At 38.5% G+C, this 144,179-nt stretch overlaps 5 protein-coding genes across 5 annotated transcripts in view; 3 read left to right on the top strand and 2 right to left on the bottom strand.

The window, feature by feature from the left end:
• Positions 1-8,268: 8,268 nt before the first annotated feature.
• On the bottom strand, positions 8,269-45,046 carry LOC117303947 (protein Ycf2-like). The gene is made up of 3 exons (XM_033788415.1): positions 44,883-45,046; positions 40,501-40,843; positions 8,269-8,445 (listed from the first exon to the last, which is right to left on the bottom strand). The coding sequence occupies exons 1-3, from the start codon at positions 45,044-45,046 to the stop codon at positions 8,269-8,271; spliced, it is 684 nt and encodes a 227-aa protein (XP_033644306.1).
• Positions 45,047-59,783: 14,737 nt separating this feature from the next.
• LOC117303946 (zinc finger MIZ domain-containing protein 1-like) lies at positions 59,784-87,784 on the top strand. The gene is made up of 17 exons (XM_033788414.1): positions 59,784-59,876; positions 69,067-69,269; positions 69,943-70,079; positions 71,718-71,862; positions 72,510-72,750; positions 73,073-73,282; positions 73,458-73,712; positions 74,172-74,319; positions 74,993-75,149; positions 75,611-75,821; positions 76,941-77,046; positions 77,160-77,385; positions 78,076-78,230; positions 78,621-78,758; positions 78,896-79,161; positions 79,658-80,449; positions 80,671-87,784. Exons 1-17 carry the CDS (start codon positions 59,784-59,786, stop codon positions 80,779-80,781), a joined length of 3,594 nt encoding a protein of 1,197 aa, XP_033644305.1. The 3' UTR covers positions 80,782-87,784.
• A 3,887-nt stretch (positions 87,785-91,671) lies between these two features.
• Positions 91,672-114,282, top strand: LOC117303793 (probable ATP-dependent RNA helicase DDX46). The gene is made up of 22 exons (XM_033788155.1): positions 91,672-92,055; positions 94,082-94,474; positions 95,091-95,445; positions 96,402-96,602; positions 98,005-98,349; positions 99,738-99,860; positions 100,046-100,214; positions 101,717-101,837; positions 102,083-102,258; positions 103,174-103,295; positions 103,803-103,881; positions 105,834-105,916; positions 106,727-106,891; positions 107,288-107,485; positions 108,158-108,291; positions 108,438-108,600; positions 109,545-109,694; positions 110,279-110,542; positions 111,225-111,401; positions 112,667-112,790; positions 113,800-113,873; positions 114,000-114,282. Exons 1-22 carry the CDS (start codon positions 92,039-92,041, stop codon positions 114,045-114,047), a joined length of 3,681 nt encoding a protein of 1,226 aa, XP_033644046.1. The 5' UTR covers positions 91,672-92,038; the 3' UTR covers positions 114,048-114,282.
• A 16,718-nt stretch (positions 114,283-131,000) lies between these two features.
• LOC117303875 lies at positions 131,001-140,725 on the bottom strand. Its single transcript, XM_033788277.1, has 3 exons — positions 139,933-140,725; positions 134,296-134,551; positions 131,001-133,368 (listed from the first exon to the last, which is right to left on the bottom strand). The coding sequence occupies exons 1-3, from the start codon at positions 140,167-140,169 to the stop codon at positions 132,773-132,775; spliced, it is 1,089 nt and encodes a 362-aa protein (XP_033644168.1). The 5' UTR covers positions 140,170-140,725; the 3' UTR covers positions 131,001-132,772.
• Positions 140,726-143,892: 3,167 nt separating this feature from the next.
• LOC117303834 (annexin A4-like) overlaps positions 143,893-144,179 on the top strand; it is a 20,918-nt gene continuing 20,631 nt past the window's right edge. Inside the window, exon 1 of the mRNA XM_033788221.1 lies at positions 143,893-143,952. The gene's annotated coding sequence lies outside the window, so the exon portion shown is untranslated. The remainder of the gene's footprint in view (positions 143,953-144,179) is intronic.

The following is a 144,179-nucleotide window of genomic DNA, read 5'->3' as shown; positions in this document are numbered from 1 at the left end:
TCACAATGTTTTATACTATCAACATCTCTCCATTACTCGTTACCAAGTAAGTTGTTATGCTTATTATTATTGTGAGTCATTACAATCAAAAGGCTTTATGCTATAGAAATCTGCTGCACCTCTAACCAAATAATTTTTTATCGCCATTAATTTTCAAGAGTGACTACCAAACCGATACCTTCCCTTTAACTGAAGGTGGGGCACCTTGGAAGGTGGTGTGGGGGGGGGGGGGCTCCTATGATAGTGTCTAGGGTTGGCGACAGCCTGACACCTTTTTCAAGATACTCCGAGGGGGGGAAAGGAAGAAAAACTTGTCTGCTATATCTTGAAGACATTAGTCTTAGATTTATACATTCATGTGCCAGTTAGACGGGGCTGGTTGATTCCAACAGGTCTGTCACCACGGAGTGTTGTTTTTGTGATATTTTTTTTTTAACTTCTCCCTCTCCCGACCCTGTCCATTGATGAGTTTGTAAATGATCGGCCAGCATGATGGGGATCTTTTACCTAAAGGTTTTTTTTTAAACCTTTTTTTCTCTTTTCTTTGGAATTGTCTGCGGTCGAGTGTAGACTGGGAGTTCATATACGCGACGTCGGATAAGTGTCGTTCAAGTACCGAGAATTGATAATATTCATGTGCCTGGTCGTTTTCACTTGATTAAAAAAGCCAAACTGAGGCCATCGATAAAGAAATGTTTGTTTCGTGCTTTGGAAAGGCTGTCAGGTGATTCAGAGAAGTTTTTTTATATTAAAGGCAGTGGACACTATTGGTAATTACTCAAAATAAATATTGGCATAAAACCTTACTTATGTAATGAGTAATGGGGAGAGAATGAAGGTATAAAACATTGTGAGAAACAGCTCCCTCTGAAGTGACCTAGTTTTGGCAAAAGGAGTAATTTTCCACGAATTTGATTTCGAGACCTCAAGTTTAGAACTTGAGGTCTGGAAATCAACCATCTAAACCCACCCAACTTCGTGTGACAAGGGCGTTTTTTTCTTTCATAGTTATCTTGCCACTCCGACGACCGATCGAGCTCAAATTTTCACAGGTTTGTCAATTTATGCATATGTTGAGATACACCAAATAAGAAGACTGATCTTTGACAATTACCAATAGTGTCCACTGTCTTTAAGTTGCTTGAAAGCTTGTATGTATACATATTGTTTATTTAGTTTGTTTGAAGAGGATGCAAGCATTTGTGTGTTAGTATGTGTTTCTTATCATATTTATTCCTTACCACTTTGTTAAAGGAACATTACAGATTTTGTTGTGCTTACAAAACAGTTGCTGGCAGTGTAAGCACTTTTTGTAATCCACTATATACATAAGCTGATGAACCTGTAGAAGTTTAAAAAGTAATTTGCACTAGTTTTTGTGTTAAATGCTAATTACCCTCATTTTCACCAGATAATTATTCTGGGTCATTAAACATAATATTTTAAAGTTTTACTGCTTTATGGGTTTTTTTCATTCTGATGCATGACACTGGACCATTATAGCATTACTTATGCCTGAACTGACAATCTTGTGTACAAACCACCTTTTTTTGTGAGTCAGTTTTTTTTCTTTAAAATTGTCATCCAAACTTGCTCAATGGCAAAGTATAACTTTGGTTTTTGAAACTGTTCGATTGTTTCAATCCCGTTAAGTTAGGTACCCTCCTTCAACAACTCCACTGGCTTCCTGTTCACAAACGCATCATCTTCAAACTGTTAACCATCACATATAAATGTGTGAATGAAACTGCTCCCCCTTACCTTACTGAGCTTATCACATCACTCCTGGGGTGGATTTCACAAAGAGTTAAGACTAGTCTTATCTCTAGTTAGGACAAGTTAATCGTCCTAACTTAGGACTATCCATTCGTTTTTCATATCTCCTAGGACTAGTCCAAACTTTTTGTGAAATCGTCCCCTTACCAGCCAAATCGCACACGTCCGCTCCAGCTCAGATACAAGGAATCTCACTAAACCTAAAACCAGATACACTTCATCATCCAAAGGTTTTTATGCAGCAGCACCAAGCCTTTGGAACACTCTTCCTTACTAAATACATCATGCTAACTAATTTACTTTCCGATTTCAAAATATCACTCAAAACACACCTTTTCCAAACTTATCGCGCTTCTTAGGCTGTTTATTTATTTCTCATTGCTTTGTACATGTATTGTTAATATTTAATTGCTTGCTATTTTTGTTGTGGTACCTTTTTTGTGTAAGAATGCTATATAAATGCATTATTATTATTATTATTATTATTATTATTATTATTATTATTATTATTATTATTATTATTATTATTATTATTATTATTATTATTATTATTATTATTATTATTATTATTATTATTATTATTATTATTATTATTATTATTATTATTATTATTATTATTATTATTATTATTATTATTATTATTATTATTATTATTATTATTATTATTATTATTATTATTATTATTATTATTATTATTATTATTATTATTATTATTATTATTATTATTATTATTACTATAAAACTAAACTGTGAAAGTTTCATTTCAAAAGGTGGTTGTGTTTTTGAGATATCACAAAAAAAAATTTAAGAGAAGCTTTCTACCATCATTTTTTTAAAAACCGTCTTAAGTTTAATGTAAATCAATGGACATTGTGTTTCAAAATCAGAACCCAAACCCTTTTAAAAAAGAAAGGATATTGCTTTTCTTTTCTTCAGTAACCACGGCTTAAAATCCAACCTAGGATGGTTTGGCTTTTCTAGATGTCATTGTTGCAATTCCGTATCACCATAATCAAAATCCTCGACATTACGCCCACAACATCTTTCCCCCTCTCTCAAATACCTCCCCCCTTGAGTGTGTAAAATGAAAATCTCACAGTTTAGTTTTACTGTAAATATCTACATTTATATTAAATTGAATTTATCAAGCGGTTATAAAATACCACAAAGGTATATCTGCCTTTAAACTCAATCGAGGTTCACATCTTATAAAGTGTTTCCATGGATTGAACTAAAGAAAACAGACAATCGTTTCCTCTCCTAACCGCCAACTATCGTTGTTTTAATTAAAATTCATTAAGACATGTGTATGGACGGTTGAACACAGCACTGTGCAGTCGTCTGCAAACCCTACGCCATCACCGAAAAACTGCCCCCAGAAATGCTGTTGCTGAAACCTTCCTATAGACTGTTGAATATTCATGTCGTAGTGTCGTTCATTTTTTCCTCTCTCCCCCATTTTTTATATTTTATTTCATCGTACTTGCCACCACCCTTCCCCGGGGTGAAATGAAGCATGACCGCTGATCAGCTACGCAATGCGCTGCCAAGGTGATGGCAAAACGTGAGCATTACCCTTCTAAAGGCCAAAAGCTGTTTAGAAAAGAAAGAAGACTAAGAAGAACAGGGGGAAAAAATCATGGAGGACTGAGCGAGCCGAGAATAAAAAAACTCCAGCAACCTAGTTTAGCTTAGAGGGTTGGGAATATATCTATAAGGGTGTGTGGGGAATCGATATGGGACGTTGTCATAGAGCCTTTGTAGTCGTATGCACACAATCGTCATCCCAAAGGGAACCGGGAATGTTTTATAATGTGGTGCCCCAGATTTGATTTCATCTCTAAGCTAAGTTCATCAGAGTTAAACAATTAGTATCCATTTAAAGGCACTTGACACTATTGGTAATTACTCAAAAAACATTTTTTTAGCATTAAAACTTACTTTGTATAATGAGCAATGGAGAGCTGTTGACTGCATGAAACGTTGTGAGAATTGACTCCCTCTGAAGTAACATAGGTCTGAAGCATTTTTAGGCATCTGACAGCACACATGTTTGTGCAACAAGGGTGTTTTTTCTGTCATAATTCTCTTTAAATTTCGATGACCAATTGATTCCAAATTTTAACAGATTTTTTCTTTATGCATATGTTGGGATTCACCGAGTAAGACTCAAGTGTTATACCCTTGTTGTACAACTTGTTGTGCTTTCAGATGCCTAATAAAAGGCTTCAGGCCTGACGTATTTTAATATTAATGGGTGAGAAACGACCTCTTTCTTAAAAACGTGTTACTTCAGAGGGAGCCGTTTCTCACAATGTTTTATACTACCAACAGCTCTCTAAGTCTTCATTGCTCTTTACCAAGTAATTTGCTATGCTAACAATTACTTTTTATGAATTACCAATATCTTACAGTGCCTTAAATTGAGGGAAAAGGGGGGAAAACAGGAGAGAAGAAAAGATTGGGAAAAACCCTGCTTGAATAGTTGTTACTCTAAGTGAGCTGTTTTCAGGGAAACATACAATGTGGTTGGTCATTTGGGTTTAGAACCTGCTCCACTACAGAAATTAATTTTTGAATTCCCTTTTTTTATGCAACTTGATGAACTGATTAAATAAAACAAACTGGTTGTGGAAAGTGGAAAGGATTTTTTTATTTTTTTATTTGGGGTTTGGCATTTGGGTTTTGAACCTGCTCGACTACAGAAATTCATTTGTGAATTCCGTGGAATAACATTTTATGTAATTTTGATAAACTGACTAAATAAATCAAATTCGGGGAAACGAAAGGGGAATTTACCTTCAGAAAACATGAGAACATTTTTTGACTTGGAGTTTATTATTTGAGATACAATTTTAGAATGATTCCATAATAGCAAAATTGGTTTGGAGTTAGTCAGAGCGTAGTTGTTCATTTCATCGCCATGCTTGAAGGGAAGTACAAGTTCATGACAATAGTTTCATAATTAGTCATTTGAGCGTGTACCAGTTGGGTGGAATTGCGTTTAGTCATTGGTAGGAAATTTAATCCTGTAAGAGAACCAATTATTATTTTTAACGGACACAGAATTAATTAGCGCAATAATGCACCGATTTTTATTGGTTCATTTTCAATGAGACTTTTTCTTAATGATAATTTGAAGATTACCATTTCAGCGTAATCGGATTTTCTTCAAGTAGAGTTATTTGAAACCAGTAATGTATCGGGAACAATTCAATTGGTTTTGCTTTTTATTGTATACCAACTTAATTGCTGCTCAAATAAAGTTTGTATTAATTTTTTTAAAGTTTATTATCCATTTTTTTACACTGAGTAATTACCATTCAGCCCTTCCATGGTTAAACAGCCCAACTTGAATATGCTTAAATAGTTACTCTTGAATATGTTTTTAAAAAAAATTATATATGAGATAGTTTCTTGGTAAATTGAGGGTAAATTGCCGCACAAAATGCTCAACCCTCCCGATTGAAACGCAAGACGTCCGCTAAGCATGAATAAGTGATTTAATAGAGAAAACAACTCCAGCCCGGGATTCAAGTTGAACGTGTGCCTGTTTAACTTACATCCAATGTGTGCAGAGCAATTACCCATATACCGTGTGCCAATACAAACATTGTTTTGAGGGAATTAAGTTCGTCGTCGGGGGATCTTTGTGTCTTCTTATCACCATGGTAATAGATGTCCGTGGCAACTGAAATGAAGCTATCACAAAAAGGAAGACAACTTGATGGCTGTTTTTATGATGATAAATAGGAAAAGCATGAACTGCGCTTTCACAAAAAGTGGGCTGAAAATTCCTCAGCCTTAATATTTTTCGAAAATGGATGACATTAAATGGAAAACTTGATTCAGGGATAAAGCATTTTATAAAAATTTACCTCCAAGGCTGTCCTTTAATTTAGATAGTAATCTAACCAAATTTGTGTTCATGTTTACAACGTCACAACTTACAAGTCACCCTTTCCTGTGTGGATCCATTCATAAATTCCTAAATCCTTTTTGTACATTCATAAATAAATACAGTTCCTAATTCAACTGTCGTTTAAAATCACCCCGAAAAAAAAAAAATATGAATGAATTAAATGAACGTACCCGACCGGAATAATCAAACAATATTATCACCACTAGGAGGACAAGAAACCCTATGATAACTGAATCAGCAATTAACTGTGGGGCCGTCGACGCATCAACGAGACAGGGTAGAGAGGTGTCAGATGACTTGATTGCATTGCGGACTCGTTGTGTTAAGTACTAAGTACACAATAATCACAACGAGAAACTGCTATAAACGTGGGCCTTTTTCGGAAATGACGGCGAGTTTGGGCGGGTTATTTTTGGATAGTCGAGAAGAGCAAGTAAAGGATTGCTGTGCTTTTTCAACGACGATGTGACATAGCAAGGATGTCTAATATTAAAGGAACACATTGCCTTGGAGCGAAGGAGTTGGTCTATATAAAGCGTTTGTAACCATATTTTTATATAAAAATGCACATGGTTGGAAAGATGTTTTAAAGGTAGTACAAACTAATACGGTCGGCTATTTATGGAAGTCAAAAATTTGACTCCCATAAATGGCCGACCGTGTTAGTTGACGAGGTAAAAGGAAAACCGTGCAATTTTGAGGCATGTTTGTGTGGATCATTGTATTTTACTTTGACAACATCTTTCTACTCATATGCATTTTATAACAAACGGTTACAAACGCTTTTCAAAGACCAACTCGACCGATCCAAGGCAACGTGTTCCTTTAACTTTTAACTGATCAAAATTAACTATAACAATCTATTTTTAGAGCCAGTTTGCATCTAATTTATATTTAATTTACGAAACCCCGATTAAAGGTGTTGTGTGATCTTGTTCCGAGTTAGTTGTTCTTTGGAAATTTTCTCAAAGTTCGAGCGGGAGAACAGGGAACTTGAACTAAGAACTCAACCGATGGCTTTAGCTAATGGGTTCAATATCTTGCCTGGAGTTTCATCTTTGAGAGGGCAAGGCAATTTTTATTTTGTCAAGTACCTTTCAGTTAGAAGTGTATGGGAAACTTTTCGAGGGGCACTAAGGCCAAACTGCTATAAACGTGGGCAGTAAATGATGGCTTTAGCTAATAGGTTCAATATCTTGCCTGGCATTTCATCTTTCTGAGGGCAAGGCCATTTTTCATTTTGTAAAGGGCCCTTCTATTAAAAACTTTTGAAGGGGCACCAAGGCCAGCACCTGGGCCCAATTTCATAGAGCCGCTTATGTAGAAAATACTGATCAACATTTCACTGGCAAATCACTTTGGTGAGATTCGAACCCAGGACTGTTGCGTGGCTAAAGCAATTGTAATTATTGTCTAATTATATATAGTGAATATTATTTTAAAATAGTTCATTCGAGCTTAGAAAAGGTTGAAGTTCTTATAATTGGAACTATGAAAAAAAAAAAAATATGGTAGTATAACTCTGTTGGTATTGATTGACTATACTATAAATATTACATGGGCTAAAGTGAAAAAATCCATACTTAACCGTATTCATCAAACAATTTATACTCTCATCATAAATTCAACAAATTTTGTTCAAATTTACACATCCCTAAACACCCTACATGCACATGTGCTTAATTTCAGGAAGTTTATTTTTAATCAGTTAACCGTAAGGGCATGCCAAGTAAAAACACATCTGTTAAAGTGTATGCACTGTGAAGGATTCACTGGATCAGTGCAATTTTTGGAATTCGTTGGGTATGAAAAAGGACTTGTTGGATCTATGAAAAATCCATCAGATATGTGTTCGGGTCTTTTGCATATTCGAAGGGTCTCTTGGGTATGGATCTATTGGATCTATGTAAGATACTTAGATCTATGCTAGGTCTGGGCCCAATTTCATAGAGCTGCTTAAGCACAAAATTTTGCTAAAGCAAAAAAATCCTTGCTTAGTAAAATCAGGTTACCAGCCAAGACTCCACTCAATTGTTATGCTTAGTAAACAACAGCTAAATACCAGTCACAAGCAATGTATATTATATACCATATATGGCATGAAATTTTTGCCAGTAACATGTGAAAAATAAGCGAGCTATTTTCGTGCTTAAGCAAATTTTTTCTTAAGCAGCTCTATGAAATTGGCCCCTGGTAGAATTGGTTTATTGAATTTGTTGGACCTGTGAAGGATATGTTGGGTTTGTAGAGGGTATGTTGGGTCCTTGAAAGATCTGTTGGAGCTGTAAACGTGTCAAATCTTTTATGGCTATTAGGGATTTTTGACATGCATCAGTGGCATCTAATAGGTATTGTTGCATAGCTGTTATCTCCGAAGGATCTGTTGCACCTTAAGATGCTATGTTGGATCTTTGAAGGATCTGTTGGTTCTTAAAATGATTTGTAGAGGTTCTGTTGGATTCTTTTATGGGTCTGTTGGATCTGTAGGTGTTCTATTGGTTCTTTGATAGATCTGTTGGAGCTGTAAAGGTTTCAAATCTTTTATGGATCTTTGGGATTTTTCTCATGCATCAGTGGGATCTAACAGAGGTTATGTTGCTGTTATCTCCAAAGGATCTGTGTTGCACCTTAAGATGTTCTGTTGGTTCTATAAAGTATATGTTGGTTTTTTGATAGATCTGTTGGATCCGTAGAGGTTCCGTTGGATCTTTAGAGGTTCCGTTGGATCTTTGATGGATATGTGGAATCTGTAAAGGTTTAGGATCTTTGATTTATTTGTGATAAATGTAGAGAGATTGTTTTGAATTTTGGAATTATTTGTTGATCTTTGAATGATCTGTTGGATCTGTATAGATATTCTGTTTGATCTGCTGGATCTGTAGAGGTTTTGGATTTTAGTGGATCTCCATGACCAGGGGCCGATTTCACGAAACTTTACGCAACTGCGTATGTCCACTTGCGCAACGTTTATGGCGTAAGTAAGTTGCGCCATAAACGTTGCGCAAGTGGACTTACGCAGTTGCGTAAAGTTTGGTGAAATCGGCTGCATTTAGGTTTCTGTTGGATCTGTAATAGACATGTTAGATGATTGAAGACGCTTTTAGATCTAATATTTGTTATGACCCATCCACAAATGATGTAAGAGTTGATTAGAACTACACGCAATGTTAAATCATGTATGTGTCAGATCCAGGATCTGATGGTAGTTATATTTAGAATTCCTGTGCGATTGAGTTTCATGTCATCCTGTTGCTTTTTCTCTTCTTTTAAGTTCCTGGTGGATTATAAAGTATTCATTCCTCAGCAGTCAAGGTCATATCCTGTGTTTTTTATTTTTTTATTTCGGCAATTTGTTTAAAGGCAGTAGACACTATTGGTAATTACTCAAAATAATTATTAGCATAAAACCTTACTTGGTAACGAGTATTGGGGAGAGGTTGATGGTATAAAACATTGTGAGAAACGGCTCCCTCTAAAGTGCCATAGTTTTCGAGAAAGAAGTAATTTTCCACGAATTTGACTTCGAGACCTCAAGTTTAGAACTTGAGGTCTCGAAATCAACCATCTAAACGCACACAACTTCGTGGGATAAGGATGTTTTTTCCTTTCATTATTATCTCGCAAGTGCGATGACCGATTGAGCTCAAATTTTCGCTGGTTTGTATTTTGATGCAGATATTGAGATAAACCAAGTGAGAAGACTGGTCTTTGACAATTACCAATAGTGTCCACTGCCTTTAAGCTAACGAGGGAATCTGGACGGGATTTCACCTTCCAAGAAGGTTTACTAAGATTTACTTCTCCTGGAATGGTAACAAAAACAAAAACTTCTACTTGAAAACAGAGACAGTAAAGGCCCGGTCGTGGTTACACTGGCCTCGATAATGATAATGAAAATGAGCATGTTAACATGCCACCCTCTATTGGTGCAATAAGCGTGCGCGTATTCTGCGCGGAGGAAGCCAACCAATAGAATGCGTTCTATTTGTGTCGTGATCGTTTTCGTTATTGCTGCTTGGCCTTATAGTGCGGCTTGGCCTTATAGCCTTGTCTGAATTGGCGGCTACAGCTGCTGCTGAGTCGTCTTGTCATAATGCGTTGAAGTAAAGGACATCCTTATTGTAGCCACATCCGTTGGTGCCAATTCGGATATGGCCTACTTGAGACATTTATCTTTGGTCAGGTGATAAATTTTCATACAGTTTTTTTTTAGCCGTCTTTGAAGTGACGTATTACATTTCAAACCTACTTCACAGTTTTGTTTCTACTGTAATGTCAAACAAAACTCTACCTGGAATTGTTGCTCAAAATGTTAGGCATGATCAACAGCTGCAGTGCTTCTTAGCAAATAAGTTAGTATGGTCAGGAGTATTACCAAAATGGGTATTTAATTATTAACTGTTTATATACAAATCACAGAATTGGTTTAAAACCTGTGAGGTGAACCAAACTTAATAATTTTGGTTTCTAAATATATATACAAAAACTAAATCTACTTTATTTAGTCTGAATAATGAATGACCTTAAACCAAACGTGAACACGATAGCCAGCCCCCCCCCCCTCTTCGAGAAAAAAAAAATCCCTCCTAATTACACACCATCAAATCTCACAGAAAATCTGTCTCCAAATGATATAATCTCTTTCCTGCCCTTCCTTGTTTTGATATTCTTGAACCCTTCTGATGAGCTGTCCCAGTTAGCTCCCCTTCCCTTGGGGACTTGCCTCCCATTTTCAGACATCCTGAAAACCTCCAACTCAGACCGAACCCATCAACAAGAGCAGTGAGCAAGCGGAATACCGCTGATCAAAACATTTTCCCCCCTTTATTCCGAGTGGTGAGTGTTATGCAAATGAAAAGTAGACGCTAAAAAGAAAAATCCTGCTCTCGCCTTTAAAGGAAAAAAAAAAAAAAAAAAAAATCCATAAAGAGACATGAAAATGACGATGAGAAGGAAAATGCCGTCAGGGCTGTGTGAGCCATCTGCTTACTAATTTTGCGCGAATACTTCATGGAAATTTTGGTTGTGGTATGGATTTTCTTACGTCTGAAATTACAAAAGCATTTTGCTTGTCCTTAAATGTTCTCGTGTGTGTCTCATTCATAACCTTGGTTGTTGGTTAGTTTACGCGGCTTCCTTGTAAAAGGGAAACTCACAACTTCTGTTGTAAAAATACAAACTCAGAGTGATTATTTTTTCCTTCTGACGTGTCCATTTTTCCCCCTCACATTTCCCCCTCACATTTCCCAGCCAGAAGTAAAAGGTTTTCGTGTCAATTGGATTCATCGGTTAATTCTAATTGTTATGCAACTTTATATTAACAGTTGGAAATATAGTGAGAATTTGAGAATTGATAATGGCTATGTTACACATAACACAAGCAAATTCATTTGAGAGGTCTTTGTTTTAAATGTTGATGACGACTGTTGAAATTAATGAAAAAAATCCAGGATGAAAAGATTATAATATCATGATATTCAATGTATAACAGACATTTAAAGAGAAAGTTTACCTGTGGCCTTTTTGAACCATTTGGTTTAAAATCTATACAAATGTAGATATATACAATAAAACTATCTTGTGGACATTTCATTTCAGAAGGTTTCATGTTTTTGAGATTTTGCCTAAATCTCTTGATTTAATGTCCATGCAGGAAGAATAATCTGTATATGGAAAACACAATCTGAGAAATGTACCCGACAGTTTTAAGGGACAAAAATCTGTTTCTATATTGACAGTACTTCACAGTGAAATGATTCTCAAAATATAAAAAAAACCTGTTGTATATTCTATCAAGCAAGTTTTACTGCCATTGATTTTAAGAGTTTTTACAGGACATAAACCTTCCCTTTAAGAATCAAATATGTTCTGTTGTAGTTTACAATATAATTTGAACATTTTATTTCAAGTTTATAAGGTCAAATAGGTGTAAAGAATAATTTTAGTGAGCTCAAATAACTGCGAAAGTAAAATGATTTCTAAAATACTTTATACTATCTAAAGCTTCATTACTTAAACTAACCAAGTATGATTTAATTGACTTTGATTATAAGAGTGATTATTTAAAACCTAAACCTTCCCTTTAAGCAAATATGTTTTTTGTTTAAATAATGTTGTACATTTACTTCAAGATTATAAAATCAGAGATAGTGTTTAAAGCCATTGGACCCTTTCGGTTCAGAAAAAAAAATTAAAGTTCACAGATTTACAAATAACTTACAGGGTTTACAGAAGGCAATGGTGAAAGACTTCTCTTGAAATATTATTCCATGAAATGCTTTACTTTTTGAGAAAACAGCAAAACAATATAAATTCTCGTTAACGAGAATTACGGATTTATTTTAAACATGTCATGACACAGCGAAACGCGCGGAAACGAGGGTGGGTTTTTCCGTTGTTTTCTCCCGACTCCGATGACCGATTGAGCCTAAATTTTCACAGGTTTGTTATTTGATATAGAAGTTGTGGTACGCAAAGTGTGAGCCTTGGACAACACTGTTTACCGAAAGGGTCCAATGGCTTTAAAGAATGATGCTACTACTAACTAGTGATAAAAAAAAACTGCGAAAGTAAAATGCTTTACTATCCAAAGCTTCTTCACTTCTCACTTCTAACCATGGAGGTAGAAGTAGATTCTACCTCCATGTTCTAACCAAGTATGGATTCATTTCCCTTTGATTTTAAGAGTGGATTACCAAAACCTAAACCTTCCCTTTAAGCAGAAAATATGTTTTTATTCAAATAATTCAACATTTACTTCAAGATTTTAAAGTCAGAGAGATGTAAAGAATGCTTTTAGCGAGCTCAAATATCTGTGTTCATTTTGTGACCCGAGCGAGCTGCTCACTGCGTGGCTTTTGTTAAACATCATTCAGCAACATTTGGCTTACAATTGTTGCTGTAATCAAACAACACAGTAAAGAGATCACCAACACTATGGAAGCTGTCTTTATTGCTTGGATTATTGTTATACCATGGTCACACACACACAGTGCTGTGTCACTAGACTACCTTGTTATAACATAGAGCCCCTCAGAATCAGAATCAAGCCAACATGCTTTCCCCCCATTCATACACAAAGTAGTATAAACCTTATGCATATTCATGAGCTCTTTGTTCAGGCAGTGTACCAACCATAGTGTATAGTGTGCACTGAGGAGACTGGATTTTTTTTCCCCTACCTTCTTCTTTCAATTTCTATGTAGTGCCTGGGTTAGTAATTCAATACTTACTGAATGACCATGGGTTTGATAGCAATACACATGCATAAAATACTACACTTGTCTTGCCTACTAGGTCAGATGAGAACAAGCTTGATTGTTCTATTATCCTAGCAGGGGTGTTGGATATTTCCCAATCCCTCTGCAGTTGAACACCCTAACAGCATGTCTATTATAATATAATTTTTAAAAACATACGCAAACAGCAGCACTGATATTCACGATTGTTGCTAAATAGTAAAGCTGTGAGTGTTTTTCGTTGTGAGTAGCGGTAGCCGTGGAGTAAAGGCGAGTTTCCTGTTGTGTGTTGGAGGATCACATGCCACGATCCTGTGCCCGCCCACTCGCTTGCCGAGGATCACCCCCGTGGCTCCTAAAGTGGTACAGCCCATGTCCAAGTAACAAAAGTGTCATTTGCAAATGATTTGTAAGAGTGTATTATTGAGTCTGTGTGTAGATAGTGTATTCTAGCTGACTAGCTGTGTTCACAACTCTACAACTATAGCCAAGACCCAAGTGAATGTACAAGACAGGGGCCACCTTTTAATTGTATTGAGAAATCATAGCCACTTGTGTTGATAACTACCGTGGGAAACCGTATCGCAGAAAGAGGAGAGCTGGATAAAAAAAAAAAATCCCTGACTGAGACTGCGAGTTAAATATTAGGAGCAAGCCGCTTGAGCCTAGCTGTGTATGAAGTGAGCCTGGCGTTTATTACTACTGTGTGTTGCAGCAAGCAAGGCTGGACAGTGATCTGTATGTTGGAATAGCCATGGTGAGTAGACAGTATATTTAGGGTAGGCTTGTTTGTGTGTAATGTGTATTTAGGTCTGTACGGAATGCATGTGCTGTGTACATGGCTGTCATAGTGTAGCAGTTCGGATAGATAGTTCGACACTCATGTTGTGAATGCGTATGTATGATAATGCAAGGGAAATAGAAAATCACTTCGCAAGAATGAATGATTTATAAACGTTGTACATAACCAAGGGTTGAAATAATGTAATTGGCTTCTTCAATATTTGCGGGACGGACGGGGACACACACACAGGCAAATTGAAGTTGAGTGCTGAAATTGAATTGTGCAAATTGATGGCTGATTTATATGTAAAAGCCACATCACGTCAATCTTGTCTGCATAATTTAGCCGTGTTAAGTACACTGGTTTTGTTTGTTTGTGTAAAACGTGTGTTTGTGGTTTTTGTGGAGAAACTCAACAAAATGAGTCAGTTAGTCTGGCACCCTTTGTATTGTCTACATATGTTTTTACCCACAAAATCAGGACACCAGACTGGTACATTTCTTCTATCCTAGGTATGGTACCCACTCTCACGTAATGAACATTATGAGGCAGCTGATGGGGGGTACCTGACTTTTCACGAGTCGGTTCCAGTTTTGAAGGATTGCATGTAATTGGATTGTATGTACCATGGCAACTTAATAAGAAAACCCGACTTCAGTAAATGTACAGCGTGGATACCGGTGCTACATTTTTAATTTGACTGTTTCCCAGAATTTAACAGTATACTATGGAAATACTGGATCAACATCACCCCCCCCCCCCACCCCTAAAAAATATGCATATTATTATTTAAAGTTATTGAATGCCATCTTTTATTGAATGGTACACCTAGTCCGACACCCCTTAGTTTTTCTCCTAAACCAAGTCATGACGTTAACTCTTACACTAGCGGGCAGGCACATACTCTTTTTTTTTTCAAGATTGTACGCAGCGCAGTATTTTTTTTCAGTAATATTCAATTAACTTGTCCGGTCAAGAGAAATGGTCCGACACCATAACTACTGACCTCGGGCCTATGGTCCAGTGTAAAATTCAAGCCCTGATGAACCGTTGCCTTTTTTGTAGCCACCATTGTTTGAAGAAAAGTTGTAAATTAAAGACTCTGGACACTATTGGTAATTGTCAAAGACCAGTCTTCCGTGTTTGTGTATCTCAACATATACATAATATAACAAACCTGTGAAAGTTTGAGCTCAGTTGGTCGTCAAAGCTGCGAGATATGAATGAAATAAAAAACACCCTTGTCACACGAAGTTGTGTGCTTTCAGATGCTTGATTTCGAGACCCCAAGTTCTAAATCTGAGGTCTCGAAATCAAATTCGTTTCTCCAAAACTAGGTCACTTCAGAGGGAGCTGTTTCTCACAATGTTTTATTCCATCAACCTCTTCCCATTGGTTACCAAGTAAGGTTTTGTGCAAATAATTATTTTGAGTAATTACCAATAGTGTCCACTGCCTTTAAGCAAGAAGCTTCCTACTCTAGCTACATAAACATTTAAATAATATGTAGATATCAGAAACCCTAATCAGATTGCAATATCAACAGTGACTGCAGTTAGAAACAATACTCAGTCTCAAAACTCTCGCTCAGCGATTCACAATCACATTCAGTTCTACACAAAAATATCTGAGCTGCTTTTAAGCACAGAAGTAGCTAGGCACAAACAAATAATGCTTACCAGAAAAAGATTACAAGATAAACGTCCATGTCACATGTTCAAATTGTGACTGGTATCTTGCTCATTTCTGCTTAGTTAGCAGACAATAGTTCATATTTTCTTCTTTAGCAGCCCTTATCTGAAACAGGGTCCTACTCAAATCTCAAGAAGCTCTGAAACGAAGAAAGAACAGAAACTTACAGAAACGTGTAAGTGGCTTCTCTGTCCAACATTTGACACCACCAACCCTGGCGTGTGCCATGACCCCGTGACCTCAGCCAACCAACAGTCAATATAATTGTAACACTATCCCATGTCCCCTTTAAAAGAAACTTTGCCGTTAGTTTAGAAAACACACAAGGACATTTGCACACAGGATGTTATTAAATAACAGAAATTCCAGTAAATGGTAGCCGATGAAAAATGGTGAATTTCAACCCTTTAAAAAAGTTGTCTCAGGGTCTTTCTAGACTGCTACAATCAAAACTTTCTCTAATCCTGCGCTGTGGGGTTGTTTTGATTGTGTTTAGTGGCACCATTAATCAATAAGTTTTAAAGGATGAAACTTACAAAAGCAAGTCCTTTAACTAGGCCCGATTGATACTTCACAGGTTGCCTCCATGCCCCTGGTAATTGCCTTGGTGCTCCAGTAGAAATTTACAATGTCCTTTTAGGGTGCCCCTTTACCGAGATGAAAATGCCTTTGTGCCCTTGCCCTTTCGAAAACAAAGCATACAGGCCTGCCTTTATGTCCCCACACTTTCTAAATGTTAATTTTTTTGAAACCGGAAAAAAACTGCTTGGTATCCATGAATATTACCTCATCTTCCTGACCCTCGGCTACTCTTTAAAAAAAAAGAATCAGCCATTAATTGTAAACCTACTTGTCGTTCCACAAATGCTAGCTAAACTCATCTTCAAACACCCCCTCGCTGTCCGCTAAAAGTTGACAAAGTTTCGTTTTAATGCATAGCCACACTTAGTACCTCACTTGACTCACTATCTCCGCACCTCAATACTGTCCCGGAATGTGCCCTTTTTAAACGGCACAACGGAACACTTTCTTCACCTAATTTGTATATTGACTGGATTTTCCTTGTACACACAGTTGTACAAGTTGTATACTGTACCTACACTAGATATTTAACAAGTCTCCAGTTAGAGTAGTCCCCCCATAGTCTTCTGTGTGAGACTTCAGTAACAAGCTTTTCTTCTTTAGCCTAAAGCAGCTTATCCATACCCCAGTGACCCTGCAAAGAGTGCTGACTGTTAAGCCAGCTAGTGTTGCCAAACCCTTAGCCAACCCCAGGTTTTTGTTGTCAATCCTGGAGTCAGTGAATAGGGGTCTTAGTGTAACCAGTTTGTATGTCTCAGTGATCATGTATAGACACATTAAGCACCTTTTCAAAAGAAGTGCTGAACAAGATTTTCACAAAATATGTTAAACAGAATATGGCACAGCCAAGAAAGTTTTAATCTTTGGCCAGCTCAAAACAAGTTTTTGTTGTGTCCCCGCACTATTGGTATAACCATTAATTTGGCCTTTATATTTTTTTCACAAAATATTTGCAAACCTTCAATTGAACTTATTTTCCGTACACTTAGTTTCAATTAACTTTACAAACAGTTTCTTGTGTCTGTTTATTGTACGTCTCTACCGTTTCCGACTGCACATTGTTTAGTTTCCCCCAAAAATTTGTTACAAGAAGGTAAAACAGTTCAATTTGAACTGTACTTTGAGAATATAGTGTAAATTAACTTTGACAGTTTTATCAGGTTAGAAGCTTTTTAGAGAGCATAAAATGTATTACATTAACTATTTAGGTCTACTAATTGCAAATGATATCATCTCTTATGGGCTGGCTGAAGTACAACGCTAAGAAATCTGTGCCGTTTGTATTGAAATCAAACTCTGCTCAATGATTCAATTTGGTCGGCTCGGCTCAGTCAGATCGGACATGCTCTCTGCTGATTCGGCCGGTAATCGTACCACTTTGACCTGCGGTATTGTTGACAATTCATGGAACCATTCACACCACAAAAGAATGCTCACTGGTAGTTCGTGTGCATTGTTAGCAGTGTAACATGACAAGCGACATTGTACAAATCTTTTTTTTGTATCAGCTAACTAGAAAGAATGTTTGAGAAATTTATCAGCAGATATTGGGGCAAGTTGGAAGCCAGGTCCCCTGAGAGACGTTGACTGTCTGGCTGGTATATCAAAGCTGTATTGTATCGTGACCCAGGGGGTGACCTTAGCATGACCTCAAGTTGACCTGAATATACCTCAAAGTCTTTGTAAATTACAGAAATTGCAAATTGTACACAATTGGGGACTTTGGAATGCTGCTTTGTCTACTAATGGTTTTACTAACTGAGACAACAATATAAAGCAAATAAACATGGAAACAATTATATAGTTTGTTAGGCTATATGGGGATTGTTGGTTTTTTCTACAAAATAATATGATTTTTTTAACTGACTTATTTTTGTGTGTGTAGGAACTTGGAGAACACAAGTAAAAAAGAAATCACACAAGATGTGGCTGTGATTATGAACAAAAATGATACACATAAGAAAAACAAACGAAATAAAGCCATGCTTTTCTAACGCTCTTACCACTACGGCAACCTACATCGAGGTTTTGGTTTAAGTGGCTTTTTGTTAACGGAGGGAGGAGGGTCTCCCTAGTGGACGGTTACCAGCTAATAGCATCAGTGGTCCCCAGCCAGCCGAACACACTGGGCTCCAATCATAGACACCGTTGTCGTAATGAATTCACAATCTGTCCCAATTATACCCCATTTTGACTCTCACTTACGTCTGTTTTTTTTCTTTCTTTTTCTTTCTTGGTTGTTATTACTTTTGTAGTCCCCTTCATTGTGGACATGAAACCATTTGTATGGATTTGTGTGTGTGAGGAATTGGAAGCAGACAAAGACTGTCTAGGAGGGGGGGGGGTTACACCAGTGAGTTGTTGAGAACCAAGACACATGTAATGGACGATGCGTCTTCCCACGAACACAATGCAGTCAACGATTTCCCTTGTATAGCAGGGCAAAATGCTATGCAAAATGTGTCAGTTGCTACTCAAATATCATCCTTTGCTACTCATATTACCATTCAGTGTGCACACAAAAAATTCAGTCAAAATATTTTGGATGAAATCAGTCCCTGCAATGTCACCAAACTAGGGAATGATGGAAATCTAATTTATTTATTATTTATTATTTAGTCATGGGTCTTAAAGGTAGGGACCTAGATTGGAAGATGATTCTTCCCAAATTAAGCGCTTTTTAACCAAACTTGGGACTGGCGAAAATGTACTCTTGTGTCATTGTACGAAATAAGTTTATTATTTTGTCATGGGTCTTAAAAAATTAAAGGCAGTGGAACACTATTGGTAATTGTCAAAGACTAGCCTTCACAGCATGGTGTATCTCAACAATATGCATGAAATAACAAACCTGTGAAAATTTGAGATAATAATGAAAGAAAAAAACACCCTTGTCACACGAAGTTGTTTGCGTTTAGATGGTTGATTTCGTGACCTCAAGTTCTAAATCTGAGGTCTCTAAATCAAATTGATGGAAAATAGCTTCTTTCTCGAAAACTATGGCACTTCAGAGGGAGCCGTTTCTCACGATGTTTTATGCCATCAACCTCTCCCCATTACGCGTCACCAAGAAAGGTTTTATGCTAATAATTATTTTGAGTTATTACCAATAGTGTCCACTGCCTTTAAAGTTTGGGCCATAGATTGGTATTTCTACTCCCAAGGTTAAAGACCACACAAACTTACTGGATGAGAAACACTGCAGCTGTTAATTAATTTCAACTATTTTGAGAAAGGATTCACTTCGAAGTAAAATGTAAAACGTTGTGGATAATGTTCCACCCTTAAAGCATCAGAAATCAATCAAAACATTTGAATCTGAGAGCAATTCCTATAAATCCTGAGGGTTGGAATTGGTTGCCTGTAATTTGCCTACTGTATAAAATGGCCGTTGGTTGAGTATCATCAATTTGTTCAGTTGGTTCACAGTTTCACCAAACTAGTAGCAAACAAGTAAACGCATGGTTGTATTCATCTAGAAGTATTTCTAGAGGTGATTCCAAACTAATTGTGAAATCAAGATGGTTTTCCAAGAATAGTGTCGGAAAGTGGAATAATTATCAGTCAACATCTAGGAGTTAGAGACCACTGACAATATTGAATGTCTCTGGGCAAAACACACCTACATGTTTGTGGGGGTTTTCTGAATGGTGACCTACATCGGAAACCTCATAAGATTTCACAACTCTGACTCTGCCCACCAAGTTTCCTAGAAGTGACTTCTGTCCGACCTCGATTTGACCTTGTCTTTATGATAAAAAACGCTTGCATTGTTTCTCATGCTACACCTAAATAACAATCTGGTGTCTTTTTAATTTAATCAATAGCTAAAAAACAATAAAGCTATAGGTTTCTTAAGTATTAATCAGGTGGAAAATTTCTAGTTAATTAACCTACAGAAATATTTTCTCCAAACTGCTTTAAAACCTTTGTTGAGATATTTCATATGGTTTTGTATGCACATAGAATTACGCAGAGGCCGTGGGCCCCGCTGCCCCTGGTCTTGGCCTTCTTGCCCCTTCAAAAGTGTCCCATATACTGTCGGATTGTACAATGGAAGTGCCCTTCGCAGAATAAAAATGGCCTTGCCCTCTAAAAAATAAAGTTCAAGGACTGAAGGCATCAAGTTCTAAAAAATAATTCCCCTTAGCAATGTTAATAAGTTTTGGACTGCTAACAACTGAAGTTCAAATTGCGAGCATTTTGAAAAGTAGTATTTGAATGATTGAAACTTTGCATGGTGGAAGTATAATTTATAACTAAGAAAGGTTTGTGGTGACACCATGTGAATATCTAACTTGAGTAGTGTTGGTTCTGAAAAGAACCAGTGAGTAGTTAACGACTCAATGTATCGATCAGTGTGCTCTGACCGTCTTTAAAAAGGTTTACACTAAAAAAATCTTGTACTTTACAACTGACTCGATTCACATTGTGCTATTTTAGGCAAGCGGCCGGAACGTGTGAAAGACAAACAGTACTATCGTTTTAGTTGAACATTGTACCTTTATAGAACATGACCTTGTCTGGTGGTCTGACAAGCTGTGAGGTACATGTATACTCTGATGCCACTTCAAGGGTTTGGCTATGTTTTTGTGTGACAAAACACAACGTCCACAGATTTCTATTAAGGGGTCTGGGTTACTTTTTGTACGACACAAAACACAACGTCCACAGATTTACATCAAACTAACACAGTTTGAAAATAATGATGGTAGAAAGCGGGTGCTGTAGTTTTTGAGAAATGAGTAAAACAATGTCACTAAATATTATTTGTCTCTCAGACTATATCAGGAAACGAAACAAACTTCTGCATGTACAACAGATTTACGCGACTCTCTTGACGTTTTAGATATTTGTACAAAAGTTTGTTTGTGAAAATTTGGTTTGGTCATGGTATGGGGTTAAAACTACTGGGGATGCATATATGGTGACAAAGGGCATTCCATTTTGCAAAGTCAAATAAAGGTCCTACATGTACCTCATAGTATCTCCAAACCTACCAGGAACGCTTGTTATTTAGGATACCAGATGCAGGGGTCGATTTCACAAAGAGTTCGGAGTAGTCCTAACTTAGGACTTAGTCCTAAGAGCCACAAAAACGCATAGCTAGTCTTAAAGGCAGTGGACACTATTGGTAATTGTCAAAAAACCAGTCTTCTCACTTGGTGTATGTCAACATATGCATGAAATAACAATTAAACCTCTGAAAATTTGAGCTCAATTGGTCGTCGAAGTTGCGAGATAATAATGAAAGAAAAAAACACCCTTGTCACACGAAGTTGTGTGCGTTTAGATGGTTGATTTCGAGACCTCAAGTTCTAAACTTGAGGTCTCGAAATCAAATTCGTGGAAAATTACTTCTTTCTCGAAAACTACTCCACTTCAGAGGGAGCTGTTTCTCACAATGTTTTATACTACCAACCTCTCCCCCTTACCCGTTACCAAGAAAGGTTTTATGCTAATAATAGTGTCCACTGCCTTTAAGTTTGGACGAGTAACTCATGGTAAGTCGAGATCAGACTAGTCCTGACTCTTTGTGAAATCGGCTGCAGGTCACAGAATATTGGCATTTTGTTTAGTCTTTTTAGTTGTACTTTACTGTGTGATCAGTTTAACCATTGCAAGGCTAGTGTTTTAACCTTGCCACTCTATCGAGGCCACTTAAGCTTGAAATTGGTGAAAAAAAGCTGGTAGGTTAGACAGTGGTGTTTATCAAATAATTTAACTGTCTGTAATTAGTGATGCAAACTGCCAATCATCATGTTTAATAATTGCTTTTTATGAAGAGGGAAACTTATGAGGGCACATTGTATTTTTCTGAACCAGTTTTGTGAGAAATTATGGAGAGTTTGTAAACGTGAAGTGTTTGTCAAGTAGATGAGTGAAACATTTATTGAAGTATTCATTCAACGAGATCACTTAATAAATTATTCTAACTCTAAGTCAATTAAGTGTCAATCGTTGTAGGATATTATGCCACTTCAAGTTCTGTTATCTTTGAGCGAAGTATGTCTGTCTGAGTGAGGGAAATCACAAAAAGGTTAGTTTCCCCGATGAATAAATGTGATTGTCTAAAACAAAATGGTCAAAGGCACCGGGCACAATAGGAGACTTTTCCAACGCTAGGTGGCAGCAGACATACCGGGTAAATTTCCATTGTTTACGTAGTTCTGAACATGCACATAATTCTGTGAACAATGGATTTACCCGGTAAGTCTGCTGCCCTCTATCGTCCCAGAAAGTCTCCCATTGGTAATCACTCAAAATAGTTATCAGCATTAAAACTTACCTTTTAAAAATAACAATCAACAGAGAGCTGTTGATAGTATAAAACATTGTGAGTAACAGCTCCCTTTTGAAGTATTGTAATTTTTGAGAAAGAGGTAAGTTCCCACTCAAATATTTACATCTGATAAAAAAAGTTCAAGCCTTTTTAGGCATCTGAAAGTGCACAAATTTGTGCAACAAGGATGTTTTTTCTTTCAAAATTCTCTTGCCTAATTGATGACCAGTTGAGTCAAAATTTTCACAGATTTGTATGGTAACGGCTAAGTGAGAATACTGGTCTTTTGACAATTACCAAGGGTGCCCTGAATACCTTTAAATACAACTGCGTTACACCAGGGGTATGTGTTGATTGCTCCTTTAACATGCAACAACCGACATGATTTGTCAATCAACAATTTACAGGAAATGGAGTACATAGGATTGTATTAGTACTGTGAAATAGTTCCTTGATAAACAACCCCCTGACTAGGAAACTGGGAAATTTCTTTCAGGATATCTGCACTGCATTGGGCTAGTTTTAAAGGAAAAGTAAATGAAATTGAGCTCATTTGTTTGTTATGTGAATGACTGTTAGAGATGTTAAATTTGCATCGGGGATAAAGAAAAATGATTTTGGTTTTTACCCATGCACCGATGTGTGTCAGCACTGTATACTCAGTACTTTCCCAAGTCCTGTGAAAAAATATCACAGGCATGTTACTCGGTTGGGATTCAAACCCACGACCCTTGCAATTCTAGAGCAGTGTCTTACCAACTAGACTACCGAGGTTGCCCGGTAGCTGGAGGCAGTTCGAATCCTATGTTTTGGCAGCGGGTACCGCAACGATTAAAAGAGATGTTAAATTTGCATCGGGATAAAGAATATTCATTTTGGTTTTTACCCATGCTCCTTTTCGCTAAGCAGGAAATTATTGAGCAGTGCTTAAGCAGCTCTAAGAAAATTGAGCCCAGGTCAGTTTGTGTTGAAGGTAGCCCCATATAAATTCCTTCAAGCTGCTGCAATGAACAGCATTGTCTGGGTCTACTAGGGTCAATTCTGAGGTGAAATAAGTCCACCAGACCCTTAGGATACTGGTCTTCACCAGCCCAATACTGAAGGGGGGTCTCGCTACACATTGCTCAGTTTCTTCAACGGCTAAACTTCAAAGGCATATTTCCTTCTCGCTTTAACGCTAGTGTTTTTTCTGTCAACTTGAACTTTACTTTGGCGAAGGAATCTTTGATTCATGTTGTCAACTTGCGTTGTAGTAGGAGCTAGGGTCAAGTGGCCTACCACTTGCACATGGAAGGATGGCATTTTGTTTTCTACAAAGAGTTGAATACATGGAGGGAAGAGGCCTGTAGATGTGTTTGGATTGTATTTAGCGCGGGCAAATGAACGTTTGTACACTTTTGTGTATTTCTTTGCTATACTCACTGTTTTGGGGGACACTTCCAAAGTAACTTTGAAAGTTGCTTCTAGTTTTTAGGAATTATGTTTGTCGATACTTTATGAACGATATTGGCAGGCCAGGAATTTCATCTTTGAAAGGGCAAGGCCATTTTTAGGTTGCAAAGGGCACTTCCATTGTAATATCTGAAAGTCTATGGGACACTTTTGAAGGGGCACCAAGGCTAAAACCAGGGGCATCGCAGGCCGTGGTCTTCGTGTAATTTCAGGCCTGTTTTACTCTTGGAATATTATGCCATTTCATAATGTGTGAATTGATTCATATTATTCATATTAGAGAAGAAAAAAAAACACATTGTAACTTTCATTTTGAATTTGATTCCATTTTCAACTTCACAACTTTACGATACCAGTATGAATTTTTTCGGTTGGCTCTTTTTTTTTAGTCTTAGTTGTCGTCTAGCCACAAACTGTTTTCTCGGGGTTAGTGTACTGGCCTTTGTACTTTTTATATTTCCTAATTCCAGACATGTACCCAGGTCATCTAGAAAATCACGTAGTTGGTGATGGCTCGGCTCCGCTCTTTTTTTTCCCTTTTTCTGGTAGTGGTTGTTATGGGAGCACTGCCAAACTCTGGGCTCGGAAAGCGGTAACCTTTAGTGCACTCAGAGTTTCCTGAACCTAGATCCAGTTTCCTAAGCCGGCTATGTGTGACCTCACTTTGACCTGTACCTTAAAGGGGCAGGAATATGTTGGCAGTCTGAAGAAAAAAAAAAAAAAAACACCTCATAACTTAGGTGCATGAATATGTAAGTAGTCTGAATTACCTCCTAACAAAATCTCACAAATAAATCAAAAAGGGGAAGAAATAAGTCTTAATGGATGTCACTCTGAAAAACTCACAACTTTTTTCTTTCAAAAATTTGACATACTTGTGTCAAAAGTCAAATAAGGGGAAAATGGAAATTGGATGACATGAGTTACTTCTGGTTTGTTGTAGAGAACATACTAACAAGTCAGAACTCAGCCTGGTGCAGGTGTAAACAGTTTTAAAACAGACTGTTTAGTTACATGTTTGAACTTTTCTTTCGAAAGTGTGTTTAAGCAGGGGTTTTAATAACTGATTTAACTATTAAATAAAACAACTGTAAACATGTTTAATAAACTGATGCTACTTACATTATTGTATGTTGAAAGTAGAAATACAAATGGTTGGTTGAAATTGTTTATGAAGAATGGCTGCCATCTTATAAAAAAAAAAAACAAAAAAAAAAAACCATTTCACGTCCTTTTTCTTCAGGAACTCAGACGCTAAACATAATTTATTTTTTACTTGGCTTTATGCCACATAGTGTCATGTTGTATTGTTATGTCCAAAGGTTTATTTAGTGATGAAAAACATTTACCCTAACATGTAGATATCACTTCCTTAGAACGGCAGTATCACGAACAAAAGAATGGACCTTTATCATGAGGCGGCCATTTTGTTTCCTTTCTGACCCAATGTTATCAACTTGAGGCTGGAAAGAAAAATGAGTCTGGTCTCTTTCATGATGCGAGAATGAAATCCTCCAGTAGAAAGTTACAATGTCCTCACAGGGTGGGTGCCCTTTACCAAGGAGAAAATGCCTTTGTGCCCCTTGCCCTTTCAAGAACAAAGCATACGGACCTGATAAGAAGAAACTGATAGGTCTCACCTCTTGTCTTTTTCGAGCAAAAATATATAATATCGCAGGAATTCAACAACAGTCCTTGATTACTGATAGTTTTTCTCATCTAAATTCAAATCACCGCCGTGGAGGAAGCAGTAGCTTGGCCAAGAAAAAAAACTAATTTCAAAAACTTATTCAAACACTTGCAGAACGTACCCGACTTTATAAGTAGAGAAATATTATCTCAGTCTAAATCTTACAATAATCGATCACTTCCCTCGGGTAAATCCTCCTTTTGAATAACATCAACTCGGAAGCTCCCCCCCCCCTTAGAAACGTTGACCCTGTGCCACAACTGCACCCTCTGAAGAGAGCAGAGAAGCCCCCCCCCCCCCCCTTAAGAAACCTGGACCTTGTGCCACTGCACCCTCCCAAAGAGATTGAAGAAACCCAGTCGGCATTTTACAATCGTTAGCGTTTACAATCCGGCAGCCCGTATTGGTTTACTGATTATAGAAAAAGAAATGCCAAGTGAGTTGGCTGAATGGCTCAATGATCACCTCTCAGGTGACTGGGTTACATTGTTAAGTTGCCCAAGTTGTTATGTACTCTGCAAAGGGTAAACTCGTTATACAAACCATTTGTAAATGCCTGGTTACATGTAGGTACATGTATATGTTTTTTTTTTTTTGTGGTGGTGCTTCTTAAAGGTGCAGTCCTGACCTTCCAGTGAAAAGAAAATAGATTTGACCCTATTACTTTAGGTGTTAATGTTCGTAATGAATGCCTCTTTAAAGATATGGTACTATATATTATAAGCTAAATTCAAATGAATCTAAATTGGCATTGAGGCAAATCATTTATCTTTAAGAAACCTTGGAAAGTTTCAACTGAGGAAAGAACGATGTTGACTTTAAAGAAAGCAAAATCATGTATAAATTTGAGTTCAAATGTTCTTAGAAATAAACTATTGTGATTCACAGACAATGAAATTAGATCAACCTCACATTCTTGTGGATAAAAAAAATAAAATCTAATGTGAATGTTTTTTATCCGCATAGAATTCAGAGGTTTGAAAAGAAGATAACTTAAGCCAAGCGAAAACCTTGATGCTTTATGTCAATAAACGACTCAGTTTAGCTACTTTGTGAAGGTTTTGACAGTCATAGTCCCTACGTGTCGTCCTGTTAGCCGATGTACAGCCTTTTCAACACAAATACCTCGCCAGATTTGTCAGCTTGGTCTAGAGTACAGTCTGAACATCAGTTTTTGTCGAGAAGGGAACGGGGAAAGAAGAAAAAAAACGGAGGTGTAGGATCCAAGGTTGTACCACCAAGCGATACAGAGGTTTCTCACAATGCAAATTATCTGTGTGCACTGTGTCAACAAAATGGTCTTTTGTGTTTCACTTGGAAAAGAAACGTGGAGTTTACCCTTTCTATTGTGATCAGAACTACCTTTAGAGTTAAAGGAACGGTTGGGATTGAGGAACTGGTAGGGTCATAGATTGGTTTTTGTCAACGTCATGGTGTTTTTAAACTAGGCAAAACTACATGAACTATAAAACCAGTTACAAAAAAGGTCACATGTGAAAGTTTGGGCTTTGGCTGAATACATTGTTTTATTGCTGAGGAAACGACGACAAAATGTTTTGGTACCTTCACAATAAGGGAATCAATGTGTGCTGAAGAGGTTTTCAACTGCCGAGGCCTGGTTCATAATTTACCTCGACTTCGTCTCGGTAAAATTATCAACAACCAGGCCTCGTTGGGTTTAAACCACTAGTTGAAAACCTCTTCAGCACACATTGATTCTCTTATTGTGAAGGTACCAAAACATTTTGTCGTCGTTTCCTCAGCAATAAAACAATGTATTCAGCCAAAGCTCAAAGTTTCACATGTGACCTTTTTTGTAACTTTCTTTATAGTTCATGTAGTTTTGCCGATTCAACACACTTTGATTCCCATTCATAATACCTTTTCGGTCAAAAAACATCAACACTTTTTGGTAAAAAAGTAAAATAAATGCAAAAATGTTAAAGCCCTCCGCCGCCCTCGGGTAAACAACTCCTTTATAAGGGAATGTTGTGCGCGTATCGCGTGATGTGGCACAACTGTTTCAGCCGTTGCTCTCGACCAATAGGAATGAAGAAACTGTCTTAAAAGAATAGTTGCAAGCTCGCGTGTGACGCCCATATGTCAATACTTTTTACTGATGTTATATCATCTGTTCAAACATCCCATCGTGACGCCCTCTCGACCAATCAGAACGGATAAACTGTCTTAGGTATTTATGAATGTCGAATCAATCTACGTTTAGTGAGGTGACAGCGGGTACCAACCGCATCTCTGGCCACAGCATTCATGAACAGATACCAACCTTCAGAATCTGCGAAACGATTCATACTCAAATGTCTGGTGAATGGGGTTCAAATTCTTTTTTCAAAGGGAGTCCTTTCTCAAAATAGTTTATAGCATCAACCGCTCACCAAATAAGTTTTTAAAGTTACATATTTTTTGGAGAATTAACCAATCTTTGACCCTACCTTTAACCGACAACAGCGTTTCTTCTCAACTTTGAAGATGATTCGGCAATCTATATCAAGCGTTCAATATTCAGACCTAGAGAGTCGCTTAAACACTCTGCAAGTCTCTTCTTGTATGACTTGGTGATCCTTTGGGATGTTTCTTTACACTTCTTTCGAGACCAGAGAGTAGTGTGCACATATTTAGTTTAGATTTTGTCTCTGAGCTGTTCAAAGGTTTGTTATAATGACACTTAACATGTCCAATGTGGATATCCTCTAGATTCCAAGGGAGGGAAAACAACTTAATTATTTTATCCCTAAAGAACTATTTATAAAATAATAGGTGCTCGCTTTTTCATGAGCAAAATGTTGTCTTCTCTGTAAGAATATATGTCCAAATGTGGTTGATTTTCTTTTAGTAACTTATTATAAATCAGGAAGCGATTTCATACAGCAATTTTGCATAGCAAGAAATATAGACCAGCCTAAAAAAAAAGAAATAACAAAGTGTACGTCATGAACATATTTAAGCCTATTGTCCTTGTACGCATACAAAGAATGTGCTTGGCCTCGCACTTAGCTACGCTCAGTGTATCCTATGTTACATATCGTATTCTTGGTTTTTTTGACGGCCCCGGCAGTGAACATTGTTCAGCACATTGTTATTGTCGTCCTTGAATGACTGATCGGCGGCCATGGTTCAATTGTCACATGTTTGAGAATAAAAATTTAACAAAAGTAGAGCGGCCAGAGGGTTAAAGCAACGATAAGCAACGATGCAGAACATTTCAAAAAAACAAAAAAATTCCCTGACATACATTGAATTTCCTTGTTCATATTTTTATTTGCTGCTCAAACTTTGTATGTCAGGGAATTGTTTTGTTATGAAATGTTCTGCACCGTTGCTTATCGTTGCTTTAACCCTCTGGCCGCTCTACTCTTGTTAACTTTGTACTATTCCGATTGTTACTCAATTTTGAGTTCTACGAATATTTTTAATCCCATTAACAAAAGAAAATTTCAAATCGGGAAACTCTCACGTCATTCAGAGGGGTTGGGTATAACTTTGAATGTCGGTTATTTTTAGTTTTTTTCATTTGTTTTGAAGTCACTTACTGTATTAGGGGTTATGTTTTGACAAATTATGTTGAATAGTGATAATAATGGTTAACTTCAAGTTAAAGGGGGTTGTGTTCTTCGGATTTGGGTGTTAAAAGCTTTTATTTTTTTTCAATGAATATGGTTGAAAAGATATTTGTAGAGTAGAACAATGATTCACTTTAATATACGTTTTTTTTTTTTTTTTACAATAAAAAATTATTATAATAATACTGTTATGATAATGAATTTGTTTATGTATCACCCAAAATGTGTGCCTATAGGTTCGCAATTTGGCGTATATCGACTCAGCACACACTAAGCTTGTGCTCACAGAGACCCTGAAATGAACATCTAGCGGATTGTCCCACATGTCCATATCATACAAAGAAACTGCAGTAACACCACACATCTGTCCGGGTTGGTCATCCTTCACTGGCTTTCAATTGGGCTAAAATTGGTTGGGGGAAAAAAAAGAAGAAAAAAATTGAACAGTGAAAGCAGACAACGGTCATTGAGAATGGGTTAACTTTAATAGATGAATTTTTCATTTAAATGTTTTAGTTCAGGAAACCAATTCCGTAACAACAACAATTCAAGTGTTGGCTTTGGACAGAGGATTTTTTCCCGATATATATGAAATGGTAATGGAAATTTGTTAAATACTTTTTTTGGTATGAAGTAAGTCGAGCATTGCCGACTTCCGTCCATCCGAATGACTGTCCGTATATGGTTTATTGATTAAAAAGTCACCATGAATATGTTTTAAAGTGAGGGTATACCTCAATTTACCTCAATTTACCAATAATGACCGTAAAACTAGCTTTGTAAAGAAGCACTGCAGCTGCAACCTTGCTCCCATGGGCAGCGCGTCATATCACCCACTAGCTCTGCTAACGTCGTAATCCGTGTCTTTGATTGGCTATCATATACACGCAAAATATGAAACGCTGTGCGTGTTCAAAAAGCTCTATACGCCGAAACGCGTGCGTATAAAGATATACGTATTCACTTTTTTGTCGCACAGCACTGACCGCCACACAGCGCGACTAACGCCCAACACAGAACATATCAACCACAGGACTAATTGTAATATCCAATATATTTAGATATTTTAAAGTCACACTTCCAGGGGATATGATTGAGCAAAGCAGCGAGATCCATCACCCCTGGGAACGAGGTTGCTGCAGCTGTTGATTATGCGTTTTGAGAAGCAATATGGTTTTAGAGATTGGAATTTACAACCATTTTTCAATCTGAGATCTAGTTTTGCATAAAATGTTTCACGGATTACGTAGGTGCATTGTTGATCCAACTGAAAGAAATTTAGTGCTATGGAGTTTTTCGTTTTCAACTGATAAAAATATAAGTTAGTTCGCATGATTCTAAGTTACAACGAGAGGGCGTTATATCAGCGAACTGTTATGAAAACAAGTTAAAAGCAAAACAGCATTGAAATATTTAATGGACTGCATTTCCAATGATTAATGACAGAAGCTCTTGATGTATACCAAAATGACTACAAAATATCAAATCGTCAAATACATTTAGTTGTAGTTAGTAACTGTATTCAGTGTTCGCCACTGGCTAAATGCCAGTCAGAAGGCCAAAGGACCAGTCAGAATTATCAGTGTCGAAAAGTATCCCTAATTACATGAAACATAGACAAATGAAAAAGCTGACCAACCAGTGAAATAACGATCTAACTGCTGGCTAGTCACAGATCAAACCCTGGACCATTCCTGGATACTTCAAAGGACACATTTCCCTTCTAGTTTTGTTTGTAGGTCACGGTATGACCTTCCCTAAAGCATTGTCCTTGTTGACGGTGAAGAGGAACGAACCTGTTGCAAAACTCCCTTTCAAAGTTACAGCGAGATATATTCCCAAACCTATTCACTCCCAGCATTGTTCATTTCTATTTGTGGTTAAACTGATAGAGCCAATTCAATCTCATAACTGCCCTCATAAAACCTGTTATGCTTTGTCAGTTAGGCTTCGCAATAATTTTTTCTTCTTTTTCTTCTTTCAATCAAAAGTGAGCCAATTGAACAACAAAAATATGTTTGCCCTTGTGGTGAATGTTGACCACTGAGTCGCAAGAGATTGTTAGCCTTGATTCCAGTGGTCTGTTTAATCATTGACTAGGGGAGAGCCTAGGGGCCGACCATGGGAAGTATTTAGACCATGGTTGGAGCATTGTGACATCACCGCCATGGGTGTAAGGTGACAAGCAGTACGTGTGGAGCGTGAGACGAGTGTAACTAGAAGAAGCAAACATCCTGATGTTTGCTCCTTTCTTTAGAGGATGACGAAGACGAGTTTGTTGCTAGAATGAAGGACGCTTAGGGATGGTTTAAAACAATTGTATAATCAGGAACATAGATGAACATTTCAATAAGCCGATCTGATCCTCTTTTTTGTTAAACCTTCACAAATTTGTTGGGTCAGAAATATCCCATGTGCTATAATGAAGCGCAATTTTTACACCTTATAACAATTAAAGACATACATTTAATTAGGTACCAAAAAAATGAAAATCTCAATAAACATGTTTGATACTCTTTGTTTTTAAATACGATGATGGACATTGTTGATACTTTTTGGGGTCAGATTCTTTTGACAATTATTTTTCCCTCCTTTTTTTCGTTTAACATTTTTTTTTTTTTTTTTTGGGGGGGGGGGGAGTGGAAAAAACAAGTGACTGATGTTATTAAACTTTCCCTGAACTGAAATTATTCTGTATGAGGTGACGTCATCTTGTTTAGAAAGTCGGATAACTTCTGGTTTTGGTTCAGAAAAGGAAACTTTTCCTGGAGTTAAAAAAATTAACTTCCTGATAAAATATTTGTTTTGAGGCTGACCATAAATACTCTGATTTGCGGTACCATTGAGCGCATTCACTTCATGTAACACAATGGGAGACTTTCTGGGACGATAGAGGGCAGCAGACTTACCGGGTAAATCCATTGTTCGCAGAATTATGCGCATGTTCAGAACTACGTAAACAATGGAAATTTACCCGGTATGTCTGCTGCCACCTAGCGTTGGAAAGTCTCCTATTGAATGAGTTCAAAAAACAACGAAAGCTGTAGTCCAAAACTCTGTGAGTCACCTGTGAACTTTCTGCAACGAAACTCAGAAAAGGCAAGAAACTAGAAACAGCTCGCTACCCTTAAACCACTAACAACAACAACAACAACAACCTTCAAGTACTTCTGTGCAACATTGTTGTTAATTTAAAAACAAGTCATACACCCTAATTAATAACATCCACAAAACAACAGCAGCGCTACCTCTTGCTCTCTTGACTCCTGTCCTTATCCCCCTCGAAGACAGAAACCCGGTCTGCCTTTTTGTGTTTTGCGTAGTGAGAAGAGACCCCACAACAGCCAAGAAATAATTTGATTAAGGGAGTGAAATTCCTGTAAATTGAAAACTTCCCTTAGTGTTGACTTGTGTGGGTTCAGCAGATTGCCTCTATCGTACCTTAGCCTTCACTGGGCGTCGTCAATACCCAGGGATACACTCAGTCTGTTACTTCTCAAAGGCAAGGTATACCTTAAGTTTTAGGAGGCGCTCGATTGTTTGGATCCTGTTAATAATATGTAGAATTATTTCATTTTCAATTCCCAAACAGAATGGCGCGCTTGTCTCTTTGTGGTCCCGTCGCGTTTGTGCCAGAAGCATCACCAGTGCGCCCTCTAGTTCTCATATATAATTCTATGCTGAGGTTTGACTTAAAAAAGGCTAACTAAACTCTTTGGGGTAAACCTACTTACATGTATTTTAAACTGGTTTATCTTTTATAGAAGGTTTCTCTACAGTAGGCCTACAGTAGGTCTTTGAATGCCTTTACTTCATAAACCAGGTTAGCTAACTAAGCTTCACATTATAAACTGAATTAATTTCACCTACCAAGGTGTTGACTGAATCAGTTAAGAACCCATTCATCCCATCCAGAATCATTTCCCTTTCAGGCCCAAAATGTCCGCCGTTTATTGCGGAGGTGGAACTGCGATTAGTAAAATGAAGAGGCTGTGTACGCTTCTAGTTAGTTAGTCATATTTATCAGGCGGTCTAATGAAGATATATTGTACGCTGCATAGGTTTGGACAGTCGAGGCAAACGGGCTGTAATTGCCCGATGATTCCATTCATGCTGTTGTGTGGAGTCTCTTGTGATCGTACTGACAATGACATCGGTCCGTAAGAACCCTTTGTGTACAATGTACATGCTTGTGTTAACATACTGGGACATGTTGCCTCGTACGGATTTGGGAGCTTGATCTATAAAAGTGTTCGTTAATCAGGTTGGAATGAGGTGTCTAATATTGATTAAAATAATCAACACAAATATACCTCAAAACTGTGAACTAACATGGCACACCATTTTTATTTTATTTCTTTTTTTTAAATAAAAAATATTTTAATAAAAAATTTTCCCCGAAGTAAAATGACAATCACACAATTTTTGACTATCTCACAATTTCGAGGGATACTTGTGTGACTTCATTGTATCATAGTTTTGAACTGTTTTTCCAATCATATTATCGTCTTTAATAACAAAAGCTTCAAACGCAAGTGCAAATGTGGTAGCTGTTGTCGTCCAAGAGGGAGTGTTAATATTAACTGTTGAGATCCCAGAGGGGATGTTAAAAACAGTTACTGTTGAGATCCCACTCTAGTGTGAATTCTGCAAAGGTCAGATGTGATATAGGTCAAAATGATCAATACAAGTTCCCAAGTGCTTCTTAAAGTCACTGGACACCTTTGGTAAAGATCAGTAATTGTCACTTGGTGTATCCCAACTTAAAAAAAAAAAAAAAAAAAAAAAAAAACTGTGAACGTTTTAACTCAATTTGTCATCAAAGTTACATGTACAAGATTCTAACAATGAAAGAAAAGACATCCTTGACGCACACAGTTGTGTGTTTTAAGATGCATAATAAAAGGCTTCAGAACTGACGTCTTTAATATTTTAATGAGAAATTAACTCATTCTCAAAAGTATGTTATACTTCAGAGGAAGCCATTCCTCACATTTTTTATTTTTATTTTTATTATTATTACTTTTTACTTTCAACAGATATCCATTGTTTGTTACCATGTTAGTTTTTGTACTACCAATTATTTTGAGTAACTACCAGTAACCAGTGCCTTTAAAGGGAAGAAGTAACATCATGAGGTGTAAAAAGTGTTTCATCTTTGGTCAGCCCATAGAGCAAGGCTTTTGTCAGTTTCTTCCCTTTGCCAATCTCCTCCTTCTCAAGCAACAACAACAAATCAAAAAGAATCAGAGAAAACTTCAATGAGAAAGGACAGTAAAGAGAAAAACATTAGGCTTTCTGCCAGCAATAGGTAGGAACTTGAGCCATGAAATCTGGATCAAAATCTTCAAAATTTCTCCCCATGGTTAAATTCTTTTCCCTGCAAGAATTTTACAAAATTAGGTTTACGTTAACTTTTTTTTGTGGGGGCAGCGGCTATCAGTAAGTAGCACATGATGACGAGGCACACTATGCTATTAAAATGATAGCATCTCTGGCCCGCCGTGATACTCCAATGTCTATTTCTGATCTTGAGTTGGGAAACACTGACTACTGACCCAAAAATACGCTTAGTTGAACCTGGAGCCCTTTTAGGGGGCTTAGGACTTGGCTAAATGTTGACATTAAGGAGTGGAGTGAGGTCGGACAGTATATTTGTTGGTCTCTGCTCCTAGGGAAGTACATTGTTTTAAGCGTTTGTGTATTTTATATCATCGAAGGGGTAGCGAGAAGCTTAACATTTGTTTTCAATAAAGGGGAATCACCCTTACATTTCCTGCCGATAAAAACTTCTTAAGAAGTTCTGCAGCTTTTGATAGTATCAAACCATTATGGGAATCATCACACTTTGAAGTATTGTGCTTATGGGAAATTGTATCAGCTTTTATCCCCAAAGATCTGAATTTGAGAAATGTTTCTCAGATTGTGTGTTCAAATTAAAAAACTATTATTCTTGCTTGGAAATATCAGCAAGTAATATTTCAAGGGAATCTTTCAACCATCATGATATTTAAACCATGTACATTTATCAAAATATGTGGAGTTGTGTCTTACAAAGAGTACCCAAACACTTTTAGGCCTGTATGCTTCATTTATAAAACGGCAAGGGCACCAAGACATTTTCTACTTAGTAAATGGCACCCTAAATGTAACATTTCAAGGGCACCAAGGCAATTAAGCAAGGAGGCAATTGCATTGGTTGCCTCCATGAAGTATCATGCCCTTTAAGATTAAAATCTGACTAATAATATTTCTTATCCACCAGTAGTGACCTCCATTTGGTTGCCTGTATCTTTTTTTCTATTAACCTATGTGTAGAATGTTGTCTAATGATTCTATATGTCGGGGATTGACTCTAGTGTCTGGGTCCTGGATGGTTCCTACAATTCTTGGCATAGCTGTTGTGAATTCCTGTCATAGTAGTTGTGGTCACATGGCCCGTTGGGTCTAACTTGTTTCTTCCCGCATTGAAAGACAAGTGCTCCGGCCAATTTGCTTATGTTGTCTGTACTTTTTATTCAAGCACAGCAATACTTAAAGAGAATTTTTCTCTTTTCTCTTTTTCTCTCGTAAGTTTAACTTAGAGAGTGACACATTTTCTTGTCCCAAAATTACCTTGTTAAGTTAAGCAATTATTTCTTACCAATTTAAACAATGGAAAGTAGTGGTGGAATTTCATGCTCAGCAATACTTAAAGAGACATTTTTTTCTTGGAATATTCACTTAGAGAGTGACACATTTTCTTGTCCTAAAATGAACTTGGAGTTAAGCAGTTTAGCATAGTGGTGGCATTTTATGACTTACTAATTACGTAACTTTGTATTTGAGCGCAGCTTGCGATACTTTAAAGAGAGGATTATTTCTCATGAAACATAAACTAAGAGAGTGACACATTTTCTTGTCCAACAAAATGAACTTGGGATTCAGCAAGTTAGTTATTTCTTACCAATTTAAAAGAAGGAAAGTTATTGGTGGCATTTTATGACTAACTAATTACAGAACAAAACTGCGTGAGCTTTCGTAGAAACGACAACTTCATCTGATGCAATAAGGGAACAAGCCTAACCCTAACCCTAAAGGCACTGTCACTATTGGTAAATACTTAAAACTAATATGTGAGCAATAAAAACTTACTAACTTAGTAACGAGCAATGGAGAGCTGTTGATAGTATAACGCATTGTGAGAAACGGCTCACTCTGAAGTTTTTGAGAAAGAAGTAATTTCTCACTCAAATGATGGAAGGCTTCAGTTTGCATCTGAAAGCACACAAAGTTGTGCAACAAGGGTGTTTTGTCTTTCATTATTTCCGTGCAATTTTAATGACCAATTCAGCAAACATTTTCACAGATTTATTATTTACGTATATATTTTGGGAAACACCAAGTGAGAATACTGGTCTCTGACAATTACCAAGCATGTCCAGTGCCTTTAAATAATTAGTGTTCAAAATTCGAAGAAGTTACGGGTGAATGAATCCAAAAGGATTGTAAATATTAGCAAAGTATCTATTCTTAGTAATGGGACAGGAAATTGTGGTCCCTATTAGGTCCTTGATCAGTAGTAACAACATTTCCTTTTGTTTTCGGTTGAAACAAAACACTTTTGTGATGAAAACAATTTAAGTAAATAGAAATAATTTCAACAACGGGCAAATTTTCTTAATTTTCTAAAGTCAGTCAAGCAAAATCCTGGGAAATCAGAACAAAAGAACCCCTAAAAACTGAATTTGTTTATTGAATAAGCAAACAAAACATCTTTGGTAGGCTAGAAACGGAACCCTGTTTCCATGAAAATAATTAAGTAAATAGAAATCGTTTCAACAACGGACAAATTTTTCTTATTTTTCAGATTTGCGAAAACCTGACAAACCAAAACAAAAGAACCCTAAAGGAAATTTTTTATTATTTAAGAAACAAAACAAAACTAAAAACTTATTCCGCAAAGCAATTTTAGAAGTTCTCATGGAAAGTAAACAATTTGTTATTCAGCCCTTTGTGTTCAATCTTTTTTTCTCTGGTATTTTAGAATCTACTAAAGAAGAGAAACAAAAATAACCCTAATAAGAACTTTATTGCCAATTTTTGCCGTAAAGAAACGTGACAATAAATTTCCTCTAAAACCAACGACACAAGCTTCCTGCACTTAGTGGCACAAACAAAAAGAATCCATGGAAATGAAATAATATCAAAAGAAGCAATTATACATGAATGATGCCCTTTTATATTGTCCGCTCAAAAGAAACGCGAGCCTGGTTAGACTCAGAAATACAACTGCACCTTCAGACCCTATTAAGATCAGAAAATTAGAAAAACACCTCGCACGTCGCTGCATAATTTGTCACGGAGCCGCGATCTCAAGCTGAGACTAATAATGATGCCACGGTTTAAAAAGCGAAGCGGAGGCAATGATCAAGAGATGAATTATTTACTCTTCACTCATCAATTTTTTTCCCCTAGATACATTTTTATTTAATTTTTTTCGTTATGAATTTAAGGGGTCTTGGGTCTGGGGGCGCTGTTTGATTTTAGAGGAGAAGGCATTGTTGGAATTAGCGGCTCTGGCGGTAGCTACATGTCCATATCATCATGCATTGAAGGATAGGTTATCCTTAGCAACACCCTTAGCAACAGTTTAAGCCGTAGCTGTAGCCACCATTTCGGATACAGGCCACTAAGCAAGGGGTCATAGTGCAAACAAGAAGAACTCCCTAACTGCTGATGTTTTACTTGTTTGATTTCATCTGTCTTTTATCCCCGATGCAAAATTTAACATCTATTATATCGTTGCGGTACCCGCTGCCAAAACATAGGATTCAAACTGCCTCTAGCTGCCGGGCAACCTCGGTAGTCTAGTTGGTAAGACACTGCTCTAGAATTGCAAGGGTCTTGGGTTCGAATCACACCCGAGTAACATGCCTGTGATATTTTTTCACAGGACTCGGGAAAGTACTGAGTATACAGTGCTAACACACATCGGTGTATGGGTAAAAACCAAAATTAATATTCTTTATCCTGATGCAAAATTTAACATCTATTATTTCATCTGTCTTATTGAAAAGAGATGCTAGCAACAGAACAATGTTAAATTCATAGTAAAATGTCTTATGCCATTTCAGGCCTGATACTTCATGGAGGTAACGAAAGTGATTGCCTCCATGCCCCTGGTGAATGCCTTGGTGCCCTGGAAATGCTCCAGTAGAACTTAAACATTTCCTCATAAAGGTGCCCTTATAAAGGAGAAAATGCCTTGGTGCCCTTGCCTTTTTGAAAACCAGGCATACAGGCCTGCCATTTTAAACTTAACTTCAAGTACTTTTTTCCCGTGAAAGCATTTAGTATGTTTTTTTTGTGTCGAGAAAATTTCGGAGCTGGAAAGAGAATTCAACCAAAGTTGCAGATTCTGCTGTGCATCTTTAATAGTATATTTGTTTAACTGCACGTTCGAACCAGAACACTTTGCTTGGCAGCGACCGTAGAGTTTTTCCAGGAAATGTTTTAAGTATTTTCAATCTCTGCCAAAACTAAGAGACACTGTAAGACTGAAGAGATTGGATGTGTTTTTGAGGTAGCTCCCTGACAGCATAACCATTGTAAATTTGAGGCCTTGTACATCAAGGTTTTTTCCTTTTTAAGGGGGTAAACTTAGACTGTAGAAAGCTTCTGGATTATCACCAGTTCTACTTCTTTTTTAAAATGCATCCAAAACGACAAATCTCGAACACAGCAAAACAGCCTTTCACCTTTCAAAGATCAATAGCGCAATCTTTTTGTTCAGAATGTATTTTAGATAAACGCAGGGCGGTGTTGTCAAATCCTGCTTGCAACATCAGATTAAGAAAAAAAGAGTTGATCTTCAACTTTTTCCCCGCATGCCTTAGAAGTGATAACTGCAAAGGACCTTTTAGACAAATTTCCTGTCGCGCTGGCTCGGGCTATTTGGGGCACCCTTGCGGTTGAGAAGTTGAGTTTTGTGCTCCTGGATTGCAAGACGTGCCCCCCCCCCTAACCCCCCTTACCATTACTATACCTCTTTCTTCCTGTCCACGATGCCTCTGATTCATAACTGAGTGTATTGATACAGGAAATCCCCCCTTTACCCTGTAGAGCCCATATTTAGGATTACGAATCGGCCATTGAGAGACGCTTCAATTAACAGCATCAGGGCTGAGCTGGCACAACAGCTTATTAAGTTGTTACCAGGTTGCGGAAGTGTCGTACGGATACCCCCCTCTCCGAAATGCGCACAATGCGCGTATCATGGCATAACAACCGGTGTCCCCCCTCTTCCCCCTGTCATTCAGCTCTTAGTCTGGTGCCTTAGCTTAATGTGTCATCAGTGCTAGAGCTGGGGTCTGGGCTATGTCATGATTTGACACAGATCGGGGCAGCGCCCAGATGTTAAAAATAGTCAGTGACAACATTTTTTAATGAACTTACAAGTTCATCTGTGAAGAGCTCACACTCTCCGAAAGGAACAGTTTCCAATTAATTCATGAATCCGCTGATCGGTTTTGTTAGAAGGAAACAAAAGTCTGGGAAGTTCAGAGAGAAAGTTCACAGTTATGTTTTTTTCGGCCACCAATTTAACTTGAGTGTCAGTTCAGGAAGTGGTTTGTTGTGCTATTAGCTGGAAGTAATTCTCATTACCAGTTGTTTTGAAGTAGGTTGTTGTTCGCTTTCCTTTTTTCAACTTCACCATTTTTAATGATTTGTTAAAGGAACACGTTGCCTTGACTCGGTCGAGTTGGTCTTTGAAAAGCGTTGTGTAACCGTTTGTTATAAAATCGGTTTGGTTAGAAAGATGATGTAAAAGTAGAATACAATGATCTACAAAAATATGCCTCGAAATTGCGTGGTTTTCGTATTACCTCGTCGACAAACACGGTCGGCCATTTATGGGAGTCAAAAATTTGACTCCCATAAATGGCCGACCATGTTAGTTTGTGACGTAAAATGAAAACCGTGCAATTTTGAGTGATACTTGTGTGGATCATTATATTCTACTTTAAAAACATCTCTGACCAACTCGTCCGATCCAAGGCAACGTGTTCCTTTAAAGGCAGTGGACACTATTGGTAATAATTCTCAAAATAATTATTGTGGGAAACGACTCCCTCTGAAGTTGCATAGATTTTGAGAAAGAGGTAAATTCTCATTAAATAATAAAAGACATTCTTATCTGAAAGCACACAAATTCGTCCTACAAGGGTGTTTTTTTCTCTCATCATTTTCTCGCAACTTCGATGACCAATTTAGCTTAAATTTTCACAGGCTTGTTATTGTATGCTTATGTTGGGATACACCAAGTGAGAAGACTGGTCTTTGACAGTTACCAAACATGTACCTTCCCTTTAAGTGTGGCATGTGCTCTACCAACTGAGCTACCTAACACTATTTTAGCTGTCTCCCTTTTAGTTTTGTCAATATTTTTGTTAGGATTATGATTTGTGAACAAGCTTTTTGTTATAAATAGTTCAAAGGACTTTTGGTTTCCAATATTGACTGCCTCCTCATCAACCTCCTCCCCTTCAACCTCCTCCCCTTCAACCTCCTCCCCTTCAACCTCCTCCCCTTCAACCTCCTCCCCTTCAACCTCCTCCCCTTCAACCTCCTCCCCTTCAACCTCCTCCCCTTCAACCTCCTCCCCTTCAACCTCCTCCCCTTCAACCTCCTCCCCTTCAACCTCCTCCCCTTCAACCTCCTCCCCTTCAACCTCCTCCCCTTCAACCTCCTCCCCTTCAACCTCCTCCCCTTCAACCTCCTCCCCTTCAACCTCCTCCCCTTCAACGTCCTCCCCTTCAACCTCCTCCCTTTCATCTATCTGCCCTATTATCGGTTTATCTGACCTTTTTGTTTTTTTGGCAGTCATGAATATGGTGACTTGCAAGAAAGTAGACGTGTAATTTTCTAAAGGTCAATCAGTTTGTGAGAAAATGGTAACCTTCCTTGCCCCCCCCCCCCCATCACCAAAATAAACCCCTAAACCCTTCAGAATAATATTAATAACAGTGGCTTCTTATACAGTGCTAAAATCTGTCACTGAGTGACGCTCATAGTGCTTCAGCATTCAGTATTATTTTGCTGCAAGGTATGTGGAGCTACGGTTTTTGAAGTATGTTCAATAAAATAAAAAATTAATTCTTGAACATAGCATTTAATTGCTGTGTATAACTGTCACAAAAATCATAATGAAAATTTGTTCTTTTACTGTAAAGTTGTTTTTATTTATAATCTTTCTGTACACAAAACAAAAACAATGCGAACATCATAAAGATTCATCAGTGGTAAAGTTATATTAGTGTGATTTTTTATTTGCCTGTCCAAAGATTTCATAATTCCTTTGTGACGGTAAAAGATGAACAATTATTTATCTGATTCAAGTAAGGTGATTTGCAACACAACACTTATTGAAAATAATAGTAGAGAGTCACTCAATTTATGACGTCAGTGATGTATACATGAAATTACATGTAGACGTACGTCAGTTGACCAAAATTAGATAAATCGGTATGTCCGTTTCATTGTTTACATATTCTTTGGGTTGCCGGTGGAATTTCTACAACTGTTTCATGCGTGTTGTGAGGAATCCTCAATTCAGCCTATTGCTGAATTTGATGGAGCTAGCAGCATTTGACTTCGATAACTTTAGATGTGTACACTACAACTATTTTATGTTGTGATAATTGGATTGAATTAATCTGCTCCTCATTATTACTGCATTGTGTTGGATATAATATGGCTGTTTCATGACTTGTTCAAATGAGAACTCAATTGAATTTAGACCTCTGTTTTCTCTGCAATTTATCATCCAATTATAAAAGAAACTACCATTAGATTTTTGTTGCAAAATATTTTATTGAATAAAAATGTTTCTGTATAATTGGTTTACAATAAAAACCACGTGCATATATCTACTTGCTGGATAGATTATGTTCGTTTGAGAATTTGATACTTCACAGATGCAAAGAAGGTGATTGCCTCCATGCCCCTGGTCATTGCCTTGGTGCCCTTGAAATGCTCCAGTAGAAATTCACAATCCTCATAGGGTGCCTTTAACCAAGAAGAAATGCCTTGGTGCCCTTTCTCTTTCAAAAACGAAGCATTCAGGGCTGATATTCTACTGTCAAGATAACACTACATACTTTCTCATTGAAAACAAACACACCCACCACTTTTTGCTGTTTGATAAACATATTTCCAACTCATTGTAAATATTGATACACAGAGTTCATATCTGTATCTTTAGCCGATATTTCCCGTATTTATTGACGACCTGTCGACCTCCGGCCAGTTGATTTCCATCAGGAAAGGATTACTTAATAGAAATCTATAATCTTCTTTATCCCACTTAATCCTCCATTTACTATTTGATTGAGATTAGGGGGTTATGAATATGCCATGACCGTCAAAGGCGGGATCGGCCGGGAGAGCATAATCCAGTTGTGGACTTGTTGGAACGGACACCGGTGGTGTAAAGCCGGTACTCCGCTACTGTGGCATGTGAGGTGGCGGTAAGGTAGGGGATAGAAACGATCGGATTAGTGAACTTTATGGTAGGGGTGGGGAGTAGCAGGTGGGGGGGGGGGGGGGAGGTGGTTTGGGACTTAGTAAATTTTGACCTAGTATGATTCCAAAATGTGAGAATGGTGTAAACACGTCTGATAAATGTACTTCACAGAGGCATTAAAGGTTATTGCCTCCATGCCCCCTCTGTCATTGCCTGTGTGCCCTTAAAATGCTCCAGTAGATATTTACAAATTCCCTCCTTTTACAAAGGACAAAATGCCTTGGTGCCCTTGCACTTTCAAAAACGAAACATTCAGGGTTCCCTTAACTTTGGAGAAAATGTCTTTGTGCCCTTGCCCTTTCAAAAACAAAGCATACAGGGTGCCCTTTACCTTAGAGAAAATGCCTTGGTGCCCTTGCACTTTCAAAAAAGAAGCATACAGACCTGTATAAAAAAAAATTTTGGGATGGTGTTACATTTGTTATGTTTGCCTAAATTGTCAGGCCGAATACTTTACAGAGGCAATAGTTGTTGCCTCCGGTGAATGCATTGGTACCCCTCGAAATGTTCAAAATCATTTACACTGTTTTAGTGTGAGGTTAGCGACTTAAAATCTCCCCCTCCTCCCCACCCCCCACTTTCATAAGTGCATCACAAAATGCTTTTGACATTGAAGCCACTCTTAAGGTATCTTTGCTGGTCGATGACATTGTAATTAAAAAGTGTCTCACCTTCAACTTACAAACGTCAAATTAACAGATTTTTTTTTGTTATCCTTTTTTGTTTGTGTTTTTCAAGGCGGTAATTCTTATGTAACAGACACATTTTAGTAGCTTTTCTGTGGTGCATTATTTAGTAGTTGGATTCCCAGGAGAGCACGGTTGTGTGGAATATATATTTTTTTTAAATAGATAGCGTTGTTGTCCAACCTTGGAGAAAATTACCTGACCTTTTTTATGCAATTCCGAGTTGTGCATTCCTACAGAGTTTTACTTTTTTTATTTATCCCCAAAGGAAAAAAAAAAAGGAAATGACAACAGAAAAGAACGAACTGCCAAAAGATGAAAAGAAATACTGTTCCGCTCTGAAGGCTTTCTTTTCAACGCGACGAAGTGTTATATTCAAATGGGTTGTATTAAATCACAGCAAAACGCAGCAGCGTCTTTGTGAAGTGTTCTTTCACAAAGAGAAACCATGTTGACAGTACACTGGATTGTAAGCTGCCGGTCGGCGGGTAAAGGAAGAAAAGAAAAGAGAAACTTGTCGTTTGTTGGCATTCAGCCATGTAATCTTATGTCTGCGAGGTGACCTTATACGCAACGCCAACGTGACCTGACTTCTCAGCCAATTGACCAGCGAGGGGTCGGGTTACGCCCCTGTATTTAATTTATTTGGTTTATTTTCAAACCAGCCAATTACGTTTAGATCATTTTTTTGCACCTCTATTTTTAATTGAGAAAGGAAATTTCAATCGAGGCCCAATTTTATAAATGTGAGTAAGCACAAAAGGTTAAAATACCACGCAGCAGAACACTGACATAGTGTGAACGACATGTTGTGGAGTTGAAATGTATCTCAACCATTGTGTAGAATAATGTCGCAGATCAGCCATTTTATAGTTTGTTGTAGTAAAATGTGAATGATTTCTGAAGAGTCAAAATGTATCTCAAGCATTGATATTTCAGAATCTGAGTTGCTGCAGAATATTGCCGCAGCATTTAAAGTGTGAGGCAATTTTTTGAGTGAAAATGTATCTAAACCATTTATATTGTCCCCTAATCCGAATACAAAGAGTTTGCAGAACTGCTACAGAATATTGCTGCAGCATTTAAAGTGTGAATGAAATTTATGGTGTGGATATATATATATATATCAACCATTGATAGGCCTATCTTGTAATATTAAAACAAAGGGTTTGTGGAATTGCTACACAATATTGCATGTTTAAAGTGTGAAGGAAATTTGTGGAGTGAAAATATATCTCAACTATTGATATTATCTCCTAATCTGAATACAAAGGGTTTGCAGAATTGCAACAGAATCCTTGCCGCAGAATAGCTGAGGGGCTAACTAGAGTCGGAGCCGTTTTCTTTTTTTATTATAACGATCCGGCGGATCCACAGGGTGAGAAATCAGTATGGTAAATGACATTCCTCAAGGATAATTCAATTTGGTCGAGGGATTGAGATCATGTACACACACTCACACTTGAACCATACATCTTCACCATGCTACAGCATCTCCCTTACCCCCAATGAATCTCTGGCGTTCAGCGACACCTTGTTTGCCGTCGTGAGATGACCGCGGCGGCACGGCAGTCCCCCCCCCCCCCCCCCCTTGACGCACACAGCCAATCTGCATATACGTCACTTACCAACCTCTGTCTATCTTTGCTCTTCAAGGCCATCATGACACCGAGGGCCTTGATCTCGTCGTTGTCATCTTCCCTCCTTATTCCCTGGTAGCCTGCTTTAGGGTTACCGGCCCAGAGAACTAAATACTCATCATAATTATGCTGCGCATGTGGATAATTAATGGCCATCTTACGGCTGTTCAAGGTTTTGCTGTTTTATCATTTGGGATTAGTCTTTCTCCGTGTTGAGGTGCTAATGTCCCTATTGTTAATTACCGCATTGATGTTCGCGCTAAACACGCGACATTCTCTCATCATAGAGCCATAGTTGAATTATTATTATTTATTATTATTTTTTGCATGTTGAGATACACCAAGAGAGAAGACTGGTGTTTGACAATTATCAATAGTGTCCACTGCCTTTAATATTTATTATGGGTTAGCGGTAAGCATAGTTTTTAAATAACTGCTGTTAACTCTGTAAATTACCTTGAAGCTTCTTACAGCCAATTGTTAAATATGATTTTTATACATGATAAAAATATCCTGTTATTTATTGCCAATTTTTGTTCTTATATCCTGGAAATATTTCCCCGTAGCCCCCCCCCCCCCCCACCCCCCGCCCCCACCCACTATTAAGGAATTGAACTCTTTGGTTTGAGGTCACACTTCCAGTTCTTATTCATCGGCCACAAATGGCATTTGATGACTATTGTGAAATAATTCATTGTGCACAAAACCACAAGAATCTGAGTGGTATTTTTTGTAGTGTTGATGTGCATTCAGTGCAGGTGGGAATTTTTTTCACTGAGAATTAGAACTGTCTGAGAAAAAAAAGTAAGTAGAAAGACTTCTTTCTTTTCTGCTTTGACTTCTTTTTGTTGGTTGTGTATCAAAAGAAGTTATTTATTTCTTGATACAGCGATTTCCAGCAGCATTTAAAATGATCAATTTGACATATAATGATGAAAATTTGGGTTAATTAAAACGCACTAAAACATTTGTTTAGGTTGCTTCAACACACAAACAATTCTCGTCTAACATATTAATAAATCCTTGTTATTAAATCTAAACTTCAATCTCGATTTGGTTTTTAACAATGAATTGAACATGTCTGGTGTATACTAACGTTAAATCCTTTCTCAATATCGTTACCTTATAAAGAACGGATTTCCCACAATAGGGATAAAATAAATCTCCTAAATTAATTAGCATCGATAAACTAACGAGTCTGTCTGAGTTTGGATATTCTAATTAGGTGCATACTAAACACAGCACACGTGTGATTTGGTTGTCGTGCCTTATTGAACGCAAAGGCTTTGAACCACGCGCCGAAAACAATGGACCCAATGCCCCTAGCAGGGCTGTACAGATTCGTGTACAGAGTGCAGGCAGTGAGTGCGCCTTGTACATGGACACGTTTCCAGCGTGTCATGGCTTTAACATGGTCATCCTCCTGGTTGTATATGTCTGATGGAAGGTCAGGACAGGCTTTCTCTGTGACTCTGGCCAGTTACCGAGGGCCCAAGCCACCCCCTATTGTTCATGACAGTTGGTCGGCGCTGTACGTGAAAAAACACTGTAGGGTCGATTTCTGATCAAGCAATTCTACAGAAACAGACGGCAGGCTATTTCCACTCTCTCATTTTTTTTTCCCAATTTTTTCCTCCCTCTGGAAGGGGTGGGTGGGATAAACAATAAAATTGCCACATCTGTCTGCATTTTACGGTTCATATATTTGGTGGTCGTGGTTGGATTTTTTTTCCCATACTAGATTTGATAGAAGGAAAAGTCAAGTTGATGTACTATTTGAAATAGATCACCGAGCCTATAAATCATTTTTTTCAGAAGACGCAGAAATAGTTTTTGATTCTTGTTTGTAATAATTATAATACTAATAACAATAATTCCGATGCAATTTAATCATTTACCATATCACTTGAGCCCATTTTTGTTTACCCCTTGCACAAGATGCAACACACATACATTACATGGGCCCATTTCCGCCATCTTGAGGTTCAATTCGGTAGTCAAAAAGTGCACAAAGGAATTGACACCACAAAAGCGGAATTGGTAGAAGCGTAATATTCGTACTGCTTGAATGTGCGTTACTTGGTGTGCATTTAAATGTTCATTTAAACATACAAAACAAAGCAACAATTAAATCATGATTTTAAAAATAGATCAAAATTAACAATATCTGACTGGTAGGAGAATTAATTGAAATATCATCTTAATATATGATTCGCAAAATTTTCTGTTGGTTTTAAATGCATCACATTATTTTAAGGACTGCAGTGTGCCATCGTCGTGTCAAATCACCCACATCGCTAAATTTACACAGAAACACATCCTACATGTTAATTTACAATATTATAAACAAGAGAAGAAAAAAAGTGCACATGAAATAGTTGAATGGTAGTTATCCAAACTGCAGGGGAAATGGAATGAATTCAACAAAGAGAGAGAAGGGGCAGAAACCGAGGCAGATGGCATTGAACCCTGTGTAGAAATCTCAATTACTTTATGATCCACGCATTTCATAATCGGGCAGGACACTACAGCCGTTTCATGTCTGTGTCTTTTTACTGTTGAGGGTTGGCTCTAAAATATATTCTGATTTAATCTTCGGGGATAATTTGTTTTTAATTGCAGGTTAAAGGGGAGTTTATGTAATAAGCTCATTATTTTTGTCAGTTTAATATAAAGTTTGTTAATAAATATTTTAATAATATGATTATTTAGGGTTATTAATCCACAACCATTTATTCTATCATTTCTTTACATTTTTATTTCAATTCTGTAAATGTCATCTTTTGGAATTTTCTTGCAAGGTTAATTTACATCTTCTAAATTCACCCTTTTTCAGTAAATGGTACAGCTTTCACACACTCTATTCATGTATAAATAGAGACTTGTCTATTCCCATAGTGGGGGGTTTCTTTGATTGCTCACCCAAGGGGGCAATTCACACCCCCTTTGTTTGTCTATTTTGACTTACAGTCAGGAACCCATGTAGGATCATAAACTACCCCTAAACATGTCTTGGGAGTTAATTGTTTACCACACACAGCCATTTTCTCACATCGTCGTCTGCTGTCGTGGGTGGTTTCCCTCAAACTGAGGGGGGAAGTACGGTACTTAAATTCCCTCAAGATTCCAATTGGAAAGACTATGCTTAATTGTGTCAGAGAAGGAGTGTGTTTTGTAGCATCTTGAGCTAGCATCAAGCACTTACAGTCAATGCACAAACAAAATATCAAGAGCTACAAAATAAAACATTCCGGCGGGAAGCATTCTTAGAATTGAATCAAACAATTTTTTGCTCTTCCCGCAATGACGTCCTGAACTTTGAGAATGAGAACATGGAATAAAAAATACTGCCTTGTCTTTAGTAAATTGATGATTTCCACAATACTGCACTTTCAAAAGTGTTAAATCTCGCGGTATAATTCTTCTCAATTTTTCCCCTTCCTTATCCCTTCCCTTCCCCTTTTCAAATCTTGAAATGGTGTCGAACAAGAATGACTTTAGGATTGTGCGTTGAGTCTCATGCCTGGAATTTCATCTTTGAGAGGGCAAGGCCATTTTCATTTTGAAAAGGCAATTTCTATTGGAAAATCTTAAAGTCTATGGGGGAACTTTTTAAGGTGCTCCATGACCAATAGCAGTGCAACCATCAGTGCGTTTAAAGAGCATAGTGGTACACCACTATAAAACCTGGCACACTTACATGTTAAAGTACAGCATTGCCAAGATATGGTGTGTCTATTCAACTCTATTGTAAAGATGGCGCTTTTGCATATGGCATATTGTGGAATCTCCACATTATTTTATTTTGAAACCAGAGTTAATTTTATTCATTGTAAGTTGACTTAAAAATCCTTGCAAATAAACACAAACATTTATTACTTCCCTAGCATTCCACACAGAAAGCGAGTGGCAAGATTCCAAAGGTTTCTTGAGTGAGCTAGAAATGTTTATTCCATGAGAAATATTTAAAAAACACTCTTGTGAATTGGAAGGTTATGATTTGATTTCAAATGTTTTTTTTTTTCCTAAAACAAAAAAAAAGGTTGCCTCTGACGACGAGTAACCTGGATCAATTATTTATGATTAGCGTTGGATGAACTTGGGCTATGGTCACCTTGGTTTTAAGTATGCTCTACTGGCGATATGCCTCACAACAAATAAAAAATCAATCACATCCCGGGCGATTCTGCCTTTCCCTGCCTCCCCCCCCCCCCACTCACACAACAAACAGATGAAGTTAATAATACAATGACTGAATGGCCTGTGTTATATTGCTTGTCCCTTACATTTGGCAATAATTCGTATGTGAAGACGAAAAACGTTTAAAAAAACCGAACTGTAATTGCCATATGTTAAAAAATTAAAAAAATTAAAATGTGATTTTTTTTTTGGGGGTGCGAGGCTCTCTTCTCTGCCTTATCTTAATTATTTATTGTTGTATACACAACAATACCTTAAACAGGATATTGCTATGCCAACCAAGTTACACATGATATTTCTTATAATCATTAAGTAAACAAGTACACAACAAACAACAATAGATTAACACAGGTGCAACCCAGGTGGGCGGGAGTACATTTTAAATATTATCGACACCTAGTTTATCGGTGTCAGTTTTGTTGTTGTTGTTTTTATGCAGCCTTGGGGGAGGAGGTTTTTCCTTTTGGGATGTCATTAGTAGGGCATAGGATTAGGAAATGGCGGTGGGTGTTATTTATTGTCAATGCATTTTAGCTGTAATTGCCTTAGCATGTAATGGATGTCACTCAAAGTCAACCTAAATACTCTATTTAGATCAAGTTATTATAGGATTCAATGAAAGCCTAAGGAAAACAAAATGGGTGAAGGCGCCGGTCGTCATAGCTGCAAAATTTATTTTGTCATATTCTGTTGCTGGTGTCTTTTAACAAAGAAAGGCTCTGCTAGGGTCGAAACTTCAGCCCATTAAAGTTTGATGCCTGAAGCAAAATGAGATAATTAAGCAGAGTGTGGGTTCGAATCCCCAGCCGTGACACTCGTGTCCTTATAAGCAAGACACTTGACCATTGCTTCGTCCTATGGATGGGACGTAAAGCCGTTGGTCCCATGTGTTGTGTAACGCATGTAAAAGAACCCAGTGCACTTATCGAAAAAAGAGAAGGGATTCGCCCCGGTGTTCCTGGCTGTGGCTGCTTAATGCGCCATAGCACCTTGTAAACCCTTGTAAGTTGCTAACTAATTGGGTCTCAAAATTCATCACTGCAATAACCTATCTTTCTGAAAGTTTGTATATACTCAGCGCCTTGAGTACCTTGTTTGGTAGATACGTGCGCTATATAAGACTTCAATATTGTATTATTATTATTAGGTTAGAAAGAGTTTGGTGAAATCGACGGCAGTGCCTTTAAAAGTTTCTAATCGGGACAGTTTTAACAATGATTTCTGGAGTCGGACTTGAAGGTTTTCAAGTCTACTAGTAACGTAAATATTTGGCGGCACAGAGACCATTGGGAGTTTGTACAGCATGTCTTTGTATCGGGGTGGTTGGTTTGAAGGATTCAACGTCCACGAAGGATTTGTATCAATGGTGGTTTCAAAAATGGCCCGTGGATTATGATATGTACCCAGGTTGACCCCCTTTTCATGTTAAGTACTCCAGAGTCCCTTAGCAACCTGGTAATCTCCTGACCATCTTGTAAATTCTAACACATACATGTACTGAAGAGGACCCTGGTTCATGTGGCCATACCGATAGAAAACATTGTTAGTGGTATTTTTAAAGAAAGCATTTGAGAAAAAGTACATAGTTTTTGAAATATATATTTACATCCTGTTGCTTTGGAATAATGGAGTTATGATATTCATCTTGTAAAGTCTGATTTCCTTTTTTTTTTCCTTGGGAAATTTTGTGAAATTGTGATTTTAATAATAATCTGCTTATAATGTAAATACTTGAAATATTTGAAATACTTGAAATATGCCTGAAAAGCCTATTGAAGCCTGCACATTTAGGTCACTCCTTGAAGACGATATTAAGGGGTTTTGGGGGATCTTCGAAGAGCATATCATGTCTGATAATGTGTTTGGAAGTATTTCAATCAAAACACATTTTGTTTATTTAGTCTTCATAAATATAAATGTAAAGATTTATGATAAAGTGGTCAAATGATTTTTGAGGAAACCTTGATGGGTTTGAACTTTCTTTATAAAAAAATAGTTACAACCCAAGGTCTTAAACAAATTACACAAATTAGCTAAATTCTCTGTTTTTTTTGTTGTTTTTTTACATATTTTTTGAAGAAACTTGTTCAGATTGAATTTCTTGTTCTCCTCTTAACTTTTAAAAATCCTAGGATGATTGGAGGTCATAAAAGGGATTATGTAAGTACAGTAGCCACGTTTTATTTTTGAAGTGGCCGAATGCTGTTGATTTCAACAGTGTGTACCAAATATAATATTGGAGTAGATATAAATGTTTGTATTGTGGTTTGGTTTAGTATTTAATGAAAACAGAGGCGTTAGTACACACCTTCCTAGCTTAGATATATTTTATTGGGGTCAAAGATTCTTCTCTCTTGGATTATTTAAAACGATCGTAAAATTTAAATCGGAGTCGGTGTTAATTTTCTCTTGTGAGACTTGTTGATTATTATCTTTAGACCAGCATTTTGTAAGCATGGTTTACCTCTACACAAGTTAGAACTTAAAAACTGGATACTCTGTTCCATGTTACCAATAATGAACTGGATATCACCAGTTCTTCCAGAACCAAAAGATATTTAGACGTGCTACCGGAAACCTCATCTAGTTATATATGCCCACCAAGGATAGCTTCAAATCCTACTGATACCTATTCTGTTCAATGGTTCAATCATGAATCAATGTTATAAATAATTAACTGGATTATCCAGTGGATACTAGTGTTGTGAGCTACATACCTGATAATATTTTTACCAGTATTAATGAACTAGACAGTAAAGTGTATACCCATACCATTATCAATAGTTGAATTCTGGACGTCATTTCGCTAAATCTGTTTTCATCTGGTTTTCTAATAATCAATGTAGAAGCCCTTGTTCAGTTTGTTCAAAGGTCACGCACTCTGTTCAATACTGTCAACACATCTTGCCTTTCCACTGGTGGCAACAATACACTTATCACAGGGATAGGTCAATCTATATTTCAAGCTGAGACTGCCCCTTTAATGCCCAACAAAGAAATGGCAGACATACCATGGTGGATTTAGGAAGTGGCTGGATAGGAGTCATGAATATTCATAAGCTCCACCCCCCCCCCCCTCTTGTTGTGTGTGGAGAACTCAAAGGTCACATTGTTGCAGTTGATTGATGGCCTGCTCCATTATCAACACAGGGGGGTTTATCATTTGACACTACCCTTGAGGGGCAGTATTTTGCTTATGGCTGATTTTGTGGCGCTGGGTCAGTATTCATGTCGGGTATTACATATTGAACCTTGTATTGGGTGATAATGCGTTGTACACAGTGTTTACATACTTAGGTCTATGTGACTTTTTTTCTCCCTACCTGATGATGTAAAGGATCTGGTTGTATTAATTGATCATGTTAAAGTGCTTTGATTGTAAAGCTATGTCTTCAATTTGGACAAATATTATCTTTATATTTTAAAAGAAGAACCTACAATTGAACATGATTTGATAAATCAACCTACCATTATTGCAACCCACAAAGATAATTAATTGAATTTTTTGAATGGATATAAATGGTTTATAATGTTCATGTTTTGTGTGATGAACCTAAATGAAATAAAAACCTGCGACCATTTTGGACTTTATATCCATTGTGCCAGTAAGGAAGAAATAGTTTAAAAGACATGCAATATTTCAGCTTGTGAATTTAGACATTGACCCTAGTTTTGGTTAGCAACCAAAGTCATCTTTTGAATTTCATTTTTGTAGGTTTTCTTTAATATGTCTCTATTTCGGAGGGAGATTTTTCACAGAAAAAAATTGTTTTGAGTATGAATTTCATAATCAATGAGCTTTCAGACTGAAATTAAACAATGATTTTTTTTCATCCTTTTCGCTTCTGTACAATACCCGCAATAGAATGCTGTTGTTTTTGTTGCTGCATCATATATTTGTCATCAAAGCTCTACCGGTCATTCTAGAATTAAATTCAAGTTCAAGCACTCACTAGGCTAGGCAGGTTAGATGGAGTGTTTAGGAACAGCGAAGACAAGAGATACAAATTGTGAATTTCTGTTCGTCCTTGAAAGTCGTCAACTACTGCTCCTTGTGTATAAATCTCCCATGTCATACACCATTATGGCCAGTTGAACCAACCTATTTTCTTAAAATTGTTTTACTTGATATTGTTGGTCAACTGGAAACTGAACAGAATTTTTCAGCGGTTGCGTCTAAAACACCCTTTAGACGCCAGCGATGAAACAGGGGTCCCTTGCTTAATTTTAAAATGGTTGCAAAATTTTACTAAACGCGCCTCGCATGAAGGAGAATAATGTTTAATACTGTCCATTAAAGAACGGCAAATTTGAGAAGATTTTACCAAGGACCTTGGACAATCCAAACATTGTTGTCTTTTCAGGTGAAGTGCAACTTGTAATATTTCACAACCAATGCTGAAATTAAGCAAGGGACCCCTGCTAAATTGCTGCCATGTGAACAATCTGGTTTCTGAGCTAGTCGAGCATTTTTGCAGAGTGTGGGTGTATTTTGTGTGTGTCGTTTATACATGGATGTTTGATGGAATCCTTCAACACTATGGTTCAGGGTCGTAGGAATTGAAGGAATAGCTTCTTGGTAAAGAATGTGAACTGACTCCGAGAGGGCTATGTCACTATTTCATTCAAAGGTATTATAGTGGATTCCTAGAGCTGCGTAAAAAGTTGCTGACAGTGTTCACATTTTGTGTGCTTAACCATATGCATGAAATAACAAACCTGTGAAAATTTGGGTTTAGTTCGTTGTGTGAGGCGGTAGAAAATTGTGAAAAATTATGCATAATTTGTTATGTTACCAAACGTTTTTTATTGCTATTAATTTTAAGAGTGATTATCAAATGTGTATACCTTCCCTTTAACAAACAGAAAGCTCTGTATCACAAGGCTGTGCGCGAAAACAAATATTTATTTTCTTCTCCATAAATTCAAAGGCAGAATAACAAGGCCTAATCATTGCCACAATCACTTGCAGTGTTTAGGTAGCCACTAACCCACGGTACTGGCGATTATTGTAACCTTCGTAGTCCTTCCACAAATTTGTGAACATGGACAGTTCACAAAGACATCATTATTTGCCCAATTGATTTTTTGGTTATGGGAATTGTTTACGGAGAAAGAAATCTCACAGCAGAGTCTGGAGTGCTATTCACAATCAAACAGAACACTGTGATAAAAATTGTGGGGTTTTTTTGCAAATTTTCAAATCAACCCATGAACTTTGGAGGTATTATACAGGATTGTCAGAGCTGAGAAAAAAAGACGCAGACGGTGTTCGTTGTATTGTGTGATCAAGCGTACACATACATGTACATGAAATAACAATCATGTGCGTGTTTCCTTGCGGTCCCGTCGAGTTTGTGCAAGAAGCATCGCCAGTGCGCCCTCTATAGTTCTTGTCTGGCCTCTCATCCAGTCAGGGAATCAGACAAAAATGGTCAGGATCCCTTTGAGAGCTAACGTCTATATCGTTTCATCCAGTCAGGGATTCAGACCCAAGATGGCGGCACTGACTGAAGGTCCTTGCCCTTCTGTGTAGTAGTAGTAGGAAGGCAATCCATATAGACATAAAAAGTAATCAAATTGGCTTTCTAGGTAGAAATAACCAATGTATATAATAATCAACGTAGATAATAACAACCCACGAATCGCGTGGCCAATTACTGATGGGGCTAAAGGACTCTGTGATCGTCGATCATTAGCAAAGCATCCGTGAGGATTTTTATACTGTGGGGATTTTACGACAAAACCAAATCATATGTTCACGTCAAGAGTGGGGTTCAATAACGAGGTTACAATTAGTTGTTCTGGCGTAGTATCACGTACAACAATTGAACTGATGCATATCTATTGATCTATATTAACAATCAGGAATTATGGCGTAGAAGACTGATTTGTCATCGTAAGATTCTAGACGTTTTTGGAAATGTCAAACGTTCACTTCAAAAAAATAAATCACTCAGAAGTTATTTTTTTTTTGAAACAAATTTTTAAGTAATAATTCAAAACCATAAAGGGAAACTGACTTGGTAAGCTGTTACTACTGAGGTTTGGGTTTGATCAAAAGAAAAATTTGTAGACTGGGAGTTGAACCAAGAACCTTTAACCTCTAGTTAAAATATAGCTTTTGGATCAGAAGTTTACGAATCACTTTTTATTTTATCCAAAGTTATTTTTGTTACAAAGTATCAAGTAATAATTCAAAATCACAAGGGAAACTGACTCGGTAAGCTTTAAATACTTAAGTTTGGATTTGATCAAACAATATGTATAGAGCGAGATTGTTGGTGGGGGCGCCATAAAAAATGTGTTGGCCTACAATAGATTTTTAAATCTTTAAATCCATATATGAATGATGGATGGATTTGATACAGACACGCAATGTTACTTTCCCTGTTGTTGTTATTGTTGTTATTGTTGTTGTTATTGTTGTTGCAGTAGACCACATTGCAAGTCTCGCCGTATTCAATTTTGTTTAGGACCACCCTGATCCCCGAATAGTCCTTGATGTAATAAATGAATATTCAGAAGGGGTAGATCAGAATAATTAATGTAGGTCCGCGGGTCAAAAGAAATAAATGAAAATCAAAACGCTACTTTTTACAATTGAAAAAATATATAACATTGGGTTTTTGGCTGTTAGCCAACACCTTACAAAGTTTCATGCTGGAAGCCAGGAAAGTCATTGAAAACTCCTGAGCTGGGTGAACGTTGCAAAATATCTACATTTGTTAACAGTGGATGGCCTGAATTGCCGTTTCTTACAACCTGTGAAAAGTTACATGTAGAGTTTCATAATCAACATCCATCTACACTACTGTGCACTTGGAAGAATGAAACTGAATTTAAGCGCTGGGAGAGTACAAAAATTGGTTGACATTCCAAGGGATATGCTGCGAAACCCCCAAGGGGAAAGCCCAACTGCTTGTTTGAAACTTCAAATTCCAACGAACAGAAGCCGGAAGGCTCCATGAGGGACAAACCTTTTTGTGTCTCGTTTTCTCTAGTGCCGCAAAGGTCAAGTGAGCTATTCTCCTCATCGTCACCACCCCTACCCCCCCCCCCCAAACACCACCGACCAAAAAATTGACAAGATGCCAGCTGAGAAATTGACTTTAGCCTTTGAGTAGATCTCGTTACTAGAAGACTTTGAGTTTTGCTGGGAAAAAAGTCAAGGACAAAATATGACTTATTGTTCCTTCCTTTTTCTTTTCTCTCACAGTTGTGAAGAAAATGGAATAACTCCTCACAATAGACGCAGACATTGTGTACAGAAAAGGGAATGTACACAGTTTGTGCAGTACTAGCAAAAGATGTTTTGTTTTTTGGCAACTTGTTTTGTCATCAGATAGGTCTGTGCCTTTTTGTGATGATGTATTTTCATAATTTTGTTGTTATATTCCATAAATAAGAGATGCAAGGTGACTGAAATCATGTAGGCTTTTGACAAAGTAACTATAAATTACATGTTGTTTTCTTGTTTGTTTGTTTTTCAATACTAACTTGGCCCCCCAGGCAAGGTGTTTTTCTCTCATTGTAAAAAAAAACATCAAGGAAAGTTATTTTAAACAATGCAAATCCTATTTGGGGTTAAGAAAGCTCGACGCCAAGTATTTTAATGGTAATTTATTTGTCCTTATATTCAACCATAAGCCCTGTCAACTTCAATGTTGCTACAAAGAAGAAAAAAAATTATCAAGAAGAACTAAATAAGGGTCTGACCCAATTAGTGAGAAGCTGTAAATCAAGTAGCTGGCCTTCCGTGTCTTTAACGCAGCCTTGTTGTGTCGAATACCTGTTGTGATTTTCTTTCACTGTTTTTGATGGATTTGATAATAACTGTGGCTTTTGTTGTGTAGGTGATTCAACAATCTACTTACTGGCTACATTTTAATGCGGTAAATCTTGTCTTTTCGTCCTCTTTGGTGGAATGATATTACTAATTATTAAATATCGGTCAGGGTTTCTAATCATGGTGTAATACATTTACAGACAAATGTGGAGACTGTGTGTGGTTCAATCACAAGAGGGCGGTATTAAATCAACTTCACCTAAAGCAAAACTAAGAACATTACTTGCATGTATCTCTTGTTCTTTGACAAAAGAGAAAGAAAATATCAGTGAACAGTTTTCCTTGGATGGCGTAGCAAATTGCTTTGGAAAGTGTTTTAGTTGCTACTCAAAAATCATAATTTGCTTCTAAATATGAGCATACAATCTGTGTAAAACTTGTTCATTCTGTATATTTTCTTGCGCAGAATTGGTTGACGAAATCACTCCCTGAAGATTATAATTCACGTAAAGTTACCAACATTCTTTTTGTTCGTACCATTTCCGCTCAAACCATTTCCGATGAAACTTTTAGGGATGTCACATCCTAAACCATAATCAAATCTAAAGAAGTTTGATACCATCGAAGTATCAGACCATTAGATAATTATGCCATCCCTGTAAGCGAGAGGTAATTACCTCGAGTGTACCCTGCCTTAGAGTCGTCACTGATACCTCTTGATTCCTCTGTCAATTACTAGAAGAAGCTGGGTCCCTGGAAAGCGGAACATTATCTCAAGTCAATGACCTTTATATCATTCTAAAATAGATACTGCCAGATTGTTCGAATCCCGCTCCCTCTTGTCCCCCTCCAAGGGTACCCCTAAAGGGGCGAGAGCTTTCCCCCTCCCCCTCTCCAAAAACTTATTCCGAGGTAAAAACAAAACATGTTTACTCCAAGTAGGTCTTGAGGAAAAAGAGACGATTGGGAAAGAGGAAAATAGAGAAAACAAGACGAGCAAGAAAGGGAAAAGATGTAAGCGGGCAGTCACCCAACCTAAGGTGTTGAGAAGATCACCCCATGTAAATTTCTCTCGTCTTGTTTGGAACTCTCCTGGGTCCCCTCGCCCCAGTTTTTTCTTCCCCGTCATCTTTTGAGGGTATATCCCCCCCCCCCCATCATCATCACCGTCTTCTACTTCTACTGAATATGGCTCTCTTTATATTTTCTGTTCTATGGTTATTAACATGTCTTTGAGCAGCGGCCCGTGAATTGATTTTCGCCATGGGTGAGGTTTGCGACCGAGCGCGCGCTGACGACGAGTGTACGCTTACTGCAAACCAAGATGCCCTTAAGACACGGAATAATCGGTCAAGTTAGATCGGCAATTAATTACTTTGTGATCCAGATTCGGTAAAAAAAAAGCCTGTCCACATTTTCTGACAACACACAAAGAAAAGACACAATAAATCCGGGCGGGAAAGTGAAGAAGGAGGAAAAATACTCAAATGAGACATGTCTATTGATCTCACTTGTGAAGACTCTTACTGCACCAGACTTTTGTTTTCTGACCTCATGAATAATAATTTCTGTCCGCAAATATTGTTTATTTAATCTGACGGAGTAACTTAGTTTTGTTTTCCATGCGGGGAATTATTTTCATCCAGCAATTAAACATAGCAAAATGTTTTGACTGGAACGTGTTGTGCACAATGAATGCAAATATTGAGGAGCAAATGATGATTTTTGAGGCAGAGTAGTAACTTTTAGACATTTTGTGGAGCATTTTGCAGAGCATTTTGTGGAGCATTTTGCAGAGCATTTTGTGGAGCATTTTGCAGAGCATTTTGCGGAGCATTTTGCAGAGCATTTTGTGGAGCATTTTGTGGAGCATTTTGCAGAGCATTTTGCAGAGCATTTTGCAGAGCATTTTGTGGAGCATTTTGTGGAGCATTTTGCAGAGCATTTTGCGGAGCATTTTGCAGAGCATTTTGTGGAGCATTTTGCAGAGCATTTTGCAGAGCATTTTGTGGAGCATTTTGCAGAGCATTTTGCGGAGCATTTTGTGGAGCATTTTGTGGAGCATTTTGCGCGTGCCATGTAGTGAAACATTACTGGCATGTTTATACAATGGGTATATGCTTTTGTTACCAGAATATTTATCTGATAAAAAATTTTTAAAAAATGTACATCCTGAAACTGTGATTGTGGATTACATTTTACTCCAGGTTAGAGATCTTAATTTGGTTAAAAACCCTGTTACAGTCTGAACAATAGTCCATTGTTCTTTTGCTGTGTAACAAAGAACTGTTTTCACATTGCTCTCTATAAAAGACACCGGACACCTTTGGTAATTGTCAAAGACCAGTATTCTCACTTGGCGTATTACAACATATGCACACTATAACAAACTTGTGAAAATTTTAACTCAATTGGTTGAAGAAGTTGCGAGATAATAAAGGAAGAAAAAAACACTCTTGTTACACGAAGTTGTACGTGTATGCTTTCAGATACTTGATTTCGGTACCTCAAAATCTAATTCTGAGGTCGTAAAATCGAATTCAAGTATTTTAGTGGAACATTACTTCTTTGTAGAAAATGCTATACGTCTTCAGAGGGAGCCGTTTCTCACAAGTTTTTATACCATCAACATCTCTCTCCATTGTAAATTTGTATGCTTACAATTATTTTGAGCAATTACCAATAGTATCCTGTGCCTTTAAGCTGTGTTCATTGTTAGATTTTCAAGGAAGTCGGGTCACAATTGTAAAAGAAAGTGTTCTGTACAGATGGCTCACATTCAAATACATTTGTGTAAATCACCACTGAACGAAGAGAGGATAAGAAGTGATATGTACAATTCTGTTTCCACCTGAGGGATTCATGTGACACCCTGCCTTTTTTGTGGCTTAACGTCAGTTTAGAATGATTATCTGCCCAACAACCATACCACTAAGAGATTGTGAGCCCTGGCGTTTTTTTGTCTTCTTCTCCATCTCACATCTAATTAAGACTCAGGTATTGTGGCCTCGTGTCTTATGACTCGGCCAAGTATCCTCAATGAAGTGATCCCATATTTCCCGATTTAATCATCTCGCTATCTTCCTCTCCGTCCGTCCTCCCCTCCCCTCCTGCCAAAATGGAACATCTTAAGCAAATCAAATCTCACGTTTATGAAGGGAAACTCCTCTATTCCATCAAGAAAAGGAGTCGCGGAATTCGTTGTGCGTCTGTTACTTACGATATTACAAATCCATCGTTAAGGAAGCATTTTGTGCTCACGTTACAACGGACTGGGCTATTTCTTAAAAGTCTGCTTTTGCAAATTGGAACGGACCAAAATTAATGTCGTCCGAGGGGGGGGGGGGGGTGTATGGATATTTATTTTAGTGGATGATGGTAGAGGCAATCAGAGAGTGATTTTACGAGGAATCAGCCATGCGTAACAGGTTGTTTTCAGTTGCCATTATGAGATGTGGCGATATGATTGGGGGGGGGGGTATTCTGGTTTATTGGATAGTTACGGTGTTGTTGCCAACCAATGTTTGATTAATACTGGAGTTTGATTGCTTATCAGGTCTCTCACCACAGCAACAACATATACTGGCTCGGCCACACAAAAATCAAAATGTGTTTAGGCCTGTAAAGATTGGTCTAGATTGTTTTAAGAGAAATATCATTTCCTACATTCAGCTTCAAGGAGTAATTTTTCAAATTTAATAATTTTACTTCTTGTATGCCACCTATAAAATGTGGCTATAAGCCTCTTTTGGAGCGAACTTGCATTAAAAAAATTATTTAAACCAAATTCTACCACAAGTGTTGATATATAGGAAAATGAATTGTTAAACAACAGAATATAAAGAACTGTGCTGTATTGAGCCCCTTTAACGTATTTTTATTTTGACATGGCTTTATTGGTGGTAAGTGCTTTGATATAGTTACATTGAGTCCAGCCATTGATTATTGCATACAGGTTCATGTATGTATTCACCCTACAGCAATGTTATTTGAGCTGCGTCTCTCCAAAAGTAGGCCTAATATTTCTTGTACATGAATCCGTTTTATTTTTCTTTCTTTACTGATTGTAATTCAGTAAGCTTTTGTCCACCTCCGAGAATAAAAATGAAGTACATTGTTACAAAGTCTGTTGGCTTAAACGTTAGAATGTCTCTTTCCAAAATTTAGTTTCTAAAAGATAGTTTGTTTTTGTTGACAAATTAACATTTTTAGTACACTTGTGGATGTGGTTCAATGACAGAATTCACTGCAATAATGAATACTAATGCATTACTTAATCATTTTCTTGACCATCTAAATAAAGATGGCAACCTTTGGGCTTTTTTTATATATTTTTTTAACCTTTGATGATTATTCATTTAAATTTTTCTGAATTCTATTATAGTCAGTAGTGAGATAGAAATTTTTCCTGACTTATAAGTCTGATTTTTGATCATTTTGCCCTATAAAAAAAATTGATTTGTAAAATTTTCCAATGACAGATTTTATAAACCCAGGTTGTTTAAAATTTCACAATGACGAAAGTGGTTATTTTCAAAGAGCATCCTCACTGTGTGTGACCCAACACAATACATAAATAACAAACTTGCTAAATTTTTAGCCCAATCAGTTAAAGTCTTCGTCAAATTAAGACTAGATATATTTCTGGATGGCCCACAAATAACACCTAATCAGAGCACGTGTAGTACAGCAATGACATTATCAGTCATTGTCTAAACACGGACTCTTATTGTGGCCTGGAACCAGTCTAAATCTATCCCCACAATAAATACTCAAATACCAGGGCAGCTTCATCAGGTCTCTCTTCTTAATTCCCATCTCGCTCGCCCACTTTCTGTTTGATCTGTCGTCTTCTGTTTCCTCCATCCAACCGGCCCTTGCTTACTCTAACCATTCCCCCCCCCCTTCATCCCGAACCATCACCGTTCTAGTCGGCATGTTTAGAGGTTTGCCATCTTGTTTATTCCCTCGCTCATTTGGCGACATCGCTCCTGCTTCAAGTTTTACTCTCTGAGCTTAACTGATAACTCTTTCTGTGCCAATTGCCAAACTCGTAGATGTACAAATTCTGAAAACGCCATTATCCTAAATGTACAATCGTTCCTTGCACTCAAAAAGTGTCATCAATCGGATGTACAACCAATAAAAAGCATTATCACGAGCGGGCATTTTTTTTTTTACTCAAGAAGTACTAATTGACTTCAAGTTCCTCCCTCTCTTTGCTCAATTCCTTCTATGCCAAGGTCGTACATGTTTGATCTCTGTTGTGTATTCTAGAAGCGCCATTGTCATACATGTACAATCGTTTTTTATGTTCTCAAATAGTGTCATCAATCGTATGGTACGACCCATATATACGTGTTCGAGCAGGAATTTTTTTTTACTCAAGGAATAGCTATTGACTTTGGGATATACATCAAGGCAACATAAATCAGCGAGATGCATTTTTGTTTGGTTAGAAAGACTCATTTTGTGGAGTTGTTATACAGAATTTTTAAAACCTCAAAAAGCTTGGCATTTTAGGTTCAAAACGCAAGAAAAAAAAAGAAAAAAAAACGGGCACTGAAAGAGTTAACACAACATTGAAGTCATAAATTATTCTGAATAATCTAGTTAGTTGAACGTTTTTGGGTAGATCACTGTAATATCTCTTCCCCACTTTTTGATTTCTTTGATTTTTAGTTTATTGTTCTGAATAATCCGTATTGAAGTGAAATAATTTGTTGTAGAACAAAATATTTTAAAAGTCATACTTGGCAGTTAATTAAGAAACATTCTACAAATAAAGGGGCAGTCATAAATATTTGGCTGGACATTGTTGCTGAGGTCTAGTTGACACGAATCCTGCAGTGTTGTAGATATTCCATCAGCCACTTTGCCCCAACTTGTCCTGAAAAACATCATAATTGTATTTTCTACAATTACTATGTTTCTAGCCCCCGACCCAACTTACAGTTTCCCGTAAATTGCCAGAAAGGCTGGCACGCAATTTGTCAATTTTCCTCTCCAAAATAGAGAGAGACCGGGGGAAAATCACTTTGAAAAATTAGAGCATTGCTCCCCGCAAACCGGTTTGTTAGAAGCGTCGCCATAAACAGTGCTTTATTTTTCATGGGGCTCATCTTGGTATCGTCTTTCTGTCCCGAATCTAATTTAATTGCGAGAAATACGGAATGAGGGAACCTGCCTTCTCTTAATAAATTGGCTTTCTCAGCAACTGTTTAGCTACTGCATTGTAATACAGTATGTGGAAAGGGCTCCCTCTGTGTTTTGAAACTCAACACTTGTCTTGAAATGATTGTAGAAGACATTGATTCTTTTGCTGCGCTAGAATCTGCAGGGTACCAGTCCCAGTCAATGTACACATATTTCACATTGTTGATTGCTGGTAACCAGTCTCCACTAGTTGTAAGGTGATGTTGAATATTGGTGGCTACAGCTTACGGCTAGGGTTGTTGGTAAGGGTGTTGCTAAGGACATAGTGGACTCCAGTACATGACGAAGTTGAAATCTAGCTGTAGCCGGCAATCCGAACCCGGCTTAAAGTGTCTTTTAGATGGTACATGTACACAAGTGTATGACGGGCGTGCTTGCTTCGTTTTTGAAAGGGCTAGGGCACCAAGGCATTTTCTCCTTGATGAAGGGCACCCTGTGATGAAATTGTGAAGTTCTCAGTGAGCATTTCAAGGGCACCAAGGCAATGACGAAGGGGCATAGAGACAATTGCCTTCATTGCCCCCCTGAAGTATCAGGCCTGGTATGACCCCCTAAAGTATTGAGTTCCGGGATAAATCTCCACAGAACTGAACTGAAGGAACAGATTTACTATCTTTGGAGATCTGAAAAATCTAGTCAACATATTCCCTCTGCGTACCGTCTAAGTAAACAATGATTATGCAAGACCAAATTCAGAAATTCTTCAAGAGTGAACCTTGTTTAACTTGACCTTTTGAAGTCTGCTTCTTTAAGTAAAAAAAAAAAAAAACATTCAAAAGGAACTGTTAACATTTTCAGCATCAGACTTCAAGGATATCAATTCTGAGAGAGAAATAAAAAACATCTTCAATTTGACATTCCAAAGTTTTGTTTTTTGCCCCTGTGTTTAGACCACACTTTGGCAAGAGAATCCGTTATCAAGTTGATGGGTCAAGTTATACAGTTCCCTGGGGGATGCACTCCAGCATAGCTTGCCCCTCTGAAATTAACACAAATCAAATCAGCACGACCTGTAACCTTTTTAGTGGAAAAGAGTTAAGGGGGGGGGGGTGTTAAGGGAGAGGAATTTAGTGAGATAGGATAGGAGGGAAGGCTGATTGAGAACAGCGTGAGAGATTCAAGTCTCCAGTTCTTGCCCCGTACCTTTTTTCCCCCCTTTTTTTTTCTCCTTCCAACGGTAGAGCCACTAATGAAGTTACATGACATCCAATCCCGATGACATTTGGTTGATTTCTCTAGCAGTCCTGGCAAGCTCTCCTCCACACTACTCCCGTTGTTGTAAAACGTACTGTTTCCACACTGGTTTGCTGCCTTCAGCGCCTTAGGGCCAATTGAAGGGAGAAGATGGCCCGGGATATAGAGCACCAATTTCTGGAGCAATTTCTGCAAGACGAGCTTTCAGCGTCGCTGTCCCTCGCTCTCTTTCTAGCGTTGCTCTTCTTTTTTTCTCTCTCTTTTTTTTTTCACAACCACCTCGAGATAGAAATCTACCGGATGGTTCATTATAATCCAACTGTTTTTTAAAGGCACTGGACACTATTGGTAATTATTCAAAAAAATTGTTAGCATAGATTTTACTTGGTAACGAGCAATGGAGAGCTGTTGGATCGCATAAAACATTGTGAGAAACAGCTTCCTCTGAAGTGATGTAGTTTTTGAGAAAGAAGTTATTTCTCACTAAAATATTTGAATTTCGAGACCTCAGCTGAAAGCAAACAAGTTTTGCGACAAGGGTGTTTTATCTTCCATTATTCTCTCACAACTTCGACACCCAGTTGACAATGGTTGAGTTCAAATTTTCACGGGTTTGTTATTTTATGCATAATGTTAAGATACATTCAGTGAGAAGACTGGTCTTTGACAATTACAAAAGGTGCCCATGCCTTTAAACTATATATTCTTTCTTGAGGTTGGGAAGTTTTGACTTTGCTTGTTTTGTGGATACCTGTGATGAGTGTGAACGAGGAAAGATCACGAACATGGAAAGCAAGGAGAAGAATCATTGTATAAACATGTAACAGTGAAGTGTGTAAGAGAAACTTAAACCTGTTCTTAGGTCCCTAGATATAAACTGAGACTCTATTTATTCATGATTAACAAAATAACAAGAGAAACTGATCAAGATATTGATCGGGAATATAGTTTTTGGGGTTGACTATATCTTGAGATATATTACTTGTAACAGTGAAGTGTGTGAGAGAAATTTTACACCATAAAGGACATGAATAACGTTTTATAATCTTAGATCCCCAAATCTAATTAGAGACTCTATCTACAGTATACTATTGGTGTTTTGCAAAATAACAACAGAAACTGATCAATATATTTTATCAGGAATATAGTTTTGGGGCTGACTATGATATATTATGTGTAATGGTGAAGTGTATGAGAGAAACTTTCAAACCTGGAAAGGACATTTACGTCATTCTTAGATTCCTATGTACGGTTTAAATTGAGACTCTATCTAACCTTAGAGGTAGTATTTATCAAAAAAACAATAGAAACCGATACAGATATGGGATTATATTTTGGGGTTGACCACTTCTTGAGATATCACTGTCACACCTTGTAGACTTTACACAAAAGGAAATCACTGCCGTAAAAGACGAGTCAATTAGAGACAATTAGACATGAAGCTCTGTCCATGTGTCTTAATTACATTATTAACATAAAGCACTGACGACCTTCAATCTATACCAGTATTGTGTTAGGTTTCCTCCATTACAAAATACGCACGTACACTTGTGTAATCTATCCTTGTGTCGTTTGCTCAATGAAGAAAATTTCATCAGCCAACTTGAGCACCCCCCCCCCCCCCCCCCCCCCCCCCGTCTTTCTCTCTTACTATGCTGACATTGGAGGGTAAAGACGCACAAGCATTTCAATCTCAATTCATCATCTATCTTTGTGTTTCATGTACGCTGAGATATATAGAGTGAAATCTATGTAGCTAGTGGGAAAGGCCAGCAAGTGCAAATATAGGTTATTGGGGCTTGCAAGAATTTGCATTGTTGATTTATTTTTTTATTTTTTACATACTCATCAACAATTAGCAGATGTTTTTTGTAAAATTAAATAAAATCTACATTACTTTTCATTTCTGAAACAAGAGAGTGTAACTGAGGTTAATAAATTACAAATGTGAATGGATTTTTTTATTATTTTTTTAAAAGAACTAATTAAAAGTTATTAAAAGAACTAATTTAAAAATAATTATAGCAAATTCCATTATGGCATTTATGATGAAATGGTTTATGAAATTTAATTGTGAATTATTGTTTTCTTTTTGGTTTTTTTTTAATGCAATAAATTATGCTAAATGATTTTACAATGACTAATAAATTCAACACATCTGCAGATCATTTTATTCTTTAGGAGCGGACTTTATTCACTTTAGAATCTTTTCATTCTGTAAGGTTGCTTGTAAAAATTTACCCATGCAAAAATGAATACATGAACAGGCCAGGGAGGATGGGGTGGAGGTTAACAATCATTGAATGCAATATATTCAACATCAATTGATATTTAAAAAAAAAAAATTTAAGAAATAATTTATTAACCTCAGAATACTCGTACAGCATGGTTGCTTGTACAAATTTACCCAGTGCAAAAATGAAAACACGAACAGGCCAGGGAGGGGGTGGGGAAGAAAGAAAAAAAAGGTTCAATCAATGAATGCAATTGGCAATCATAGATTGGCATATTACACATATACGTGTCATCTTCGATTCTACGTGAATATCGTTCAATAGTCCGGGAGGGCAATAATCGTCGGCAGCGGCCAGCCAACCAGCCCTCTATTAGCATAATGAACGTGTGATTCACATGTCGCTCATGCCGGAGCGGGAATAAGTACAAATTATTTTTTCGCGGACTTGCGTCCCTGGCTCTGTGTGCGAAAATGTCATATTTGATGAGGCAGGACTCGGGAGTGTGTGACTTGTGATTTAATAATGACATTCTGGCAGGGTTTTTATCTTTCTTTCGTTCAGTTTTTAAATTGTTTGTAAAATAGTATGTACATTTTAAATTTATCCAAGTGGGAATGTTAAGAATAGTTTAAATATTTCAACCTACATAGTTGAAGGTATTAATAGAAATATGATAACACCACATAATTGTTTGATTTTAAACACTATTAACCACAAGGGAAACTGACTGGGAAAATTTTAAGTAAATTTTCTTATAATATATCTTCAAATACTGAGTATTCCGCCTTATTCAATGTAAACTGTTAGTGATGTGTCGGAGCATTAGATATTAACTGGATTTTTTTAATTTTATACAAACCTGCCAGAAGTGATTGAGATTTAAAGCCATTATACACTTTCGGTAAACAGTATTGTCCAAGTCGCACACTTCGTGTATCACTATCTAAATTAACAAACCTGTGAAAATTTAGGCTCAATCGGTCATCGGAGTCGGGAGAAAATAACGGGAAAACCCACCCTTGTTTTCCGCACGTTTTGCCGTGTCATGACGTGTGTTTACTATAAATCCGTAATTCTCGCTATCAAGAATTGATATTGTTTTAATGTTTTCTCAAAAAGTAAAGCAGTTCATGGAAAATATTTCAAGAGAAGTCTTTCACCATTACCTTCTGTAAACCCTGTAAATTATTTTTTTTTTCTGTACCGAAAGTGTACAATGGCTTTAAGATAAGTTAAATAATCAACTGCTTTGTAGTTGTTAAACTTGATATTGATTCATTATTGGGTTCAAAGAATACATTTCAGTTGAAACTAAACCCTTCTACGAGAACTGAGTGGCAGAATTTATACAATGGCACAATTTCCCCTCTCTTAGAATACACTTAATTTTCAAATGAATTAATAATATATAAGGATTCTAACTTGGTACACAAAAATAAAACCCTCCTTGCCAGTATTATAATGACAATAGTTTTATAGTTAACCCAGTCTTTATATGAGTCTGTTATACAGTTGACTAGCTCCATAAATTGTCCATGCTGTTATGAAATATTAATTATGAAACATGAAAAGTAAAACAAATGTGCTGGTTTACGTTTTGTGCATTTTCATCCTATTTATTGGAATTTCCGGTGTTTAATTGCTAGTTGCTGTATTTATTCTATTACAAGAGCCTATAACTACTGTATACGTTAACAAACTGAGTTTGAAGCGTGAGCATTTGGGACCATATGGTGGATCCAATAGTTCCTTTAAACCCCCTCCTCTTGGTTGTTATTGCTTGCAATGTCTAGCAAGGAGAAGCAATAGTTCAAGGTTATAATCGTTTAAAGGTGCACTTGCAATCTTCAGAGTTCTACAAGGTTTGTTGTTTTAAATCGGTATCATTAGAAAACACTCAAAGATATCAATTTTGAGGTTATTTTATTAAGTCTGCATGTCCATTTTTTTTAAAAACCTTCTGGAAGCACTCTGCTGATCTCAAATACCAAAGCTTGAGTGTAAAAGCAATCCTTTTTATAGGATTTGAAACTTTGCATGGTGGAAGTATAATGAAGAAAGGTTTTTTTTTTTGCGCTACTGTTGGTTTTGAAAGCAACCGGTGGTTAATAATAAAAAAAATTCTCTTAAAGCCATTATACACTTTCGGTACAGAAAAAAAAATATATATATCACAGATTTACAAATAATTTACAGGGTTTACAGAAGGTAATGGTGAAAGACTTCTCTTGAAATATTAGTCCATGAAATGCTTTACTTTTTGAGAAAACATTAAAACAATATCAATTCTCGATATCGAGAATTACGCTTATTTTAAACACATGTCATGACACGGCGAAACGCGCGGAAACAAGAGTGGGTTTTCCCGACTCCGATGACCGATTGAGCCTGAATTTTCATAGGTTTGTTATTTTATACATAAGTTGTGATACACGAAGTGTGGGACTTGGACAATACTGTTTACCGAAAGTGTCCAGTGGCTTTAACCATGGTCAATCTCAAAGAGTTACTCTTCAGAACTTTCTGTTGTGACTGTGAAGACTTTTTTTTCATCCACATCTCAATTTGCAATCCTTTTTGTTTTCCTCTCTGTGTCCTCAGCTTTGTTATCCCTTTGGAGTGAAGATCTTGGACGCCTACTTCTTCTGAGGCACCAGAAAAATCGGAACGGGGACCCACCGAGCAAAAGTACGGTTCCGATGCATCATCAAATGCAGAAGAACATCTCATCTGTGCCCCCAGGGTAAGTCCGACTACTTCATTCCATAACCCTCTCCAGAGACCAATTTCATAAAGCTGCGTAAGCAAAAAAAATAGCTAAGCACAATTTTAGATAGTGAAAATAAAAATGGAGTCTAATATGATACAAATAAACTGTTCAAAAGAAAGGAACAGAAATATGAAATGATTAAGTTTACCAGCCAAAAGATCATGTCTTATTTATGACTGGTGTTCTAATCCCTTTTGCTTAGGAGACATTTTTTAAGCAGCTCTGTGAAAGTGGGCCTAGCTGTCAATTTCACCAAACTCTACCAAACTTAGGACTAATCTAAGGACCTGTATCTGTATCCATAGACGTAGAACGCATTGTACCCATTCTAAGTAAAGATGACTCCAAACTCAATATAGAATTAATCCTACTGTTTTGTGAAATCGGCTGCTGCGGTATTGTTTTCCCCCAAAATTCGAGCCCTGCCCTCCCCTTCTTACATGGTTGCCTTCTCACACTTATGAACCCTTGTCGATAACACAGGGCATTATACATGATTGGTGGAGCTGACAAAATAGTCGCAGACAGTGTTCATGTTTCATGTGAAATATTAATGGTTTCCTTGGTAATACAAATTGAAAAGACGGATGTAACATTCTCTCTCTCTTGACTTTGTTATGTTGTTGTGTGATTTTGATCCAAATAGTGAATCATCAGTGGCATGGCAACAGGGCGGTCAGCAACCAACACAACAATCACTTAGTGTGGTAACTACAGTATGGGGGGTTACGCAGACCAGTGAAAGTAACAGCTTATCTAATAACTCCATGCAACAAGGACCAGGTATGCAGTTAACCTATAACCTTTAAAGGCAGTGGACACTATTGGTTATTGTCGAAGACTAGCCTCCTCAGTTGGTGTGTCTCAACATATGCATAAAATAACTAGCCTGTGAAAATTTGAGCTCAATCGGTCATCGAAGTTGCGAGATAATATTGAAAGAAGAAAACACCCTTGTCACACGAAGTTGTGTGCGTTTAGATGCTTGATTTCGAGACCTCAAGTTCTAAACCTGAGGTCTCAAAATCAGTTCGTGGAAAATTACTTCTTTTTCGTAAAATATGTAAATTTAAAGGGAGCTGTTTCTCACACTGTTTTATACCATCAACCTCTCCCCATTACTTGTCACCAAGTAAGGTTTTGTGCTGATAAATATTTTGAGTAATTACCAATAGTGTCCACTGCCTGTAACCTTTAACCCTTCCCCCACATTTACTATGTGTGATTAAAGCCATGTTCACACTGACCTTTTTTTTGAGGGGGAGTGGTGTAAACTAACCATGCAAATTGGTTACTCTACCATTTTACCAAGTAACTTAAAGGAACACGTTGCCTTGGATCGGTCGAGTTGGTCTTTGAAAAGCGTGTGTAACCGTTAGTTATGAAATGCACATGGTTAAAAAGATGTTGTAAAAGTACATGTAGAATACAATAATCCACACAAACATGCTTCGAAATTGCACGGTTTTCCTTTTACCTCGTCGACTAACACGGTCGTCCAATTATGGGAGTCAAAATTTTGACTCCCATAAATGGCCGATCGTTTTGGTTCGCACAGTAAAAGGCAAACCACGCAATTTCGAGGCAAACTTGTGTGGATCATTGTATTCTACTTTTAAAACTTCTTTCTACCCATATGCATTTCATAAAAAGTGGTTACAAACGCTTTTTATAGACCAACTCGTCCGATCCAAGGCAATGTGTTCCTTTAACCAAGTCCAATGGGTAGTTAAACCAGCCACCTTCTGCCTAGGTAAACTAACCTGGTCAAACTTAATACCGAGACAAAAAATGGATGAAGTCTACTCCCCTTCAGCCTCGCTACCATGGGCAGCGCGTTTTGAAAATACCTCTGGTCACCAACCCCTGGAAGCAAAGTACTGAAAAACATTGCCCATTGGCTTCCAAAAGTGACTGCTCTGCGCATATGCTTGTTGGAAGCTTTTGATCGCTAGTAGGCGCTTGTCGGACGCTTAATATGTACGTTTTTACTGGATTTCTTAAAGGAACATGTTGCTTTTGAAAAGGACGAGATGGACTTTGAAAAGCGTTTGTAACCGTTTGTTATAAAATGCACATGGTTAGAAAGATGATTTCAAAGTAGAATACAATGATCCACACAAATGTGTCTCAAAATTGCGTGGTTTTCCTTTTACTTTGCAAACTAACACGGTCGGCCATTTATGGGAGTTTACTCCCATAAATGGCCGATCGTGTTAGTCGACAATGTAAAAGGAAAACCACGTAATTTCGAATGATACTTGTGTGAATCATTATACTCTACTTTCAAATCATCTTTCTAACCATTAAGCATTTTACAACAAACGGTTACAAACGCTTTCAAAGACCATCTCGTCCGATCCAAGGGCAACGTGTTCCTTTAATAAGTGCTGACTGATTTTTCTTGTCGTCTTTATCCAGGTCTATCTCCAGGTAACAACCAGTATTCCCAGCAACAACACCCATTCACAGCGGCTGCTGCCAATCAGAACAAACAATACAATATGCCCATGCCGGGCATGGGACCATACCGAAGAGAGCCAGGACCATATAGGGGTCCCAGTGGGTAAGAACTCGACCTTTCAAGCCCGTTCATACTTCATGCGAACCAGATGCGAAGCGAATTTGACGTGAATTTGACGTCACATCCTCCTTTCGCAGCGATTATTCGCAAGGGAGTAGAGCAGAGTTCAGCTGCTGCGAATTGTTTGTTGCGAATTTTGTGACATCAAGATTCGCTTCGCATTCGCAGGAAGTATGAACCGGGCTTCACTTGAAATATCTTGAAGACACCTTATGTTTCAACTGTAATAATATCGAAGTATTACGTAGCCCAAGAATCTATCAACAAGAAACTCTTAAAGACCAGCTTGAACGAAAATGACAACATGTCTTCTCTGCCGAAATTCATATATTGGTTCAATCAATATTATGAAAATTGAGTTTCCATGAGAATACCAGATATTAGTTTTAAAAAAATCTAAAAAAATTGAGGGCACCCCTGAACAAAGATATTGACAAAATAGGGAGACTGCCAACACTTTTTCATTTGTTTCTCTTTGTACCTTGTACCATCGACAATTGCTGCACAAGACTCGTAGGGAAGGATAGCTCAGGTGGTAGAGAGCCGTAACGTTAATCCGGAGGTCGAGTCCCACTCTAATTTTTCTTTGATCAACCACAAAACTTTTTTTCTTCATTTTCTTCAATCAGGGGCGGTTATCCTGGACAGGTTCCAGGCCAGATGGGGCCAGGAGGACCCTGTCCTCCGCAGTCCTCTGGTTCCAACAACGAGTTCCCACAACCCGCTGCAGCAGCTGCAGCAGCGGTTGTTGCTGCGGCTGCAGCCACGGCGACAGCAACAGCCACGGCAACAGTCACAGCGCTGAAGGAGCAACAGCAGCAACAGCAGCAACAAGGCCAACAGAATCAACAGATGAACGATTATGGCCAGGTGAGGGCGCTACTTAGGTTTTCATAGACCTTATTGCAAATGCTCGTTACCCACTTGTAATGCATGGAATGAGGTGTAGGCTGGTCTAGTGAGCAATCAGGTTTGAGTGCTCAAGTTTGATCGCTAGCTAGACCAGCATGCACCTCATTCAACAGCCTTGAAGTAAACTTCTTAGACACTTTTTGCTTCGTTAGTAGCGATACAATATTGCAATAAAGTTGTCCAAAAAGTACACTCTTGATTTAAAATGCTTTAAGTAAAGTGTAGTTGGACAAATGTATTGATTTCCTGACCTTTGACCCCATTTTCCATTTCTCAACAGATGCGAATGCAAGGTTTCAACAACCAGTATGGCATGAATCAGGGGGGTGGGCCTTTCATGAATAACATGGGTAATGGTAACAACATGGGCAAGCAAGCCATGTACCAGCAGCAGATGATGCAAAGGAGTCCCGCCCAGCAGCAATATGCCCAGCAGTACATGAAGAGGCCGTACCCCGGGCATCCTGGCGGCCCCAACAACTTCAACCAGGTAAAAAAGGAAGAGAGTCTTCATCTAACAATAATCATCAGTTTGGAATGTTCTGTTGGGAACAATACCGGGATTGGATTTTTTTCAGAGGCCATGGTCTCTGATAGATTAATCCGATCTCGAGTTAGGATGAGTAACTCGTCTAACAAGTTGTCTTCTTTTCCCCCCAATCAAGGGCATGCCCAACCAGCAGTATGGTCCAATGCCCCACAGCCCGAGCCCAGGGGCGATGAAGGGACAGTCTCCCTACCCAGGTCAGCAGACCCCATACCCAGCCCAGCAGCCTATGCCCTCTCCTAACTACATGAACATGAGGCAGAAGGGACCAGGGAATGGCATCACCTACCAGGGAAACCACCAGTTCTTCCCGAGAGGGAATTTTAATGGGGGTCCACAGGCGATTAACCCACCGTACAATCAACAGGCAATAGTAAGTATACAGAGTTCAATAATGACCCCCGATGAATAGGCATTAGTAGATCCAAGTGGCCTTTAAGAAGTAGGCAATAGTAGATCCAATGTACCCTCAACTAGCAGGCAGCAGTGAGTCTTTATTGGTCCTCAATCACCAGGCAATGGTAAGTCCACAAAGTTCAATCAATAGATCCAATTGCCCCTCAACCAGTAGGCAGTAGTAAGTCTAACTGGCTCTCAACCAACAGGCAATAGTGAGTCAAATGGCCCTCAGTCAGTACGCAGTAGTAGATCCAATATGCTCTCAATCAGCAGGCAATAGTTAAGCAATGGCCCTCAACAAGAAGGCAATAGAAGACCCAATTGTTCAGATGAAATGAAACAGAAATTAAAACAATGTTTAAAGGAATATCAATAGAGTTCAGGGAACTATGTTGGGAGAAAAAAAAGTTAATTTTTGTCTTTTCTTTGACAGGCTAATAGAGGTATGAACTACCAACACTCACCTGGCATCCCTGGTAACCCAACACCGCCCCTGACACCGAGCCCCAATATCCCACCCTACATGTCCCCCACCGGAGATGTCAAACCCTTCCCAGGGGGACCACCAGATCTGAAATCAAGTAAGTACACAGTGTAGATCTTCTTTTACCTATCAGGATCAATCAGTGTGTGCGTTCGTTTAGCAGTGCTCACTCGGGTGAGTCCCTGCGAGAGCTAATCAAACGATCGCACTCATCGCACTCATCCTGAATCGTGGTGACGGTTCATTCGAGTCCCACTCTTGTAAATTTTTCTTTGTTCAACAGCGAATCACCTAAATCTTCAGTTTCCCTTGTGGTTTATAATATTTGATAACTGAAAATAAACAGTGGCATCCCCTGAAGGTGATTCCGTGGCTGCCGCTTCCCAGGTTGTATCGTAATTTGGGTGTGATTCCTGGCTACACAGCAGGTACGGGTTATGTGGCTTCTGACTGGCACCCCTGTTCAAAGATATTGGCAAAATAATGAGAACCCCCCCCCCCCAACATCCGCCCTTCCCAACATAGGGGTTGATAGGTCAGTTGGTAGAGAACAGGATATCTACATTTTTAAAGGGTTATCAATCAAACTGTTCTAAAAACTAGGTATTCTTTGCCTTTAAGGACGACATTACACAGTGCTTACACACTTTGGTGTTAGAGTAAAACCCAAATTAATATTCTTTACCCCCGATGCAAATTTAGCATATATTATAAAGAAGAGATAACTTTATTACATATTTGTTTGTTTGTTTGTTTTTTAAACCAATCAGCCCCAAACTATGCGCCGGGTATCAGCGAAGAGATCAGGATTACGTTCCTCGTTCGGGACGGGATTGTGTTAGAGCCATTCAGGCTTGAGCACAACTTGGCAGTAAGCAATCATGTCTTCCACCTCAGACAGTCAGTCCACCAAACCCTCATGTGGAGGTGAGTCATATTGTAACAGATATAAGTCTTGGATCAAGACCCTAAGGTTGCGCAATCTAGAGCAAGTTTGGGTACCCTGAATCCATTGGTTGACTACTGTGGTTGACCATTTGGAACCAGCCTCATGACCATGATTTCTTCCATGTTCCCGATAGCCTGTTCCTTGCTTAAATCTGGGCCCCAGCCTGGGCCCAATTTTATGGCTCTGCTTACAAATTGTGCATAGACATAAGCAAAATTTCCCTGCCAAACTGCAAAAAAGGAGAAACTTTATCGTGGACAGGAAAAGTGAAAACTATTGTGGTCCTCTAACGGGAAAACAAAAGGGGGCACAGTAAATATACAAATTTTGAAATTTATTTGTCATTTCAATGCATTGTTGAAGAACAATTCCATTCTGTGGAGTTTTTGTATTTGTTATTTTGACGTTATTCACAATTGATTTTCCTCCTTCTTCCCAGATCCGACCTCGAACTGCAATTCAAATGCTACCACCATGAAGACAGACAAATGCACACTAACTGGCCGGCGTCGGTTCAGGTCAGCGTAAACGCCACACCCCTCTCGATAGAACGAGGGGACAACAAAACCTCCCACAAGCCGCTCTACCTGAAGGAAGTGTGTCAGCCCGGCCGGAATACGATACAGATTACGGTCACCGCGTGTTGTTGTGTAAGTTTTCATGCGTTGGAATGGGTAGCTGATCAGTTTTAGAGTCAATGAGAAATATATACTTGAAGGCATTGGACACAGTTGGTAATTACTCAAAATAATTGTTGGCATAAAAACTTATGGTCACAAGCAATGGAGAGCTGTTGAAAGTGTAAAATATTGTGAGAAACGGCTCCCCCTGAAGTAACGTAGTTTTCGAGAAAGAAGTAATTTTCCATGAATTTGATTTTGAGACCTCAGAATTAGATTTTGAGTTCTTGAAATCAAGCATCTGAAAGCACACAACTTTGTGTGACAGGTGTTTTTTTTTTCCATTATTATCTCCACCTTAGACGACCAATTGAGTTAAAATTTTCACAGGTTTGTTATTTTGTGCATATGTTGAGATACACCAAATACTGGTCTTTGACAATTACCAAAGGTGTCCAGTGTCTTTAATGTAGAAACACTGTGTGGACCTTTATGATAGTCGAGCCACTTGTAATGGCCCTTTACACACACATCTCTTGTCCCCTAAGAATACAGCCCTGGGTAAACCCCCTTAGTTTTTTGTTTAGCCCAGGGTTACCCAGGCGCATTTGCACACTGTCCCCGCCTAGGTCCCCATGCCATGGGGTTCCGGCTGTACGTTTCAAGAATACTGCTTTAGAATTGCACGGGTCGTGGGTTCGAATATCACCCGAGTAACATGCCTGTGATATTTAGTTTTTTCACAGGACTCGGGGAAAGTACTGAGTAAACAGTGCTAACACACATCGGTGTATGGGTAAAAAACCAAAATTAATAAGAATACTTTGGGTTTTACAGCTTACCTCTATTCAAGAGTAGGAGTGGCTTTTTTTACTCTGGTATGCCCATTTGTCGAGGGTGGATCAGGGGTAATGCGTTCCAAGTGTGAAGAATAACTTAGCAGCCAAAATACCATGTCATATGCACCATCTTTGGTATCCTGCTAGTTTTAGCTCAGGACAACACTCTCAAGCAAAATCGTCTGCTGAAACAGCACTATGAAATTTGGTCCCAACCTTGAGTCCCGTACTCTTAACCAATCCGCCACGACACACCAATATTGTCTATAAATTGCTAACTTGAATTTGTTTGTTTAATATTTCATTCCAGTCGCATCTGTTTGTTTTACAACTCGTCCATAGACCTACAGTGAGATCAGTGTTACAAGGTCTCTTACGGAAGAGGCTGCTGCCGGCTGAGCATTGTATAACCAAAAGTATGTCACTTTGTTCTTGAATTTTACTCGATATTCAAAGTTTGCACAGTTTTTCTCATGGTTTTATCACTTGAAAAAATTAAAATATTTGTTTGTGCCACCTCTCTCCACAGTTAAGAGGAATTTCTCCAGCGTCGCTGCATCCAGTGGTGGAATCCTAAACAGCGACGACGGAGTAGAGCAGACAGCTATTAAAGTCTCCCTGAAGTGTCCGATCACCTTTCAGCGTATCACATTGCCCGCTCGGGGTCAGGAGTGTAAACACATACAGTGTTTTGACTTGGAATCCTACCTGCAACTCAACTGTGAAAGAGGATCGTGGAGGTGTCCAGTTTGCAAGTAAGTTTCGGGGCTTGACAGCATTGTACCATCTTTATTTTCCCTCTTCATTTTCTGTCTTCATTATTCCTTATTTATCGCCCTAAGCTATGTTCGCATTGAAGGGTTTTGTAGGTTAAACTAACTAAGGTAATGGGTAACGTGACCGTTATAAGTAGGTAAGGGTTTTCTTCTTCATTGCCTTAAGCTGTGTTCAATTGAAGGGTTTTGTGGGGTAAACTAACTAAGGTAATGGGTAACGTGACCGTTATAAGCAGGTAAGGGTTTTCTTCTTCATTGCCTTAAGCTATGTTCAGTTGAAGGGTTTTGTGGGGTAAACTAACTAAGGTAATGGGTAACGTGACCGTTATAAGTAGGTAAGGGTTTTCTTCTTCATTGCCTTAAGCTATGTTCAATTGAAGGGTTTTGTGGGGTAAACTAACTAAGGTAATGGGTAACGTGACCGTTATAAGTAGGTAAGGGTTTTCTTCTTCATTGCCTTAAGCTATGTTCAATTGAAGGGTTTTGTGGGGTAAACTAACTAAGGTAATGGGTAACGTGACCGTTATAAGTAGGTAAGGGTTTTCTTCTTCATTGCCTTAAGCTGTGTTCAGTTGAAGGGTTTTGTGGGGTAAACTAACTGATTGCATGGGTTACTTGACCTTGGTATGAACTTGAACTAATTATATTTGGTTGTTTTTTTCTCGTCAGCAAAACGGCTTTGTTGGAAGGACTTGAGGTGGATCAGTTCATGTGGGGCATTCTGACTGCCGTACCGTCGGCCGATTTTGAAGACGTCACAATTGACGCAACAGCGAGTTGGAAACCTGTCCAGATGAAATGTGACATCAAGGATGAGGAACTAGGTAAGAGTCGGAGAAGATGAAATTATTTTAGTAATCATAAGTTTCTGATTATTTTCAATTGTTTTAAGAAATATATTTATAAATGTGTTTATTGCTATGGAGACCACCAACAAAGGGCTAGATAGATATCTCAGTTTGTGGAGCGCAAGCTAAATGTTAATACAAAGGTTGTTGCTTTAAATCCTGCTCTAATTTTTTTGCTTCGGTTATACACACATTGGTTTAACGGCTATGAGTTCGAATGGCACAAATCAATCAGTTGTGATTCATTAACTTTTATTCAAGTCATCTTGAAATTCAGCAGTTAGCTCGGCCAGATTCGAACCCACAACCTTGTTCTTGCAAGTCCAGCAGTCTAATAACTTTGTTCTGTTTTTGTATCCTTTATAGAAACATGTGGCTCGTCCAAGAGATTTAAAGCAATGTCTCCAGGTAGCATGACAATGCCTGGTATGCATAGTTACGATAACATGAACATGAATCACTCACCGTACCCCATGGGAGGACCACCACCACCAGAATTTAATGGTAAGATCAATCAGATAATGACCTGTTATATGTAATGCTCACATTATAGTCGACTACTGGCCAGCAACATACATGCGCAGTGACACACTCACTTGAACAACTCATTTGATTAATCTTTGGCGTCTGCCTTTTTCCAGGACCGGGCCCAGTCCATGGAGGACCAAACTATGGGAATTACAACAACTTCAACAGTCCTGGTGGCGGACCTGGTGGACCAGGGGGACCTGGTGGACCAGGGGGACCTGGTGGACCAGGGGGTCCTGGTGGACCTGGAGGTCCAGGAGGTCCAGGCACTCCAGGGGGTAACTTCAACGGCCCTTCTTTTTCACATTTTGAAGACAACATTGCCACAACGGATATGGTACCTGTTGAGAAACAGTACAACCATGCGCTGCCACCACATGTAAGTTACTAAAACAAGCTAGTTTTTTTATTACAGTCTATTTTTGTTAACAAAAAACCTAGTCACTTGGATTCACCTTCCAAACTTCAACCATTCAAACCTTTGGTAGAGATTCACTTGCCTTTTCCCTCCAAACTGCAACCATTTCCAGCCTGTAGAAAGTGAATATTGGTTTCCTCTTCCAAACTGCAACCATTTCTAGTCGGTAAAAATTCACTTGGCTCCCTCGTCCCAAGCTGCAACCATTCCAGCCTTAAGAAAGTCATTTTAAACCATCCCAAATGAAACTATTTAAGTATGTAGAAATTCACTTGGTTTCCCCCTCCAAACTGCAACCCTTTCAGTAAGTAAATTTTCATTTCTTTTGAGAAAATGAAGAAAAACAAATGAAGAAAAACAACTCAACGTTATCAATTGGTAATAGTGTACATAACTAAGCTACTTATATAAGTTGTCTTTTTAACTTAATCTTTTCTTGTTTCTTTCAAATTTTCAGATGAGTCATGCAGGTCCAAATCAGGGCCCTTCACCCAACGTCAGGCATCCAGGACCTCCACATCCTGGCAGTCATCCCCATCCAAACAGCAATCCTCACCCAGTCGGTAACTCTCATCCAGGAAGCAATGCTCATCCTGGAATGGGAGGCCCTCAACCAAACGGTGGACCTCATTCCGGTGTGCCATCTCACCATAGTGGACCAGGCACTCCAGGCAATGGAACAACTTCACACCCACAGCAGCAGCAGCAGCAACAACAGCAGCAGCAACAGCAGCAACAACAACAGCAACAACAGCAGCAGAGGGGCGGCATGCACCCGAACATTAATGCAAAACCACCGACTCCCGGGATGCCCCACACGCCTGGAATGCCACATACGCCCGGCATGCCTCATACGCCCGGAATGCCCCATACACCGGGTATGCCCCATACCCCTGGGATGCCTTTGACGCCCAGTATGCCGTTAACCCCCGGAAGTGCGATGCCATCAACACCGAGCACAATGAACTCTGGAAACGGTGGCAGCAGTAACGGTGGCAGTGGTGGGATACCCAACCACATTTCCTCAACGCAGTCGCCATCAACGATGCAAGGGTCACATCACATGCCAAACCACCACTCACCGCATCCTGGCACCCAAGCACCTTCGATGATGAACCATAGAGAGCAGCCAAAGACAACGTCAAGTATGGCCATGAACACAAACAATCATATTCAGTCAAGTTCTGATTTGAACTTTGACCCAGCAGCTGTGATCGATGGAGGAGGTGAAGGACAAGAAGGTCTTGATGTAAGTGCTCTTTATTTTACAAATCTCCAGTTTGTTAGTTTTGTTTCACATACCCCTTTTAAAGTATTAAATGAATTGCTTAGTGTCCTTTTTAAACATCTTTCCAACCTTATATGCATTTTTATAAAAAATGGTTACAAATGCTTTTTATAGAGCAACTCGTCTGATCCAAGGTTAAGTTCAATTATTTAATCAATCTATCTTCTTTATTTTTTCAACAGCTTCTGCCAGAAAATATGGGCGATGTGGATTTACTTTCAATTCTCGGGCAATCGGACAATGCCCAGAGTAACAATGAAAATGATGAACTTCTGTCTCTCTTTGACACATAAAGACAATCCTGCCTTCCCTCGGAATTGTTTGAGGGGAAACAAAACTAATAACTTGTGCTGGACACACTGTGCTTAAAAAAAAGAGTTACAACAAAAATGAGACATGAAGTTTACTTTGATTGCCATTTTTTTTCTACTGCGGAATACCTGGGTTGTTTCCCAGTAGGCTACGTGGTATTTCTCTTGATGAGGAGCCATTTTGAAGTCATCCCGAAGAGAGAAAATTTTATGACGACTTTGATGTGTCCGAGTTGAAATGAAGAAATTGAATAGTCAGTGTGTTTCTTGACATTGCACCTGGAACGACTATCATCGGAGGAGCGTCGTTGTTGTCTTTTAAAGGAAAGCAGAATCAAGGCGTGGCTTCTCTTTGAGACCAGATTGTATAATCTTGAATGAAGGTAGTGCAGAGATGGAAAAGTCAAAGGTCATGACGGGAATCGGGGAAAAGACTGAAATTCCTTATTCTCTGTCAAATCAACAATGAGATCATGTAACTTTGGACGTCATTTTGCTTTGTCGTGGAACATGGAGGGCAATGCCTTAAGACCAAGGCTGTAAACGCCTAGAGAACATTCCTATTCTAAGGGAACTGTCGTTACTCCCTGTGAAGCGCCCCTTACGGCCAGGGGCAACATCTGAACTCTGAGGAAGAGCCTTCCACCCAGGGGAACATCCAGGGTGATGTTACGCCCAGAACCCTGGGAAACGTGACAATGCAGAGTTGGTCATCTTTAAACCCACGAGGGTCATTGTTACACCCACGGGGATCATCGATGCACCTCTGAGGGACTATCATTGTGATTACGAGGTATTATTATTACACCTGTTAATATCGCTACACCATGAGGATCGTCGCTACAACCATGAGGGTCATCGTTACACCCATAAGGGTTCACCGTTGCGCCCATAAGGGTTCACCGTTGCGCCCATAAGGGTTCACCGTTGCGCCCATAAGGGTTCACCGTTGCGCCCATAAGGGTTCATCGTTACACCCATAAGGGTTCACCGTTGCGCCCACTGATGGTTGTCGTTGCGCCCAATGAGGTCATCGTTACCCTTCTGAGGGACTGTCGTTGTGTTTAAGAGGTATCATCATTAAACCTATTAATGTCATCGTTTCACCCAAGAGGAATCAACATCGTGGGTGTGAGGGGCCATTGTTGCGCCCCTTGCCTCAAGGAGAAAGCAAAGCACCACTCATGATTGTTTCTCTCCCCAGCACCTCTATGTGTTCGCCTCTCCAAGGAGGAAGTACGCTAATTTAGTTGAAACTTCTCTTAATTCCATGGCAACGCATCACCACCAAATTGCCACTAGGGTCAAGTTCGAACGTGGGACTAAAGTCGACTATTGGACGATTTTGCCTGGTACCCAGGATGTATTGCATGCGTAGGTAACCATGGAAGATTGGCAAGTGGTTGATAAAAGGTCGCTACTCCAACTTGCACTAGGCAGCCAGCTCACCCCATGTGCTTATTGGGGTGTTTTCCACCTCCGGTTATAACAATTAATGTACTTCAATATTGTCAGCCATACATTATGATTTCACATTCCCAAGAAAACACGCATTGGTAATTGTTAAAGAATAATTTCCAACTAAGAAAGTCTTAACATGCAATTAGTGAGGCCTATCCATAGAATTATTTATAAGAACTAGAGAGCGCACTGGTGATGCTGCGTGCACAAACGCAAGACGAACTTTACTTTGTACGCACGGAGAATGTGAAATACACGTCGTGTGTGTTGATAAATACACGCTTTGCGATGCTGTTTTGTCAACTTAGAAAATGGCCACACACACTGAGCCGCCTATCTAGGCCTGTGCGCCCTCTAGATCTTATATATAACTCTATGGGTCTATCATAAGTTACAGCTTGCCTCTTGATTGATGTCAGCTTTCATTTTGGCAAATTGGGAAGCTGTTACTGCCGTTGTTATTAATTCTGTCCAGAATTTTGTTTATACTTGCCAGATTATCCCCTCCACCCAAATCAAAAAGTCTTGCAAAAGCATCGACCGAAAGGTCACAATGTCGTATTTTGTTTTTTACTGTTTACAGAGAAATCAAAACAATAGTGAGTTTGTTTTACTCTACTATATATATCTATTTTTGGACTGAAGAAACATTTAAAAACTACTTTTTTGAAGTACGCTAAACTAAAAAAAAAAAAAAACTATACTTTTTTAGACACTTAATTTTGTCCAGTGTTAAAGTAAGTTTTGGGTTTTTTAATTTTTAATGCCAAAATTTAAAGAGTTACACTTTTTAGCATATGTTTGTTATGCTTGGTGTGTATTAGAGAAGAGAAGTTAACTTCAGTGGACCAATAGTTGGTCGATGTACCATGGATTGGGATCAAGAATATATAAAGCTCTTTAAACTTAAAAAGGGAAAACCAAACAACCATCAGAAACACACTGGTTTACATTGTTTTAGACAATATTTTTCTTTCTTGCAAACTTGGGTCCTTCCTTTGACCATGTCCAAATTTTGCTGCTACAGCTATGGTTATGGATTGCTGTTTACGCTTACATTGATTCTCGGCAGAATCCTTAAGTGTGGACGTAAGGCCAAGGGTGCTCGATTGTTGATGTCGTGTCATCATGCGGTGCAGTATAGGACGTCCATGCAGGAATTACAGCCAGGCCACAGATACCATGGCTTCCGTTGCACCCTGGTCATGGCCTTGGTGATCCCTCAAAAGTTTCCCATTGACTTATGCATTATCCAATGGAAGTGCCCTTTGCAAAATGTAAATGGCCTTGCCCTCTTTTTAATGAAATTCCAGGCCTAGTCCTGAGCAACACCAACACCAATAGTGCGCAATTTCTCACTACCTTCCCATCCTTAAGCAGTGACCAAAATTCCCATTGCCCTAGCATTTGCTGCACTAGTAACGTTTCTTATTTTGTTTTAATATTCTAGATGTTTTTGTCATCAGTTAATGGGAATTCTCTGTATTAACATCTTGTTAAATTCAAGTCAAAAACAGTAAAAAAAAAACAACCAGTGTCCTTAGTTCTAACCATAGAGCTATAAACTAACTTAACGGTACAATAGTTTTCTTTTTTAGCATCTGAATCATGCACAAATACAAATTGAACAGGTTTTTTTTGAAGTGCTAAAATGTCAAACGTTTTTAAGGTAAAGGAAAAATCCCACCCTGTGCAGAGACAAATAAATTGTTTAAATTTTTCATTTGGTTATATATCTAAAAACTTCAATGAAAACAGTTGAAAGTGCTTTCAAATTATAAGTTTTTGGGGTGGGGGTACATCACAGTAGATTAACCTGAAATTTAGTATTATAAACGATCTGACGACTTCTGCAAATGTGAGGATTTATTTCTTGAATTGGAGAGTGATGCGAAGAATGTTGATACAAAATTGTTGTCAATCAATCAGTATTGTTAATTTTAGAAAATCCCAAATCTAAGGTTTTTTTAAGGACATCAGCCAGAAAGAGTGTTAAAATGTTTTAAATTTTTGTAAACAGACTGTTTAAAACCTTTAAGTGAGGGGTTCACCCCTGTTATTGAACAAATTCAGGGAGGTACCACTAGTTACTGGCACCCAAGAGGGTCGAAACATTTGACTCGGGGGGGGGGAGGAGGAGTGTTTGAACCCAAAGAACCTAGAGCAGGTTGTCCGCAATTCATCTCGAAGCCTGCTGACAAGAACAGATGCTTTATAGATCATAGGGTTCAGATCTGTTTGCCTGCACACTTTCGGCACAAAGTATACTTGTGAAAATAAAATTCACATCAAAAACTACACAACTCTGGGACCGCCCCTATTTTAGATATTTGGAACAGTCCAGTCTAGGTATATCAAGTACTTTGACTCCACTAGGGCATTGCACTTTGGGGGGGAAACTGTGAAAAGTGTCAGGAGTTATTGGTACCAGTCCTAACTTATTGGTTTTAAATTATATTTAGATGTTGGATGTATTATAGTTAGACAGTGGGAATGAAATGTTGGATGAATGAAGGATGTGGAGTTGAGCTTTATGAACAGAGTTGAAAACGTGTCTGTGACGTTTCTGTATATTTTTAAGGTCCATTATTTATAAATAAATAAATTAAAAAATTCTTGTAAAAGGAGAAAAAAAGGAGAAAAAGATTTTGGTATATTAGACGAACTGATGGCTCTAAAAACACGACAAAGTAGATTTTAAAATGATGCTTGATCGCAAATATGAATGTAATTTGGGGGTTTTTATTTTCAGAAAAAAAAATATTAATAAATCTGAAACATTCATCCTAAATTGTCTTAGCATACATTTAAGTGTGGGTATAAACATAGTCCCAAATCTTTTTAATTCTAAATAATTTGTATTTATATTTAAAAAAAATGTTCTTTTTTTTATTTATAATGTACATTTATCTGCTTTAGCCCATTTGAGTTTTTAAAAATCTTTTTAATGTACCTTGTAGGCATACTAAAAGAAGTCTCTTCTAAAGTGTAATTTTTTATTTATTTTCTATTTAATTTAAAAGTAGACAGTTTAGGTTTCACAAATGCTCCTTTGGTTCACAAATTGTTACTCCTTTTTTTGTATATCTAATATCATGGATGAAACTAGGAGCAAAATCTTTGTTTCTTGGTTGTTTTACAATTTGTGTTAAAGCTATCAAGAGACTCAAATCAGTTGAATGTTTGGTTCAACCAAATGTTTTTGTCAGAAGAATTGTTTTCATAAGTTGTTTTTCTAGTATAGAATTGTTTTCATAAGTTGTTTTTCTAGTATCAACTTTAGTTGTCTAGGCCAGAGCAACAACATGTCTTGCTCAAAGATTAACACTTAAAAAAAAACTGTTTTCCCAAACTCATATTTTGACTTTAAATTGTCTTTCTAAGATCGCATAACACTCGGAAGATAAGATTGGCATATTCTATTCCAGAAAAGATGTCACCTTAGATACCTACAAATGCATTTACAATTTGCAACACAAGTATGCCATAATTGGACATCCAAATAAGTAACGTTTGCATAGTGACATCCACCAAGGTTAACTTAACCTCAATCTGGCTGACGCACAGGAATGGATTTATTTTATCACACAAAACAAATATCCGAACAGTACTGTTACTGTACTTTACCTGTTGAATCATATGCATTTTTTGATGGGTATGAATCCCATATCAGTTAAAACAGTGGCACAGAGCTCTTTGTGTTTTAAATATAATTTTTGGTTGAACAGAAAAGGGACTAGAGCTGGGTTTGAGCATGTCGTGACTAATGTGTCTGCGCTCTACCAACTGAGCTACTTGTTGATATCTTTGTTCAGTGGTGTCCGGGAGGGATCACACCCAAGTTAACGATAAAACCTGTGTAGTGGCAGCAGCGGGATTTCCCTAAGGAGATGTACTCTTTGTGTTTTAAAATATCAACCCCAATGGAAAGTGACTGGGCAAACTTTGGAATAATTGTGGGTTGATCAACTGACTGGGTAAACTTTGGATTAATATTGGGTCAAACAAATTAACTTTTCAAATCCTCTTTACATTATGGGAAGTCTGTTGATCAATAACCCTTCCTTGTGGTAAGAATTCTTTTTTTCAAATGTGATTTCGCCAAAAAACAACCAGCGTTGCTATTTACGGTATCACTCTTGCTTTTGGTTTTGTTTTTGTTTTTGATTAAGTTCTAATAACTGCAGGGTCTAAAAATTTTTTTGTTAATTTTGATTTTGAATTCATCACAAAATGCATAAGGTACAGCTTTGGTCTAAGATCAATGCAAGTCTTACTTAGTGTGTAAGCCAAAAACAATCTTAGTCTAAGATGCTGTTTTGTGGGAAATGCAACTTGAGTTTTACTTTGAATTAATAGTCAAGCATTCCACAATTTCATATCAAAATAAATCTGCAAATGAAAATGCGGACGAAGAAGCTTAAGGTTTCTCAGGTGTTTTCCGATGGCAGAACCTCTTGACTTGAAATAAATATCGAGTCATGTCAGCTGAAATGCAGTTATATCAGTTTTATCTTTGGATGTAAAACAAGTTTAGCCAATGCTGTACGTTATCGTTAAAGAAAGAAAAAAGATCAAATTTGTTAATGACACTTCATTTTGATCTTTTGGTTTTTCAATTCTTTTGAACTCTAGCAGTAACAAAACAAACGTTGTTATAATATTATCAATGTGGTTAATAACTGTTCAGTAGTTTTAGTGTCACTGCTTTTGTCTAATTGACGTTGTGTGGTGAGAATTCTTTGATTATAAGGGAGGAACAACAGTCTTTCTAGTTGCTTATGCATTTCGTGGCCGATAGCTTATAAAGTTGTTGCTTGGGTAGATATTTTTGGACAAAGAATGAACGTTATAATACTAAGGTTCCTGTTTTGGTACTGTAAACACTTGTTGTAGTTGCTCTGTTTTGATCTTTACAGAGAGAAAATATTTTGGGAAATTAAAAGTCTACCGGTCCTCAACTGACATTTTCTCGATGCTGTCAAATGCATACAAAAAGGAATAAAATATATTTAAAAGAAATTTGCAACAACTGTGGGTAAAAGGTATTTTAAAATCATGCCTTTTTGTGTATTTTGACTCGTGTGACAGGCCAGACACAGTTTGTTGTGCCGGGTATAAAAATGTGATGTGATATTTATTGATGATATTATGAGGATTGTCCTCACTGAATTATGTTCTGTTGAGGAGAGGGCATTTAATTGTTTTAAAAAGGAAGTTCTGAGTTGACTCTTAATTATCTTTCAGAATTTTACATTTTTAAATTCTCAAAATAATGGTTTTTGACAAAAAAAATCAAAGTGAAGATCTAGAAATCACCAATGTATGTTGATTGTTTAGATAAAATAATACGGATTAATTTTTAAATAATATTTCAAAAATAATCTTTCAATATTTTTTTTTCTTTGGAAACAATGAGCGAGGAATGTTTCCAATGTGTGTCTTTACTTCCAAAACACTGTATTGACCTGTAATTATTATTTATTATTCATGTGACCTCATTAATATTCATGAGATCATGCAACTTGTTCTCGATTGTGTACTATTTAGAGTGTGTCTTCCCCGATAATTTAAGTTTTTTAAAACAATAAAAATACAAACTTGCATATCTCTTCCAAACAACACACTATTGTTGTAGCACTGGAACAGACCTGAAATGTGTTTAACTACATGACTGTATATCACACATAGACTTTAATCTTGCATACGTTTGATGCCAGGATAATACAACTTCAAATGTAATGTTTTAGTGTGACTGCAAAGCTCAAAATGACAAAACTTCAAAGACTCATATCTTCCTCACCCATGCTCTCATAACCTTAGTTTTGTATAACCTTTTACAAACTGAGGCAAGACTTGCTGGCTTTGGCTAAGACTGGATTGCTTGGTCATCATGTGGTGATGCATTGGACATAGAGTTGTATGTAAGAACTAGAGGGCGCACTGGGCTATGCATGCGCGCAGGTGGCCATTTTCTAAGTTGACAAAACTGGCATCCCACAGCGTGTGTTTGTGCGGCCATTTTGTAAGTTGAACAAAACAGCATCGCGTAGCGTTCATTAAACACAAACTCCAACGTGTGTTTCTTGTTCAACGCGCGTACAGAATGGCACGTATCCTTGCGGTCCCGTGGTGTGTGCACGAAGCATCACTCGTTCGCCCTCTAGTTCTTATATACAACTCTATGAGCATAGGATAACCTCAGCAATATCCTTGGCAACAGCCAAAGCCATAACTGTAGCCCCTAATTCAGATAACTCGATTTCACAAAGAGTTACAAAGAGTTACGACTCGTCTTATTTTGAGTTAGGACGAGTAACTCGTCTTAACTTTAGGATTAATCTTAAGGTCTGCATGCTACAGTGCTGGGTTGGGACTCGTCCCAAGTCCTAAGATTAGTCTTAAGTTTGGAAGAGTTTTGTGAAATCAACGGCAGGGTTAAGAGTTTTCCTGCCAATAACAAAACAACAAACCCACTATGTTGGCGACCGTTTTCTGCTTTAACAGTTATATGAAATAAGCTTAAAACAAAAATGTGTATACTGGTACAATGTGTGCAAAATGCAAGTGGGCAGCACCTTGGTTTAAACAGTTAATGCAGTTGTAGTGATTTATGGTGACGATCTTTACGTATCATTTAGTGAACAAAGAAACCTCTTTCTATGAGAATTGTTATATATTTCTTTCTTTCATCGTCAGATTTGAATGTACAGAGTATTGTAAAACCATTATTTATATGTGCATATTTATGTATATATTACATATTCATGAGCATAGAAGCTCTATGACTATATTTGATATACTAATAGATGCAAAATGTGGGTTTTTTTGTTTGTTGATTTTTAAAGTTTTTTTTAGTTGAGATAAGATTTTCAATATCTGTTAAGACTTAAGCTGTTGATGCTCAAAAGCATGTGTGCTTTTACTGCGATACAAGGCATACGTGTATCAACACAACCATATCAAATGCGAAAGTGTTTAATTTTTGCCTTTTTAACCCAAAATATCAGCAGTAAATGCCGTTTTTGGGCAACTCCTTTCACTGATGCATAAGTCTTCTCGTGCATTTTCATCTTAATTATGTTGTAAAAAAAAACTTCCTCGGCTACTGTATGGTATCTCTTTATTTACTGCTTTTAGTTTTAGAGGTCTATCCAAACTCCCCATATCATTTTGAATAGAATCCATCCATCTGTTCAAATAATTGTCACAAACAAAATTACTCTTGTGTCATATTTTTGAACTTTTCAGGTTTAACAATGAGAGAGGGAGAGAGAGAGACTGCGCAAGTCTAACCAAGTATAATGCTGTATGTTTTATCCTAAATGGGATATATTCTTAAAACAATGTCAAATAAAAACGTTATTAATTTTACTGTTAGAGCAATAAGGAGCACATTGACATGCACAGAAATGCCGCAAACAAAGTCAAAAACCCAGTGTAAATTATTTAATTAATTAAGAGATAAATTCTGTGGGCCCTAAATCAACGGTCACAACTTCTTCTTTTTTACGGCAAGTGAATATGTATTATATTGGCTGAGAAATAACTCTAATGATATTGTCACTGATTTGTTTTTTGTATTATCTGCGTTTTAGAGTAGTTTTAAAGAGGCGTAGGTGGTGCAATTAAATGTGTTAAACTGTACCACGAGAAAGTGGTTCAGAGGCAATATTACACTTCCTATGTACAGAATAAAACAAGTATTTCAAAGAGACGATGTATTAGGTGCATTCTCCTGAAGATAAGTAGATAACTTTTTAAAAAGTAGTTCATTCTTTGTTAACATTCTGCACTGTACATACAAGGACAACAAGACGAGAAAAAAAACCTGTGTAGTAATTTAGAGAGGCGGACAATATAATATGAATATACAATCCCATAACATTGTCATTGATATTTATCTAATTAAAAAAATCCATGAAAGAGCAGTCGGTAATGTGTCATGTGTTGTCTTTTTTTACCATGTTGTCTGATCATTGATTGGTTTGATTTATGTTTATGAATTGCACAATCAAGAACTTTTGATTCAGTAACTAGACGACACTGCTTATTCAAGTCATGATCAGCAGTTAGCTGGGGATTCGAACCCATAACCTTGTGATAGCTAGTCATGCTTTCTATTACACTGGACCATGGTGGTTTGTTCCTACCATTATGAACTAGTGGCTACAACTGTGACTATAAAAGACCTGGACCTTTAAGTTCACGTTTCATGGTGCACAGCCCGTAATGGATGATCATAGCAAATTCAGCCGTAGCCACACTCCCTTGACACTAGCCACAGCCGCCAAGAATTCATCCCTATCCCACTTCTGACACCATTGAAATCTGTTGACAGTCTTTAAATGTGTCAACAGTAAGTATGACCAAAAACCTGACAGTTGACTGTGGGAGAGCCACTTAAAATTGGCCAATTCTGCAGCTCAGATAGACGAACAAAAAACAGAGATGGCCCATTTCATGATAAAAACTTTCCTTATTCTCCATTGAAATTAACCAAGTTTTCAAAAATGAAAAACAAACACAGGGTACTACTTTCACATTGCAAGTTTCACAAATTGTAGGTCAATCTCTTTTCATGCTTATGCTTTTCACTGAAAGCTCCATGGTTTATGATCTGATGCAGGACTCAAGTGATACCATTCGCTGAAAGTGTTTTATTGCCCATGACAGCACCAAGACTTATGCGCGCCACGTAACTCTCCCTTGCACCATTTTCCTTCCTCCATGGTTGCACACTCGTCGTTTTTCATTGCCTCCCGATCTAAGTTGATTGGTACCAAACTCAGTTCCTACCCAGGTCATTTTGAACCCAAGTTGATTCAGGGTGCACCCATATTATTGGCGTTTTCAGCAATAGCGTGGATATTGTTTGGGCCCTAAACATTATTGTACTAGGCTAGGCAGATTTTAGCCAAATAATAAGGTATGAATGATCCTACCACCTCAAGTGTAAAAAATTTGGACAATAATTTATTGTTTAAAACTGGAACTATAATTTTTAACTGTTGAGAGGTGCCCTCTCGGAAAAGAATTCTGTGCCCCACCCGCCCCTGTAGAAGACTTGTTTGCCCCTGTCAGAAGCAATTGTGTCCGCCATGCAATACTGTATGCTCCAGACACTTTTGCATATGCAATATTGTCCGGGGATGCAAAAACCGTCCGGCGGACATGTCGTGCGCGCGTAAGCGAGGCAGCGTGCTACACCAAACCTACGTATCAGCTAGAATATTCACGTAAATGATTGCAGTGATAACCCAACGGCCGAACATTTCCCATGTCATTCAGGGTCATGCACTTAACTTGTAAAAAATTGCGAACGTGTTCCGTCGAACAACAAGGGTGTTTAACTTACTGCAAGGACGGTTTGGCACGGGGCGGACACAACTGCATATGCAATAAGTCTGGGCGGACACAATTGCATTTATATGCAGCAGCGTCCGGGCGGACACGATTGCATATGCTAAACCGTCCGGCAATAATGTCCTCAGGATAGTATTGCAAAGAGGACATAATTGCATGCGACACCCCACCCACCCCTGCCGTGCCCAACCGTGCCCAAATGGCCCAACCGTGCCCAACCCCATTTGAAGTACGCCCTCTGTTGATCAGTGGTAGACTTGAGGGCGCTATCTTTCACAAGACGACAACGTGAATCAAACGAAACGCATGTTTTCGAAGAAAAGGTGAAACAAATGTTTTAAAAATTGATATTGTGAGATTTAAGTAATGTCTTCAGAAACTTGTCATATGAGATCTGCAAAACAAAGCAAAAATGCCGCTCAAAAATAGGTAAGTTAAGTGTATCTGTATCGGTAAGTTATTAAAAACAACGTTTAGAAAAGATAGAGTGACTGTGTTTAGAGTTTTTTTTAGACAGTTGAGTATCTTAGCGTCATACGTTATCGACCCTCATACGTTTTCGAACCCCAACTTTGATCTGCTAGATTGAGTTTCATTCTGCTTTAGTCACTAGATGGATCACGCGAGGTGGTTACTATTTGGGATTCTATGGTGTACCAATCAATATAAAAATATGGGGAAAAAATTTTAAGTGAGAATGACAAAAACAATTTTTTTTTTATTAACTGCATATAGCCTATTTAATTAGTGCCTGTAATAAATTCCGATTTAAGCGTAATAAATATTAAGTCTACATTAAAGAGAAAATATCATAGATTGGTTTCTTATCTCCTGAAACCAAACATTACTGGTCTGAAATGGGGGAAAACGGATTGTTATGAAGTGTGTGTGTGTGTGCTTCAAGGGGGGTGGGGTGTTTTACTTTCATGCCTTATGATATCTCTGGATTCTAATATAGTAGCCATAATAGGCATAATGCCTTAGGACAAAAAATGCAATTAAATTTGTTAAGTAGTAATTGAATAATATTTTTGATTTATTTTGCACGCCATACTAGCTTCTGAATATTCAATAAAATACCAACCAATGAAAGGTGTGAAAACATATGACGTTGCTCCAATGTCGTGCATGCATAAGCACTGTTAATGGCGGACTGTCTCTCGCAACGTAAAACCAAAACTTCAAAACTTTCAAGACACCATGAAGTGTAAGTGTTATTGTTAAAAAATTGGATAGATGATTTGAAAAAAAACATTCAGTTTTTGATGTGAACAATTTTCCTGTTATCCTACTGAAAACACATGACACCAGGATATGTCACATGTGCCGTCAATATACATTTAAAATCCACAAAAGAAGCATAGAACTGTAAAGTATCAGCTCAAAGAGCTTTTTCACAATGATTAGTCTTGGCCCAAGATGTCAATGATTGGTACTTTTTTGTGAATGAATTTGTACCGAAAACCATGAGAAATATGTAGTTTAGCCCAGACTTAACACTTCCTTGCCCCCTTTTTATAGATTTTTCATGTAAATTTAATGAGTTGACGGCACGAAAATGAGTTGACGGCGAGTTGACGGCAAGTCGGCGAGTTGACGGCAAGTAGTAGGACCGGCTGTGGAGCATTAAACTTGTTTACGATCAGCAATATTTTTAGAAAGACCTTTTTGGAACTACAGGTTGGCCCTATATAGTGCCAGAAAACAGTAGGCCTACACTGGAGTCCCATGGCTTCTTTTAAAAAAAGAGGAGGATGAGGGCCTTTATTATATTATTTATTATAATACTATTTTTTTTTCAAGATGGCTGCTTCGTATTTAAAATCAAACAGGCAAACTTATTTTAAAACCTATTAGTTTCATGAGGACCTGTATTAACACTAACACTAACAGGGTCGGATAACACTAAAAAGATTTGCTGGTAGGCATTCACTAATATTGTTTTATGAATCAGACAGACGGTTACAAAGTGTTTGAGAGCATCACATTAGATTCGGGAAAAGCTCCTAGGGAAGTCCTTTTAAAAAGATGGATTTAAAAAAAAAAGAAAAAAATAATAAATAGTAAAAAAAAGGATGCTACCCCGAAAAATGATGCGGGCGTGGACGATCAACTGGAATTTTTTTTTTGCCTTAATGTCAGTGTGTACATCTCAAATTCAATTTGTCTATCTCAACTAACTTAGCCTACCAGACATGTTTAGATGTTTAAAAGTTGTTTTTGAGGCAGCCATAAAAGTTTACCATTTTTACTGATGTGTTTGTGTTAATAGTCAACAGCCAATGAAAAACCAATTCTGTTTTGTATCCGTACTTACCAACCAATCCTGTATACTTTAGAGATGCCAAGAAGTCCAGAGGCCAGCTATGCATGAGATTTTTCAAAGCTCACCACATAAAGTGCCAAGTACATTAAGAATGACATATCAAATCATGTCTCTTTTACTTCCCACTAGACACTACCGAAGACGCTCAAGGTCCACTTCAAACTCAAGTACAGAGCGTTCCAGCCGTTCAAAGAAGAAATCGAAAAATCGTCGGAAGTCCCGCTCGAGTTCCTCTGGTTCGTCCCACAGCTCAGCCAGCCCTGACCGATCAAGTCCGAGTAACAAGAAAAGCTCCAAAAGCAGCAAAGGCAGATCTAGAGATTCACGCTCCAAGTCTAAAGATCGGGAACGCGAGAAAGAACGAGAAAGGCGACGGGAGAAGGAGAGGGAAAGAGAGCGCGAACGAGAGCGTGATCGCGAGAGGGAACGGGAACGTGAAAGGGAACGAGAACGTGAAAGAGATCGCGAGAGAGAACGAGAAAGGGAGCGGGAGAGGGAGCGAGAAAGGAATCGAAAACGAAGGTGGGTTTACAAAGCTGCAGCTAAATATTTAACTAACTGTGTCATTGTAAACAAACAATGAACTTTACTCACTAAGGGGTACAGCAATTTCCTCATGTAAGGAACACTTCTATGATGGAAATTTACATTTTTCTTGGAACCTTGCAGAGGGCATCACAGCAAATGAACAGGTCACCACTTGGGGTTCTGTGGGTTAATTCAAGGCATGGAGTCTGTTTGGCTCAAAGAAGTTAATCAGGCCTGTATGCTTCATTTTTAAAGGGCAAGAGCACCACCACATACTCTCCTGTGGTAAAGGGCACCCTATTGTTGAGTTCTACTGGAGCATTTCAAGGGCACCAAGGCAATAACCAGGGTTTATGGAGGCAATGGCCTTCATTGCCTCTGTGAAGTAGCAGGCCTGAGTAAATGTTGTACCCGGAATTTCATCCTTTAAGAGGACAAGGCCATTTTCATTTAACAAAGGGCACTTCCATTGGAAAATCTTAAAGTCTACTGAAGTTTATTTCTAGGGGCACAAAGACCAGGGCAATAGAGGTGGGGGCAACGAGGCCATGGCCTGCGTGTAATTCCAAGCGTGCTATTTTAAGTTTAAAACAATTTTGCCTCTTTTTAGATCCAGGAGATCTCGTTCCAGAAGTAAAGATCGTAGACGTTCACGCTCGCGCAGTAAAGACAGAAAGCGGTCTCGGTCGCGAAGCCAAGACCGTAAGAAACGACGATCGCGCAGCCGCAGCAAGCATCGTGGAAGTCGTACGCAGTCGAGGAGTCCAAACAGAAGCAACAAGCGTTCTGACTCCAGAAGTAAGGACAAGGACGCTGTGAAGGTCGAAGCAGCTTCAGTTGAGGTCAAACAGGAGGCTGGTGTGCGAAATGGAAAGGGTACCGAGGTTGGGCAGGATGAAAGGTCAGAGGTCAAGGAGGAGGGAGATGCAAGGTCAAAGGTCAAAGAAGAGAAAGGACTGCCTCTTGTAAGTAACAATTTTGGACTTCTGTTTTTTTGTCATTTGTATGACATGATTAAATAACTGCTTAAATATCAAAGGACATTAAGTTGACAGCTCGAATTAAGTGGGCAGTGAATCTGTAACCTCCTTATTCAAACCTGAAAAGGAAGCAATATCAGCATTTTAAACAAATAGATTGCCTAGTTTTAATTGCAATTTTTTAGGGCAAGTTGTTTTCACAAGTCAATGTACTAAGGTTATCAGACTCCGCCCTACTTCAAGTTTCCAGTATCCCAACGTTCTTTTGGTGACGGCAGCTGTTCCCAGGCTTGCCCTACTCTCTTGAACAGTCTCCCACTTGCTCTTTGACAAGCCTCATCAGCTAGTTCTTCAAACAACATCTTAAAACCTATTTGTTCACACTCTAACCCAAGCTAAGTTAAATATATTTGTTCTGCTCCTGCACTTTTGTATGTTGAACACCTTGAGCGTCACTCCATGACAGAATTGTGCACTAAATAAGAAGCCATTATCATTATGAAGGGGAACCCTGTTATGTGTTTAACAGGCCTGTATGCTTCGTTTTTTTGGAAGGGCAAGTGGACCATTTTTCTCCTTGGTAAAGGGCACCCCTTGAGATGGGCACCTAGGCCTTTGTTGCCTCCGTGGAGTACCAGGCCTGGGGTGGATTTCACAAAGAGTTAAGACTAGTCTTATCTCGAGTTAGGACGGGTTACTTGCCTTACTAAGGACCAGCCTTGCATTTTTACTACCTCATAGGACTAGTCCTAAGTTAGTCCTAACACTAACCAGCCTTGCGTTTTTACTATCTCATAGGACTAGTCCTAAGTTAGTCCTAACACTTACCAGCCTTGCGTTTTTACTATCTCATAGGACTAGTCCTAAGTTAGTCCTAACTCTTTGTGAAATCGACCCCTGGTTAATTTAATAAAGTTTTTTGGTGTTGTCTTTAACTCAAGGAGCAAAAGCGTTTAGAAGAGGAGATGCAGAGAAGGAGAGAGCGCATCGAACGCTGGCGACAAGAACGCAAGAAGACTGTGGATATGACCGCCATGAAGGCAGAGGCTCTACAACAAGCGGAGGCTCTGGCTCAATCGACCGGCAAGAAATGGAGCTTAGAGGATGACGATGATGAGGCTGATGATGAGGCTGAGGATGAAGTAAATTTTGTTTATTTATATTTTTTTTTTGGGTTTCCATGGGATTCCGTAGGGCATTCTTGACACAAATATTTGAAGTTTAGCCATAGGGCGCTGACTTGAAAAAAGGTTGAGAAGAAAATGTTTGTTTATGTTTGTGAGAGTGTGTGTTTGTTTGTTTGTTTGTTTATTTGGGTTTTCCCAAGGAGTTTTTTCAAAACAGCGCTTTGTATAAGTAACAGGGCTGCCAGTTTTCCGGCCATTGCCGGAATTCCGTTTTTTTTCAAATTTTCCCTGATTTTTCCGGCGCTCTGTGTTTCATCTGACCGAAAAAAAAACAAAAACTTTTCGGCACTCCGTATTTCATCTGGCCGGAGAAAATAATTTTATATTTTATTGAAAACAGATTTCCGGCGTTCCAGTTTTTCATCTGGCTGGAGAAAATATAAGTTTTGAAAAAGATTTCCGGCGCTCCTTATTATCTGGCCGGAGAAAATAATTTTATATTTGATTGAAAACAGATTTAGAATTTTCTTTTTCTTTATGTTTTATTAAAAAAGTGCTGTTCTGTTTTTTTTTAATTTTTTTTTGTCTGAGGGAGGGGGGGGGGTGGTGACCCCTTTTCCTTCAAAAATAAATTTCAGGCTCTGAAGGAAAGAGCCACTGGCATCCCTGAAGTAAGGTTATTATTATTATTATTAAAATTGGGAGATATTCTAGACCAAAATTTTGGAAGTTGAAGTTGGGCTGAAGGATAAATTGATACGGGGTCCTCATCTTGGTGTCATTACCAGAAACATATAATAATTTCTTATTTATCACAATGAGAGGTGTTTGGTAACTCCGTGTGAAAATCTATTTTTAGTAGTATTGGTTCTGAAAAGAGCTGGTGGTTAAAGGCAGTGAACATTAATGGTTACTACTCAAAATAACTATCAGCATAAAACCTCACTTGGTACCGAGTAATGGGGAGAGGTTGATAGTATAACACATTGTGAGAAACGGCTCCCTCTAAAAAGACGTAGTTTTCGAGAAAGAAGTAGTTTTCCACGAATTTGATTTCGAGACCTCAAGTTTAGAACTTGAGGTCTCGAAATCAACCATAGAAAAGCACACAACTTCGTGTGACAAGGATGTTTTTTCTTTCTGAGTTATCTCGAAACTCTGATGACCAAACGAGCTCAAATTTTCACAGGTTTGTTATTTTATGCATATGTTGATAAACACATAGTGAGAAGACTGATCTTTGACCATTACCAATATTGTCCATTGTCTTTAACGTGGTTAGAGTCGTTAACCTCCGGTTAGTTTCAGAACCAACACTACTCAAAAGAGATTTGTACAAGGTGTTACCGCAAACCTTAGTTATAAATCCACCATGAAAAGATTCAAATCCTACTTCTTATTTATCCTCCATCTTTAGGAAATGGAAACCTCCGAGCCCACACCTCCAGTAAAGATCGACCCTGAAACCCTGATCAAAGAAGAGTCAAAGAACAAACTCGACGAAGCCCAGGCGAAGATCGAGGAAGCTCGTCGCAAGATGGAGGAGAAGATTAAAGCCAAGGAGTTGAAGAAGGAACAGGAGGCGGCAGCGGCACCCAAAGAGGAAGAGGTTGATGACAATGTGGACCCTCTGGATGCTTTCATGATGAGTGTCAACGAGGAAGTCAAGAAGATCAACCAGACCGATAGGAAGAGGACGACGGGGAGTGAAGCGACGGCCGCGGTGGGAGCTGATGTACAGCAAGCCGATGGACAGCAAGCGGTAGGATATTTATTAATCAGAATTTATGAGAGTATTTTTTCAATAGATTTTAAATTTGCATCAGGGACGCCGCACCCTTTCTTTGGAATAGTCTTCCTGTGCATATTCGCCAAGCTAATTCTTTTCAATGTTTTTAGTCCCTTGTTAGTTAAAAACTCATTTGTTTAAAGCTGCTTTTTGTTATTTGCTTATTTGTATCTTGTATCTTTCTCTCATCGTTTATTTTATTGTTCTCTTTTTGCGCTTAGAGGCTTTTTGCATTAGGCGCTTTACAAACGTCTTATAATTATTATTATTGAGATCAATTGTTAGGTTTTAACCTTATACACCGATGTGTCTAAGCTCCCAAGTTCTGTGGAAAAAAAGAGTTACAAGTATATTACTCGGGTGGGATTTTAACTGCCTTTAGCTACCGGGCAATCTTGTTAGTATAGTTAGTAAGACACTGCTCTAGAAATGCAAAGGTAGTGGGTTCGAATCCCACCCGGGTAATACGCCTTGGTTTTTTTTTTTTACAGAGCTCGGGAAAGTACTGAGAAAACAGTGCTAACATACATCGGTGTAATTGGTTTAAACCAAAAATATTTAAAAAAATGATTGATTGAAAGTATTGTACGGGGTTGGTAGAGATGCAATATGGTTAATGACAAAAAGACACCTCATGTGCGCAATTAAAAATTCATTTAAAAACCCACCTAACTCAAAGCAATCGCACAACATCGGTTTACAGTGTTATCCAAAGGCCCACACTTCGTGTATCACAACTTATATATAAAATAACAAACCTGTGAAAGTTTAGGCTCAATCGGTCATCGGAGTTGGGAGAAAATAACAGGAAAACCCACCCATGTTTCTGCACGTTTCGCCGTGTCATGACACGTATTTAAAATAAATCTGTTATTCTCGATATCGAGAATTGATAATATCGAGAGTTGATAAATGTTTTCTCAAAAAGTAAAGCATTTCATGGAATAATATTTCAAGGGAAGTCTTTCACCATTACCTTCTGTAAACCCTGTAAGTTATTTGTAAATCTGTGAACTTTTAATTTTTGTTCAGTTCATAAAGTGTCCAATGGCTTTCATCAGTGTGTCCGGTAGCGTCCAAAAATGTTATCGCGTGTCAAAAAAGTAGGTTTTCCGTTATTATATCCATACAACATACGACGCCATAGTTTGGTGAAGAACGCGCAAACTCACACACGGCAGGTCGCCCATTGTTTGTGTAAGGTGGGTGATTACGAGGTGTCGTTAAGTGACTGCGGTACCACGAGTTCGACTTTTGAAGTCCCTTCGTTCGAACTCCTTCTCTTCCTCCATGGTTTGACAAATGATAGACATGGCGTAATAAATGTTTACTGTTATTATTGTTGTTGTTTGTCATTGAAGGTTAAGAAGGGAATGGTGAGCATGTTGACTGGAGTTGCCGTCAAGAAGAAAGTTATACCTGCACCTGCTGTGGATAAACTCATCAAGGGAGAACTCATGGAGAATGACCAGGATGCTATGGAAGTACGGAATATTAATGCAGTTGGATATTCTTAAGAACACAGTCTTTTTTTATGACTCTTTGATGTATATATTTATTTAGCAGAAACTTTCACATGCGACTTTTAGTGTTTTTATCTTAAGATTTTGCTTTAACATGTGTTTGGCCTTTTCTGGCATAAATGTGTACTATGATTGTAACCGCACAGTACTCCTCTGAAGACGAGAAGGAGAGTAACTTAATGGATCAAGTAGCTGCCTTAGAACAGAAGAAGAAGAAAGAGTTGGCCACTGTGGATCACTCCAAGATTGATTACACACCCTTCCGTAAAGACTTCTATGTTGAGGTCCCGGAGCTCGCCAAGATGACTCCAGAAGGTCAGAATTAAAATGTCAACAAGTATTGTCTGTTCTCAACTGATATTTATTGTGCATTCCATTCTTTAAATACATCAGGCATGCAACTCTTCCACTTTTCAAGGAATTCTGCGTTTAAAGCCATTGGACACTGTCGGTAAACAGTATTGTCCAAAGGCCCACACTTCGTGTATCACAATTTATAATATAAAATAACAAACCTGTGAAAATTTAGGTTCAATCGGTCATCAGAGTCAGGAGAAAACAACTGGAAAACCGACCCTTGTTTCCGCACGTTTCGCCGTGTCATGACATGTGTTCACTATAATCCGTAATTCTCGTTGTCGAGAAATGATAATTGTTTTACTGTTTTCTCAAAAAGTAAAGCATTTCATGGAACAATATTTCAATTAACTTCTGTAAACCCTGTAAGTTATTTGTAAATCTGTGAACTTTTATTTTGTTTTCTGTTCCGAAAGTGTATAATGGCTTAAAAAGAAATGATCAGCGCTAAAATATTTTATATATTTTTTTTTGTATTATTATTATTATTTTTTTAGCCTAGTTTATGCCTGGCAACAACAATGTACAACTACAGTAATGTAAAATAAGCCTTGTACATGCTAACAATGCACCTTAGAGCATAATAAACCTCAACATTTTCTAGAGTACCATTGTGGTTATCATGTCCCGTGGAGTTTCGGCTGCCTCCCTCCGCACTTGCGTTGTGCCTTTGAAAATTTTCCTCTTTTTTTTTCAACGGGCAGTTGCATGCTTGATACATGTAACCCTCAATTTCATGTCACTTAACTGTCAATCAATGTTTTTGACCTGTATTTACCCTAAATTTGCCATGAATTTACCCTGTTTTTTTTCTTTCTCACCCTGACAAACCCTCTATATAAACCTTTGTTTTTGACCAGTCAAAAGTGTTGAAACATGGGCGTGACACGCGAGCTTGCACCTGGGCTTATACGACAGTTTCTTCATTCCTATTGGTCGAGAGCAACAGTCGGGACAGTTGTGCAACACATCACGCGATAAGGAGTTGTTTACCCAATCGGGCCAAAGGCCTTACCATTTCATAGCTGGAGGGGTGTTGTGTTGAAAGAAATCATTGAACAGTTAACATTTTTGCATTTATTTTACTTTTTGACCAAAAAGTGTTGATGTTTTTTGACGGAAAAGGTATTACCTCGACTTCGGCTCGGTAAAATTATCAAGAACCAGGCCTCGTTTGGGTTTAAACCACGAGTTGAAAACCTCTTCACCGCACATTGATTCCCTTATTAATAACAAATTGCTATGGGTATTTTATTTTAAGAATTTCAAGTCACATCACCTTAAATTTATCCTCAATTTACTCTCAGACTCCTCTGACCCTAACCTCAAGTTTCCCTTTAATTTACCCTCAATGTACCTTAAATTTAACCCCAATTTTCTCTTGGTTTCCCCTGACTTTTGTCCTCAATTTATTCTTAATCTACCTTCAATATACCCACTTTACCCTGCTTTATCCTCAGAGGCTGATGTGAAGAGAGCAGACCTAGAAGGGATCAAAGTGAGAGGCAAAGGTTGTCCCAAACCCATAGACGCATGGGTGCAGTGTGGAGTAGCCAACAAGGTCCTCTCTGTCCTAAAGAAGTAAGTTCAGCTACTTTAACCTTTAAAAGCACTGGACACTATTTGTAATTACTCAAAATGTGTGTCAGCATAAAAACATACTTGGTAACAAGCAACGGAGATCCAAGAAGAAACTATAAACAAACAGAAAACTTGCGGCTACAACCATGTGTAAATCTCTTTTGTGTGAGTGTTAAATTTTGTTGACGAGTTCTCTCTATCCATATAACTCAATCTTTGCATCATCTTTTCAAAATAATTTCCAGGAATAAATATGAGAAGCCTACACCGATCCAAGCGCAGGCCATCCCGGCGGTGATGTCTGGTCGCGATCTCATCGGCATTGCCAAGACCGGCAGCGGTAAGACCATAGCGTTTCTACTGCCGATGTTCAGACACATTATGGATCAAGATCCGCTGGAGATGAACGAAGGAGCCATCTGTAAGTATTGTAATCTTTTACAAATCTTGCAGATTACACAGGCATGCAACTCCTCCGCGTTTCCGCGGAATTTCAAAAAATGATCAGCGCTAAAAAAGAAATAATTGTTTTAATTTTTTTGTTTTACCTAGTATATGCCTGGCACAACAATGTACAACTACAGTAATGTAAAATAAGCCTAGTACATGCTAACAATGCACCTTAGAGCATAATAAACCTCAACATTTTCTAGGGTACCATTGTGGGTCTCATGTCCCGTGGCGTTTCGGCTGCCACGCTCCACACTTGCATTGTGCCTTCGAAAATTTCCTCTTTTTTTTAAACTGGCAGATGCATGCCTGATTTTATTTTTTTACCCTGATACAAAATTAACTATAGACAGTTTTCGAAGGTGGCATTACCATTCAAATATCTACCCACAACATGGCGTCTGTGAGTGTATGAGTGCATGTGCCAGACAAATCAAACCGAGATGGTGTGTGCTGCAGGCTTCATTAATGTACCATTAAGGCGCGCATACGACCTGCTCTACAAGATGGCCACTCTCATAGCAATGACACTTTTGTAATGATCAATAACAACAAAATTATGCCGTTTCATGAATTGAAGAGAACTCAAAGAATACGGCATTTGATATCGGCAGCGCCTGCATTGTTGAATGTATCCCAGTGTTATAGTGAGGTTTGCGCTAACACCATGTTATGATAATCTCTAAATTAGTAGGGGTGGTTCTGAAAAGAACCGTTGGTTTCAACTCAACGTTTTGATCGGTATGCTCTGATTCATGTTGTTACCTTGTGTTACCGCAAACCTTACTATTTCATATTTCCACTAAGCAAGTTTCAAATCCTACTTATCTTAAGTGGTTTTTATGATGATTCTTTGTGTTAACCTTTGACCTTTGACCTCCCTCAGCTGTGATTTTGACCCCTACCCGAGAGCTTGCCATGCAGATCTACAGGGAATGTAAGAAGTTTACCAAGCCGCTCGGACTGAGGGCTATCTGTGTGTATGGAGGTACGGGAATCAGTGAGCAGGTGGGTACTATTATTTTTTGTTTGAAAAAATGAAAAATCGTACGAAAGTAGCTCACTTCTACCTGGAAAAATAGGTGTCAGAAATGCATCAGAGACCACCACAGAGCTTCTAAGATACCCAGAGCTTCCAGGGCCCTTAAGCGGGCCCTGCACCCCGGCCGTAAGGGACTTTGCGCTGCGCGCTCGTGTTGTGTGCGTTGTAATATAACATTTGCAATCAACTTAATTTTTTCCCTGTTTTTTTTTCATCACCCTGAATCAAGCCTGAATCAAGCATCTGAAAGCACACAACTTTGTGTGACTAGGGTGTTTTTTTTCTTTCTTTAATATCTCTCAACTTTGACAACCGATTGAGCTCACATTTTCACAGGTTTGTTATTTTATGCATATGTTGAGATACACCTAGTGAGAAGACTGGCCTTTGACAATTACCAATAGTGTCCACTGTCTTCAAATTTACGAATGAAGAAAATGAGCCAATCTTGAACCATCTGTTTAAATTTTTAGATCGCTGAACTGAAGAGGGGAGCTGAGATAATTGTTTGTACACCGGGAAGGATGATTGACATGCTTGGCGCTAATAACGGTAAGCAAACATCGTTATTATTATCAGTATTAATAATTACTATTATCTCTAGTTAGTTTAGATCGTCAAATTCACTGGGGTCTTTGAAAATTTGGTGTTACAACCTAAGTTAATGGACAATGTGTTTACATGCTGAATTTGGGCATGTTTTTTTTACTATTTTCTCCTGACTTCTTGACTCTCACAACGTATTTAGCCCAACTGTCAAAGGTTTATTACTACGATTATGTGGTTCATTTTCGGGCCTGGAATTTCATCTTTGAATGGGGCAAGGCCATTTCATTTTGCAAAGGGCACTTGTATTGAAAAGTCTGTAAGTCAATTGGAAACCTTTTGAAGGAGCACTAAGGCAACGGAAGGGCAACGGAGGCCATGCCCTCAGTGACCTGCATGTAATTCCAGGCGTGATGGTTGATCACAACAAACATGAAAACTGTCTGCGACTAATTTTGTCAGCTGTTACCAATCCTGTATAATACCTTTAAAGGCAGTGGACACTATTGGTAATAACTAAAAATAATTATTGGCATTAAATCTTTCTTGGTGATGAGTAATGGGGAGAGGTTGATAGTATAAAACATTGTGAGAAATGGCTCTCTCTGAAGTGCCATAGTTTTCGAGAAAAGAGTAATTTTCCACGAATTTGATTTTGAGACCTCAGATTTAGAACTTTAGATCTTGAAATCAACCATCTAAATGCACACAACTTCGTGTGACAAGTGTAATTGTTCTTTCATTATTATCTCGCAACTTCGATGACCGATTGAGCTAAAAGTTTCACAGGTTTGATATTTTATGCATATGTTGAGTTACACCAACTGTGAAGGCTAGTCTTTGACAATTACCAACAGTGTCCACTGCCTTTAAGAAATGTTCAAATGAGTATGCAGCAAATGATTAGAAGAACAAGTTGTCATAAGAAAGTTGATGAGGTAGGCCTATTCACTAACAAATGTATTTTTCTTTTATCTTAGATGCAAGACATATTCATCAGCTGAATATAACGGCAACAAATTTATCGTAGACTTTTATTGACTGTTAACCACCCATCAAACTTTGTATCTAAGAATGCCATCCACCCTCTCATAACCACCTAAGCCCCACCCCTTTATAACCCCACCAGCTTATCACACATGAGGCACGTAATCTCTCTTTTTGAATTCTATCCTAACAGGTCAAAGTTGAAAGGTGAAAAGGTTAACGCACTGGACCCAACTACATCACTAGAGTCGTCAAGTCATTTATTGTCATATAAAGAACCAGAAGCTCAAATTTTCTTTGGATTCTCAGATTTTGAATATTTTGGGGTAAAAAAAGTTGTTGAAGAAGATCTACATATAATATGATGTGATCGGGGTTGATATTTGAAAATTAAAAAGTTATGACAGCTTAAGTAATTTAAGAAATATACTTTGATATTCATTAAATCATGATTTGTTTTTGGTTATATATTGCCTGCAAAGGGCCCACTTTCATAGAGTTGCTTAATCAGACTATTGTCTGCTAAGCAGAAATGAGCAGGATACCAGTCACAAACTGTACATGTGACATGGTAGTTTGCCTGGTAACTTTATTCCGGCAAGTATAATTCTATTGTGCTTAGCAACTTTTTCTGCTTTAGCAGCTCAGTGAAATAGGGCCTATAGGCTTGATACTTCACTCAATTGCCTCCATTTGCCCCTGGCTATTGCCTTGGTGCCCTTGCAACCAAGGAGGTGCACTTTACCAAGGAGAAAACGCCTTGGTGCCCCTGCCCTTACAATGGTGAAGCATCAGACCTGCTGTAACTTCTCTATAAAAAAACAATGTATATAATACATCCCCTGGTATATGTGATATTAATGTAAATTTAATGATTTGATAAATATTTGATTTTGTTTTTCTGTTTTTCCCATCACCCTCTGTTTCCCACTCTTTCTGTCTCTGAAACTTGGTCATGTTTAAATTCCTAGGTCGAGTGACCAACCTTCGACGATGTACGTACCTTGTTTTAGATGAAGCTGATAGAATGTTTGACATGGGCTTTGAACCACAGGTAATGAATAAACCGTTTCTTCATTTTTGATAATTCTCAAATTTTTAACACTTCATTATTCCCTTTCCTTAAAGGGGTTGAGGTACTTTTTGTAGGACACAAAACACAATGTCCACAGATTTACATTAAACTTACACCCTTTGTAGATAGTGATAGCAGAAAGCTTACCTTAAAATATTACTAGCTTGAGGTGCTGTAGTTTCTGAGAAATTCGTAAAACAATGTCACGAAAATACGTTTTACAGGGGAAAACAATATTTTTGTGACTTGTTTTACTTTTTCATTGCATGAAAAGTCAACATTTAACATACATTTTTTTAAACATAAATGAGGTGTATTAGTTTTGGTTTTTTACCCATACACCGATGTGTGTTAGCACTGTATACTCAGTACTTTCCCGAGTCCTGTGAACAAATATCACAGGCATGTTACTTGGGTGGGATTCGAACCCAGGACCCTTGCAATTCTAGAGCAGTGTCTTACCAACTAGACTACCGAGGTTGCCCGGCAGCTAGAGGCAGTTCGAATCCTATGTTTTGGCAGCGGGTACCGCAATGATATAAGATGAGGGGAGGTATAAATGAGGTGAGGTATTATTCTTCACAGACACAATAGCATCGTACTTGCCGGTAATAAGTCTACTGAACTGACGCTAAAAAAAACTGCACAGAACCCCGTCGGCCCGTGTTTATTTCAAGTCCTGAATCTCGTACAGAATACCAAAATAAAAATGTTTAAAACAATTCCGGGATATCCTGAAAACATTTATTATAAATTAATCCTATCATTTGTTGACATTTTGTTACCAAGGTGATGAAGATTATTGATAGTATCCGACCAGATCGGCAGACCGTTCTCTTCTCAGCAACCTTCCCTCGAGCAATGGAGGCGTTGGCTCGTCGTATATTGACCAAACCCATCGAGGTGACCGTGGGGGGCCGTAGTGTCGTGTGTTCGGACATTGAGCAACATGTGGTATGTAAAATGAAGTCTTATATTTAAGTGATTTCAATAGATGGCATGTCGTGGCTGAGGGATCTAGTTCATCGGACCGAAGCTCTGATAGTCTCAGCGGCAGAGTGTGGGTTCAAATCCCGGTCATTACACTTGGTAAAGCGCACGGAGATCGTAGTACGCCAGAAATGGCTTGGAGGTCTGAATCAGACTGAAAGTGGCGTTTCATATTACATAAAATATATAAGGTTGACCAAAGCATCAAACCAACACAATTCCTTTAATTAAAAAGCATCAGGCGCTGTAAAAAGATGCATTTGCAGTCACAACTTTAACAAATTTTCTGAATGGACGGCACAAATGTGAAGAAGATAGAAAAATCAAATTTGAATATTTCTGCCTCCTTCCCTCTTCCAGTTGATCTTAGAAGAGGAGCAGAAATTCCTGAAGTTGTTGGAGCTTCTTGGGATCTACCAGGAGCAGGGAAGCGTCTTGGTGTTCGTAGAGAGACAAGAGTCCGCTGATTTACTCCTTAAGGACCTGATGAAAGCTTCTTATCCCGTTCTGGCACTACACGGAGGGATCGATCAGTATGACCGAGACTCTATTATACAGGTACGCATTTACGCATCATAAAGTATACCTTTGGTTTTTGGAAAGATTGATTGTTTTAAAGGGTGTGTGTACTTTTTGTAGGACAAAAAAATACACAATGTCCACAGATTTACACTAAACTTACACAGTTTGAAGATAATGATAGTAGAAACCTTCCCTGTAAATATTACGTGCTGAGGTGCTGTAGTTTTTTGGGTGATGAGTAAAACAATGTCATGAAAATAATTTTTGTCTCATGAGACCAAAATTATTTAAGCATTTACAAACGTATTTTCATTACTTTGTTTTACTCATTTCTCAAAAACTACAGCACCTCAGTAAGTAATATTTGAAGGGAAGCTCTCCACTATCATTATCTTCAAACCCTGTAAGTTTAATGTAAAGCTATGGACATTTTAAAAAGGTACCCAAATGCTTTAATCCAACATAAATGTCGAAATATTCATCTGATAGCTTAGCTCACCTCGTTTGACTCTATTTCCTCAGGCCGTGTTTAAACACTCTGCACCGTGTGTATATCGCATGTTTAAAAAGTTTCCATGTGACCTTCTGTCGACGAATCAGAATGGATGAACTGTCCAAGGTATTGATGAAGATGCATTCAAGCAATATGGTTACAAGATTTTCAACTTGAAAGTAACCATTTCTTTTTTTGTTTTGTAACTTGTTAAGGATTTCAAGACTGGTAATGTGTCGTTGATGGTTGCTACTTCTGTCGCTGCCCGTGGTCTGGACGTAAAGCAGCTGATACTAGTCATCAACTATGACTGCCCTAATCACTATGAAGATTATGTACACAGAGTTGGGTATGTCCATTCAATTTATATATAGAATTTGTTTTTGCCTGATGAACTGTTTTCCCTCCATCCTCTTTGCTTATTGTTTTGCTTATAAACAGTTTGAGAAGGTGTTTTTAATATTTGATTGTAACTTCTGTTTTGCATCCGCACAGCCGGACGGGTCGTGCGGGCAATAAAGGTTTTGCATTCACCTTCATCATGCCGGATCAGCAGAAATACTGCGGTGATCTCATCAAAGCGCTGGAGCTGAGCGAACAGAAACCTCCCGATGATCTCATGGCTATGTGGACTGAGTACTGTGACCAGCAGAAAGCTGTAAGTCCATCTAATCGTAACGCTTGCAGAAAGCTGTAAGTCCATCTAATCGTAACGCTTGCAGAAAGCTGTAAGTCCATCTAATCGTAACGCTTGCAGAAAGCTGTAAGTCAATCTAATCGTAATGCTTGCAGAAAGCTGTAAGTCCATCTAATCGTAACGCTTGCAGAAAGCTGTAAGTCCATCTAATCGTAACGCTTGCAGAAAGCTGTAAGTCCATCTAATCGTAATGCTTGCAGAAAGCTGTAAGTCCATCTAATCGTAACGCTTGCAGAAAGCTGTAAGTCCATCTAATCGTAATGCTTGCTGAGTTATGTTGATTGCAATTTTTTTTTTAGAGTGTCTTGTTGGCTTTTGAAATGATGTCTTCATTTGCAAGCTTTGTCATGTCCCTGACTTATATTTTGGTTTTTACCTTCACACCGATGTGTATTAAAGGGAAGGTACACGTTTGGTAATTACTCCAAACAAATATTAACTTAAAAACTGACTTTGTAAAAAGCGTTGGAGAGCTGTTGATAGTTTAAACATTGTGGGAAACGGCTCCCTATGAAGTAGCATACATTTTGAAATAGAGGTAATTTTTCACCAAAATAATAAAAGACTTCTAGCTAGAAGTCTTTTATTCCTATCTGAAAGCACACACATTCGTCCATCAAGGGTGTTTTTTCTTTCATAATTTTCTCCCAACTCCGATGACCAATTGAGCTCAAATTTTCCCAGGTTTGTTATTTTATGCATATGTTGAGATGCACCAAGTGAGAACACTGGTCTTTGACAATTACCAATAGTGTACCTTCCCTTTAAGCACTGTATACTCCGTACTTTCTTGAGTTCTGTGAAAAAATCCACAAACACCTCATTCAAACCCTGTATGCTTGGTACTTTTCCTGTCCCTGATTTGTTATTGACGTCAAGATAAAATTGTCTTATCCAATTTTCAGGAAGGGAAGAAGGTGATGCGTAACAGTGGCTTCAGTGGGAAAGGCTTCAAGTTTGACGACACTGAGCGTGAATTGGCCAATGAGAAGAAGAAACTCCAGAAGGCCGCCCTCGGACTCCAAGACTCCGATGAAGAGGACGCTGGAATGGACGTAAGACAAAATTTCCAATTTAGATGTTTCTCAAATTTGTTTTTTCAGGGATGTGATTTCATTGTTTTTAACCAGAAATCTGTTTATTTAACTCCCAACCCCCGCCTTAAACTTAATTTTTAAAATATTTTATACCTTAGATTATAAAACAAAAGATGCAGGCCTCTTACCTGCAAGCTTTTGCGCTCGCAATCTTTCATGATTGAGAACACATTGGATGCCAAGTTTCTGTGTTTTGTTTATGATGCCCAAAAATCTATCTACTAAAAATTTGACATCTTTAAAAAAAAATCAGAGTAGGGCTTTCAAAACAAAAGATGTAGGCCTCGTACCTGCAAGCTTTAGCGCTCGCAATCTTTCATGGCTAGAACACATTGGAAGCCAAGTTTCTGTGTCTTGTTTAAGATGCCCACAAATCTATCTACTTTAAGACGATCAGAGCATACTGTAAAAAACGTTGAGTTGAAACCAACGGTTCTTTTCAGAACCACCCCAACTCATTAGAGATAGTCATTACATGGTGTTACCACAAACCTTTCTATATACTATAAATGAATTTTTTTTTTTAAATCAACAAATCGCAGATTGACGACAAGATTGAGAACATGTTTGCGTCCAAGCGTCGCGTTAAGGAGGTATCAGCCGATGAGATCTCGGTTTCCTTGCCTAATCCGACGTTAGTCAAGCCAGTCGACACAACGAATATCAACCAAGCTAATCTCAACTTGGCTAAGAAGATGGCCGAGAGGATTAACCGTAATCTAGAGAATGTGAAACAAGTCAGCGTGGTCCAGCAAGCTGCACAAGCCGTCATGCAGGGTAACTCACTGGTTGCTCAAGCGGTCTCAGTAAGTACACAATCTTATATTTCATCTTTAGATTAATCCTAAGTTAGGATGAGTTTGGTGAAATTGACGACTGATTCCCCTTTTAGATGGACCAGTCTTGGATACCAATGACTTTAACTCCCCCAGTGTATTGCACTGTATTGAAAAGAATAGAAATTGCCATGATAATAATAATAATAACCATATTTATAACGCGCCTTTAGCCAAAGGATACAAAGCGCCAGGTATTATTTCTGCAAGGAGTGGGACAAAGTTTGAGATATAAGATATAATCCTTAGCACCGTGTAATGGTTTACAAGGTGCTGTGGCGCAATTTGCTGCCAATCCAGCCAGGAACACCGGGGCAAACCCCTTCTCTTTTTGATAAGTGCGCTGGGTTCTTTAACATGCGTTTACACAACACATGGGACCAACGGCTTTACGCCCATCCGAAGGACGGAGCAATGGTTAAGTGTCTTACTTGAGGACACAAGTGTCATGGCTGGGGATTCGAACCCACACTCTGCTGATCAGAAACACCACAGTTTGAATTGGGTGCACTTAACCGCTCGACCACGACACTGCCATGATTCCTTCCTCTTACCTAAGGGCTAGGATAAAACAACCTGAAATCAATTAATCAATGTGTGTTTTTGTTGACAAGTAATGCTCAAAATGTTTCCATTACGTTGATTCTAACAGGGTCGTACAATAGCGGAGCAGCTTGCTGAGAAGTTGAATGCCAAACTGAACTACATCCCTAAAGGTGTGGATGAAGAGATTGTGGTCGAGAAAGAGAAACAAGTCTTCAGAAAGTACGAAGAGGAACTTGAGATCAACGACTTCCCACAGACGGCGAGATGGAAAGTCACCTCCAAGGTAAGTAAATGTAATTTATTAAACGATACACAATAAAGGTGCACACTTTCAAGGGATTAAATAATAATAGTAATAATCATCATTCATTTTTATTTAGCGCTGGAGAGAAGCTTATGGTAAAGTGTCTTGCTCAAGTTTTATGACGGGGATTTGAGCCCATATCGCGATGACTTAACCACCAGAACTTGAGTCCGATGCTCTTATCCGCTTGGCCAAGACACCCCACATAAAAGAAAAACAAGCTTTGCTCAAGACTGTAGTTATCCACGCTCAGAGTTTGCAAGAATGATTCACTGTCACACACACATACACCCTGGGGTCGATTTCACAATGATAGTTCTAACTAAGGACTACTCCTAGGAAATACTAGAAACTTATGACTAGTCCTAAGTTAGGAAGAGTAACTCGTCTTAACTCGAGATAAGACTTGTCTCAACTCTTTGTGAAATCCACCACATAATTAATGGAAGGGCCCGTGTGGGGTCTTTAACTCAATGGAGCAATGCACCCCACAAAGGATTTTTCACTGATCAACTTGGACCCCACAGAAGAATTCTTTAGAAAAGGAAATAATAGAACAAAAACAGTAGGAGTTTGTCAGTGAGAGACACAAGTGCAACCCGATCCATGCACTTCCCTTGATTGGTTTCACAATACCATCTTGACCGAAGCTTAATTTTCTAAATGCATTGATAATCTATTTTCTTTGGTTTTTACCCATATACACCGATATCCCTGTATTCTCGGTACTTACCCGAGTTCTGTGAAAAAATCACAGGCATATTACTCGGGTGGGATTTGAACCCACGACCTTTGCAATTCTAGAGCAGTGTCATACCAACTAGACCACCAAGATTGCCCGGTAGCTATAGAGGCAGTTGGAATCCTATGTATTATATGCGAGTACTGCAAACGATTTAATAGATAAGTAGGATTTGAAACTTTGCATGGTGGAACTACGATATAGAAAGGTTTGCGGTAACACCATGTAATGACTATCTCTAATGAGTTGGGGGTGGTTCTGAAAAGAACCGTTGGTTTCAACTCGACGTTTCAATCAGTATGCTCTGATCGTCTTCTGGAGAGTGCTGGACTCTGATGCTGCATGCTGCTTAAGTACTGTGGAGGTGGATTAGCTTGGTGATGCAGGAAGGCGGTTAATAGATGTTTAATTTGCATTGGGAATAAAGAATATTACTTGGTTTTTACCCATATACACCGATGTCTCAATGTTTTGATAATCATTCCTCATCTTATCCCTGCAGGAGAATCTTGCTCAGATCCAGGAATACAGCGAGGCTGGAATCACAATCAGAGGGACCTACTTCCTTCCTGGTAAAGAACCTAAGGAGGCTGAGGGAGAGAGGAAACTCTATCTAGCTATCGAGAGTAAGTTATAGAATCTAATTTAAAGACACTGGACACTATTGGTAATTGTCAAAGACCAGTCTTCTCACTTGCTGTATCTTAACATATGCATAAAATAACAAACCTGTGCAAATTTGAGCTCAAGCGGTCCTCGAACTTGCAAAATAATCAAGAAAGAAAAAAACACTCTTGTCACACGAAGTTGTGTGCGTTTAGATGGTTGATTTCGAGACCTCAAGTTCTAAATCTGAGGTCTCGAAATCAAATTCATTAAAAATTACTTCTTTCTCGAAAACTATGGCACTTCAGAGGGAGCCGTTTCTCACAATGTTTTATACCATCAACCTCTCCCCATTACTCGTCACCAAGAAAGGTTTTATGTTAATAATTATTTTGAGTAATTACCAATTACCAACACTGCCTTTAATGACAAAATTAGTGTTGACGGCTGTACTGCAATAAGCCATTGGCGAGATGTAGTTATTTAATGTCTGGTACAATGGCTTGGCCAGTCCAATCAGATTTGTTATACAATAAATAATAAATAATAATTGTTTTAATATAGCGCTTTACACACTCGAAGTGCATCTCAAAGCCCTTCCACATTACAACCCCTTGTCATTCATTCCTTAAACCACATCAGTCCCCTGGGGAGTATTCAGCCTGTGCAACAAATACGCGCTACTCGGCTAAATCAATCACAAGAACCATCTCTACCCTCACAGGTACCCATTTACCCCGCGGTGGAGAGAAGCAATTATAGTTAAGTGTCTTACTCAGGGACACAAGTTTCAAGACTGGGACTCAACCCTCGCTCTGCTGAACAGAACAACCCGAGCTTGAGTTCGGTGCGGTTGGCCGCAAGAGGTTTATTAGTGTTGACTACTGTACCGCAATAAACCGTTTGCGAGATACATATGAATAGCGTCTTGTACAATGACTTGGCCAGTCCCAGTGATATTTTTACGACTGTATTTGAGTGTCTGAAAGACATCCGCTTGAAATTTTGCTTTGTGTTTTTTTTCCCCAGGTTCAAATGAACTTTCAGTGCAGAAGGCAAAAGCTGAAATTACCAGACTCATCAGGGAAGAGCTTGTCAGACTGGTGTGTAACAAATTTGAACAATATAATTTATTTTTTACCCTTAAGCATGGTTCATACATGTGCTGATTTAATTTCAATTGATTTTTAAATTTGTTGACACTAATTTGTCTTCTTTTTTCTTCACAGCAAAATTCTTACCAACCAATCAACAAGGGACGTTACAAAGTCTTATGAGCTCATCCTGGTGGAATGGGACGGCAGTGAAGAGTAATCAAGTATTTCACTTTGTTTTTGCACAGATTGTAAAAAAAAGTTGTTGCACTTTTTTTTTTGAAGTTTGGCAACCAGTCTCTTACACACTGATGCATAATTGACCAAGGTCTAATTTCATAGCAATGCTTAAAGACACTGGACACTATTGGTAATTGTCAAAGACCAGTCTTCTCACTCGGTGTATCTCAACATATGCATAAAATAACAAACTTGATAACATTTGAGCTCAATCATTCGTCGAAGTTGCGAGATAATAATAAAAGAAAAACAACCTTTGTCACACGAAGTCGTGTGCTTTCAGATGCTTGATTTCGAGACCTCAAATTCTAAATCTGAGGTCTCGAAATCAAATTCGTGGAAAATTACTTCTTTCTTGAAAACTACGTTACTTCAGAGGGCGCTGCTTCTCACAATGTAAGGTTTTATGCTAATAATTATTTTGAGTAATTACCAATAGTGTCCACTGCCTTTAGCAATAAGCAAATTTGTGCTGTAGTAGCAAAAATTTGAAGGCTATCACGCATTTTCATGTGCTTACGGTTAGGAGTGGTATGAAATGGAAACTTGCGCAGGAAACACAAAATCAAGCAGCTCTATTAAATCGACCCCTGGCATGGTACTCAACTTTTAACCATGGAGGAATGAACACAAGAGCAGGAATTATTATTATTTTCATTATTAAAAGTGCTGGTGACGGAGCCAAGGATGCGTCATAAGTGAACTTAATCACAGTAGCTTGCAAGCCTGAGGAGGACTTTTAATAAGGATGCTTGCTATGTGAACCAGACACACCAGGTTTAACCTCTACTCTACGACGAAATTGTGTGTTGGGTTCTTTTACCAGCACATCATGCCTCCTATGTTTGGTAGCGAGGCAGCTTGTGTATCTTATATATAATGAGATACTTTGTTGCGAGTACCAACAGTTTAGGGAAATCCTTGAAGAATTTTCTAGTGATATTTTGAACTATCATGTAATGCAAGTTTGATGACTTGTATCTTATCCTCAGTCAAAGGTTCCGTAAAAATATAGTTAAGGCGAAACTACAAATTTTGGAAATGTATCAAAATACATCAAAGTAGTTTATTTCCATAGTAAACTGTTTTTTTTGAGAAACATTTATACTAAACATAGTGTCATAAAATACAGAGTTAACTCTTTTGATAAATTAGTCAAAAACTAAGCTTTGTCTTTAAAATATACATGTTTTGTTAGAGAGTAGGTTTACAATAAACATGAAAAAGGAAGTCTTCGGTTTTTGTTCTGTTTTTTTTTTAAACCATATTGTTTTTAGCTTTATGTTTTCAGTAGACAACAGGAAGCCTTTTTATAAATATTTAGAAACTCGACCTTCATTTCTGAAAGAATAGCAAGAAACTGGCAACTCTGATTTAAATTTAGAATAATTTGTCTTTAAATAACTTTTGAAAAAGTTCAAATAAAATTCCCCAAATTATTTAAGTGATAATCATCAAAATACTCAAATTACTAGAAGAAATCTTAAACTAAGGGTCATTGTTAAATTATTTCATTTCAACAATGTTTGATTTGTAATAATTTTTAAAGGAAGAACGTTGAAAGAGTATAATTTCCCCAAATGTATGAACGAATCAACTCATTATTTGTAGGAAAAACTCCTATTACATACATTAACACGTACTAGCTGGATAAATTTTGTCTATCAGCTCAGCTGGCAATTGAAGTATTAGTACACAAAATTGTTTAAAGGATTTTTTTTCAGGACTAGTTTTCACAAATCCACAAAGGAAAGACAATATTGCAAAAAATGGCCATACCTAGGATTCTGATTGAAATGACTCTACTCTATTATTATTTTAGGCGTTAGTTGTAGGATTGGCACACTTACATAATGTTTTCTGACGACTCGTCAGTGTTGAGAGAGCATACAATGCCTATATATTCCCACAATGCGCGTAACTTTTACCTTATTCCACAGCATTCCTGGAATTTAATCTTTGAGTGGGCAAGGCAATTTTCATTTTGCAAAGGGCACTTCAAAACTTTTGAAGGGGCACTGAAGCCAAGACCAGGGCCCAATTTCATGAAGCTTTTTAAGTAGACTGGCTTCAAAATTTCAGCATAGCAAAAATTAGCAGGAAACCAGTCAGAAATGGAGCAATTGATATGTAATTTTGGCTGGTAACCTTATTTTGGTAAGCATAGTTTTGTTATGGTTAGCTAAAAGTAGCTCCATGGGATTGGGCCCTGGGGCAACAGAGACCATGGCCTCCTTGTTAATCATAGAGCTATATATATTGACTAGAGCGCTAACTAAGGTGTTGAAGCCGTGTGGGCGCATCCATGTTTATGTACAGACCAATACAAAAGCTTGAAATTTTGTACGACAATTGTATGGCTATTTGCATTATGGTGCGTATGTTCTGTTTTTATGTGTCATCAAAGCAAAACTGCAGCAAATGTGAACGCACAATCTGCTGATCAGCATACAAATTGCGAGCGTCATGTTTAAAAGGCGCGTGTACTTTTTTTAGTACTTCAATCAAGCCGAAGTTATGGTTTTCGTAGCGCGGACGTACGCGAGTGGACAGTCGCGTACGTAAGCGCACACGCCGAATGTAAAAAAAACGCGTCAATGTGTTTTCTCTTAAAATTAAAATCGTTCCGAATTCACGCAACACATCAAACATGTCTGCGGCCAGGGTGGCTTCAAAACGCAGAGCAAGTTAGCGCTCTAGTCAATATATATAACTCTATGGTTTAAATACAGGCCTGCCATACTGCCTAGTAATGGACTGTTCCGGCTTTCCACTAAGCTCCGCCCACAGCGCACGTGAGCAAGACACGTGTACGAGCACTCCCAATGACATTCTGCTGCGCGTGCCAAATAAACGCGCACGCATGACCGAGTTTGTCCGACCACAATCATTGCTGTGATTGGTCAAATGGGTGAACGCGCACAGTTTGATTGACAGGCCGGATTGGTCCATTATAAGATGTGCACACACACTGTTTGGCCCTACAGTTATTGTACAATTGTTTTTAAGGGTCATGTCACACAAGGCCATAGGCTACCAGTTCCAGGCAATCTCAAAGAGGAAAAGCCACTCACATTTTTTTTTTTGGCGATCATAACACATTATAATTATAGAAGATATAGAAGAGTTTTCGGTAACACCATGTAATAACTATCTCTAAATGAGTTGGGGTGGTTCTGAAAAGAACTGTTGGTTTCAACTCGACGTTTTGATCAGTATTCTCTGATCGTCTTCTGGCCTCCTTGTTAATCATAGAGCTATATATATTGACTAGAGCGCTTACTCCGGTTTTGAAGCTGTGTGGGCGCATCCATGTTTATTTTAGACCAATACAATTCTTTCTCCAGAAGATCGAAACGTCAAGTTAAACCAACGGTTCTTTTCAGAACCACCCCAACTCATTTAGATATAGATATTACATGGTGTTACCGCAAACTCTTCTATATCTTATTTCCACTATGCAAAGTTTCAAATCCTACTCATAACACATTGTTTGAAGAATGACTGCTGTGCTATCTAAGTGGTCCTGTAGCATGGACTGCAGTTGGTTTCCTCCAAGTTGCCTGTAAAATTTGCCCCGTGTGACAAGTCTCTTAGGCTATAGTGATGCTTATAAAAGGAAAACAGTTCTATTTGCCTTTAAATCTAGTACTGCTGGCTCGTGTTGCTGTAATGTAGCAACTGATACTGCGTTGAGGGCATGGTGCTTAGTTGTGTAACCGATGGGTTGCTTCCAACGTTACTCGACGAAGAAAGGATGCCTTCAGGTCTGGCTCCCTGAACGTTGCAGACACCAAGTGATTGGTAGACCATAGTACGCAGATCATCACATCCCTGTTGGGATGGTGCATTGACTGTACCTAAAAGTGAAAGAGTCATTAGAGCAGTTATTATTAGAAGCAAATGTTTTTGGGGGCATAATTATGTGTAATACAGGTGGTGAAAAATACTACTTAAATGTTTGGGTCTGCACTGCGTGTTCATCTGAACATTTAGACAAAGTTCTACTAAATTTTGTTGGTGCGTGATATACTTGTATCAAACAGCGCCCTCACTGATGTAGAAGAAGTTCATTTTACGATAGCTGTTTAGTGTGCATGCAAATGTGTGCGCGACCTCGGCGTACCAGCGGCATTCAGCGTTATAGAAGCTCTATTTGTAAGGGTCAAAGTCTGAGTGACATTTTGGTAAGTCTGCCAAAAGTTTATGTATAGAATAAGAGTTGGTTTACCTGCTGGTGTTAGTTGCTGAGTATTCTGTGTGTTGCCGAAGCCCATAAACTGCTCTCCTGTGCTGATTGGCACCTCAACTGTACACTGCTGTGCGTTGCTAATGTCGGTGGTTCCCATATCTTGCTGGGGTTTTGCTTCTGACTGCTGTGTTGCTACCTTCCAAGCTGCTTCACACGTCGGCGTCTGGTCATTTTCTTCGGTCTCCATTGAGCTTTTAATGTCGCTCAGCTCCATGGCTGCTGCAAATGGATCGGTGACGAGGGATGCTTGCTGTTGGGAAAGTTGCTGCTGCTGTTGCTGCTGGATGAGCTGTTGCTGTTGCTGGAAATGCTGCTGCAGCAGCTGCTGTTGAAGGAGCTCCTGTTGAGTAAGCTGCTGTTGTGGTCTGATTGTCGTTTTGGTCCCTGATGATTGTGTTGTAGTTGTTGCATTATGGCAGTTGATGTTGGTGGCAGCGGTGGGGTGAGCTGTAAAATTCATACTTCCTTGCGACTGCTGCTGCTGATTTGCAATGCTATAGATGGCTCTGTTCTGCTGATCGATGCAATTCTCATTCCCCATGTTCTGGACGACCTGCCACAGATTCGGGGAGCTTGAATCCGCCGACCAGGAATGATACATCTCACGTTGATTTTGGTGACCGATAGTTTCATCAGCAGGGGACAAGTAGATCATCTTGCCATTGGGAAGTAGAGCTGCAGTAGGGGTCTGTTGGTGGTAGACATTTGGAGGCGAATACATCATTGGGATGCTGTTGGACGGCTCTCCCGGTGAAAAACTTCCCCTGGTCGGGCTAAAGTAGCCATAGGGGTTGTGGCGGGCACTGCGGTTCTGGGGGCGACGGAAGGGATGCCAGTTGGCCTGCTCAGCGTCAATCCCAAGGGGTCGTCGACGATAGTTGGGGCTGTTACCTACTTGACGCTTGCTGGGTGTTGGTCTCTTCAGAGGCTTCTCATCAGGGTTGTAGCTGGTGTTGATGGACCAGAAGCTGCCCTTGCGCGACGCCAACTTGCCATCCGAGTCATCTGAGCGCCTTGACTGGAAGCAGGGTGTGGTGAGAGCGTGACGAACAGAGCTCTGTTAAGTAGAAACAGAAAACAAAACAAAAATAATTAATGTTGGTTTTACACAGTGTGTTAGCACTGTATATACTCGGTAATTGCCATAGTTCTGTGAACAAAATTACAGGTACATTACTCAGATGGGATTCGAACACACGACCTTTGCAATTTGAGAGCAGTGTCTTACCAACTAGACCACCCAGATTGCCCGATAGCTAAACAAAATTGCTACAAAAAGGTACACAGCATTGTTTTGGGGGTTAATAAAGTCATTTCCATCCACTAGTTTTGCATTAATCAGGCATGCAACTGCCCGTTATAAAAAAAAGGAGGAAAATTTTCAAAGGCACAACGCAAGTGAGGAGCGAGGCAGCTGAAACGCCACGGGACATGATACCCACAATGGTACCCTAGAAAATGTTGAGGTTTATCATGCTCTTAGGTGCATTTTTAGCGAGTACTAGGCTTATTTTACATGATTGTAGTTGTACACTGTTAATGCCAGGCATATATTAGGCTAAAAAAAATAAATCTGAAAAAAACGTTAAAAAAAACAAACCCCAAAACGCGGAATTCCGCGGAAACGCGGAAGAGTTGTAGCCTGATTAATTTGGGGTTGAAAATGAAAAAAGCATGACTATAGCAGGCCTTGAAACTGCCACCTCTGGATAGTGTGCCCGCACACGACTAACAGAGCCTTATGTTGGCGGTCTCACTATTTTGTCAATGCTTTTGTTTGGGGAAGCCATACAACCAGGGCCCAACGTCGTAGGCTGCTTGACGGTAAGCAAATGTTTGTGCTTTCAAATGAAGCAGTAAAATTTGGTGCAAGCGTATTTCACAGGTTTGCAGAAAAATTAGGTAGCCATATTGCACCTTCACCATGGACTTGCATTACGAAGGTGGGCCCTGGTCCTGCACAATAACAAAATATTACTCACCATCCAGCTTTTTTTACGATTTGGGTTCAGATGAAGATAATATGGATAGCAACATCTGGAGACAAAAAAAGGAGGAGGAATCCATTAGTATAATTTAATTTTACCAAATGTATTTAAAGGAACACGTTGCCTTGGGTCGGTCGAGTTGGTCTTTGAAAAGCGTTTGTAATCGTTTATCATAAAATGCATATGGGTAGAAAGGTGTTTTAAGAGTAGAATACAATGATCCACACAAACATGCCTCGAAATTTTACCTCATCGACTAGCACGGTCGGCCATTTATGGGAGTCAAATTTTGGACTCCCATAAAATGGCCAACCGTGTTAGCTCACAAAGTAAAAGGAAAACCGTGCAATTTTGAGGCAAATTTTTGTGGATCATTGTATTCTACTTTTAAAATATCTTTCTAACCATGCATTTCATAACAAACGGTTACAAACGCTTTTTATAGACCAACTCGTCCGATCCAAGGCAACGTGTTCCTTTAATTCAAAGCACTGTATACTCTGTACTTTCCTGATTCATGTGAACAACATCCAAAGGCATATTACTCCAGTTAAAAATCTGTTACAAGGAATATATTATTTTATAAAACACCTCTTGCTGTTTCTGTATTCTGGTTGCCTGAAACACGGTGTTAACAAAAAGGCTAGCACTAGAGATTTGGGTTACTGTGTGGGAGGTATAAGAAAATGTAGAATGTCATGACTAGATGCATGGCAAAACTTTAGTAGAAATTTAGGTTATTGTGATAGGTTGTTACGCACTCTAACCAATAACCCTTTGGAGTAATGTTTTCTAAACTTACTGTAAGCCATCGTACACCTCACAAGGCTGCATCTCTTTCTTGCCGGCAGCTCGAAACACCTCCATGATCTGTTGCACCAGACCCACATTTGGCTTGTCGAATGTCAGGGGAGCGATCTTTCCTTTGAAGCTACTCACTTTGGTTGCCTCGCTTGCAGAAGGCCCTCTTGGTAGAAGAGCTCGTCTCGCAGCTGCTTTGGGTCGAGCCAGAGTGTAGGGATTATTGTGGGGTTGAAGGTGCGCCATCTGGAGTGATAGAATTGTCAAAACAATTCTTTGTTATGTAGTTAGATTTAATGTCTTATATTGGAAATATCCACCCCCCCCCCACATACATTGCCTTTGTGCCCTATGTATGCATTTGCTGTGATGCCCTCACCAAGGCTTACACATAAACTGACATGTTCCCCATAAAAGTGCTGTAGTTATCAGAGAAAGATTAGCTGTACGCCCCTTTAGGAAAAAACCCAAAAGGCCTGCCGTCGATTTCACAAAACTCTTCCTAACTTAAGACTAATCTTAGGACTTAGGACGAGTCCCAACCCTGCACTTTAGCATGCAGACCGAGTTCCTCGTCCTAACTCGAGAGGTTGGTCTTAGTGACATTTCAAACAGGGGCCCAATTCAATAGAGCTGCTAAGACAACACAAAAAGTAACTAAGCACCAAACAATATTTGCTTTTCAGAATACACTTAAGGCAAAATACATTGTCAGATGTACTTTTTCTGACTGGTATCCCCCTCCTCCTGCTTATTTTTGCTTTACAAGAAAATATTTAAGCAATATTGCCCGCTTTAAGCAGCTCTATGAAATCGGGCCTTGTTTTATTTTTGACAGACTTACCTGCATTCCAGTGGCTGTTTGTTGCAATGGAACAGCAGCGTAAACCATGTTGCCAGCATAGTTTGTGGGAAGACCACCGGGCATAGTCAGTCCGCCATTCACACCGGCCGCTTGATGGAAGCTGTTTATACCGGGGAGAGAGTTAGTAGCAGATTGGTGAGGCACTCGTTGGAACGGACTCAGGCTGGAAACAGTCGCAAGTTTCTCTTGCTGACAGAAGCTGGCGGGGTCATCGACGATATGATTTGAGTTGTTGTCACCTTGTTGCAAACTTGACTGGTTGTTGTGGGGTTGAAGTGAGGTCACTTGGACTTCAGCAGGTTGATCAGGAGCTTTCAGTGGTGAGAAGGAAGGCAAGCTGGTAGTGTGCAAGATAGCATCATTTGGTACGGCAGGCAGAATGATGGCTGGAGGTGTTTCGATCAAACTAGGAGCTACAATTGCTTCTTGTGGCCCAGAGGGTTGGTTGTTCTGCTGCAGAGAATTCTGGAGATCCTGTCTGCTGACCATCTCAGTAGTTGTAGAACCCTCGGTAATATGTTGAGCCTCTTCCTGTTGGAGGGTGCCATCTTCAACAGGTAGGGCTAAGGGAGATGCCACATTGCCAGATTCTTCTTCCATTTGACTTGAGATGTCACTGCTGGAAGCCTGACTAGAGCTCTGGGTGTTTTCACAGCTTGGTTGTTCATCAGCGATCTCTGTGGTGATGGAGGGTGTGACGTCATCCTTGACAACATCTGCTGATTCAGTTGACAGAGGTTCTTGATGTTGATCATCTGTTTTGAAAAAGAATCATTCATAAATATTTAAATTTGACCCGAGTAAAAACTAAATTTATTGGTAGGCCTTGGTACATTTAAAAAGTTTCAAACACTGTTCTAGGGAATTGTGGATTGCCTAACCGTTTTAAATCTATAAAAACAAAATAGGCAAAGTAGTCATGGATTGTTTTCGACTGGCTATTTTGCATTATAAACAATGTATACCTGACAATTTTGCAAGTGTGCTGAACCATTGCAAATGGTAATATTGAGTAGGGCCTAGAAACAAAAGTGATTTTGGAGTTTAAAAACTCCAAAGTTTTGCTACATTACTATCCTTGCCTGTAATGTTTATGTTATATGTAATTCTTATGGATACATTCAAGTATTTTGTTTATTTGTTTCTCAGTGAGCTGTTCCTTAGTTTTCTGTTCACCTTTACTGTTTTGCATAAATTGTTCTCTTGTTGTATAATTCCAATGTTTGTGTTTTTGCAACATTCTCCACCATTTGCCTCATTTTGTACTTCATTAATCGCAAACATTGCTTTATTTTCTTAGGGGGTCCGTACTCAACAGGCTCAGTCTTATATTATATGTACCAGCCCCCCCCCCCCCCACCCCCTCAATTTGAGAAAAAGGGAGTACAGTGCCCCAGTTACAGGGTGTACCTTTAGTACTGTCTGAAAACAAACCGTCTTAACTCTGAAATAAACAGGCTTGTTAATCTGACAAATTCAAGCAAATGATCAAAACATACCTATTTCAACATTAATCAAATTATTGCATTCAGGTGACTTTCATTTCATTTAATTCAATTGATTTTTCATTATTTTTTAATTTGTTTTTTCCTGTACTAAATATTTTTGTAAGCGCTGTGATTTAGTTTTCTAAGTAGAGCGTTTTTAAAATGCTGTTATTATTATTATTATTATTATTATTATTATTATTATTATTATTATTATTATTATTATTATTATTATTATTATTATTATTATTATTATTATTATTATTATTATTATTATTATTATTATTATTATTATTTCATTTTATCACAGCATGCAAAAGAAAGATCTCATTTTCCTTTGTGCCGGTAACTCCTCGAGCCGGGCTACGTCCCGTAGCCTTAGATCTCAAGGGTCTTTCTCAGGATCCTCGCTGTTCCCAAAAGCGCTGCCTTCTGTAATAGATCTACCCTCACATTTGTCCCTATTTCATCTAGATGTTTCCCCAGTGCTTTGGGAATGGTGCCAAGTGCTCCAACCACCACGGGGACTACTTTTACCTTTACCTGCCAAATCTTACGAAGTTCCCTGGCCAGGTCCTGGTACTTCTCGATCTTTTCCATCTCCTTCGAAGCTACCCTTATATCACCTGGCACCGCTATGTCAATGAGATGACACATCTTCTTCGTCTTATCTAATAGCACAACATCCGGACGCCTATGTTGTATAACATGATCGGTCTGAATGTTAAAGTCCCATAGGATCTTGACCTGGTCGTTCTCTACAACTTTCTCCGGAACATGGTCATACCATTTCGCAAGTACTTTGACACCATACTTCTTACACAGATCCCAGTGAATCACCTTGGCCAGCTTGTCATGTCTTCCTTTGTACTCCGTCTGGGCCATCTTACTGCATTCGCTAACAATATGAAATACAGTCTCCTCTGCTTTATTGCACATTCTACACATAGGAGAGACGTTTGCTTTCTCTATCCTTGCCTTCATTACATTTAATTATTATTATTATTATTATTATTATTATTATTATTATTATTATTATTATTATTATTATTATTATTATTATTATTATTATTATTATTATTATTATTATTATTATTATTATTATTATTATTATTATTATTATTATTATTATTATTATTATTATTATTATTATTATTATTATTATTATTATTATTATTATTATTATTATTATTATTATTATTATTATTATTATTATTATTATTATTATTATTATTATTATTATTATTATTATTATTATTATTATTATTATTATTATTATTATTATTATTATTGTTAGCTCACTGAGCAAGTAATGGTAGGGGCCTAATGTTATTTTGTTAAAACTCATTTAACAAATTGATTTTTTGTTGTTGTTGCAATAATCACAGTAACCCCCACTCCAGCCTCGCGCAGCAAGTTTCTTTTAGAATATAAAAACAACAAAAACACTATACTGTGACTTCCAGCATTTTTTGAAATTTCTAGCCATTTTTTCCTACTAAGGAGGAAGTAGGACCTGCCTATACCTAACTAGAGAATTGTTTTTATTTTCTATATTTTTTATTTTAATCTAAGTCAGCTGTAGGCCTAAATTTTAAATAAACAACACGTAGCCTATACTTATTATATAGATGTATGAACAACATTCTCATGATTCTCAACTAACACAACAGTCAACAACCATCCATGAACAACACAGTACAGGCTACTTACTTAATAATACAATACTAATATAATAGGCCTACATGACAGACCAGTCAACTTAAAACAGCATAATTTGTATTTTAATAAACAAATTATTTATATAGGCTGGCCTGAGGCTGAGCATGCTTAGTAAATGGACCCTAGTACTTTGTAGGGCCTAATATAATATTCTTAATAATATTAATATAATAATATTGAATATTTTTAGGCTAGCTTGACATGTCATTGTTTTTCCTCTTTGAAAGTTTGTGTTCCAGTCATTTGTCCCACCATGGGCCAATACTCGATTTAGTAAAAAAAAACTAATAGTAGGGCCTAGGTAGGTTAGGGGCTAGGTTAGGTAGTGATGTTAAGCTGTTTAGCATGTTCTTTTTTGGTTAGGGCCAAACAAAGTTGTCAATATCGTTTTTTGTTTTTTTTTACTTTAAATTGAGGGGTCTATTGTCTGAGTGACAATGTCTGATTGTTTGTATTTTGTTTCATGACCGTTTGACCATCATGACCATGTTGTGTATTATTGTATTGTCATGAAATGAGACATTCTCTGATGGTATGATTGTTAAACATGGTCAGATGGTAGGCATAAGCCTCTTCTTTGTCAAATTGCTCATCAGTTATCAGGCCAGGTGCTCATCTGCTCATATATTTTAGGGCCTACTGGCTACTCATCATAGTCATACATAGTCATAGTCATAGTTTTCAGTTTAATTCCTGTGTGTTTTGGACATGGATGGTCTTCCTTACCCAAATTTGTCTCAAATCAAGTCTCAAGACACAGATTAAGATTATGACAATATATTTCTTATGTTTATGTTTGTTATTGTTTCATGTTCCCCCACAACATCATCATCATGCATGTATGTAGGCGTACTTGCATGCAGGCCTAACCATACCATGCCTATTTTTTTAGCTTACCTATGTTTTCCAAAACTTCGGCTGTCAGTGACCGCTCATTTTTCACGGCCAGTAACGACAGATTGTTCATGTCTGTCATGTTGTTGTTGCTTGCTGTCTGTTCGTCATTATCGCCACCAGAAATTGCCGTTACTGCATCAGCTGGCACCAAAACGTAGTCATTATGTCCGCCATCTTCTACAAAACATTTCCCAGCCAATTCATCGCCTTCCGATCGCAAAATTGACATGTTGTCACCACCGCCTCCTATGTTTTCTTGTTGGCAAATATTGGCTGCCATGGATTGCAAGAGAATGAGAGAACTGATTGATGTCGTAAAGGAAAACTTCAAAATAGCCAGCCCAAGAAAAAAACAATACAGACATGTGTTTCAGTTGCGTTCAGATGCAGTTTTATGATGAGCTAGCGGGCGTTTAAAGTTTAGCGCCTAGCGTCCCGCCCGCAACATAATTTAAAACGCGATTAAAAAAATACGCAACACCAAAGTGTTTTTCGTATGCCGCGCGCTCGCACGAAAACATCTTCAAATTTAAACGCACACACGAACCTAGCAACCTCATTGGTTGAAAGTGTAAAGGTCACGCTCGCCGAGTGCGTGACCCCATAGAGTTGGAACACGATTGGTTAACGGTAAATTTACGTTCAGCCAATCACGCATCACGCCCATGTTGTCTGCTAATGTTCGTTCGTGTGTGGGCGGATTGGGGGCGTGGGGCGCTCAGCCAATCACGCGCACACGCCAATACCGTCTGCTGCATATGCTCTGTGTGTGTGCTGTATGCATAGAGCTATGTGTGCTGTGGGCGTACCACACTTTACGTAGACTTGGTTCCAAGTCTTTGACCGTGGCTTTTTAGTCGTCCTGCCCTGAAAGCCGCTAAAAACAGCGCCATCTTGCGGCCAGTCTGGTTAAAGCAAGGCGCTGGGGACGAACGAAGGCGCGTGATAGCTATAATAACAAAATGTGGGGGCGTTTTTTGTGGCGGAGATGCAGAAAAATAACCGCGATCTAAGACTTGAATCAAGTTTATGTCATTGTTCAGAGCTCTACGTCGAGTGCCAGTGCGCTTGCGCCAGGTATTCAGAAAGTTCACAACATGAGATGAATTATTCATAGCAGTGAGCCGCGGCACCAGACCTGTTAATCGGGGGGGGGGGGGGGCAAGAGAGGGGGGGGGGGGGCAAACTTAAATTAAGGGGGGGGGGGCAAAACAAATCTATAATGTAATTTTTGTACTGCAGGAAAACATTGACTTACTCGCCAAATAAACATACTGATGCTGTGTCATTTTGTTGATCATCGGCACTCGAATCCTCAAATTGATCATCTGGGACGTTTTACCGCAATATTAACTTCAATCCTGGAGTGTTTGTCTTTGGGTTCAGGATTCTCATCGCTTGATTCAGAATCAGATCTGTGCCTATCATGGCATGGAGGTCGTTTGGATTTCTTGAAAAAACTTAAAAATCGTCAGAGCATTAAGTTTTGTACGAGAGGAAAGCCCTTGAACATGGCAATCCTGTGGTGGTAAAATTTTGAAGATTGAGCATGATACTGGGATCGAAATTACCCGTTGTACATTTTGTTTTTCTCTCCGACAGCTCTGTGCACAAAACTCCCATAGTGGAGGGTGTTGAAATCGTTTCTGAGCAACCCCGCCTACTTCAGCTTTTTTCTATCAAGAAGTGTGCAAGTCGCCCTGAACCTTAAAGAAATGGACGCAGGAACATGCCAGGATGACTAAGGTACAAACTGCATCTCCCTAGCATTTTTTTTACTTCTTTTGATTGGGTTTTAAACTTGTATTTGTTTATAATAGTTTGTAAACTGACATTCAGTGTGATAGAGATTAGTTTTTTTTAATCAGGTGATAGTTTCCTACAAATTTTTCACTGCGCTACACAATTTATTTACAAGAAAATGGAATGTTAAATGTTACAAAATGGTGGTGTGCACCCCAGTTAGGATGTGCTGTTTTGGTAGTTTGTGGAAATATTTTGTATGTAAAAATACCTTGTACCGCTCAATTTTTTTCTTATTCTTTCATTCACAAACTTGTAAATGATGCTTGCACTTTTTACAAGCACTAGTTTTCTGAAAAGAATATAATTAAGTTTTTAAGGAAATTATGAGAGAGTACATTACTGACTGTGGTTGAACTTCAAGCCACATACACTGTGCAAGACACCATCGGCATCTGTTGTAACCCTATTATCTTAAAGTCAGTGGACACTTTTGGTAATTACTCAAAATAATTATTAGCATAAAACCTTTCCTGGTGACAAGTAATGGGGAGAGGTTGGTGGTATAAAACATTGTGAAAACAGCTCCCTCTGAAGTGCCATAGTTTTGAAGAAAGAAGTAATTTTCCACGAATTTGATTTCGAGACCTCAAGTTTAGAACTTGAGGTCTCGAAATCAACCATCTTAACGCACCAACTTCGTGTGACAAGGGTGTTTTCTTCTTTCATTATTTACTCGCAACTTTGATGACCGATTGAGCTCAAACTTTCACAGGTTTATTTATGCATATTTTGATATACACCAACTGTGAAGGCTAGTCTTTGACAATTACCAATAGTGTCCACTGGCTTTAAGTGGTTCTTTACAGTTCTCCTCGTTCGTCACCCATGTTGAAGTTTCGGGCGGGTCGAGTGGCGTTACATGTTCCATTGTTTTGTTGTGTCCTTTGGAAGTTTGACATTTTTTTGCAAAGTTTGCTCTCATGATTTAAACATCACAATGTTGTTGTTGGTTTTTGTTTTTTTGTTTTTTTGTGGTGACATTTTCGAAAACAACATCTCTCGTTTAGGTGGCTGCAACCAGAAAGTGTTTTTTTTTTGTCTTCTTCAGTTTCTCAGCGGGTTGTTGTATTGTCTATCGATTTCCATGGACACTCCGCTCTCCCTTTCGTAACTCGTGGATTTCCTTCACAAGCCTCTTCTGGGCCGTGTCCTCTGTATTTTCCAATGTACCCTCTTTGTTTGCACTTTTCTGCAGGGCGTTTAGTGACGGAACTGCTGTGTCCGTTGCCGATAGAAGTCTCCTTGCACCAGAAGCTGCAACTCCAGTACTGTGTATGAAGGCCGACTTGGAATGACATGTTTGAGACGTCGGCAGTTCGTCGTCCTCTCACAGTTTCAGGTACTTCTGCATACAGTTTTTTAATTACAATTTTATTACCCCCACCCCCAATCCAACTCATCCACTCTCTGTGACCACTGTCTTTGATCCAGAGAAATATGCCCACCATAGGCATAAACTCTGGTCCAACATAAAGGAGAGTTGTCCCCCCTTTTCCAGTGTGTGTGTGTGTGTGGGGGGGGGGGGGCTATAAAGTAGATTGTTCTCAGAAACACTTTTACAAGAACTCATGTCAATTTATTGGTTTTAAAGCTTTAATTGTCCAGTGACTGAAGATTAAACCAAACCTAACCCAGAATTGAAACCCAACACTATTTTTGGTTTCCCATTGGAATGGGAAACAGTTCTCGTACTAGGTATAAGAATATTTTGACGCCCCTTTGCAGTAATTTCACGGTTCTTTTGCCCAATGCCCCCCCCCCCTCTTTGCTATCATAGGGATCCCTCCCACATAAAAATTTGTAAAACTTTGAAGAAAAATTAACTTTAAATCACAGCCATAGTCAAGGACAGACCCAGCCCTGGCGGCCTTACACTTTCGTATTGTTAAAAGCTGTGAGACTTTTAATTATTTTTCGTGATTTTTTTTATTATTGAGCATTTTGCACTGAGTGCGATGGGAGACAATTTGGTGGGTGGGGCGCACCCCTAGACTACTCCATGTGTGCAGGAAGGCGCCCTCTGTTGTCCATATTGTGTTGGCTCTGTAAAAAACAAAAAACAAAACGGCGGCCGACGGTTTTGCTGCTTCGAGTAAACGAAATTATTTTTATACCGGAATGTAACCTAAAACTTATGAACATTCTCCTTTAGCTAATACTTTACAGTTATTTGCCTCTTTTGTGGATTTTAAATGTATTATTGGAGGAGTTGACGGCGAGTTGACGGCACCAAGTGGGTTAAAGGCGAGTCGTTCCCATTTTGGGGAAGTGCGGTTTACATGCCGTGCGGTTTATAATCCGAAAATTACGGTATTCGCTCTACAGGTAGGCAGAGTGAAGTAGACCCCACCCCACCCCACAGAAGTGAACACTTATCTGTAGAGCACCTCCCTCCTTCCCCACTATACGAACTCTAAAGTACTTAAGCGGTTAACGCTTTACGAAAAAGAGGACGCCTGAACATCTGACGTCATTCTTCGAGGCTCGTGAATAACGTCAGAGACCGGCTTCAAAACCGGCGTGTAGTTTGACCTTTGACCTCACATAGAGATGCGCACAAATTCTACACCAACAACATTACCAAGCAAGTACCGTATCCACCATGTCCATGCATGATGTACTGAAAACATACATCACACACGTCAATACACGTAGATGCGGACGGCCGAAAGAAAGTTTTCCATATCTGTGTTTTGATTGGCCAACCGAGGTGACCTCAGACCAATCAAAACAAACCCAGCTACGGTAGCTTTCACTTCAGTCACTGCATTTATCCAATGGTATCATTGTACCCAATCGAATCACTGAATCTGAATAGCTGGTACCTGTCTTTATCCTTGCGTATAAAGACAGGGGCCCAGTCTAGCTGACGTGGTGCACAAACTCCAGGGAGTCGGGGCTAGGACTCTTGAGGGCGCTATTGTGTGCACAACTCTTAGCTAAATGCCTGCCTACATAGGGAACAATGCAATATTGTAGTATTCGCTCAATAAGTTCAATATTGGTCAAGGATTGCTGTTACAGGGGTTGCCTTTCAACATAGAAAACAAACTTTCAGAGTAACAAGCAAATTTTATTTCAACATAATTCAAAAGATAAAGTAATCCTGAACTTGTTAGAAAGTAATGAAGAAGTTGTGGAGCACTGTTTACGGAATTTGGGTTAAAAATCAAGACAGTCAATTACTTGTCGTCATATATTCTTTGTTGAATTAAATCATGTAATTAAATCACGACTATATAGATTAATATATTTTTTAATGTGTTAAATTTTGATTTATAAAATTTGTGTGCAAAAATGGGTGCCTTTAATACTTTGTATGTATAATTAAAAGTGTTCAGTTAGCTAAGAACTTACATGTATATAATGCTCATTACTGAAATTGCAGTTTTCAGTGACATTCCAAGATAAACTTATCTTATTCAAGATAAACTAAAATGACGTCATCATTTACAGCAATTTGAATTATGCTGCGACAGATTAATGTTTGTATAGTGGTCGATTATCTGGAATTAAATTAGGTATAAAATTACTATTGATACCTAACTAAAAAGTAAATGGACGATTAACACAGTAATAATACATCAATAAATACAAGTTAAAATTTTTTAATTAATTTAACTATATCCAAGGAACAAAGTAATTCGAGGGAACGAAACAATAATTATTTGTTTACCTTTCATTTTAATTTATATATTTATATACAGTATATGCCTTCCGGAACTCCGTACCCATTGGGTTTTGGGCAGGAAAGCGAAAGTCAAATCTTTTCTCTCTTTTACAGAATCTCTTGCAAGGAATTTCTTGTAAACAGAATGTTAAAGGAACGGTACAGAACTGGTGTTTACTAACAAAACATCTGGCAGTGTAAGCACATCATGCAGTCCACCATACATAAACTGACAAACCTGTAGAAGTTCGAGATCAATCGGCCATCTGGGTCACGAGAAAATAGTGAAAAAAAAAACCGAATACACATTTTGCAAGACATTGATTTAACAATGACAAACCTGTAGAAGTTCGAGATCAATCGGCCATCGGGGTCACGAGAAAAATAGTGAAAAAAACCCCGAATATTGCAAGACATTGATTTAACAAAAAAAGAGCAACAACTGTTCTCACTGAGCTAAAAAAAAGTCTAAAAGAATGCCAACCATAAGTAGATTTTGAAACAAATCTGTTACAGCTGAATTGATGAAAAAGTGACACATAATTATTCATGTCAATTCAACCAAACTGTTGAAGACTCTATCACCTTTCAGATTGGCATGACATTTTCATGGCCAAAATTAAAACACAAACAAAATAGCCTGAAGCCACATCTTTGAACCCCGATTCTTATGATCTTCGGCCGAGTCATACAATGGTAGGCCTAACATCATGCTTTTGATTTTCAAAACAATTGAGAGCCAAAAATTTGATAACGCTAGAAATGGAAATATTTGTATTATAACGAATTTTTAGATCTAGATTTATAATCTGGCCTTATTTCGAATTATGTTGTCAAAATTTCAAACTACTTGCAGAAAGGACACTGTATTCATCAGTGAATAGGGGCCACTTTGTGACCACATCAGGGGTAAAATTTATCAAAAAGCATCTACCTGTATAACCATAATCGAATACGAGCTATGAAAAAAAACCCATGAATCAAGGATTGGCAACGTTGCGGTTCAGGTAACATAGGGTTCAAACCGCACCCTTTTTGCCCTAAGTGAAACATTAAATCTTTTACAGCTCCTTAAATATAAATCTGAGAGTATCACGTGAGGACCTTTGTTTGATTTGACATCGGGTCTGAAAAGGCACAACTGCCATTTCATATCAAAATATTAATTTGCCTGTCCTGGTCATAAAACTGCAATGCCTTCAGGTTCTGTTCGTACACTCTCGTCAGCCCCAACCAGGGATGTATCTGTAGGTTTGCTAGATATTAGTTGATCTTGTATTTGTCTGTCTTCATCTGTAGCTTTCCATACGCTTTCCATGGACTCTTTGAATTGTGATTGCGTTTCGCTACCGTACTCAATAGTGTCTACCCTTTTATCACTTTGCACAATGTCAGTCTCTGGGGTAAACAGCTCAACATAGGTGTTCTCTCCGTGAGTCTGTACACCTATTTTAGGTGCAGATTCCTGTGTATCCTTCATTAAAGTAAGGACGGCTCCCAATCCTTCGTGAATTTCTTCGTCATATCCTTCTAGACGCTTCCCTCCCTTTACGTTTTGACATGTGTGATATCGTTCGTCAGGGACAGGATGCCTTTTGCATGACAATGAGCCTCCACAGTGACATCGCTGGAATACATCCGAGTAACGGTCTCGTCTCTTGGTACAAACATCTCCTTCAACCAAGATCGGTTTGCAAATACGTGTCCAAAAGTGTTGTGCACAACATAATCCATCGCCGCATTGATCAGCAGAATCACACACTTCATCCTCACGACCTTTAAAAGAAAATCAATACCAATCATTACAACAGTGAAGAATTTCTCTTCAAGCAACAACATAAACAGAGAAAACAAGAAATGTTGACACAGTGGGTGGGTACTTTGGTGATTAGTGTCGGTAATTTGGTGATTAGTGCAGTGACTAGTGCATGGTGTAGAACAAGTTTTACAGGTGGACTAAGGTTTGGCATGGTAGGCCATTGAATATTTATAAATAAACCATAATCCATAAAACTATACTATTTCCAGTCTCCTTAAAGGCACTGGACACCTTGGGTAACATTGTCAAAGACCAGCTTTCGATTTCATCAAACTCTTCCTAACAATAGGGTTAATCTTAGGACAATAGGACGTTCAGTTCCATATCCATAGACGCTAGGACGCTTTGAACGGTTCAATGCGTCCTACCAACCCATCCTAATCCTCCTAGCGTTTCTTGAAATCGGCTGCTCTCTTCTCAATTGGTGTATCTCAACAAATCAACAAAAATTGATGTATGGTGTATCTCTGAACAAAATTTGAAGTCAATTGGTCGTCGAAGTTGCGAGGGCATAATGGAAGAAAAAACACATGTCGCATAAGTTGTGTGCGTTTAGATGCTTGCTTTCGAGACCTCAGCTGAGAGGTACCGAACACAATTCAAATACTTGAGTGAGAAATTACTTCTTTAGACTACATTACTTCAAAGGGAGCCGTTTCTAACAGTATTTTAAACTATCAACAACTCTCCATTGCTCATAACCAAGGCAGTTTTTATGTTAACAGTTAATTTGAGTAGTTACTATTAGTGTCAAGTGCGTCTGAGACGAGATGACTCGAAAAGTCACAACTCAGCTATTTTCAGAGTCAACACTCTTGCCAGAAGAGATTAACGCCTGTATTTTCCAATTATTTTCCACACTATATGAAAAGCTTCAAACTTACGTTTTCGCATGTTGTCCTTAGTGTGTTGTGAAATACTGCCCTCATCGTCGTAAGACTGTGAGGCCTTGGCGAAGGAAGTGTCATATCGCCTCTCCTTCGGAACACATCGCCCTTGTTGACAAACATAACCATGGCAACACATACCATTTCTCTGGCACCGTCGTCTAGATCGTCTGCACGGCAGACATGACTTGTGACCTTCCCCTCCGTGGCAAAAGGATTTTCGGTCGCATTCGTTGTCATAGTTACACAGTACCTGGATATGTTAAATAATGGAAGAAATCCATAATTTTGTTATAACGTTTAGCAGGCCAATGGTTGCTCAGATTCATTTATTATAATAAAAGCTAATTGAAGTACGAAGGAGATTCTTTCCCCCAGAGATCACCCCCCCCCCCCCCATAAGGCAAACTGTCCACAAACTTTTTTTGAATAATAATCCCCCTCCAGCTCATGTTGTTCATTTATTATAGACTGGGCCCTATCTTTATCCTCAAGGGCCCCTGTCATAGGTCCCTGCAGGCAGGATCCAGTGATTCCATTGGATACAATGATATTGGATAAAAGTGCACCCATTGTGCCCAAACAGGACACCGCTGTCACGTCCACAATAAAATTTGACTGTACTCTATGTGAAATGACTGAGGTCAAAGGTTAAACTACACGCCGGCTTTTGATGTCGGTCTCTGGCGTTTCGAACAGCGCCCTCTCGGGTCAGGCTTATTTGCAGACAAAAGCTTTATTTTGACAAAATACCACTTCCAGGTGACTTTAAGTGACCTCAGTTTTGCCAGGGGGAAACATACACTAAGGGATTACTGATTATAATAATTTTGCGCATTTAGTCACAAAGGGCCCCTCGTACCGTCCGGTGCACATTACACAGGACGGGGGAAAATTTGTTTCCCAGCATGGTAAAGGCCAATACTTGCATACATACATGCTCCCATTGGCTGGCACGCACTTGATGCTGAATTATTCATCAGTGGGAATTCAGCTGTTACTTGTATACGTATTATGTATACAGGTATTATATAAAAATATTATGTTATTTATATTCGGGCAATGACGTTATCATTGGTCATCCTAAATACATGCAAATCAGTTTGAGGCTTTATGATTTTTCAAGAGGTATTATGAGCAATTGATAAAACTATTAGACGGTTTAGACATCAACAATGTTTTTTTGTATTCGATCGTTTGAGGAAAGAAAATCCTGGGAACAGCCACTTGTAAAGAATTAATGTGGCGTAAAACTGATGGTATTGGTTACAGCGAAATGTGATTTCAGGTCGAATCATTATGATTGTTTGACTCATTTTAAAAACCGCCAAATTACATTATGCTAATCGCCGAAAGCAGGTCAATGTTGGCAAATTGCCAATTACACGTCACACTATCCGTCGGCCAACGTTAATCTAAACAAACGTAGTCGGTGGAATGTTGAGTAGCGTTAGAAGTAAGCTGTCCGTATATACGCTACCGCTGACATGACAGCGTGCCCGTTGGCAACACATGGGGAGTTCAGTTTATACCCGCTCCATCCAGCTCCGTTTTTTTTCCAGACAGAAAGTTTTTCGGATGTGTAGATAATAATATTTAGCCCCGTGTCTTTATATGTGTATGCATGTACATAGTATGTTTATTTTACATTGTAAAAATGTGTTGTCCGCTTATCCAAGCAAACCTAACAGTTCAGGTGTATTTAATTTACATACCAGATCCAGAGATGGATAGAAAAGGTTAAAGACATGTTGTAGTACCATAGAGAACCACAGCTGTACATAACATGTACATAATGTATTTTAGAGTCTCCACGAGTGCACGCATGTCATGGCAGACAGAAACGGGGCAAACCGAGCAGTGCTGTACGTACAAGTTTAACACAACAAAGGGGGTGCTGGAAGCGAGTAGACCTGCAGAGTCAGGCAATTAAAGCAAATTGGATATTAATAACGGCTAAACGAGATCCAACTGTGCCCCACCCTGTCAGAGATCGCCTACGAGTGATCACCGACCAATTTGAACCAATTACCCATCAGAAGCTCGCCGACAAGCACCCAACCCCTCTTGCAAACATTCCGGGAGTTGTACATACCGTCAGCTGCCGAGGCTTGCGGGCCTAAACAATATTACAAGAATTAAAAGCACTAGAAGCTCTGGGGGTATGGTTTGCTAACCTACATCATGCCTACATCAAGCACCTGATGATTGCCCCTGACAGTTAGTCGGAGAGGACCTTGGAAATTAAATCACTTGCAGAAAATACGCACTAATTTTGTAGGGCAGCCAAAGGTTACCGTTATCATACCGACTTTTTTTGGTTGTAGAAAACGAACTTTTGGCGAAAGGGGCGGGTTGCAAGACTTTTGTCACTCACATAATTGTTAAATAAAATCTATTGACTCCTATTTCAACCTCGAGCAGAGTACCTCGATTTTTTTGTAAATTTATGATTGTGAGTGCGGTGCATCCTTTGTCAGTCAGTATGTGGTGATATTCCGGATCTTTCCCAAAATGTCTCATTTACAAGTTTAATCGGTCTTTTGGACAACACACGGGTTAAACTTGCTTTGAATTTGTTGTTGATTAACAATCTGTGTTTCTTTGACAAGTCTCTGTCCATGTAATAATGTTTTTTCCCTATAGTACATGACATACAAATGTGTTTCATAACACATTTTAAGAAAACAATGTGCACTTCTTGCGCCGAAATCTTCTTTGATTCCTTGTTCCCCATGTGTATTTTATGAAGGAGTTTGTTTACCTACACGGTTCTATATTCGCCTCTCATTGACCCAAAGAATAATTTACCACATGCTAAAAGATGTGTGCCACGGGGGATTATTTGTCCTTGTAGATTGGGCTGTGGGTCTGTGCTAGTGATTTCAAGGAAGTCTCAATGGATTCACAGTACACCTGCTGCATCTGTTTCGGCACCCTTTGCAAACCATCATGGCTCCCACTGATATTACCTTCCATGCTCTCCTCACAGATTGTACACATGGACATATTACGAATTGATAAAACAATCGCAAGACAAGCGTCATAGGTCTAAGACGCAGCATAATTAGACAATAGAACATGAAACGTAACACTTGGTTAGTACAATATAATGATTCACACAAAATATGCCTCGAAGTTGTACGGTTTTCCTTTAATTTGCGAACTAGCACGGCCATTTTGTCGTGCAATTTTGAGGCATAAATTGTGTGGATCCAGATATTCTACTTTAAAAACATCTTCATAACCATTATGCATTTTATAACAAACGGATTGTAACGTTCTTTATAGAGCAACTCGTCCGATCCATTGAAACGTGTCCATTTAACAGCAATTCTTCTTATGCTTACGGTAAGCAGCACAATTTCATATATAGACAGTGTAACATGTTAGCTGATAATCAAATAACTAATTAGGTTCTACATTGTTGATTTATTTTGCAAAATGTATACATTTATATTTTATACAGCTGTATTACGTGTACTGTGTTTTAACACATTAAAATGTGTAATTGTTGCTTTTGTAAATCAGCACGGAGTGTTTCAACATTTCTCTTACTATAGTTTGATAGTTTTAATAATTTCAGTTTGTGTAATGTATTTGTTTTTTCTCCGATCTAGGCACGCTTAAAACTTGGGCCTGCTCAGCGGACCCTAACCTAAACTAGGCACTATGTATCGATTTACCATACGCTACAATTACCGTATGGCGAATTTGACGAGTTTCCTACCTCCATGTACAAAATAATATACGAAACAAAAACAACAGAGAACAGAACTTGTTCGTTATATCATGATACGTTTCAGAAATGTACAGGTGTGGTCGAAACATGCAGAGGTAACTCAAGTCTCTGCTCTTTGCTCAAATCGTATAAGTATTAATGACCCTGAGCTTTAGCGTTCCCCTTGGCAATCGCGATGGGATGCCTACATACACCTGCTGACGATTACAGCTTAGCGGCGAGAGGTCTCAACTCACAGCACGGTCATGTCTTTGGTGCCGGCTATCGCAGATATACAAAAATGCACTATTAAGTAAAACACTTTGAAATTAAACCGCATTGATCATTTTTATCGACTTATTATTATGCCCAATTTTAAAGCCATTGGACACTTTCGGTGAACAGTATTGTCCAAAGGCCCACACTTCGTGTATCACAACTTATTATATAAAATAACAAACCTGTAACAATTTAGCCTCAATCGGTCATCGGAGTCGGGAGAAAATAACGGGAAAACCCACCCTTGTTTCCGCACGTTTCGCCGTGTCATGACATGTGTTTTAAACAAATCCGTAATTCTCGCTATATCGAGAATTGATATTGCTTTAATGTTTTCTCAAAAAGTAAAGCATTTCATGGAATGATATTTCAAGATAAATCTTTCACCATTACCTTCTGTAAACCATGTAAATTATTTGTAAATCTGTGAATTTTTTATTTGTTTCTGTACCGAAAGTGTATAATGACTTTAAGCAGTGTGTGGGGGTTGGTACATCTCGTATGACATGACTCCCATTATTGTCAATTGCACTGTAGATCCATGGTACGAAGGTGGACTGATTTCTTTAAACTGTGTGGACGACCGAAGCAACTTGTGTGCAAGCTGAGCTTTGTTAGTGAAGAGGGCAAGATTATTTGATGATTTGTAATTTTTTATCAAATTGATTTTACGGTGATTTATCTTTTTAGCTTCCCTTCAAATATTACTAACTAAAGGTTCTGTAGTTTGTGAGAAACGAGTAAGACAAGTCACAAAATAACTGTCGTCTCGGCTTCCTCCATGGTATCAGTGCGACGAAAATTGACGGGGAAAAAATGGATATACTTTATTCGGTATTTCGTTTACAAAAACCCAATAAAACCACCACATAATTATGATCAAAGTCTTAAGTTGTGTTTAAATAGTAGAATGAACAATGGATATTTAAAAAAAAAAAAAAAAAAAAAAAAAAAGAATGGCGGACATCTTCAATGAAAAGCCCCCCTCCTCCTTCCTTTTTTTTTTATAAAGAAACCCGGACGCTAAACATGTTTTTTTTACTCGGCCTCTAATGTTCGCTTTATTGTACTCCCACCTAGGCTAAGCTTAAAAGAAAACAACTGGTGACCTCTTTCCATCCAAAAATGGATGATTTAGCCAACATGGACCACTACTTAGGATCGTAATTAATTGTGCTGCCGCGGAGTCAGTTCTGAATTTGTCTCAACGTTTCGACTAGCTTGCTCTAGTCATCGTCTGGAGAATCCGTAATTCTTGACAACGAGAATTGATAATTGTTTTAATGTTTTCTCGAAAAGTAAAGCATTTCATGGACTAATATTTCAAGAGAAGTCTTTCACCATTACCTTCTGTAAACCCTGTTAGTTATTTGTAAATCTGTAAACTTTTATTTGTATAATGTGTATAATGGCTTTAACGATACAACACAGGTCAAGCTGGCTGCTTGCATGAGTGGTCGACAAGATGACAACTCAGTTATCATGTCTTTCATATCGAGGAAGCGTGGAAGTGTCTACTGCTGAAACAGGGAAAGCTGTGTGAAGTAGCCCGGCCGACATCATCAATAAACTATTTTTTTAACCAGTTTCTTCAATTGACATGTGAACAAAGGTATTATAAGTTTATTACTCACCAAGATTCTCCGGAATGGCTCACGCCTTGATGGTGGTACAAGCTCGGTTGATATATTTTGTGTTTTTTGATGCCTACTGAGGGAACTTGTTTGTGTACCGTCATCATCTGCATAGTCACGGGTAGGGTACTTTTTGCGCTCACGGATATAAACACCATTCGCCAAATCGACTGCCATCAACAAAATGACCACCACACTCGTCACGCAGTTTGTTGTGGATTGAATACTAATTGCCATCTTTTCGTCCTTGTGCTTCACAACTCAAGTTGTGTGTTGAAATCCTCAGTTGAAGAAACACTGAATTACCTGGTAAATGACACTAATGGAGTGTCCATCAGCAAACTATGGGCTTAATGAAAACAATAGAAAGTGTCAATGATGCCAGCAAACCATGGTGGTGCGCCTATCTCTGTAATGGTCGAACTCTTCGAGTTCATTAAAGATAATTTATAGTTTACAGAGCCAATAAGGTGTTCATCATCTTTTCCTATGAGAAAATGGTGCATTAAGCAGAATGTTGCTCTTGGAGTTCTTGGAGTCTTGATGCATATCCTCTGAACATAATTATTCCCGGAAAGGTCCCTTTTAACAGCTCGTTGGACTGGTTTCGGGTTGAAGGAGGTGGGTAGGATGCTCTGATGACAAGACCCTCTTGACAATCAGGAATGTACTCATGCGCACTTGCGAGTGTTGAATTCCCTGAGGATTAATTATACTTCAATTATACCCCCACTATCCCAAAACATGAAAGAGAAGCCGACAAAGGCTCACCGATAATGTCCGTAATTGGTCAAGCTCCGGCAATCCACGTGCGGGGACAAGCAACAAGCTACTACCTAAACATATGTACGATGTGCACTGTGTGATAAACTCTTGGATAAACTAAACCAAGCTTGGGGTCAATCACTCTCATGTTTGGCTCACTCCTATTGGTTCAAACGTTGCGACGTGACTCCAAGCAAAAGTCACCTGTATTTATACATGCCTTAAACCATAGAGAAAGGACTTTAAACCAAGACGTGTTAAAGAAGGTTCTTACAGCCCAGCTAATTTGGGCAAAAAGGACAATTTTAAATATTATCAAAAAATGATTTACATTTATTTTAAGTAATGAAGTTTAATCGTTTCAGTCGAATCAAACTGGTTAGAGGTCGCAACCATGACACTATTCGTGGTAGCAACTTTCACCTGATCAAAGTGGCTACCATGACTTGGACCTCTAGCCGGTTTATTATTTTCTGTGTTTCACTTCCAGCCACACACAAAAACTGAATACAGAGTTTTGTGTGCTGGACATGTTTCTCTTAAAAGCCAAAGTTGCATGTCTACTAATTAATATTAGCACAAGCTTGTCATGTTTTCGACGAGACTTTAAAAAGTGAAGAAAAAAAGTGTGTTACGATGAAACACCAAAATGAAGAGAAGTGACAATTTTCTCCACAATCCCATTGAACTGTCGCTCAATAAAAGGGGTCATTATTTTTAGAGTTTGTAATCATGAGGGACGATCGCAATGAATAGAGTCTTAATACCCACAGTGTACCCTACATTAATGATCTCCAAACGATAAAGTACGTGATTTCTGGTGGTAAGACTTAAGCCCCTTTCACACGAGAGCAATTTAGCAAGGGTCCCTTGCTAAATTGTAGCATGGTTGTAAGATTTTACAAAATACACCTCGTGTGAAATCTTGGAATGGCTCAAAATAATACTTGATTACCACAGCTATATCATAACACTGACAAAAATGACTCAAAAATCGACGGTTGTGCAGTAAAAGACTGGCTGAAAAACACAAACACACCGTCCGTTTTGTGCTAGGGGCAAGTTAAGCTTTGCCCAACATGTGCCGGCTGGAAATTTGTCTATGTAACGCTTATTGTTAATCCAATCATGACGTACGCCCACTTTGCCTACGTGATGGCAACAACGCCTGTACTTGAGGAAAATGTGTCAGCATTCCTGTCACTGACGATTCATTTGTGATGTTAACTATATACCAAAACTAGACCTCAAGAGGAGTTGTGGGGGGACTAAATGCGACCACAAAGACACGCCGACAATAGCACCCAATTAGGACGCTCTTTATCCAAATAATAGTCACTAATTACTGCCTTGCAGCAGGCTCTCTCCCGTTGCGTGGGTTGTATCGCGGGTCATGCGGGTCTGATAATGGCGGAGAAAAAAACCCCCACCAAAACAAAAACACGGAGTTCTTCTCAGGCAGTTGATAACTACATTGATGGTGTGACAAATTATCCTCTTTGAAAACTGAATTGCAGTAATTTATCATTGAATTCAACCCACACGACTGTAATTTGTTCAAAGGAGACAGTAGATCCTACACTCAGGCTTCCGTTACGCCATGGGATACCTATCAAGTAGGAGAGAATGTGCATGCTGTGCCGACAGGAAATCGGGATTAAACCTTACGAAGGACGTTGCGTTCATATCGCTTGTATTCTTACAACACAATCCTGAATGTTTGGTCCGATCTCCATGGTTTGAATTGATAAAGGGAGAAAATGTTTCTTTCAAATCCCTACCACGAAGTCTGCTTAATGTCTATTGCAAGAAATTTGTCAATGAGAGAAAGGACTTCGCTTGGAAAGGGGACTTAAATCTGTTGCGGTGACTTCAAACACATGTCCTTACTACACAACTCATTTGAAAAAAATGTACACTTTTGCGGCCATTCACTGTTGCTTTGGTATTTTGCTCTCTTTCGGTGTGGTCTGTTGTGATTCACACCCCCCCCCCCACTCTCCCGGCCGCCCCGCCTCAGAGGCATAATTCTCATTTCCACCGGCAAGACTTTCAGGGTGCGTTCGTTTAGCTTCCCTGGGTCGACCCCGGTGTGTGGCGGTTTTTTTTTCCCAGGACGAACGTGGATAATTATCTGCACACGTTTGTCCTGGAAAACAAAACCGCCACATACCGGGGTTGACCCAGGGAAGCTAAACGAACGCACCCATGTAAGACTCACTCAAAGCACATTCCCTATTTGTTCTATTCGAAGAAGTTTGCAATTATTAATACTTTGGTTCTCTTGAAACAAAGAAAATATTGCTATTTCTATGATGATAATAATAATAAAAGTGAACATGTTTTACAAAGCGCCATATCCATCGGAAACAATGCTCCATGGCGCAACAGGAGTTTCAAAAAATTTAAGATCAAATAAACATCCTTGTCACAGAATTTTCCTTTTGTCTATACATAAACTATACCCGATTAATTGCATAAAATGTCTAATGTCAATGAGTATTTTTGTTGTTCAAATTTGGTATTTAGAATAATTTAAAGCAAAGATTTGAATTTAAAAAAAGTTTTTCGTTTGCAGTGTTTTCTCGCTCCGGTGCGCGCGAGACTTTCACAGTCTATTATGCTAATGTTCGCGTTCTATATATTTTTTATTTCGTTCTATATATATTTATTTTCGTTCTATATATTTATTTCATTCTATGTAGTTATTCATTTCGTTCTATATATATTGGTTTCGTAATAAAGTCATAAACGGCGCCCCACAAGAAAGAGATTGACTTCTTTTAACGTTTCGGTTCTTCAACTTTTTAGAAGATTTCACAATTATTATTATTCATTTTTTGTTGTAAAGTTGATAGGCCTAATCCATTTTGTTGGCTTGGAATTGGTGTTTGGAAAACACACATTTTCGGTGTGTTCCAAACGGCTGACATACCCAAAGTTTAACTAAATCTAATTAGTTGTCTGAAAATGCATATATCCGATGTAGTTTTCCATAATATGCATTGACTATTATTTATAATCACACGGTAAGTGATAGCCCCTCCAGGTGACTGGTACATGATAGAAAACTCAAACGATTCGGTTTAATAGCGCCCCCTGTTGCCCGTCCGCCGTCGTCCCTACTTGTACTAGCCTTGTCGTCCAAGGCTAGCTCTCTTTACCTTTACGCATAGAGATACTACATGTATACTGCAAGGAAGTAGGCTGAACGTCTGACGTCATTCTTCAAAGCTCGTTTATCCTTCCTTGCGGGTAAGACAGGGGCCCAGTACTGCATGCACGGTCCATAGCAGTACTGTTGATCTCCGTGGGGTCGAACCGAAGCTTTTCGAGTTATCAGTGAGGTTACAACGAGATAGGATCAGTTGATACCTCGAAAAGCAACGCTTCGACCCCACGGTATCAAGTATTTTTGTACCGTGCAGTATTATAGTATCTATGCAGTTTTAGTTTTGGTGCTTGCTTGACACAAGGCTAGT

The sequence above is a fragment of the Asterias rubens genome, chromosome 20 (genome assembly GCF_902459465.1).
Source record: "Asterias rubens chromosome 20, eAstRub1.3, whole genome shotgun sequence".
NCBI classification, from domain to species: Eukaryota; Metazoa; Echinodermata; class Asteroidea; order Forcipulatida; family Asteriidae; genus Asterias; species Asterias rubens.
Note: the sequence above shows the minus strand (reverse complement) of the source record. Positions and strands in the feature narration are given on the sequence as shown.

What these genes read in the sequence shown, in the direction of transcription:
- LOC117303875 (XM_033788277.1), bottom strand. Translation starts at nt 140,169, where the DNA reads ATGGCAATTAGTATTCAATCCACAACAAACTGCGTGACGAGTGTGGTG. An exon ending in AGCCATTCCGGAGAATCTTG is followed by an intron (nt 134,552 to 139,932) that starts GTGAGTAATAAA and finishes TAACATATCCAG; the next exon opens with GTACTGTGTAACTATGACAA. An exon ending in TAAGGACAACATGCGAAAAC is followed by an intron (nt 133,369 to 134,295) that starts GTAAGTTTGAAG and finishes TTTCTTTTAAAG; the next exon opens with GTCGTGAGGATGAAGTGTGT.
- LOC117303947 (XM_033788415.1), bottom strand. Translation starts at nt 45,046, where the DNA reads ATGGCCATTAATTATCCACATGCGCAGCATAATTATGATGAGTATTTA. An exon ending in AAGAGCAAAGATAGACAGAG is followed by an intron (nt 40,844 to 44,882) that starts GTTGGTAAGTGA and finishes AAAAACAAAAAG; the next exon opens with GTCAGATAAACCGATAATAG. An exon ending in AGGAGGTTGATGAGGAGGCA is followed by an intron (nt 8,446 to 40,500) that starts GTCAATATTGGA and finishes AAACCTTTACAG; the next exon opens with ATTCCACATATCCATCAAAG.
- LOC117303946 (XM_033788414.1), top strand. Translation starts at nt 59,784, where the DNA reads ATGATTATCTGCCCAACAACCATACCACTAAGAGATTGTGAGCCCTGG. An exon ending in ACCACCAGATCTGAAATCAA is followed by an intron (nt 74,320 to 74,992) that starts GTAAGTACACAG and finishes TAAACCAATCAG; the next exon opens with CCCCAAACTATGCGCCGGGT. An exon ending in TGGAGGTGTCCAGTTTGCAA is followed by an intron (nt 77,386 to 78,075) that starts GTAAGTTTCGGG and finishes TTTTCTCGTCAG; the next exon opens with CAAAACGGCTTTGTTGGAAG.
- LOC117303793 (XM_033788155.1), top strand. An exon ending in CGCCAAGATGACTCCAGAAG is followed by an intron (nt 100,215 to 101,716) that starts GTCAGAATTAAA and finishes CTTTATCCTCAG; the next exon opens with AGGCTGATGTGAAGAGAGCA. An exon ending in GATTATGTACACAGAGTTGG is followed by an intron (nt 108,292 to 108,437) that starts GTATGTCCATTC and finishes GCATCCGCACAG; the next exon opens with CCGGACGGGTCGTGCGGGCA.